The 144,179-nt window shown below is 38.5% G+C and overlaps 7 protein-coding genes, 1 long non-coding RNA gene and 1 pseudogene across 13 annotated transcripts; 5 read left to right on the forward strand and 4 right to left on the reverse strand.

Moving 5' to 3' along the window:
* Positions 1-1,054: 1,054 nt before the first annotated feature.
* Positions 1,055-9,348, reverse strand: LOC139939025 (dehydrogenase/reductase SDR family member 11-like). The gene is made up of 8 exons (XM_071934737.1): positions 9,235-9,348; positions 5,453-5,614; positions 5,071-5,304; positions 4,585-4,679; positions 3,518-3,647; positions 3,113-3,211; positions 2,253-2,318; positions 1,055-2,078 (listed from the first exon to the last, which is right to left on the reverse strand). The coding sequence occupies exons 2-8, from the start codon at positions 5,603-5,605 to the stop codon at positions 2,037-2,039; spliced, it is 819 nt and encodes a 272-aa protein (XP_071790838.1). The 5' UTR covers positions 5,606-5,614; positions 9,235-9,348; the 3' UTR covers positions 1,055-2,036.
* Positions 9,349-17,695: 8,347 nt separating this feature from the next.
* On the forward strand, positions 17,696-24,473 carry LOC139939163 (dehydrogenase/reductase SDR family member 11-like). The gene is made up of 7 exons (XM_071934929.1): positions 17,696-17,966; positions 19,042-19,251; positions 20,405-20,499; positions 20,813-20,942; positions 21,454-21,546; positions 23,692-23,757; positions 24,374-24,473. The coding sequence occupies exons 1-7, from the start codon at positions 17,808-17,810 to the stop codon at positions 24,413-24,415; spliced, it is 795 nt and encodes a 264-aa protein (XP_071791030.1). The 5' UTR covers positions 17,696-17,807; the 3' UTR covers positions 24,416-24,473.
* Positions 23,794-91,032, reverse strand: LOC139939161 (general transcription factor IIH subunit 3-like). Of its 4 annotated transcripts, XM_071934927.1 has the most exons (14): positions 70,673-70,776; positions 69,689-69,802; positions 44,615-44,697; positions 43,236-43,342; positions 39,055-39,191; positions 37,169-37,228; positions 35,207-35,236; positions 32,639-32,667; positions 31,905-31,979; positions 31,079-31,132; positions 30,665-30,733; positions 27,500-27,635; positions 26,990-27,026; positions 23,794-26,297 (listed from the first exon to the last, which is right to left on the reverse strand). In XM_071934927.1, exons 3-14 carry the CDS (start codon positions 44,693-44,695, stop codon positions 26,222-26,224), a joined length of 891 nt encoding a protein of 296 aa, XP_071791028.1. In that variant the 5' UTR covers positions 44,696-44,697; positions 69,689-69,802; positions 70,673-70,776; the 3' UTR covers positions 23,794-26,221. The 4 variants fall into 4 exon arrangements, with proteins under 4 accessions (XP_071791028.1, XP_071791026.1, XP_071791029.1 ...); XM_071934925.1 differs by lacking the exons at positions 69,689-69,802; positions 70,673-70,776 and adding an exon at positions 90,906-91,032; XM_071934928.1 differs by lacking the exon at positions 43,236-43,342 and having other exon boundaries at positions 70,673-70,783.
* Positions 48,677-52,680, forward strand: LOC139939164 (uncharacterized). The gene is made up of 2 exons (XR_011786270.1): positions 48,677-49,130; positions 51,118-52,680. It is a non-coding gene; the product is annotated as an uncharacterized lncRNA (long non-coding RNA).
* Positions 58,200-65,231, forward strand: LOC139938525 (fatty acid-binding protein-like). 2 transcript variants are annotated; one of them, XM_071934095.1, is made up of 2 exons: positions 58,200-58,703; positions 63,976-65,231. In XM_071934095.1, exon 1 carries the CDS (start codon positions 58,264-58,266, stop codon positions 58,678-58,680), a length of 417 nt encoding a protein of 138 aa, XP_071790196.1. In that variant the 5' UTR covers positions 58,200-58,263; the 3' UTR covers positions 58,681-58,703; positions 63,976-65,231. The 2 variants fall into 2 exon arrangements, with proteins under 2 accessions (XP_071790196.1, XP_071790195.1); XM_071934094.1 differs by having other exon boundaries at positions 58,208-58,685.
* Positions 74,756-94,721, forward strand: LOC139939162 (dehydrogenase/reductase SDR family member 11-like; annotated as a pseudogene).
* A 119-nt stretch (positions 94,722-94,840) lies between these two features.
* On the reverse strand, positions 94,841-112,815 carry LOC139939160 (sodium/glucose cotransporter 4-like). 2 transcript variants are annotated; one of them, XR_011786269.1, is made up of 14 exons: positions 112,477-112,815; positions 105,016-105,192; positions 104,156-104,215; positions 103,055-103,159; positions 101,741-101,846; positions 101,232-101,312; positions 100,684-100,892; positions 100,223-100,466; positions 99,819-99,969; positions 99,185-99,353; positions 98,733-98,948; positions 97,953-98,088; positions 97,235-97,577; positions 94,841-97,163 (listed from the first exon to the last, which is right to left on the reverse strand). XR_011786269.1 is itself a non-coding variant. In XM_071934924.1 (13 exons), the coding sequence occupies exons 1-13, from the start codon at positions 112,561-112,563 to the stop codon at positions 97,363-97,365; spliced, it is 1,956 nt and encodes a 651-aa protein (XP_071791025.1). In that variant the 5' UTR covers positions 112,564-112,815; the 3' UTR covers positions 94,841-97,362. The 2 variants fall into 2 exon arrangements, 1 of the variants encoding a protein (XP_071791025.1); XM_071934924.1 differs by having other exon boundaries at positions 94,841-97,577.
* Positions 112,816-119,661: 6,846 nt separating this feature from the next.
* Positions 119,662-138,322, forward strand: LOC139938631 (uncharacterized). Its single transcript, XM_071934229.1, has 21 exons — positions 119,662-119,827; positions 122,813-122,888; positions 123,581-123,789; positions 124,008-124,152; positions 124,421-124,543; positions 125,009-126,222; positions 126,494-126,758; positions 127,357-127,449; positions 128,177-128,296; positions 128,536-128,679; positions 129,243-129,332; positions 129,638-129,866; positions 130,126-130,532; positions 130,901-131,088; positions 132,021-132,192; positions 132,461-132,930; positions 133,869-134,103; positions 134,735-134,938; positions 135,223-135,297; positions 135,822-135,902; positions 136,460-138,322. The coding sequence occupies exons 2-21, from the start codon at positions 122,832-122,834 to the stop codon at positions 136,529-136,531; spliced, it is 4,593 nt and encodes a 1,530-aa protein (XP_071790330.1). The 5' UTR covers positions 119,662-119,827; positions 122,813-122,831; the 3' UTR covers positions 136,532-138,322.
* A 1,676-nt stretch (positions 138,323-139,998) lies between these two features.
* LOC139938112 (protein CASP-like) lies at positions 139,999-143,868 on the reverse strand. Its single transcript, XM_071933489.1, has 7 exons — positions 143,722-143,868; positions 142,370-142,439; positions 142,143-142,249; positions 141,821-141,940; positions 140,920-141,063; positions 140,389-140,534; positions 139,999-140,068 (listed from the first exon to the last, which is right to left on the reverse strand). The coding sequence occupies exons 1-7, from the start codon at positions 143,866-143,868 to the stop codon at positions 139,999-140,001; spliced, it is 804 nt and encodes a 267-aa protein (XP_071789590.1).
* Positions 143,869-144,179: the final 311 nt, after the last annotated feature.

Genomic DNA, 144,179 nt, shown 5'->3' on the forward strand with positions numbered 1-144,179 from the left:
TAGCCCTTTTGCAATTTTCCCTGAAGGATTGCGGCTATGTAGCCTCCAAAAAGCTACACCATCTAGCCTCCGAGGAGCTAGATAGGTAGCCCTTTTTCAATTTTCCCCTGACGGATTGCGGCTATGTAGCCTCCAAAAAGCTACACCATCTAGCCTCTGAAAGCTACATGTAGCCTCTGCTCAGTAAAACAGCTACATATCTAGCCTCCAAAAAATACATGCCGCCATTGTTTCGGTAAAAGGGTTACACATGTAGCCTTTCCTGAGTAAAAAACGGCTACATAATATCTAGCCTCTAAAATCTACATGCCGGCATTGTTTCGGTAAAAGGGTTACACATGTAGCCTTTCCTGAGTAAAACGGCTACATATCTAGCCTCTAAAATCTACATGCCGCCATTGTTTCGGTAGAAGGGCTCCACATCTAGCCTCCGAAAGCTACATGTAGCCTTTCCTGAGTAAAACGGCTACAAATCTAGCCTCCAAAAAATACATGCCGCCATTGTTTCGGTAAAAGGGTTACACATGTAGCCTTTCCTGAGTAAAACGGCTACATATCTAGCCTCTAAAATCTACATGCCGCCATTGTTTCGGTAGAAGGGCTCCACATCTAGCCTCCGAAAGCTACATGTAGCCTTTCCTGAGTAAAACGGCTACAAATCTAGCCTCCAAAAAATACATGCCGCCATTGTTTCGGTAAAAGGGTTACACATGTAGCCTTTCCTGAGTAAAACGGCTACATATCTAGCCTCTAAAATCTACATGCCGCCATTGTTTCGGTAGAAGTGCTACACACCTAGCCTCCGAAAGCTACATGTAGCCTTCCCTGAGTAAAACGGCTACAAATCTAGCTTAAAAAGCTACACTCTGCCGTTTCTCACCAGGAAACGGCTACAAAACGAGACCCCCGACCCAGACCCAGACCCCGACCCTGACACCAACCAAACAAACTCTTGTATATCTCTTTATTAGTGCCAAATACAGAGCAGTGTTTATTGAAAGAGCATTTTCAATTGTTTTTTAAAAATAATGTGAAACAATTTTACAGTCATCTGTTGTTTTGTTGCAGTGGCAAACTTGTATAAATTGGTCCAGGTGGGAATATCATTTAAAAAAAACGTTTTCCCTAAAATGCCTGCAAATGTTGACATACAGTGAATTACAAAAATCGTTCAACCTACGATTTGTTTTGCACAAAGTAAGATTCAAGGATAGATCTTTCCTTCCTGAAAATTTAAACAAAATCCCTTTGAACATCCTCTACATATTTATGAAGATTTTTGGGGAAAAAATAGCCTCGCCCCATCAAATATAGGCCTTTAACTTTATTTACTTTGCTTAGGCAGAGAATATAAAAACTTCGCTGATGCCATTTCTACTCGTTGGTTACAAACTATGTCCCACAGAAGAGACGAATTTGTGCTATAAATTTACCACAAACCGTATTTCTCCTAATTGTTTTAGAAATTGGTTCAAATTTTATCCCAAGTCTCATTCTATGTCAATTTACAGACATTCGACCTCTTGCCGTGACTTTCGAAATGTTTAAAATAAACCAATCAACCAATAAGCATACCTCTACAAAACCTTTATCAATCATCCCCATTCTTTCACCGTTGTAAAGGTAAATCCATGACCTACTTATAAATGGGCATTATTTGTTCAAAAATTGTCTTGTTCTTAAAAAAATTGCTGCATCTAATGATTGAGTTTTTGTACCCACCCTGTACATGTGTACCCCCAACATTCACATACTTTCAAACCTGTCTCATGGGTACTTTGCTAGTTAGAGCTGAATAACATTATTGAATGGTCTCAGCTTCAGAAATCGCAGAAACCAAGCTACCGCTACAACAAATAATTTATTAAGAGAAAAGAGTCCGACAAGTTAGGAAAAGTACACAATATTAGTACTAGCTAGTGTGATTATTTCTGTAACACGTTCTGTTGCCCTAATTGTCCGTTTATCGTTGGTTGTCTCTGCAAGGCTTGTTACACTCATTGTATTGCTGGGGTAGGGGTCTTTTCTTTTGTGACTTAAGTCTTCTGAGCTGTTGGTCGAAGCATGATGTCATGAACCTTTATAAAGAAAAGGAAGCAACAATCAGAAACATCTAAGATGGATGTTATGAGTTTCTTTTAACATTTATATAAATAATTATTTTGTGCCACACATTATTTTTATGCATCTGACCATGGTAACATTTTGCTTTAATTATGTGTTGAAAGATTTTCAACTTGCATTTTACATACCTGGACATGTGGTGGTGTTTGAAGTATGTACAAAACTGCCTCTGCGATATCATCAACTTGCAATGGCTGGGTATACAATGGATTGGTACAGAAACGATATTGGGATTAGAAATGATTATAGTAATCGTGTTCAACTTAATTAATTATCAGTTTTTACAATTCTTTGAGACAAGGTTACTGTCTGGAGGGAATAACGACCCAAATTTGTGACAAATTCAAGTTTGATTGGACATTGGAGTAATGTAAAATGACAGAAAGTCTAGTATGTAGATAGTTGCATAAACCCTAATGTGCAATGTTCTATATTTCTGGTTCCTTGCAGTAAATATCATATTTGTAACCTTAAAGAAAACAGATAAAAACATTTTAGACCAAGTTTTATTATAGAAGAGCCTTGTCCCAGTTTTTAAACAAGAACTTTATTTATTTCACTTATTTTTAATTACACATCCAACAAAGCAAGCACCAACAACAGGATTGTGAATGACGTATGATAAAAACCCAAAAGGCGGAATAATCTTAACAGGTAGGGACTTAAACCTCAATCTTCATGCAAGGCCCAGGTCTAAAGTGTGATTCAAGCGAGGGCGAAATACACCACTTAAACCTCAATCTACATGCAAGGCCCCAGGTCTAAAGTGTGATTCAAGCGGGGCGAAATACACCACTTAAACCTCAATCTACATGCAAGGCCCCAGGTCTAAAGTGTGATTCAAGCGGGGGTCCACAGAGGTGAATGGCAGCGAAATCAACCATGCAACTAATCTGATGCAATTATTAATATTCTTTACTTCAGGATGGGGGAGTATCCTCCTTCCTTCACCTCAGGCTAGATCAAGGATCAATAAGGCCAATATTACCTCTTCCATGGTTCGGTAAAGTTTGTTTGCCTTTTCAGGGTCTTCGTCGGGATACATGCGTTGTCTAAACTCTGTTTCTACTATGCCTGGTGAGATTGCCTGTAAAAAGTGAATAAAAAAATTCAATAAGGGGATAATATTATAAAAGAGTAAGCATACAACATAGCAATTAATACTTTGCTTCGCAGAAAACAGCATCCTGTCCACCTAAAATACCATATCGATTTATATACTAACTTGGGGTGAGGTTTCACAGACAGTGTTTTACTGAATAAAATGTTTAACATTTAAATAACATTGTATTGGATGCAGAGAAACCAAATAATCTGATCGTAAAGTAAACAGTCAATTTATTATTTATTACATTGTAATTCTCAGAGGGTTACATATTACATGACTACTTACTGCTACTCTGATTCTGCTGTTCTTTTCTCTTAGCTCTATTCTGATGCCTTCAATCATGGCAGTTATCCCATATTTGGTGACACAGTAAAAGTGTATCTCTTTCAGCTGGGTAATTCTGTGACCAGAAAGACTTGGGGGAAAAGGAGGCAGCTTAATAATAATAACAACTCCTTATATAGCGCATTTCACAATAACCGTCTCAATGTGCTTGCTTTACATTAGTACCCTGGTCATTGGGCCAATAACATTCCTTTAATTTACAGAGTGGAAAACTTGCAGAGTCATGACTTTGCAATTACTTTGTGACGAAGGCCATCCTTTATTGTCAATTATGACCCTGCAAGTTTTTAAACAAACAGTTCAGACTACGTTATCACTCTTTCAATCCCATTTATAAACACCTTAGATTATAAACACAAACACAATTTGAAAAATCAAAACAAATCTGACTGAGATTAGCCTTAGCTTATTGTTGACTAAGCAACATTAAATTTATCCATGTCTTGGGTGCTATTAGCTTGTTGAACAAGTTCCAAACTTGCGCAGTTGAGGTACAATTTTATCGTGCAAGTTTCATTATGTGATCTACTAATTTAAATTGGCCAGTTAAATTTGCGTGTTTTCTGCGCAGTCATCTTATAGTGAGTTCTTTTGAGACCCAATCACCAACAGTATGTCAGAACACTCTGACCATGTTTTTTCTGTAGTTAAACATAGCCACGTGATCTCTTCTGAAACAATCACCATTAATAATATGTCCCTAGTATTTACGAATAAAGTCTACACAATTAGCAATAATTAACTCATGGAATAAGTTTTGAATTGATACTTAAACTTTTTATAAAGTGTTATGTAAATCAAAAAGAAAACACAATTACAAAACCTTTTTTTTCTAAAGACAAAGCCACATGTTGGTGGTATTGTGTATTTATTGATGAGCATTAGGACAACACCCTCTCCCACATAATAGTTGAACATTTACCATCCAATTAAGATACATTGGCTGTAAATGCTTCCAAGACAACAGAGGAAAGAATATTGTCTTCAAATAAAAGAGTAATATTTACCTGCCGATCATAATAATCTGGCCATCTTTAGTTCCTTTCTCTTCCATCTGCTTCACAGCCTCCCGGGTACATACAGCTGGAGCTAAAACATTCAACTAAAGAAACAAACAGTAGTTAATATTTAGGTCAGTTTACTTGTCAATTGAAAACAATAATGTGTAGGTGATTTGATTTTCTTGATGCTACTGTCTCATGTATTGTTTGTTCCATGTTTGGATTAACACTCAATTATAAGTACTAACTTTAAATGCAACAATAAAGTCTTTTAACTGATTTACATTTTAATTTGATTCAAGGATCTCAGTCAAGCTATACGTTAGCATCCTCGTCCAAAATTCAAATTTTGTTTAAATATTACATTGAATTTGAACAAGTTATTACACAAATTGAAGTTGCTTTTATAACAAAATGCTTTAGGTGTTTTTATTTTCAAGAAATTATTATAATTAAAAATCAAAAATAAGTTGTTCCTCAGGATGCACTCACTTCAAGCATATTTCTCCACTTGTCCGTTTCTCCATTCAGAATACCCATACTTCCAGCACCAATAGATCTTGCATGATTTAGACCTGCATTATTTATACAGACATCCACTCCACCAAACTTCTCTTTGATTTCAGCAAACATAGCAAGAATCTCGTCTTCCTTTGTCAAATCACACTTGATAGCATGTAGTGAACCGGATATTGAGCTATCACTTGACAACATCTGCATGTCATCCTTTGGAAGCAAGCAAATGAAACACTTTGATGCAATTTTCTTCCCAAATAATACATTTAAAGACCATTATAAGTTATCATCAGTCTTTGTAAAAAAAAAAAAAAAGTTTGGTTTTGAAAAAGCACTACATCTACATAGTACATCTCACCTGAATAGCCTTGATGTTCCTTGCGCAGCCAATAACTTTCATTCCATGTTTGACTAGCGACCTGGCTATACCTTGACCAATACCTGTTGAGGCTCCTGTAACCAAGGCAACATGTCCAACCCATCTCTGCATACAATCTGTGGTGCCAGCCATCTTAAAATCCTGCACAAAAGTTACATCAAAAAGTTCATTTACTAATACTATAATAAGTTAATAATAGAGATTTTTTGTGGGAAAAACCCACTTTGTTCAAGTGCTACATTATTTTTCCTTTATCCTCTCTCTTGAGTATGCTGCACCCTTCTTCTAAGCTAAGGGGAAAAAATAAGTGGAATTGAAGCTAATTGAGGGCAGATAACATAGTGCAAGGCCAAAGTCGTAAAGAGCCTGAGTCGTACAATTGACTCCTTAATGAATTTATCCATTGCGGAAGAGGCTGTTCAACCACCTCATACTTACTGGGAGTTCATCATTCACTGGTGAAAAGTGAAGTTTTTGCGCCAGATCAGAGCCCTGTGATGCGTCAGATCAAAGGCAGAGCCCTGAGATGATTGAACCTTTAACCTATCAACATGTCTGCCATTGACTACTGTACTGTATTATAACACCCCTTACAAATATTCTGCCTGTTTATTGGTTTAGGGTGCGTCACATGACGCGTCACATGACATGTCTTAGTTTTGCTAGATGACAGCCGTGTGATAGTGCATCGGTTTGCCGTGCGCTAGTCCGAAGACTATTACATGGCGTGCAGTACCCAGACGTCCGTTGCATGTACGAGGATGATAATTAATAGTCTGTAACCATTAGGGATTGCATGACACTACATGCAGCACAGTAAAAGTTTTTGCAATCTGTATTCGCTTCGTCCCTGGATTGTAGCATGTACAGCATTTAGAAATGTTTGGGGTGTTATAAAACAAATATTGACTGCTTTTACTCGTGCAATGGTTAAAACTATGACTCCCTCGGTAATCCCCGTAGCGTTCTATTTTCCCTCGGCTTCACCTCTGGAAAATAGAACGCTCCGGGGATCACCTCGGGAGTCATAGTTTTAACCAATAGCACTCGAAGCAGTCAATATTTGTATACAGCACTACTGTACTAATGTACTAGAACATCACACCTAGTTTTTTATAACCACTTCACTGTTAATGCATGGAGGTAGAAAAAATGACACCATACAAAGCTTTAATAATGAATGAAAACAGGAGAAATGTCCTTGTACACAACACAAGGGAAGACAGTCTGTCACTGCACCGACGTTGAACTTTTTACACTTGTTCAGAAAAAAGTCATCAGATGAGACAGGGTTCACAGAGAGACTATTAAATACGTGTAATTTGTATGATGAAGGTCGTCATGGGCTGGCAGCAATCCAGAACTTTCTGACAATAGTGACATCGTTACATAGTACTCTAAAGACTATTATATCGTAGGAGGTCCTGTTTTCGAGGTGTCCCTAAAATTGTGGCAAATCTTTTACCTCTCTGTACGTGATGTAAACAGTCCCTAGATAAAAATTGTGTGGTTTTATTTGCCAAGCACAGAGTCTCCTCTCCCTTGACCAAAACTTAGAAACACGTAAGGCTCCACCGGTTATTTGCACTTGTAATGCAAAAAGTTTGGTACTTTACGCATTTCTACAAGGTACAAAAATATGTCATAATGTTGAGGCCATATAAAAATATTTGCCCACCCAAAAAATTTCATCAAACACTATTTCAATTCACAATTCATGATGATCAAATCATGTGACTGAATATTTTGATGAGCATTCTGAAAAAAAAATACAGAGGCTTAAAGAAGCCATGTGCCTTATATCATTTTCTAAGATTTTTTAACCCTCATATCAATATTATTATTAATATTAAAATTTAAACATCAGCTTGTTGATTCAATTATCACTGTTTATTTATACGCTTTATTATAAATATTAAGAAAAAATGGGGAAAAAAATAAATAAAAATCAGATTTGAAAGCCAATAATTATTCACACTTTTTATTAAATTATTTATTTTTGTTATTTTTTGCAAATAACCATGGTAATTTTTAAAATTTAATTAAAAAATATTTTGAATAAAACGAAGACAACTGCTGGCTATAGAGTCATACACACAGAGTCTCAAAGAACACTTGTAGTTGTAGTCACTGCAGATGTTTCTTCCATGTATGGGTTCACCGGGAAACCATACTTTCTTGTTTGCCGTGAAAACAGGAAAAACTCAAAACAAATGGGGCCAGTTGAAGTCATCGAAGATCGGTGTGTAGTGTGAACATTTCAATGTCCATCAAGTTTGAATATAATGTTTGCATACAAGTTTGTGGAAGTGTCGTGGCCGAGCGGTTAAGATCACCGAATTCAAACTCTGGTGTTTCTGACACTTGTGTCCTTAAGCAAGACAATTAACCATTGCTTCGTCCTTCGGATGGGACGTAAAGCCGGTGGTCCCATGTGTTGTGTAACGCATGTAAAAGAACCCAGTGCACTTATCGAAAAGAGAAGGGGTTCGCCCCAGTGTTCCTGGCTGTGGCTGCTGTATGCGTCGTAGCACCTTGTAAACCATTAAAAGGTGCTAACTAATATTGGGTCTCAAAATTCATCACTGCAATAACCTATCTTTCTGTAAGTTTGTATATGTTGGGCGCGATCGGTCAATCTGCGCGATCAACCGATCGCGCTGCGCTATTGAACGATCAAATTAAGATCAATTGGTCGCGCAGCAATCGGTCGATCGCGCAACAATCGGTCGATCGCGCAACAATCGGTCGATCGCGCAATGACATCTTTGCGCGATTGATCGATTGCGCTACGAGTATTTTTTCCCGTTATCAGCGGATCGCGCAGGAAAGGCTTTGCGCGATCTACCGATCGTGCAGGAATGGGTTTGCGCGATCGACCGATAGTGCAGGAAAAGTTTTGCGCAATCAACCGATCGTGCAGGAAAAGTTTTGCGCGATCTACCGATCGTGCAGGAATGGGTTTGCGCGATCGACAGATCGTGCAGGAATGGTTACGCGCGTTCGACCGATCGTGCAGGTAAACTATTCCTTAGGGCGATTTCTCACAGCAATAAAATCATAGCAGGACAAATTTTCAGTATCACCATAGTGATTTATATAGTGAAGTCACACTACGATTGATTTGCAGTTACAATCAATGTTACATCTTTGTGAATTCGGCCCCTGAACATCAGCCGATCGCGCCAAACAATTCCTGCACAATCGGCCGACCGCGCAAAACCATTCCTGCACAATCGGCCGATCACTCATAACCATTCCTGCACAATCGGCCGATCGCGCAAAATCATTCCTGCACAATCGGCCGATCGCGCAAAATCATTCCTGCACAATCGGCCGATCGCGCCGAGCCATTCCCGCACGATCGGTTGATCGCACGATCGGTTGATCGCGCATGTTCGTTGCCGAATGTTGCGCGATCGACCGATTGTTGCGCGATCGACCGATTGATGCGCGATCAACCGATTGCTGCGCGATCGACCGATTGCTGCGCGACCAATAGATATTTCAATAGCGCAGCGCGATCGGTCGATAGCGCAGCGCGATCGGTTGATCGCGCAGATTGACCGATCGCGCCCAACATATATACTCAGCGCCTTGAGTACCTTGTTTGGTAGATACGTGCGCTATATAAGACTTCGTTATTATAAGTTCATATTAACAAATGAAGATAATTAGGGCATCGGTTGATATTTGGCATCATTCTTTTTTCAAAGAAAAAGGCATAATAGCGTGAAAACTGGTAAGAGGAGGATACTTACAGCATATGACTTCTTGCTTGCAGCAGTCAGTGCCTTCCTTTCCCATTCTCAGGCTCCCAAGGAGGTACTACACAGTACAGCTCTGAATGAGCTCGCGTATACGATTGTATATGCAGAAGTCAGGTGGTGTGTACTTGGAGAGCGCCACCAATAGTTTATGAGAGCGAAAAGTCGGGCCAGGATAGGAAGTTTCCTCGCAGTGAACATTATTGATTGGTAATTACTCGAAATAGTTATGAGCATAAAACCTTTACTTGGTAACGAGTGAGTATTGGGGAGCTGTTGGTAGTATAACACATTGTGATAAACTGCTCCCTCTGAAATATTATTCTTGTTTTTCGCGAAAGAAGTTTTTTTCAACAATTATGATTTCGAACATTTTCGAGACCTCAGAAGATTAGGTCACCGCATTGTTTCTAATCTTTACATCATAAGTACAAATAAATTCCAGATGGCGGCCATTAATTTTGCTTCACCAACATCGATTTAACGACTTAAAATATGATAATAATCTGAGTTCAAGATGCTATGTCAGATCTTTGGCCGATTTGACCCCAAAATTTTGATTTAAAATTCAATAGGTATTTTGATGGGGGTCGAAAAAGTTATTAGCTTTCATTTGAGCCATTGCTCGAAAAAGTCCGCCACTTATTAGTTGCAGTGAAATAAAGCGCTCAGAATTAGTTTTTATCGGGATCCCGACAATATATCAAGTGACCAATTCTTATGTGTTTTAAAAGGAATGTTAAAATTTGTGTCGTGGTTCCTGACCATTAAAAGTAAAAGTTTTAAAAAATTCGTTAGAGCGGGTGATACTCTTTGAAATACCATTCAATAAAAAAAGTTGGGGCCAAAAATCTGACAGCATTTTTAAATAACCGCCACGCGGATGTACATGCTTAACTTAGACCATGTTTTTAATCACTTTTGTTTGTGGTGGCCTAATTTCACTTTAAAGGAACACGTTGCCTTGGATCGGTCGAGTTGGTCTTTGAAAAACGTTTGTAACCGTTTTTTATAAAATGCATATGGGTAGAAAGATGTTGTAAAAGTAGAATACAATGATCCACACAAACATGCCTCGAAGTTGCGTGGTTTTCCTTTAACCTCGTCGACTAACACGTCGGCCATTTATGGGGGTCAAAATTTTGACTCCCATAAATGGCCGACGGTGATAGTTTGCACAGTAGAAGGAAAACCACGCAATTTCGAGGCAAACTTGTGTGGGTCATTGTATGCTACTTTTAAAACATCTTTCCAACCATATGCATTATATAAAAAACGGTTACAAACGCTTTTGTTTTGACCAACTCGTCCGATCCAAGGCAACGTGTTCCTTTAAGTAGAGCTTCACAAAGAGACTAATCTCAGTTGTAAAGAATGTGTTTAGTGATACAGGAATTTCAGAGACTATGAAAAGAGTGAATTTCTGCAAAAATTGTCATTTGACTTGGCAAAGCCAATAGGCAAACCGTAACTAGAAGTAAAGTAAATTAATTTCAATGGCGGCTTTTTGGATATAAACTTAACTCAGTTTTGTTTATGTTGTGTCCTCGGTTAAAATACAAGTGCGCCCTCTTATAGTGTTAAGGGGTTTTGGGGTTACGCCATCTTGGATGGTAGAGTTGTATTACATGACATGAAGTGAACATGATAGCATACTGTTAACTAACTTCTCTGCGTCCTTGTGAATTCCTTACTGACTACACTACAGTTTACTTAGCTAGGCAGTCTTCATGTTGCATAAACCCTTTAGGACCTTTCTTAAAACTCCTAAATAAAACTAATAATTTCAGATTTTAATGACTGTTTGCAATTTCCTGAATCTGGGTTTGATGATTATTATTGCACACAGTGAGAGACTGTCCACACTGATAAGCCTAAGTGACTTTTATTAGTGTAAAAGCATAACAGTACCTTATCAAGTTTTCCCTTTTTCGTATTCATGTTTTCAACAGAATGACTTTCGACCCTCAAGGAATGCTCGTGTGCCCTCCGGACGCTTAAAGTCACCTGGAAATAGAATTTTTTTTCTTTCAAACATAAGAGTATATGTTTACGAATAATAAAACAATTTTTTTTTTAAATATATAAAGTTGTTTGGGGGGCTGACTCCGCCTACCCCTTTTGTGACGCCAATCGAGGCAGACTTTGCCTGCAATGCGTTTAGTAAACACACGTGCAAAGTACATGTACGTCCAAGTCGTGAGTTGGTACATTTCAAAAAGTTTTTTCTGCATTCAGCAGCAATACACCTTGTCGGCATTGCCGGGGGGGGAAAAAAATTGAAACGTACAAACTCACGATTTGGTCCGTACATGTACTTTGCAATTGTGTTTACTCTACGCATTACAGGCAAAGTCTGCCTCGATTGACGTCACGAACAGCGCCCTCTCGGGTCGGGGTCTACTCTTAAATTTGTAAATAACATAAGAACTGATTTTTTTAAAACTTAGTTAACTGTTTATTCACATTCCACTCATCAAAACACATATATTAGTGACAAAAGCTTTATTTTGAAAAAATACCACTTCCAGGTGACTTTAAACATTCGTGTCAGGACTCACTGTATGCTACCAAAGATTCACCTTGCAATGCTTTTTCAGAGAGAGAGTTGAAATTGCCAGGGAAGAATGTAGATTCATCAGGAAGGCAATCCCCTGTGACGAAGATGTGCATGAACTATGCTGTGCTGTCATGAAAGAGAATGGACTCGAGTTCCCAGAAGATTCTGATTCGGCATTGGCCTACACTGAGAAATAATTATTCAAAACATTTTTTCCTCAACATTTGCTATTGTTGCTGGTTTAACCCCTTTTACGAACTCTGCGCAACTTGATTTGCAGGAAATAAAATCAGCACAGCAGTAGAAAAACTTTTTGGGGGATTATATTTTTTATTGTCAACAAACAAATTATAGGACCACAAAGACTTTCAAGTGTATAATGTTAATACTTTAATGACAAAGTGTCACACTTTTAACAACCTTGATACTTAAAGGTAAGGTACACGTTTGGTAATGTCAAAGACAAGTCTTCTCACTTGGTGTATCCCATCATAACCATAAAATAACAAGCCTGTGAAAATTTGGGCTCAATTGGTCAACGAAGTTGCGAGAAAATGATGAAAGAAAAAACACCCTTGTTGGGCGAATTTGTGTGCTTTCAAAAAAGAATAAAGCACTTCTAGCTGGAAGTATTTTATTATTTAAGTGAGAAATAACTTTTTGTCTCAAAAACTACATTACTTCAGAGGAAGTCGTTTCCCACAATGTTTTATATTATCAACAGCTCTCCAATGCTCGTTACCAAGTAAGTTTTTAAATTGATATTTGTTTTGAGTAATTACCAAACGTGTGCCTTCCCTTTAAAGGAACACGTTGCCTTGGATCGGTCGAGTTGGTCTTTGAAAAGCGTTTGTAACCGTTTGATATAAAATGCATATGATTAGAAAGATATTTCAAAAGTAGAATATAATGATCCACACAAGTATCACTCGAAATTGCGTGGTTTTCCTCTTACCTCGTCGACAAACACGGTTGGCCATTTATGGGAGTCAAATTTTTGACCGTTCAACACGGGAAATTCCCTTCAAATTCACCCACTCGGGAGACGTTTTCATCAGTTTTAGAAAAGTGATTTTATTAAAATTACAAAGTCGCCCGGCATCGTATAGTTTATATAATATTCCTCTTTCGAAACAGTACACTTTTTATTTAAATAAGAGCCAGTAAAGAGGGGCACTTTTTGATTGAAAAAGATGCATTTTGACTGATAATCAGTTTCCTATGGAGGTCACGCCACATTTTGTCATTTTTTGCGGGAGTTGTCCAACTAAATTCAACGGCAAACTCGCTAGCGATCTCGCAGCACCAGAAGTCGCACGGTTTATGAAACTAGATACAAAAGGCTTTCCAACCATGTAACATGTTTTGTGATTGGTGGACTGGAAAAAGGGGCACTTTTTGTGTCAAATCATGAAGTCCGTTGGAGAGCTTGCACGTCCATAGTCTGGACTAGACCTCTTCAAACCGCGCGAAGCACAAACATCGTTTAATCGGAAGCAGAATACGTCGGTTGGCAAAGCTTTTTGCTGTTTTAATTCATCAATCTTTATGCCTCAGCAATAATTTTATATCTAATAAGGATTTTGGTTCAACAATGTAGCGTTTTTAATGTCCAAAGGTATATTTGAATCGTGGAATTTTGTGCTTTTCTTCGACTCGAAAATCACTCGACGTGGCTTGATTACTACATTTAGTTAATAGGGGTGTTTTTTGCAGAATATGTGGTGGGCATGCCAAAAATGCTAATACTTTGTTTAAAAATTGTCCAAAATATGGGACTACATTAAAATTATCATTCAACACATTAGATAGAAGGGTCCCATATCCTTCTTTTGTTAAATGATTTACAGAAATATCTTGAGGAATCAAGTTTGTTGTGTAACATCAAACAAATTGTCATTGTTTAAAGGCAGTGGACACTATTGGTAATTACTCAAAATAATTATTAGCATAAAACATTTCTTGGTGACGCGTAATGAGGAGAGGTTGACGGTATAAAACATTGTGGGAAACTGCTCCCTCTGAAGTGCCATAGTTTTCGAGAAAGAATTAATTTTCCACGAATTTGATTTCGAGACCTCAAGTTTAGAACTTGAGGTCTCGAAATCAACCATCTAAACGCACACAACTTCGTGTGACAAGGGTGGTTTTTTTCTTTCATTATTATCTCGCAAGTTCGTTGACCGATTGAGCTCAAATTTTCACAGGTTTGCTATTTTATGCATATGTAGAGATACACCAACTGTGAAGGCTAGTCTTTGACAATAACCAATAGTGTCCACTGCCTTTAAACTATGTTTCTATATTTCTGCATGTTTGTCATCTATACTCTCTCTCTACATATGCGACTTAATTGATTTCAATGAAATTGATTTATTACTCCTACTAACTGCAATGTTTTTGTTTCAAATAAACCGTGCTTCCTGCCACTTATTACGAAGTCTAGAAGTTTGATCCCCTAAAATGTAAATGAATTGTCCCATTCCTGGCTGTGCACTCAAGCTCTACAGAGTCAGCTCACACGGTGTGAGGGATTATCTGCTCAAAACGGGGCCAAAGTTCTCCATATTGCTAGCGAATGTTACGAATGCTTACGAAAGGGCTTACAAACGTTAATAATGCAGTTAGGAATGTTACGAATGTCTTACCATCGTTGCAAATGTCTTGCCATTTTCTGACTAATTTCCGAACAATGGATTACGCGGCCGCGATTGCCATAAATACCGGGGCGAATCTCGCTCTGGCCACTTGTTCGTTTGACACACAGCAACACCACATTTGTAAGAAAGAAGGGGACCCGCGAAGGTTACAATCGCCTTACAGGTGCCTTTACGAACGTTGGCAACGCTTACGCATGCTTTACAGACGTTATCAATGGGTTACCAATGCTAACGAATGTCGAGGCGAATGACCGTCTAAAGACGAATGTTGCGAATTCGCAACAGTCGCTGAAACTAACAAACCGGTTTGTAAATTGACCGATCTTCGTAAGGAGATGGGGCGTGACGGGTAATCGCTCCGAATTTGTTAAGAACGCTTACGAAGACACGGCGAATGTTGCGAAGTATGAGCGATTGTCAAATATTTTCATTTTGTAAGCACATTCGCTCTAATATTATTCGCTAACAGTGTGAAACAGCTTTGGGAAGCACTTTTTAATTTTAGCGAATGTTGCGAAGACAGTCATTCGCCGTAGATTTTCGTAAGCATTGGTAGCCATTAGAGAGGTTTCGCAGAGTCACCGATACTCTTACGTAAACGGATACGTCAGAATACGTCATCACTTTTTGAGGTCCATGTGACGTATAACCGTTGTACATCACAAGTTAGAATAGTCGCTCAAAACGGGAATCTGTCGCCATACATGTAAGTAAACAACGAGTATATTTTGTTCATGTTTTTTGTAGCGGATTGTTGTTTTTTAATGTACCAGGTTTTCACCATGTATATTAGAGGTATCATATACATGGATGTAGTTGGACATTTGTTTGCCACCATGCTTCAGAAAAAGAGAAATGGCGATTGTTTTTGGGTGCAGCCATTTGGTTAATAGCGCCCTCTTGAGCCTCAAGTTGAGGGTATTCGTCAGAATTTTGCGAAACAAAACTACACAGCTCACTACACGCGAACGCTTACGGTTCGATATCTGTATGCGTATTCGTATCCGCGACTCGGCGAAACCTCTCTGTTAGTAACGTTGGTAAAGCGTGCTTTCGTAAAGGCAACTTTCGTAAGCTATTGTAAGGCATTGGCAATCATTGGCTAGCATTGTTCAGCATTCGTAAAAATTCGTAACAAATTGGTACGGACAGGTCGAGGGGTCACCGAGGGCGAACGTGAAAATATTCACTATCAATTCGAAAATTTTGGGCGAATTCACCGCGAATTTCAAATATCCATATTCGCAAGAATATTCGCCCAAGTGTGAGAGTAACATCACATACATGATTTTAAGAGCTTTGAGAACTAAAACGGGGCAAGGTACATTAGAGCTCCTCGCTCAAGCTCTCAGTGGCTACCTGAGGCATGACAGTCTGTTTTGCATTGCGGCATTGGCGGCCATCTTAAAAAATGGGTTCATCTTGGATTTGTTCTTGCTCATGATCATTATGTGCTTGGAAAATGTTTAGTGACCATTACCATGAAGAAAAAAAAATGTGAAAAAAAAATTGAAAACGGTAATTTTTAATTTATGCAAATTTCCCCTGCTTACTTTTTTTCTACTCGTATGATGTTGTTTAAAGGCAGTGGACACTATTGGTAATTACTCAAAATAATTATTAGCATAAAACCTTTCTTGGTGACGAGTAATGGGGAGAGGTTGATGGTATAAAACATTGTGAGAAATGGCTCCTTCTGAAGTGCCTTATTTTTCGAGAAATATGTAATTTTCCACGAATTTCAAGACCTCAGATTTAGAACTTGGGTCTCGAAATCAACCATCTAAACGCACACAACTTCGTATGACAAGGGTTAGTTTTCCTTCATTATTATCTGGCAACTTCGTTGACCGATTAAGCTCAAATTTCCAAAGGTTTGTTATTTTATGCACACGTTGAGACACACCAACTGTGAAGGCTATAGTTTTTAACAATTACCAATAGTGTCCACTGCTTTTAAGAGGGTTTCAGCAGGCCCGCCGGAAGGTTTTAAAAAGTGTGAAGGGGGGGGGGGGCACAAACAATTTCCAACATTGGGTTGTTTGGATCAACAGCAGGCGTGGATCCAGGGGGGGCACAACTTTGTTTTGTAGTCATAATACTTTGTCTTTTGCTCCAAGAAATTTAATGGTTGGGGCCAGTGGCCGGCCGTACGGCCCCTAGTGGGGTCCAGGGGCGAAGCTCTGAGCTTTTCGAGTTTTTGTGTCGAAAAATCAAGCCTCCGTGTGCCTAAATACACAGTTCAAGAAACAATTTTTAAGCATTTTTGATCAATATCAGTCATCCAATTACTGGAAAATGTATGTACAGTGACGTGGGACTCCTGGAAAGTTTTAATCACACACATCTCTTGAGTCTTTCAGTCGAGATGCTTCTCTCTCTTGTTGACAATAAACTGAAGTACATCGTCAGCAAGCGTTTGTGTTATTAAAGTATTATTATTAATTGGCTTACTGCTGACGTTTAACAACATTCTAGGCGATGAAATACCTACAAGCACTTTATGTTATGTGGACTGGCACCTGTTGGAATCTTTGGTCATGGAACCAGAATATACAATGCAATCGACAAGGTACGTAGCCTATAATCAAGGCGCTCGCGGCAAACCCGGATGGTATACATCACTTACGAATACGACCAGCGCGAGCGGATATGTCACAAGTTTCGAGCTATAGTCTGTTTTCGAGCGCCTTGACTAAAGTCTACCGGGTCCGCCGCATCGATGCGTTGTTGTCAGAAAATGTCACCCAATCCGCACCTACCTAAAGATTTAACAGGGTCATAGAGCTACAGCTCTATTAACAGGGTTCATCCCCCCCCCCCGGAAAAAACTCCGTACCGGCTATTTCCGGTCCGGGTAAAAAAAGAAAAATCATAAATTAATAAATAAAATGAAATAAAATAAGAAATAATAATTGTTGTGGTGTCCCCTCCCGACGTAAAAAAAATAATATGAAAAAAATAAAAAATAAAAAAAGTGGTGGAAAAGAAGGGGGGCCGCCCCACCCCCGGCTCCCTTGGTTTCAGGAGACACTTGCAAAAAACAATAATTCTGTTGCAATTTTGTCAAGCCATATTTTGGCTTAAATTGACTATACTGTGTGACTTGGCCTTTTGTAAACCCAAGCGAGGGTCGAGTCTATTGTCAAGCTCAGCCAAGACGCAATGATGCATGCGACGTGCAGCCACCGATGTAAATCTATTATGACACAAGTGGCAAGCTAGTGTAAGCGAACACAATATTTAGCGTTAAAATTGGTGTTTCAAAACTTAGGCCTACATGTATTCCAAACTTACAATTTTTGCAAGATACTTCAGGTACTAAAGGTGTTTTCCTAAACGTCGTGATGAGTTCATCGCAAGGAGAACTAACAATGAAGAGATGGGCAGGTCGGGTAGCTCTTGTGACAGGGGCAAGTTCTGGAATCGGCAAAGCAGTGGCACATGACTTGGTCAAACAAGGAATGAAAGTGATCGGATGTGCAAGAAACGCAAAAGCTATAGAGGTGGTATACAATGTTCTTTTACTACATTCATCCTTTATCCATGCTTATATTATAGCAAACGTTGTTTTATTAGGTCCGTTTCACTGAGCAGGCCCTGAGCTTGCGTTTGGGTCTTGTGTCTCTACCGATTAGTGTAAGTGCTATGGTAATTCGAATCTATTTATTTAAATGTATCTGTATTTTCTTAACTTGCTTATTATTAACCTCTTTGAAGCGCTTTTGGAGTAAAGGATGCTATGTAAAATGCGTTTTACTATCATTATTATCATTAATTAACAACGAGTCTGCTCTATAAGACTACATGGTTCATACCTACAATTCACTCAGTATCATGATGTTATGCTTCATTGATTAATGCACCTTTTTAATGGGGGAATGTTTTCACTAGACCAAATCTCCTCAAATTCTCTTCTTTTTTTTTACTACTGGTTTTGCTTAAAGCACGATTAATCTGGTGCTACCAAACAGTACAATTTAAAAAAATGTTTTTAAAATTCTAGACTTAAGAATATGTTTTAAATTGTTCACTAAAATTATAAATTGAAATTAGTCGTTTTTTGTTTTTAGGCTAAAATAACTTTATTTTTGTGTAACAAATCGTTTAACCAAAACGGTACATGAATGCATGCGCGATTACGATTTTCCAATGTTGTTGTATTTCTTTTGCTACTGAGGAAGTGCGTGTGGGAACCTTATATACAACAATTTTTCAGAACACTGTGTGCAAATCAAATTATGCATACACATTAATACACACATACTTGCGCTATGAAAGAGGGGCTCGTTTTGTGGGCAAGATCATGAGCATTCCGAGTATAGAATAAAGCAACCTCACCCCATGACCACGGAGCACACAATTATACACATAAGGGGTAAATACTGTACGTCTATTCCCCCGAGGGACTTTGAGTGACCAGGGGAGGGACCTATTTCCCGAGGCCGGGGGAAATACTCCCTCTCACCTGGTCACTCGCAGGCCCTGCTCACAGGCCCTGTTCACTGCAATGAGATACGTCGATCGGTACATACACATTCAATCAAAATGTCAACCAAAATGAACTAATTTATTATTCAGGACGACTCGATTCTTCTTAAGGAAGCATCCGCCACTGGGCTTCTTCATCCTATCAAATGCGACTTATCTCAAGAAAAGGACATCTTAGCAATGTTTGATGTTATTTGGAAGAAGTTTGGAGGAGTAGATGTGTGCATCAATAACGCTGGTCTCTCACATGCAGCTAGTCTTCTGGATGGAGATACACAGAAATGGAAACACATGACTGATGTAAATTTATTATAAATATTGTAAACTGCCCCAGTAAAGTATCTAAAAACTTACAAAAGGTCAGACTTATCGGAACCTGAAATGTGTGTGGAAAATAGTTAATTATTTCGATTCACAGTTATCTACTGTGTATTTTGACACCTCTTTTGCTGCGCTACGGCGTTTGGCGGTTTTATGACAGACACGTGGCTTAAGGTCGAATTTCAAAAGTTACAAAAGCCCCTGTTCACCACAATTACAGACGGGAACTCGCACAAGCATTACACCGAAAACAATCAAGAAAAAAAATCATTTTTTGTTCTTGATTTTTTTCTGCAGCAGCTCCTCGGACGTCTAACTTGATCACTGCTTTACGGTACTTTGATGCGAGCAAAAATAATGCTGATCTTATTCGTAACAACAGGGCTTTTGCAACTTTTGAAATTCGACCTTAAGCCTCTCAAGTACCCATAAATCCGCCAAACAACATCGTAGCGCAACAAAAGAGATATACAAATGCACAGAAGATAACAGTGCATCGGATAAATTATTATTTGTGTATACTAATTTAGGTTCCGATATATCTGACCATTTTGATGTGCTGAGATACTTTATTGGGGCAGTTTCACAGTTATGTCGGTAGTGTTACTTGGGGGCGTGAAAAGCAAGAACTGAACAGAGATCCCGTCCACCTGCCATTTCCTCATTGACTTGCATACATTTTAATACTTAGATAAGTGATTGGTTTGAATCCTCTAAATCTGCAGAAACAAATAAAAGCGGCGGTACCTATGTCTATCGTCAGCCAACAAGATAAACTGAGGGCGAGTACTATGTATACGTTTGATTGTGTCGGATAGAATTCGACTTCGAGATTATCTTTAAACCCAAGTGGATCATTCAGTGTTTACAAAACAGACATCACATTGCACAAAGAATAGAAGAACTTTAAGGATTCTAAAATTAACATATTTAATATATACTCACAAAAATTACTTCTTTGCAAGCGGGTAAAGAGCATGCGGATGGGTCCTCCTGTAAGTTCAGTTCCTTTAGTTCTCCTTTATTGATTTAAATGTAATTATAAGATCGTCGGGCAGAACAATTTCGCTTTATTTGATGTCGCCAATTTAGTTGCATAACTAAACTATGTTTATTGTTTTTTATTTCTGAGGTTAACATAATAGCAGTGGCAATCTGCACACGAGAGTCAATCCGGCAGATGGCACAGAAGGGTGCCGATGACGGACAAATTATCAATATCAACAGGTACTGATGGAGATAATGTGCATTTATCATTAGTTGTAAACACAAACAAAACAAGGAAGACAATCAGCAAAACAACGCAATTGTATATACGCCGGCGTTTTAAAACGACCAATCAACTATAGCCTTAATTATTACATACACAGACAACTTTTTAGCCAAACTTTGAGAGAAACTATACTCAGTAGTTACAACTATAGGGCCTACATAACATTATCAGTTAGCGAAGTTACACATCAGATGAGAGGTATTGTAATGGGGGATGTAAACAGATATCAGATGATCTTGTTTTCTGTTCTTGTTTTTTCCACTGAAGCATTTCTGGTCACAAGGTAACTGCAAGTCGAGATAGCCATTTCCACACTGCAACTAAGTTTGCCATGAGTGCTATGACTGAAGGGGTGCGGCAAGAACTCAGAGAAATAGGATCAATGATCCGAATCGCGGTAACATTACATATTTCTATTTCCTGTGCACAAATTAAGTCAAATGTTTTAAATGAATACATTTTTAAATAAAATAAAAATTCCTAATTAAAAACATGTTATTTAAGGTATCGGCTCAATATTGATCGTATAGTTTCTTTGAAAACGGCTCAATGCGCAACTTAAATTCATCATTTAATTGGTATTCAGAAACATTTTAAGTAAATAAACTTGGTGTCTTTCACGAGTAGCAAATGCCGCAAACTAAAAAACTAAATTGAACCACCTCATTATGTCTTGCCTTGTGAGGCATAATACATATCATATGCTTTATGTAGAATTGCCATGGCAACCGATCGAAGTCACCAACACTGGTTTCAACGAATTTTTCATACGTCAAATTAAACACAATTATCTTACTTGAACCCAAGGCAATTTTTATCAATCGAAACACACCCAAAACACAATTATATAATCCGCTTATGTCTATTTTTGCTTACCTGTAAATCCCAATTGGTATAATTTTTTACAGAGTATATCACCTGGCATTGTAGAGACTGAGTTTGCATCCAGAATGTACCCAGATAATCCTGCCAAACCTACGGCATTGTACAAGTTAATACAGGTAAATGTTGAAACTCACTAGGTATGCTAGACAGGCCCGTAGCTGTTTCAAGTAGTAGAATATGCACGTAGCTGTTTCTAGTAAGTAGTAGAATGTGCCCGTAGCTGTTTCAAGTAGTATAATATGCCCGTAGCTGTTTCAAGTAAACTGCGCCAATAAAGTATCTAAACACTTACAAATGGTCAGATATATCGGAACCTGAAATAGTATGCCAAAAAATAATTATTCATTTCTATTCACCGTTAATTTCTGCACATTTTGACACATCTTGTGTTGCGCTACGATGTTGTTTAGTGGATTTATGGACACTTGAGTGGCTTAAGGTCGAGTTTCAAAAGTTGCAAAAGCCCCTATTCAAGCTAAATCGTTGTATTGTGACGAGTAAGATCAGCGTTTCTTTTGCCCGCCCTTTATAAATGATTTGTTTGTCGCGTTTTGGATAAATCGGTTGCGATGAACATCAGCAATAATTGTCAATAACCAAGCAAAGGGGTCAAAGATGGGAGGCATACAACAAAATGGGTTAGATGGAAAGATGGCTCAACTGACCAAACAGGAAAGAGGACGGATCGTTGGTTTGATAGAAGCCGGTATGTCGATTCGAGCTGCAGCTCATCAAGTTGGAACGTCACCAGCAACGGTCAGTAAAATGGTGGAATGGCTACCAAGCTCAGGGAAATGTGGACAACCTGCGAAGGAGTGGCCGCCCGAGTGTGACTTCTGCAGCAGAAGAAAGTGAACAAGTCCATCAAGCCTGACACCACTCTCGAGGGATTGCGACGCATCCTGATCAGGAAATGGCAGGGGATTGACCAGGGACAGATCAGATGTCTCGTTTGGAGTATGAGAAGACGACTCCTTGCCGTTAACAGTGATGGAGGACACACCAAGTATTGAGGACAGGATATCAGCAGTTTTAGAGTTAAAGATACGGCCATAAATTTCATGGTCAAGTAAACGAAACGAGTTTGTGTCTTTTGTCTTGATTTTGTCTGTGTGTGAGGCTTGTGTGAGTTCCCTTCTGGAATTGGGGTGAATAGGGGCTTTTGCAACTTTTGAAATTCGACCTTAAGCCACTCAAGTGCCCATAAATCCACCCAACAACATCGTAGCGCAACATAAGATGTGTCAAAATGTGCAGAAATTAACGGTGAATAGAAATGAATAATTATTCTTTGGCATACTAATTCAGGTTCCGATAAATCTGACTATTTGTAAGTGTTTAGATACTTTATTGGCGCAGTTTAGTATAATATGCCCGTAGCTGTTTCAGGTAGTAGAATATGCCCGTAGCTGTTTCAAGTAGTTGAACATGCCCGTAGCTGTTTCAAGTAGTAGAATGTGCCCGTAGCTGTTTTAAGTAGTATAATATGCCCGAGCAGCACCCAAAGAGCCTCTGGAGACTTGAAACCGAATGATGGCAAGGTTTGGGGCGAGTCGTCAAGTACCTTAAAGGAACACGTTGCCTTCGATCGGTCGAGTTGGTCTTTGAAAAGTGCCATGTAACCGTTTGTTATAAAATCGGTATGGTTAGAAAGATGATGTACAAGTAGAATACAATGATCTACACAAATATGCCTCGAAATTGCGTGGTTTTCGTTTTACCCTGTCGACAAACACGGTCGGCCATTTATGGGGGTCAAAAATTTGACTCCCATAAATGGCCGGCCGTGTTAGTTCGCGACGTAAAATGAAAACCGTGCAATTTTGAGTGATATTTGTGTGGATCATTATATTCTACATTTAAAACACCTTTCTATCCATATGCATTTCATAACAAACGGTTTCAAACGCTTTTCATAGACCAACTCGTCCGATCCAAGGCAACGTGTTCCTTTAATAACAACACAGATTTGTACATAATACCCGGTCCCATGAAAAGCATGTTTGGCTTTAGGGATAACAGAACTTGACTGCGTTGGGATCTTTTGACTATAATGTTTGCTCAGAATTACACATTGCCTTTTCGTCATCCCTTATTACATGACCAGAATAAGTAACAATTCCAAAACCAGCCTTTGGAACTCTTACTAGTAGATACCTCTGCGTTTTATTTTGTACAATGACCAATGTCAGGAAAAATAAGATTGTTTTATTGCTAAATGCGAAAAACGAAACATTTACAAACTGTTCATTTCTAAACAGTGTATCCAACCAGAAAACATCTCCAGCACTATACGATACATCTTAGAGCTACCACAGCATGTACAGGTGAGACAATGACATTATTGATATCTCCAATCAGTGTTATTCGACACAAGAAACAGATTTATTCTCGAAAAATATTTTACAATACGAATGTTATAAGAGATGTTAAATACAAATGTTGCTAGAAAAAGAAGAACAATGGTTGTATGGATTTGTCACACACACTTCCTCACACAGGCAACAAATAATCATTTCGTATAAATCAAATGCTCTTGAACCACCAAATATATCGTCAAAATAATAAAGGTGAAACTTTTAAGTTTACTAAAAAGTAAGAGTGATTTTCTTTCTTTTCTATGGATCACGGGTAATGTAATGTTTAAATCCTTCAACTTTGCCAAGAAAGTAATTTGTTGAGTAATCTCTGTGAAAGACAGGATGAGAGTGGTCCATCTGTATATGGGCACGTGAAGATTATACGAGTTTAATTCTTATAATGGCCTGTAGAATCGCTAGACAGGGCCTAGCACAAAAAGGTTTGTAAACAGTCCCTTCGGCTGATCTCAGAGCAAACACTTCTCTGAGGTAAGAATAAAACAATCACAATTATAATCTTCATGTTTAAATATCCTCTCTAACTGTTTCGTTTTTGTTTTTATTCATTTCTGGTTGTATACAGGTTCATGATATTCAAATACGGCCCACCGAACAGAAAAACTGAACCTACAATGATCTCACAACACCAATAATGAAAATCATGGACTATTGGAGCCGATCATTTTGGTGATAATTAAAAAGTCTGTCTTCACCCCACATTTGAAACAATGGGTTGTCATCAGTGGCTTGTCATCAGCAGGGATGAGATGGATTGCCTGGGTGGGAGAATGTCATATGCTACTTTGGCAACCAGGTTTAGAGTCTGCCTCCCCCCACATGGGAAACATACTTTATGACAATACTTTATGACACAGGCTTGTCATCAGCAGGGATGAGATGGACTGCTTGGAGGGGGAATGTCATATGCTACTTTAGCAACCAGGTTTAGAGTCTGCCTCCCCCCACATGGGAAACATACTTTATGACAATACTTTATGACACAGGCTTGTCATCAGCAGGGATGAGATGGACTGCTTGGAGGGGGAATGTCATATGCTACTTTAGCAACCATGTTTAGAGTCTGTCAGCACCCCACGTGGGATACATACTTTATGACAATACTTTATGACACAGGCTTGTCATCAGCAGGGATGAGATGGACTGCTTGGAGGGGGAATGTCATATGCTACTTTAGCAACCATGTTTAGAGTCTGTCAGCACCCCACGTGGGAAACATACTTTATGACAATACTTTATGACAAAGGCTTGTCATCAGCAGGGATGAGATGGATTGCTTGGAGGGGGAATGTCATAAATTATGCTACTTTAGCAACCAGGTTTAGAGTCTGCCTGCACCCCACTGGGCTCCAGTTCAAAATACAATAATTAATTATGTCTGTCGGGTCAGTTGTTAATATCACCATAGTGATTTGTACTGTGACATGGCCCTTCGGCTAACATAAGACTAATAAACAGTTGAGATCACACATAGGTATTGTGATATAGGCTCATGTGACAGTTTTATACATGGTTGTTAATTTTTTGTTAAAGTCACCTGGAAGTGGAATTTTTCCAAAATAAAGCTTTTGTCACTAATATATGTGTTTTGATGAGTGGAATGTGAATAAACAGTTAGCTAAGGTTTTAAAAAATCAGTTCTTATGTTATTTACAAATTTAAGAGTAGACCCCGACCCGAGAGGGCGCTGTTCGTGACGTCAATCGAGGCAGACTTTGCCTGTAATGCGTAGAGTAAACACAATTGCAAAGTACATGTATGGACCAAATCGTGAGTTTGTACGTTTCAAAAATAAAGGTGTATTGCTGCTGAATGTAGAAAAACACTTTTTGAAATGTACCAACTCACGACTTGACGTACGTGTACTTTGCACGTGTGTTTACTATACGCATTGCAGGCAAAGTCTGCCTCGATTGACGTCATAAAAGGGGTAGGCGGAGTCAGCCCCCCAAACAACTTTATATATTTTTTAAACATATAAATCGTGACAAACAATTACTAAAAAAATTGTTTTATTGTTCGTAAGCATATACTCTTATGTTTGAAAGAAAAAAAATTCTATTTCCAGGTGACTTTAAATTAATACCTATCATTTTAGACAGCAAAACCCAGTTGACAGAAATTGCAGATTGTTTCTTGTTAAGATAAATATTTTTTAGAATGGTATAATATTTTTCACATTGAACTAAGTAGTATAACTCAGGGAAATCAACACTTTGTCATAATTGGCACCATTACTCACTGAATAGAGCAATTTAAACTATTGGTCTGTTGGTAGATCTGAAAATAACAAAGGTACAACTGTTGTGTTTTCCTAAATATGCAACATTTCAAGAGTAAGCAGGGGAGGGGGGATCAAACATACTCAAACATACTAAGCCTGTGCATTGCAGTTGTTTATTTGTTGAAGCAATCAGGTGGCTGGCAGAGACGTTTTCTTCTTCTTCTTTGCTCTTAATACAGGAGCAGTCTTCAACTTAAAAGCAGTGCTGTAAAGAAACGTAAAACCATGTCATTGGAAACCACATTAATTAATGATGGTTTTTGTATGTAAGAAGGGGGTAAATGAAATCACCCTTCCCAAAAACATGGGTCATTATACCTTTATAACTGACACAAAATATTAATAGAAAAATGTAAATATTTGTTTAAAGGGTCTATGTACTCTTTGTAGGAAAAAAAACACAATATCCACAGATTTAAATTAAACTTGCACAGTTTGAAGATATTGATGGTGGAAAGCTTTCCTGAAAATATTACTTGCAGGTTTTTTTTGCCGAGGTGCTGCATATTTTTTTTAATGAGTAAATCAATGTCATGAAAATAATTTTGTCTCAGTGATCATGAGACGAAAATTATTTTAGCATGTAAAAGCGTATTTTCATTACAGTGTTTTACTCATTACTCAAAAACTACAGCACCTCAGCAACTTAAAGGTACGTTTTCTTCTGTCATTATCCTCAAACGGTGTAAATTTAATGTGAATCTGTGAACATTGTGTTTTGTATAACAAAAAATACCAAAATCGTTTAAAAACACCAACGAAAGGTTTTCTTTTACCCTTAATTCCCCTTATTGTATGTTTTCTTATTTGGTATTTTTTTTTTTTTTTTTTATTCAGTACGATAAAGTTTGATCCAACAGCAAGTTAATTTGATTATTTTCACTAAAATACACTTACTGGCAAGTGGAACAGATGGGACTGTACGTACAGAAAACTGTAAAGAAAATAGAATGAAATCAAAGTGACATGTACTTCAGCAAAATTATTAACATCACAAACAGTCTAAAAAAAATATACAAATGTTTCTTTCACCTAAAGAAATTATGCACATAACAATGGGAGGTTTGGATTAGATGTTCAGTGTATGTTTAAAAATAAATAATAAATAATAATCATGATAATAATTTGTGTTTATACCACGGTTTTCACACCCGGTTTTTAATTCCTTAAACGATCTCAGCTCCCTGGGGACTTTACAGCTTGTGCAACAAACATGCACTTGTAAGTTAAATCAATCACAACAACCATCTCCTCCCTCACAGGTAACCATTTACCCCTGGGTGGAGAGAAGCAAATATAGATAGGTGTCTTGCTCATGGACACCAGTGTCACAGCGCACCAACATTTATGCAGCAGAGTGAATAAACACATACCTAGCTAATGAACCTAATGCAATTTAATACTCACTTGATAAGCAAACTGAACAGACATAACCAATATCTATGAGTGTACGATGGCAGAAGCAGGCAGCTCTATAGTCCACATGAATAGATGGAGGTAATACAAGAGTTTCTCGAAGGCTTGGATCAGGCAGGAATACCCACTATAATTAAACAAATTACTCATTTTTAAAGACACTGGACACTATTGGTAATTGTCAAAGAACAGTCTTCTCACTTGGTGTATCTCAACATATGCATAAAATAACAAACCTGTGAAAATTTGAGCTCGATTGGTCGTCGGAGTTGCAAGATATCAATGAAAGAAAAAAACACCCTTGTCACACGAAGTTGAGATGCTTGATTTCGAGACCTCAAATTCTAAACTTGAGGTCTCAAAATCAAATTCATAGAAAATTACCTATTTCTCGAAAACTGTGTCACTTCAGAGGGAGCTGTTTCTCACAATGTTTTATATTATAACACCCCTTACCAATATTCTACCTTTTCATTGGTTTAGAGCGCGTCACATGATATGTCTTAGTTTTACTAGACGGCGGGCATGTGATAGTGCATCGGTTTACCGTGTGATAGTGCATCGGTTTGCCGTGTGCTAGTCCGAAAACTATCCCACAGCGTGCAGTACCCAGACGTCCGTTGCGTGTCTGAGGATGATAAATTAATAGTCTGTAACCATTTCGGATCATCCGTGGATTGTAGCAATCAGGTCTGTAACTTAAAAGTACAGTATTTAGAAATGTTTGGGGTGTTATAAAATAAATATTGAATGCTTTTACTCGTGCAATGGTTAAAACTATGACTCCCTCTGTGATCCCCGGAGCGTTTTATTTTCCCTCGGCTTCGGCTCGGAAAAATACAACGCTTCGGGGATCACCTTCGCCTCAGGAAAATAGAACGCTTCGGGGATCACCTTGGGAGTCATAGTTTTAACCATAGCACTTGAAGCAGTCAATATTTGTATACTATCAACCTCTCCCCATTACTCGTTACCAAGTAAGGTTTTATGATAATAATTATTTTGAAACATCATTGCAGTTTTAGGACAACAAATAGTTTTGTAATAGCTTAAATTGAAGTAGTTATGACATGTATGATACTGGTTATAACCACTGAAGGACAATCAGAAACAGTACCCTTTGCTACCCCTCTACCCTCACACCTCATCCACCCCACTGATTATGCCACTGTACCCATAACCACTGAAGGACAGTCAGAAACAGTGCCCTCTGCTACCCCTCTACCCTCACACCTCATCCACCCCACTGGTTATGCCACTGTACCCATAACCACTGAAGGACAATCAAAAACAGTACCCTTTGTTACCCCTCTACCCTCACACCACATCAACCCCACTGGTTATGCCACTGTACCCATAACCACTGAAGGACAATCAGAAACAGTACCCTCTGCTGCCCCTCTACCCTCACACCACATCAACCCCACTGGTTATGCCACTGTACCCAATACCACTGAAGGACAGTCAGAAACAGTACCCTCTGCTACCCCTCTACCCTCAGACCTCATCCACCCGACTGGTTATGCCAATGTACCCATAACCACTGAAGGACAATCAGAAACAGTACCCTTTGCTACCCCTCTACCCTCACACCACATCAACCCCACTGGTTATGCCACTGTACCCAAAACCACTGTAGGACAGTCAGAAACAGTACCCTCTGCTACCCCTCTACCCTCACACCTCATCCACCCCACTGGTTATGCCACTGTACCCATAACCACTGAAGGACAATCAGAAACAGTACTCTCTGCTACCCCTCTACCCTCACACCACATCAACCCCACTGGTTATGCCACTGTACCCATAACCACTGAAGGACAGTCAGAAACAGTACCCTCTGCTACCCCTCTACCCTCAAACCACATCCACCCCACTGGTTATGCCACTGTACCCATAACCACTGTAGGACAGTCAGAAACAGTGCCCTCTGCTACCCCTCTACCCTCAAACCACATCCACCCCACTGGTTATGCCTTTGTACCCATAACCACTGAAGGACAATCAGAAACAGTACCCTCTGCTACCCCTCTACCCTCACACCACATCAACCCCACTGGTTATGCTACTGTACCCATAACCACTGTAGGACAGTCAGAAACAGTACCCTCTGCTACCTAGACTACTGCTACCCCTCTACCCTCACACCACATCAACCCCACTGGTTATGCCTTTGTACCCATAACCACTGGAGGACAATCAGAAACAGTACCCTCTGCTACCCCTCTACCCTCAAACCACATCAACCCCACTGGTTAAGCCACTGTACCCATAACCACTGTAAGACAGTCAGAAACAGTACCCTTTGCTACCCCTCTACCCTCACACTTCATCCACCCCACTGGTTATGCCACTGTACCCATAACCACTGACGAACAATCAGAAACAGTACCCTCTGCTACCCCTCTACCCTCACACCACATCAACCCCACTGGTTAAGCCACTGTACCCATAACCACTGTAGGACAGTCAGAAACAGTACCCTCTGCTACCCCTCTACCCTCACACCACATCAACCCCACTGGTTATGCCTTTGTACCCATAACCACTGAAGGACAATCAGAAACAGTACCCTCTGCTACCCCTCTACCCTCACACCACATCAACCCAACTGGTTATGCCACTGTACCCATAACCACTGAAGGACAATCAGAAACAGTACCCTCTGCTACCCCTCTACCCTCACACCACATCAACCCCACTGGTTAAGCCACTGTACCCATAACCACTGAAGGACAATCAGAAACAGTACCCTCTGCTACCCCTCTACCCTCACACCACATCAACCCCACTGGTTAAGCCACTGTACCCATAACCACTGAAGGACAATCAGAAACAGTACCCTCTGCTACCCCTCTACCCTCACACCACATCAACCCCACTGGTTAAGCCACTGTACCCATAACCACTGTAGGACAGTCAGAAACAGTACCCTTTGCTACCCCTCTACCCACACACCACATCACCCCACTGGTTAAGCCACTGTACCCATAACCACTGAAGGACAATCAGAAACGGTATGCCATGTTACATGGGCTTAACAACTATCATCTTTTCGAAAGTCAATAAAGTTTAGGTGTTTTGTTGAACAGCAAAAAGGGCAATAAATGTAGTGCTTCAGTAAAAAAGTGTTTTTTCCATTTAAATTGAACTCACCAGCAGATATTGCAGAAGACCATTAATCTGAGGTATCTGGAGGTATACACCATTGGTTATGTCACAGGCCTGAAAGAAGAATAAGGAAACATTACTTCCAGTGAATAGAGCTCATTTTGTTCACTTAATCTGAGGTATTTGGAGGTATACACCATTGGTTAGGTCACAGGCCTGAACGAGGAATAAGGAAACAGTACTTCCAGTAAATAGAGCTCATTTTGTTTCCTTAATCCACTATATTAGTGAGTTAACGATTTTTATACCTGTTAAAAAAGTGCTCATTTGTTCCCTTAAATATATCAGATTGGTCTAAACCCATCAGAAAGGGATTGTATTCTATCGCCAGTTAATTTATCTCATTTTGTCATTTTGTACCAATAATCCACTGGATTATTCAATGACAGCAATTTTTACCTGTTGTAATAAGCCCGAGTCCTTCTCCAAAATGCAGGCATCAATTGGAATGCTCTGAAACAAAAGAAGAGTGAAGGATGAGCAAAATGGTGTATTTTCCACATAACAAATTACTAGGGAAATAACACCCCTGGATTCAAATTATTGGAAGTATACAAATTCCACAAAGTTCATGCTAACCAAGGAACTATACTAACTTTACTGTGGCTTGTTCTGCTACTTTCACAGTAAAGTTGTGCCCTTGTGAATTGATAGTTTATAAAAGTACATTTGTTGTTTCTGTGGTACATTACATATAATCTGGTGCCACAGTGATTTAAAATACAGCAGTAAGAGAATAAATGGGTTGGATAATAAAAAATATTGCATCTAAATTTCAGTTTTAACCTTTCCTCGTAGATCGAGTCATATGCTGGTAGCGTGACATCATTATTTAGCCTTTAGGTTAGGCTGTATTTCTTACAAGTATATTCAAGTTAACTTTTACACTGTGTATGATTGTGTTTAAGGTTAATGACTTTATTCATTTCATGAAACAGTGTACAAATAAAACAAATAATCACTTTGAAACATTGAAAAATAAATGATGTAAAGTGGTACTTTCCTTATATCAGTGGAATAATATAATAATAGAATGTGAAAAGTAAGAATGTTGCAAGAAATGCAACAAGTTCAGAAACAGAGCCTTAATTAATTACTCACCTTTAAAATTGTATTTACACTTTGTAGGGATGAACAACAAATGTGACGCCATGTTAATTGGAAGTACCATGGAAATAAGATTTCTTAACATGAGATTCAAGTCTTTTAGTAGAAACATAATTACCTGTTTCTGTGCGGTGAAGATAACATTCATTAGATTCATATACTGAGAAGCATTGTCATCTGCAGCTTTAATGACCTGCAACAAATTGTGAACCCACATTAAAGCCATAATACACTTTCGGTAAACAGTATTGTCCAAGTCCAACACTTCATGTATCACAACTTATGTATAAAATAACAAACCTGTGAAAATTAAGGCTCAATCGGTCAACGGAGTCGGGAGAAAATAACGGGAAACCCACTCTTGTTTCCGCACGTTTCGCCGTGTACGTTTCGACATGTGTTTAAAATAAATCCGTAATTCTCGCTGTCGAGAATTTATATTGTTTTAATGTTTTCTCAAAAGTAAAGCATTTCATGGAACAATATTTCAAGAAAAGTCTTTCACCATTACCTTCTGTAAACCCTGTAAATTATTTGTAAATCTGTGAACTTTTTTTTTTTTCTGTACCGAAAGTGTAATGGCTTTAATACAACCTTTAGTTTTACAAACTTTCCGTTACTTCAGAAGTATTGATGAACTGATTCCCTTATACTAACTGTATAATGTTAAACTACACACTAATTATACATTGATCTGAATATGTTGCATGATATATTTAAATGCTCTAAAACTACCAGCATAACAAGCTCTCTAGTACCTTTGTCTAGGTGTCCCTCCAAAGTATTCTCAATGTCTTATAAACTGTCTTATTGAAATGGGAATTGTTTCAGTGCTGAGGTACATGTACTTACCAATAGCCTTGAATTAATCTTCTGTCCAGCTAAAACATAAAACAGATTAAAAATAAAATTGTTATAATCAATTCATCACAATTTCAATGAAAAACAAAGACCCAAAATGAAGAAAAAAAACAACAACACACATACAATGTTGATTATCTCAGAAAATACCATAACAATCTTGAAAACTAACAACAAGCCGTTCTAACATGTATCCCTAGTGCTTTATCACACCAGAAGGCATCTCTATGCACTCTTTAGTTTTTTGTTCCAGATATGCAACTAAGTTTGAAATAACTATCAGATCTGTTAATCAACCTAGCACCATATGTAACAATTTACATTAGATGCGAAGTGTAATTTGCAGCCAACCATACTAGAAAACACCAGGCAAACCCTGGGTTCTTTTATGTGCACTACACAACGCACAGGACATACAGCTTTACTCCCACCCACAGAACGATGGGGTAACAATTCATTATCCTGCTTAAGGATGGAAGTGTCAAGACTTGGACTGGAACCCTCACTCTGCTGATGTATAAAGTTTTCCTATAACAGACTAAGCTACTATACTTGAGCATACCTTGGCATGCTTAGCTTCTATACTTGAGCCTACCTTGGCATGCTTAGCTTCTATACTTGAGCCTACCTTGGCATGCTTAGCTACTATACTTGAGCCTACATTGGCATGCTTAGCTACTATACTTGAGCCTACCATGGCATGCTAAGCTACTATACTTGAGCCTACCTTGGCATGCTAAGCTACTATACTTGAGCCTACCTTGGCATGCTTAGCTACTTTACTTGAGCCTACCTTGGCATGCTTAGCTTCTATACTTGAGCCTACCTTGGCATGCTTAGCTACTATACTTGAGCCTACATTGGCATGCTTAGCCTCTATACTTGAGCCTACCTTGGCATGCTAAGCTACTATACTTGAGCCTACCTTGGCATGCTTAGCTACTATACTTGAGCCTACCTTGGCATGCTTAGCTACTATACTTGAGCCTACCTTGGCATGCTTAGCTACTATACTTGAGCCTACCTTGGCATGCTTAGCTACTTTACTTGAGCCTACCTTGGCATGCTTAGCTACTATACTTAAGCCTACCATGGCATGCTTAGCTACTTTACTTGAGCATACCTTGGCATGCTTAGCTACTATACTTGAGCCTACCTTGGCATGCTTAGCTACTTTACTTGAGCCTACCTTGGCATGCTTAGCTACTATACTTGAGCCTACCTTGGCATGCTTAGCTACTTTACTTGAGCCTACCTTGGCATGCTAAGCTACTATACTTAAGCCTACCATGGCATGCTTAGCTACTATACTTGAGCATACCTTGGCATGCTTAGCTTCTATACTTGAGCCTACCTTGGCAAGCTTAGCTTCTATACTTGAGCCTACCTTGGCATGCTTAGCTACTTTACTTGAGCCTACCTTGGCATGCTTAGCTACTATACTTGAGCCTACCATGGCATGCTTAGCTTCTATACTTGAGCCTACCTTGGCATGCTAAGCTACTATACTTGAGCCTACCTTGGCATGCTTAGCTTCTATACTTGAGCCTACCTTGGCATGCTTAGCTACTTTACTTGAGCCTACCTTGGCATGCTTAGCTACTATACTTGAGCCTACCATGGCATGCTTAGCTTCTATACTTGAGCCTACCTTGGCATGCTAAGCTACTATACTTGAGCCTACCTTGGCATGCTTAGCTACTTTACTTGAGCCTACCTTGGCATGCTTAGCTACTATACTTGAGCCTACCTTGGCATGCTTTTTGAACTCTGTGGATATCATTTTATAGAGCTTAGCTACTATACTTGACCCTACTTTGCCATGCTTAGCTACTTTACTTGACCCTACCTTGCCATGCTTAGCTACTTTACTTGAGCCTACCTTGGCATTCTTTTTGAACTCTGTGGATATCATTTTATAGAGCTTAGCTACTATACTTGACCCTACCTTGCCATGCTTAGCTACTTTACTTGAGCCTACCTTGACATGCTGAGCTACTATACTTGAGCCCACCTTGGCATGCTTATCTATATACTTGAGCCTGCACGCTTTTTGAAATCTGTGGATATCATTTTATAGAGCTTAGCTACTATACTTGAACCTACCTTGGCATGCTTGGCTACTATACTTGAGCCTACCTTGGCATGCTTATCCACTATACTTAAGCCTACATTGGCATGCTTATGTAGCTACTATACTTGAGCCTACCTAGGCATGCTTATCCACTATACTTAAGCCTACATTGGCATGCTTATGTAGCTACTATACTTGAGCCTACCTAGGCATGCTTATCCACTATACTTAAGCCTACATTGGCATGCTTATGTAGCTACTATACTTGAGCCTACCTAGGCATGCTTATCCACTATACTTAAGCCTACATTGGCATGCTTATGTAGCTACTATACTTGAGCCTACCTTGGCATGCTTATCCACTATACTTAAGCCTACATTGGCATGCTTATGTAGCTACTATACTTGAGCCTACCTTGGCATGCTTATCTACTATACTTAAGCCTACATTGGCATGCTTATGTAGCTACTATACTCGAGCCTACCTTGGCATGCTTTTTGAACCCTGTGGACATCTGAGAAACATAAGCAAGTCAAAGAACTTTTCATTGCAAGATAAGTCATTAGTAGAAAGAAAAACAATATTAACACTACATAATCATGCTCACTGATGACTATACTCTGTGTAAGAGTACACATACCATAAAGCAAGATATAGAATACTTTGCAGAATCGTACTCGCTGATCAATATACTCTGTGTAACAGTACACATTCCATATAGCAAGATATAGAATACTTTGCAGAATCGTACTCGCTGATCAATATACTCTGTGTAACAGTACAGATGCCATAAAGCAAGATATAAAAAACTTTGCAAAATCGTACTCGCTGATCAATATACTCTGTGTAACAGTACTTTACCATATACCAAGATATAGAATACTTTGCAGAATCGTACTCGCTGATCAATATGCTCTGTGTAACAGTTCACATACCATAAAGCAAGATATAGAATACATTGCAGAATCATACTGGCAGATCAATATACTCTGTGTAACAGTACACAAACCATAAATCAAGCTATAGAATACATTGCAGAATCATACTGGCTGATCAATATACTCTGTGTAACAGTACACAAACCATAAAGCAAGATATAGAATACTTTGTAGAATCATACTGGCTGATCAATATCCTCTGTGTAACAGTACACAAACCATAAAGCAAGCTATAGAATACATTGCAGAATCATACTGGCTGATCAATATACTCTGTGTAACAGTACACAAACCATAAAGCAAGATATAGAATACTTTGTAGAATCATACTGGCTGATCAATATCCTCTGTGTAACAGTACACAAACCATAAAGCAAGCTATAGAATACATTGCAGAATCATACTGGCTGATCAATATGCTCGGTGTAACAGTTCACATACCATAAAGCAAGGTAAAGAATACTTTGCAGAATCATACTGGCTGATCAATATACTCTGTGCAACAGTACACATACCATAAAGCAAGCTATAGAATACTTTGCAGAATCATACTAGCTGATCAATATGCTCTGTGTAACAGTACACATACCATAAAGCAAGATATAGAATACTTCGCAGAATCATACTAGCTGATCAATATGCTCTGTGTAACAGTACACATACCATAAAGCAAGGTATAGAATACTTTGCAGAATCATACTGGCTTATCAATATACTCGGTGTAACAGTACACATACCATAAAGCAAGATATAGAATACTTTGCAGAATCATACTGGCTGATCAATATACTCTGTGTAACAGTACACATACCATAAAGCAAGATATAGAATACTTTGTAGAATCGTACTCGCTGATCAATATGCTCTGTGTAACAGTACACATTCCATAAAGCAAGATATAGAATACTTTGCCGAATCATAGGCGCTGATCAATATATACTCTGTGTAACAGTAAGCAAGATATAAAATACTTTGCAGAATCATACTCGCTGATCAATATAATCTGTGTAACGTACACATACCAAAAAGCATGATAAAAAACACTTTGCAGAATCAAACTTGCTGATCAATATATACTCTGTAACACTACACATATAATAATAAGCGAAGCGAAGCCGAGGGCATAGCCATGGTTTTGCATCACCGAGTGCCTATAATCTTAACTGTGCCCTGATTATTAAGCAGTCATCTATCTTTTATATACCGAATAAAGATTCATCTATTCATCAACACTGACTACGGTGAAAGGTCGGTTGCAAAATAAAGTTTTGCCGTGACACGGAACGCTAGTCATACATTATACATATCATAGTTGCGTTATTTCCAGGGTGGGCATAGTCAATTGACTATACCCCGGGCATAGTCACAATGACGTCATCTTGGTAGAAAAAGGGGGCATAGCTATTTCCATGACTCCATATTTATTCAATCAGATCTTCTTCTTTTTTAGGATTCTATACATGAGGTATATTAAGCATGATATAAAATATTTAAGACTGAAAGGATACAACAAAGTCCCATTGCAAGAGAACCAGCAAGCAATGTATCTGTATGCCCAACAGTAGGATCTGCAAAGAAATTATGAAAGAAAGATTGGTACAAATAGTTATTATGCTTTCAATCTCGTTTCCATTGATAGTGGTGGGACATTTTTGCTAAGAATTCAAAAAAGAAATTTAATCTAATATATGAAATTAACACCAGTGGCAGTTTGGCTAAAATTACAAGTAGTTTTCTAAAACCATTTCAGTAATCAACTGCTTCGAAGCAAAGTGCAGCGAAACAGCTCTTGCTTTTGTAATAGTTTTTTGTTTAGATTTGTTTTTTTATTTGTCTGTTTTAGAGTTCTGGAAGTCATTCAAATAACACGTGTGCGTTCTAAGCAATGTTTACATTGTTCCCAATCAAGCATTAATTATGTAATGAAACTTTAAGCAATGAAAAGCATTGGTGCAATAGTGTTCTTAAAAGAGGGATGTCATAATGACATCCTGTGACTTCTTCTTAAAGATTTATATTTTAACTATTTGAAAATGTTGATCAAATTAGCCACAAGAGACTATAGGACTCTGTTTGCAAGATTGGGAAGGGATTAATTAGGGGTTTATTTTATTCAGTGTGCGTGACCTCATGACCTCTACTTACGGTTAGGGTCGAAACCAGAAGTCCCCATGTCATTAGCCTTGCTCAAGGCAGTCGAATTATTCACTCCGAAAAAAGACCGCCGCTGTATAAAAACCCACCTGTATTCACTGTGCGTAAAACCCACCCGTATTCACTGTGCGTAACATCGCACGACACGATGCCCCCGTACACTATCCGCATGCGGAGGCCGTCAGGCCGACAGCCTTGTAGGATCTGTGTTGAAGCCACTGACCTCATTACTATAATAAGCGAAGAGTTCCCACGGTCAGCTCATTACCATAATGCCCGCGAAAGACGAGACATGTTTACCTCACACACCACCACCACGGACGCATGATAGGGTCCAAAGGTCGTGATAAGGGAAGTGCGTGATTGGACGTCAAAATAAATAATTCATTTGCCTCACATCCTGTGTTGTCTGATAGGTCTGACGAACGATATACATATTCATGAGCTGCATACTAGCATATCCTCGAGCCCCCCCAATTTCGTCCACTATTGGAATTTTTTCAATACAACACATTAAAACGGGAAGATACAGATCCGACAAGGCTGTCGGCCTGACGGCCTCCGCATGCGGTTAGTGGTGTACGAGTGCGATGACTTGTGCGAACAGTATTCGTGCGATGTGACAGTGTGTATACGGGTTGGTCATTCGGTGTGATCGCACACACCATGCACAGGGTATACGGCGGGTGGGTTTACAGCTGCGTCTTTTCGGAGCGAATAATGCGACTGCCTTGAGCAAGGCTACCATGTCATTTAAAAGTGGCAAAAGTAATGAAGTTGCTTTTAGCGATATCAATGTACGATCAGGGTCTAAAAACAAAATATTCCAATGACGTCATAATTCACAAGAGCGCCCTCTAAGGTCAAAATGCACTTTGAGAAGATGTGAGATTTTTGTAAATGCTTCAAAATTGATACACTTTATGACCGTCAAACAGCCAACATATTGATGTTATTTTGGTGTCATCATTTGTGAGGTTATATTACCTTAAAGGTACAGTTTTGCAGGATATACACACATTATAAATCTGATCTCAAAAAGCATTATTTATTGTATTAGTAACTTGATTATGTACATGTACACGCTGTAAGACTTTCATATTCAGACAGCTTGAAGATGTTATCGGCCAAACAGCAATGAGTCTAGATTTGTGGTGCTAACAAAGGTCATCAAAGATGGCTTATTTTCATCAAACTTGGAAGAAACAAAACAATCTCAAACATTGGACTTTAAGCTTACTTTCTACAATGAGCTTTCTGATTTCCTCTTGCACTGTGTCGTTGATATTAGCAAAGTGTTCATATTTCCCATCTCGCACTTCTCTTCCTCCATCATCTGCTTTAACATCAGCCTCTCTTCCAGGATAAAGAAAGCGACTAAGACAAAAAAGTAAGACAGGTCAGTAAGATTTGATGGTTTGCACATTGTAGTACTTAAACATGGGTTGACACTAAAAACATCTCAGAAATCTATTCTTGGAAGATATGATAGCAGGCCTAAAACTTTACACTGGAACACATGCCCAAGGACAGCAGTTTTAGTGTCTGCCTCAGTATTAACTCATAACTGGCGTGGGCCAGCAGAATTGTGTTTTTCTATTCAATCATAAAAGCAGTGTAATAATTCTTTAACAAATACAAGTTATATTCAAATGTTGAGTTTGAGTCTGATTGATACAAGCATTTGCTACAGAGTAATGAAGTATGTAAACAAGAACAAGATAAATCTTCTCTCATACTGTGTATGTCATAGCGCTTGTTCAAATAAAAACAGTATGCATGTTAAACTGTTCCTGTCTTGTTAAAGAATCTGGGCCACTAAATATTTTGAGCAACAAGTCCTTTGGTCTTGTCGATCTTCTCCTCAAATTCGAGCCCTGGAGAGTTTGTAAAACTTGTTGTAAGAATGTGGGATTTGGATATAAATATAATAATAATAATAATAATTTGGGGGGCTAATCATCCTTACTCGCAGCTAAGTGCTGAATTGCGAAGGACGCGGCTACAACGTGTTCGAGAAGCAGGTATGCAAGGGCGCCTTTGGCTGCCAGCCACATCAACCCATTATGACCACGGAGCACAGCCAAGATCGAAAGTGTTTGATTTTTCCCGAGGGAGGAAAACCGGATGTTCTGGAAAACCCTCGTGGCACAGCAGAGAACCAACGCACAACTCAACTCACATATGGCCCCGTCCGGGAATCGAACCGGGGTCACCTTGGTGAGAGGCTAGCGCTTTACGCACACGCCAACCATGCCACCCATGCAACCATTAAGACTTGTAATGCGCACATATGGGCAATTCCATGGTAACTCGTGCTACACTTTATCGTGTCATTTTTCATATTTCAGGCTCCAGTTATTAAACATATTTGATTTGAATCTTAATGTTTTGAATTTGGAAAGCCCACATCTAAGGCTAGATCCTCATAGTAATTTGACGAGTAAAAAATTCATTGTTGTATGCATGGGACCGCTCTGAATATCGGTAACTTGTGCTACGAGCAGAGGACATGCTAAAAAATTACTCAATTTTAATTTTACCGTGTCCTAAAACAAAAACCAATCAAGTCTAATTGATTAAGATGAGTAACTACTATGCCTAAGTTTGGTATGGTATACCTTAGAAAGATGTGCTCTTCTTAATTTCACATTGACATGCAAAAAACATGGTAACTCGTGCTACAGTAACTCGTGCTACAGTTTGTCCGGACATTAACAAAATACTATTGTTTCACAAAATATCAAAGTTTCTTAAATAGAATTCCTCAGCAACTTGTAAAATGATAAAATATAGCTTTTTTAAGTAAAAATTTAAAAAAAATTACACAAAAACAGTGCGTTTGTACAAAACGTACAAAATGTACATGTGACACTCAGTGACATCACAAAGAAGTGTGAAATACATGTATCCATAGTTTGCATTTTTGATCAGTTGAATCATGGAGCAAGTGCTCCATGGTTGAATTTTAACTTACAACAACTGATTTTGGCATATGAAAGAAAAGTTCTTACAATATCAAGTAGCCTAAATCTATTCAAGAATCTTGTGAAGTTCGGACCACGGTTTTAACGTTCTTTCACACTTTTATTCTTTTGATTTTTCAGAATGTTTTAAATCATCCTTTCTTAGGCCATTTTCAGTAAAATGAGTATCCAGCTCTGTGAACAACAGCAACTCTGTACAGAAATTTGCCCAATTTGCACAATTTCACCAGGATTTAGTTGTCTCCTTCATAAGGCTTCATATTTAACCACAATTGACAAACCATCGACCATCACAAATCTCAGTGTTTAGATCTTTAGTAGTTTAGGAACTTCCTTTGTACTGATAGAATCTTGGGGAAGAACAGTGCCTATGCACTCTCCTTCTTTCTCACACCCTCCCTCCTACCTACCCTGCCTAACCACCACCCCCCCCCCCCCAAAAAAAAAAAAAAAAACCACTTAATACTTGGTTCCTGTTCTTTTTGGTTGACCCCGCTCTTTCTATCAGGAGCTGCACATGACACCTCATATTCGTTTTTTAAAGGAACACGTTGCCTTGGATCGGTCGAGTTGGTCTTTGTAACCGTTTTTTATAAAATGCATATGGGTAGAAAGATGTTGTAAAAGTAGAATACAATGATCCACACAAACATGCCTCGAAATTGCGTGGTTTTCCTTTTACCTCGTCGACTAACACGTCGGCCATTTATGGGGGTCAAAATTTTGACTCTCATAAATGGCCGACCATGTTAGTTCGCACAGTAGAAGGAAAACCACGCAATTTCGAGGCAAACTTGTGTGGATCATTGTATTCTACTTTTAAAACATCTTTCCAACCATATGCATTTTATAAAAAACGGTTACGAAGGCTTTTGTTTTGACCAACTCGTCCGATCCAAGGCAACGTGTTCCTTTAAAGCATGCCTTTCAATGATTCTCACTCGACAAGCTTCAAAAATGGCAAAAGCTATGAAGCTTTTTCCAATATTATTTTTTAGTGTATTCTGGTCCTATTGTTGTCTTTGTATGCATTGGATACCATCAAACCAATTTACTGTGATTTTGATGGCACACTGCTACATGTATGATTTCACTTTTCCCTCTATAAACAGCCAAAAGGTTTTTTTCACATGCCTGCCACTGCCTACCATAGACCACAGGCTTTAATATTGCATTTATGCACATCATTATATGCAGAAGAGGGCTCTCAGTTGTTGCCAAGTAATACTTGGTAAAACTAACTGAATCCTCCTGCTGGTTTAGGGTAAAGTGAATTGCGGTAACTCGTGCTACATCGGTAACTCGTGCTACCGGTAACTCGTGCTACAGTTTTTAACAGATCATTATTATGTGGTAGATAATGCTTGACAGTTCAATTTCTTATAAATACTTGAGGCATCAATGGTAGAAGATAGATATTTTCATTGGCATCAAATAAAGTGCCACCATTTTGTAGTAAAATAAAAAAAATTATGTTTCGGTACCTCGCGCTACACTATATCTAAAGTATCTGAAGGTAAGCGATGAAAGGAAAAGTGGAGGGTGATGGTTAAATTTGATGAGCATCTCTTGTACACCATAATTCATGGATATAAAATGTAATGACTTTTATTGAAAACTGCTTATGCTGAAAACATTGGGCCCATTTGAAAAAATCTAAGTTTTTAAAGTTTTCCCACAGAAAAATACATTATCCGAACAAATCCTAAAAAAAGTTTTGAAGTTGATCCCGGCATGTGTTTGGAATAATAAGAAAGTGTAAAGAAACATGTAGGAACAATTTGATTTTTTTGAGTCATGTCCACTTTGGCTTGGAAATGTCCATATATATACAGTCTGCTGGGTGTTCCTACGTCGGTAGAATAAAGGCTCCCATAGCTGCTATTAATCTCTTTCCCTACTAATAGCTTATGACATAGTGAAATGGGAATATTATAGTAATACAGATCAAACTTGTTCCAACGGCTACAAAGCTGTAGTGTAAGATAGATAGAAAAAATGATTTATTTATTGTTAAAAACACTCAAAAAGACATCACAAAAGAAGGTTGAATTGTGTCAAATTTTACAATAAATCAATAAAAAAAAATCATTTGAAAATTACAACATACAAAGCAATTTATGAAATAGACTTAAAAATGCACTTTAAACATATATTATCATTTGTCAAAAAGGAGAAAAAAGGGGAATGATACATTAAGGGTGATCAAAGGAAAGGCAGGACAAGATGGGGAGTAAAAAGCCAAGAAGCAATTAAAAAGAAATTCTGGATGTGAAGTAACTTAATGTGAAGGCAAGTCATTAAAAACACAACCATGAAAACTTGAATATATTGCATATTACCCTGCTGTTAAATCTCAAAGATCATGAAAGATGGTGCTAAGCAACTGTTTATAATAAAACAAACACAACATACATGTATTTTAGCATCATACCTCTCATTTGTGTGACTTGCTATAACAGCAACTTTGTTGTTTTGATTCATCATTATATGAGAGTTGATAAAAGCCAGTACATGATCCATACACTCAAACAATGTCAGCTGCAAACAAACATAGAGAGACAGCTAAGAGAATTAACAAATGTATTACAAAACCTTGATAAACAGGGCTTTATTACTTCATAAGCCAAGGATACAGACACAGCAACTAGTCAAGACTAACTAGTACAGGTAAGACGTGGGGAAGCCGTTTGGCAGACTAGAAAAGAGTAAGAATAAGAACTGAGTTTTGCACAATTAAGCATTGCAATGTTGGAATCCCAAACTGGTCAGTATTTTACAATCTTGAGTTATTTTGAAATAAATTTAAAGTCACCTGCAAGTGGTATTTTGTCAAAATAAATCTTTTGTCACTAAAATATGAATAAACAATTAACTAAGGTTTAAAAAAATTAGTTTCCATGTTATTTACAAACTTGAAAATAGGCACGACCCGAGAGGGCGCTGTTAGTGATGTCAATTGAGGCGCGATGAATCGCATGCAGTGCCAACACAAGATAGTGAAGCTTGGCGCAAGCTAAAAACATGCCCTCAAAGTTGAAACAATACCTGATTTTTTTCACGTTAGGCAAGTGCTCCTTTAGGTTCATTACGTCTTTCAGATACCTTCTTCAACTTCCCACTAGCTGGAAAAATTGTTGGGATGGTGTCATGTTTTAGAAAAGAACTTTTCTCTTTATGTCAAAATGTGTACACTGTAGTGTATTCCAGATTCTCGAAGCATGACGACTCGGAGTGTTTGCTGCACAGCGCTAGAAAAGACATCGGACCGGACCACTTTGCAATCCGACCCCATCTTTAGTTGTTTTGCTGCATCCAGCAGCAATACACCTGGTCGACATTGCCGGAAAAATGCAAGATAAAATTTGTTTTGAAACGTACAAACTCACGACTAGGACTTGAATGTACTTGCACATACGTGTGTTCAATGTTCCATCGAGGCAAAGTCTGCCTCGATTGACGTCACAAAAGGGGTAGGCGGAGTCACCCTCCACACAACTTTATTAACATTTTTAAACATATAAATCGTTAAAAACAATTACTCAAAACATTATTTTATTGTTCAGAAACATATACTCTAATGTTAAAAAAAAAATTAGGTTTCCAGGTGACTTTAATAACAGCCAACTCTACACTTCAATTGACTTTATACTGGGCAAAATTAAATCAAATCATAGGCTATGCCACGTAGTTTATCTTCAACAATAATTGGATAGTATAAGTTAACCAAATGTACACACTTCATCGACTCAATACTGGACAACGAAGGCTATGCCATACGTGCATGCCGAGTCTGACATTACATGTACTTACCCCTTTATCATTTGCACCATTTTGAAGTCCCCACCACACTGGGTTAACATCAACCACCACCACCACAAGACTACATTCCATGTCTAAAGAAAGTCAACAATTGGAAATATTTCATACACGAAGCTTGTAGAATCAAACTAGAATAAAAGTTATTTAATAATAAATACTTAGTAAACTTGCGGGTACAACCATGCATTAAATCTTTTCTTCTGGGGGACTGAGAGTGATGGTTTTGATTCTGAAAAGAGCCGGTTTGATCTCACTGTTTCGAACAGCATAATCTGTACTACTCTGCTCGTCTTCTCCTGAAGAGGAGCAGAGTATAGGCTACTGCTCTTTTCAGAGCCAACACTCCCACAGAAAGTTTATCATCAATTGAACAAATCGCAAGTGAGATTCCATGCATAACGTCACGCCAGAGGTGTTTATCCCTCTTTAGTAAGAGTAACTTGTATTGTAATTGTTGTATACTTGTGCACTAAATAATGATTCTGAGACAGTTATGTGAAAATTCACTAAGAATTAGTTTTATTAACATTATAGTAAGATATTTTGACAAACATTACAAACCACAGTAGCCTTGCGAATCCATTTTCATTCTTCCATAGTCACAGTAACTTCTATCATGGAGGTGCTTCTATCTTGCTTGAAACTAGTTTTAAAATGCTCCTCACACACAATGAGCCTTTATTTATAATTTCTAGAAATAGGTCACTGTTACTTCTAAAAACTATATGTTAGATGTAAGGCTCCCCTAGCGCCTTATAGGGGTCTTACATTTAGCGGTAAATAGTATTGTCCAAAGGCCCACACTTCGTGTATCACAACTTTATATAAAATAACAAACCTGTGAAAATTTAGGCTCAATCGGTCATCGGAGTCAGGAGAGAGTAATGGGAAAACCCATCCTTGTTTCCGCACGTTTCGCCGTGTCATGACATGTATTTAAAATAAATCAGTTATTCTCGATATCAAGTGATTACTGTTTTAATGTTTTCTCAAAAAGTAAAGCTATTCATGGAATAATATTACAAGGGAAGTCTTTCACCATTCCCTTTTGTAAACCCTGGACTGTGAGTTATTTGTATAAAATCTGTGGACTTTTAATTTTTGCTCTGTTCACAGAGTGTCCAATGGCTTTAACGCTATCTGTTTTCAAAACATTTTACGGTCAGTTTCCTCGTAACACAACCAAAACTTTCTCCTCACAATGCTTGCGTTGCCTTTTTGTTGAGTTTTAATCAATGAATAACATCTTCCTATACAGTTCCTCTTAGAAGTTCGGAGACTTCTGAGGAATGTCATACTACTCGGTACTTACTTTTGTTTTTCTGTCGCATTGCACGTTTTTGACTTCTAAATAAATATGATCATCGCTTTATGTTTTGGTAACCAGCGCTGTACTGTACCTGCAGGTACCAGTACGGTGGATCGACGAACTGCCGAGCCCCTACGAGTCAGACTAAACCATTCTGTGAAAGGTTTTTGTTCTCAGCATGATGAAGCCTGATAAAAGCACGGACCAAAGCAAAGAGTAGTATTAAATGTTCTTTTATTAACTAACTTATAAAGCCATTCATTAGCACCAATGTACATTCAACAGGCAGGAGCTCATCGACATCACCTTGAAATCACTCTCTGAAATAACTAACCATCTCAGGAGTTCGCAAGACCATGCATTGTTGTCTCACCCATCAAGGAAATCAAGGGCTATATATGCTAATAATGGCGACTGTCTGACTGTGACTGTGTGTGAGTGATGAGATCGGAAAGAGCCATTAAAGGAACACGTTGCCTTGGATCGAACGAGTTGGTCTATGAAAAGCGTTTGAACCCATTTGTCATGAAATGCATATGGTTAGAAAGATGTTTTAAATGTAGAATATAATGATCCACACAAGTATCACTCAAAATTGCACGGTTTTCATTTTACGTCGCGAACTAACACGGTCGGCCATTTATGGGAGTCAAATTTTTGACCCCCACAAATGGCCGACCGTGTTTGTCGACGAGGTAAAACGAAAACCACGCAATTTCGAGGCATATTTGTGTAGATCATTGTATTCTACTTTTACAACACCTTTGTAACCATACCGATTTTATAACAAACGGTTACATAGCGCTTTTCAAAGACCAACTCGACCGATCCAAGGCAATGTGTTCCTTTAAGTTAACAACTCAACAAGGTGGGTAAGGGCTAGCCCACCTTGTTGTTAATGGCTCTGCTTTTACCATCGGTCTCATCACTGTCGCTGTAATGTTGACAGTGATGAGACCAATATTAAAAGCGGAGCCATTAAAAAAAAATTAACAGCTCAACAAGGTGGGCTAGGTAATAGGTTAGGGCTACCCTGACAAGGTAATGGAGCATTTGTGTATGCTGCTCCAATGGAACAATCTCCCTCCTTGTTGTATGTGACAGTCTTCTTCACTTATTAAATGTATTTGAATCAAGGTTAAAGGCCCAGTTTTTATTTTGTTTCGACAAAGCTCGCCCGGTGTTTCAAGTTGGCGCCCGAGCTATCTTGCGCAAATTGTAAACATAATGTTGGGCAACACAGTTTGCGCTGTAAACAAATGACACACCGCGCGAATTGTAAAACGTTGCCATTTTATAAGATTGCGCCCATTATCAATATCATTCTCCCGATTTTGATCGAGGAGGTCCTAAAATAATAACACTCTGCTAAAAGCATAATGAAGACACCCTAAAGAGTAAGGAAAATTTACCTCAGTTAATCCTATGTTTCTAATCAAAAGTATCTCATCCAGTAACCCTTGGTTCCAGCCATTGAATTTACTTCAACCGTGTTTTAGTACCTAGCCTATCTCTTCCGTCTACAGTAGTACACTTGCCGTTGCATGCTGGCTGGAACAGCGCCCTCTAGTGTATGATGAGTCGGAAGAATAACACTGAGTTTTTCGCTCGGCCCCATCCCAGCGGCCAGTCTTAAAAGCAAGGCGCTGGGGACGAGCGAAACTGGAGTTTGTCTTTCCACCAGTGGCGTAACCAGAGGGCGGGGGGGGGGGGGGATTCCTCAATCCATATGGTCATGCACAAGCATTTTCATTATGTGGTTGAGCCTTAATGGGGAAAACCACATAATAGCCCCATTATGTGGTTTGAGCGGAAAGTTGTGTTCATTATGTGTTTTTTTTTCATTATCTGGTTTGGGTCATTATGTGGTTTGACCTGAACTATTTTAATTTGAGCAGTGACCTGCATAAAACTACATGTGTATTTATTTTTCTGAATGTAAAAAAAGGATCGTAACTTTTTACCTGATTTTTGTACATTTCCAGTTTTTCGTAACAATAATACCTGTATTTTAAATTGTATTTTCTTGTTATAAGTTGACTGATGTTGTTTCAACAACAAAAATCTTGAAAACAGAGACAATGTTCATTATGTTGTTGAGCAAGAATTTTTGTGAAAGATTTAATTGTTGATTTTTCTTCTTTTAAAAAGGGTCCTCCTTTTATCGGCTCAAGTTTTGTGTGTGAAAGTAATAATATATTAAACTGCACAAAGGATTCCCCTGATTATCTCTGTATTTTTAAATTTATTTATTTTGTTTTGTCTAGATTCCCATAGAAAGATCAGAAAAATATAGTGTCAACACGCTTTGCTGGGTGTTAATGTAACATTGGTCAATTAATTTGTTTATTGTGGAACTAGTCACCACCCTTCTGATAAGGCCCAACATCACTTCTCAAAGTAATGGACCCATTATAGTTGTGTATACCTGCTTTGTTTTGGTTGGGTTTTTTTATGGATGATTAATTCTATGTATTTTGCTAATTTGAGACTAATTTTTTTTTGTACATTCGAATGATCTGTCGCACGAAAATCAATAGTCTTGGCCCAAGACGATGGTGCTTGATTCTGGATAGTGTACTACGCGCGGTTGAATCGCCAAAGCGCGCCCGCCACGGTATGATTTAGTTACGTGGACGGCTCGAAATCTAGACTACACTCTGCAAGCTACCATCGTCTTGGCAATCCTGCAGCGCTGCGTGCACTGTTTCATTGTTTTCTTCTACAGTTTTCTGTAGAACCAATCAGCGTGCGATCGTTGTAATAAATTAACATAATGTTTAGTTGACCCCGGGGTCATTCATGTTATGATTACACGGCATTGGCAGCTCCGTGTTTGTCGTGGAGGAAAAATCGTAAGAAAATAGGAAATATTCACGATTATGAATGTTAAAGATGAACAAGTGAGCCGAAGCTATATTGATCTGCTATCTAGATGGCAATTCATGAACGACTATGTCAAAATATACTAGCTAGTGCCCTCTCTGCGGACGGTCTGGTTTTGCGATAAACTCCGTCAGTTCTCGTGTGCTTCGTCTGCTGCATGCAGGCAGCAGTTGGACTATGAGGTAGGATGTCCAGGTGTGAATAAACTATAGGGAACTCTGAACTAGAGCATGATACCACATACGACCAACGTTTGCAACTGAGCAAGTCATGGATCCCAAGTCATTATGTAACTGTCAGTGTCACAAAGTGGTGAGTGGAGAGAATCTTGTTTATATTGATCGAATCTGTATAGAATTAGAAAACGTAAAGTCATACATTTGTAAGCGAAACAGGTCAACTCGTACCCAAGTCAACTCGTACCCAAGTCAACTCGTACCCAAAATTTTGTACCCAAGTCATCTCGTACCCGACTTCATCAGGCAGTTGATGTCTCTGCCGTTCCTCCCCCATGAACACATCGCTGAGGCTTTCCAGAAGTTGCAAGAACTTGCAGAAGACCAAGCTTTAGTCAACCTCTGCAACTATATGGCTGCAACTTGGTTACTGAATTCCACGTGGGGTCCAGAAAACTGGTCGGTGTTCATGCGGAGCATCCGCACGAACAACGACGTGGAAGGGTGGCATCGACGTCTTAATGGGCGAGCTGGGAGACACAGCGTGCAACTGTACTCGGTGATGAAGCTGCTGCAGCAGGAAGCTTCCCTTGTGACTGTACAGATGCAGCTGATCAAAGAGTCCAAACTGCAGCGGTACCAGAGGAAGCAGGTCAAGGCCGTCCAGGGGAAGATTTTCAAGCTGTGGGACCGCTACCAGTCAGGAGAACTCAAGACTTCAAGCTTACTGTCCGCCTGTAAGCACCTGACAGGCCCGCCGATGTGAGGTTACCTCCATTGCAAATAAACAAACCGGCTCTTTTCAGAGCCACCACATTTCGAAAAGAGAGATATTGAGCATCATTCGTTCAAACTGAATAGAAATACAAATTTGCGTAATTCTGATTATCAAAACAAAAACTAATTTTAAAAACAAAAAAAAACACAAAAAAACATTTCAAACCAATAAAACAATATTGGTTCATTACTTTTTAGATCCGATAGAAAATACACAAATACGCCACCACAGAGCCACCACATTTCGAAAAGAGAGATATTGAGCATCATTCGTTCAAACTGAATAGTAATACAAATTTGCGTAATTCTGATTATCAAAACAAAAACTAATTTTAAAAACAAAAAAAAACGAAAAACAAAAAAAAAACATTTCAAACCAATAAAACAATATTGGTTCATTACTTTTTAAATCCTGCAACATGTTACCTGCAACATGAAAAAGAAAAACAACAGAAAACAAAATTATTGCAAAAATAAATAGGTAATAATGAATAAATGAATATTATCACTATAAATATGATTATCGGTATTTTTGCAGACAGAGAACACCAACAACCTAGAAAAAAAAATCTTGGGTACGAGTTGACTTGGGTACGATCTGACTTGGGTACGAGATGACTTGGGTACGAGTTGACTTGGGTACGAGTTGACTTGGGTACGAGTTGACTGGGGTACGAGTTGACTGGGGTACGAGTTGACCTGGGTACGAGTTGACTTGGGTACGAGTTGACTTGGGTACGAGATGACCCGAATTCTTTGTAAGTAGTCATTGTTTGTCATGTTTGAATACTTCAAAACTTGTTGTTATTTATGTAGGTAGACCTCCTTCCTGCTAAATAGCAGTGCTATTTCATGATGCGAAGCACAATTTTCTTGTGTCTCACTTATGGAAGGGCAGCTCGTAAAAGTATTGCCTCACCAAAATACACTTCGCATTCGCATTCGAAGGAAGTATGAGCCTACTCCTTGGTTTTGTTTCGGTTTGGAACGAACATAGCCCAGCTTTATGTGAGATTGGATTTGTCTGACTTGAGTCACCAACACTTCAATGCACACAGATTCATATCCCTCGATTTGAAAATGGCTCATCTCATTGGCTGACATTTTTTTTTTTAACTTACATTTTTCTTCTGTGCACAAGCAATTAACACTTGTTTGCAATTGCTATAGTTGGGTTGATTGATGATCGTAAATCGTAACCCTCGCTGGTCAACGGTTTAATATTTATAATCAAAACAGATGTACATTTTACATTAAGCTTGATGCAGAAAAAGTTTAGCACAATAAGACCCAATATAATCACTGAACTTATTCTATGATTTGTATTTGTTTCATTCTTCTGATAGGGCACATTTCCAGGAAAGGCTTTAAGAGAACTACTGCATGCCCACCTTGGAGTACTGATACTTTTTAGGCCTCGTCTTGTCAGATGAATGGGTAGTCGACTGCTCTGCAATTAAGGAATGGAGTTCTTGATTCAAGAGAGACAAATCTGTGACAGAATCAAGATTCAAGCGTATATAATTGTGGAAGAGATATTTTGCTGTTTTGCAGAGGAAGTCTCAAGAAGAGAAAAGGAAAAGATGGAACATCATATTAACTGTGGTATGTGAAGAACTGTACTCTACATTTTGCTGCAAAGTTCCACCACTGTATCACAATTTATTGTCGACATGTATCATACCATACCAATACAGAGATTGACTTTCAAGATGAGTTTACATAGCTTTTTCAACACTGTGGGAACTGTGTGCATACTCTTAGCAACCGATGCTTTTGGACTGGGGTTGATGTTTGTCATTATTTTGAACACCAAGATGAAAATGTACAACTAAGTGGAAGAGTTGGGCGAGATGAGCAACATGGTCTTTCAACTGCCATAAACTATCTAAGACACAGAGAATCAGATGAAAACTGCATTGCACCCCACAATGTAGAAGAGTGGTCGTAGGCTCAGCCGCTCATACAGGTACATAGTACAAACAGTATTGTGTATAACTGCTGTGATACCTGTGCACTTTAAATGCTGCTGTGGGAAAGCCTGTGATTGGCGATTAGTGGTACGCACTACGATTGATGTCGAAATCGCAACTAGTTATTGCTTAGTCGAGTTGCGACTGCCATTATTCACCTACTCCGTAAATCGAGCCACCACAACAACTAAAATAGTTGCTCCTATTCCTGCTTGCTGAAAAAATTGTGTCGCTCACAGTCACGACTTTTCATGGCAACATAATTTACCTATGAAACACAACCAGACATCAGTAAGCCTGGGCCACTTGTGTAAGTTACTACTCAACGAGTCACACCTCAAAAAGTCATGACTACGACACTAATCATGACTTGTTTGCCGCAGGGGCAATATGGTAAATTTCGTGCTTAGAGGATTGAAGGATTGTCACTGGTGTCACTGACTGTCTTTCGTAAGTAAATTATGTTGCCATGAATAGTCGTGAGCGATACAATAGACAGTTCACCAAACAGGAAGTTGTTACTATTTTTGGAGTACACGATTATTCAATTAGGAATTAAAAAAAGTAGTCGCAACACGACTTGTGATTTTAATAATCTCGACTGTGCGACAAGTTTGACACTGTGTCGCACTAGTCGCCCAGCCCTAGACATAAAGTGACACAATCCTTAAATCCTTTCAGCGTGAGTTTTACTCTATTGCACCTGCAGCAAATAATACGTCGCAATGCATTTTGGGGCATGAAAAATGACTAGTGTGTTGAAGTTGCGACTATTTGAGGCACAAATAGTTGAGAAGCAAATTTCACTAGTCGCTCAGGCTTTAATTGTGGGGTATCGTTGTTATAGCCTGTTTACAAACCTGATCATTTTAATAGCCACTGTTCTGTGAAGAATTTGTGTTTGGCAATAAAGAAAGAAATCAATTTTATGAACAAGTAATTTGTGTTGGCCTTTATTTAGAAATAATTTGAATTAAACTGTATCAATTGTTTTAAGACACAATACATCATTGTTAATTATAACGTACTGACTATTAGGTATTCATGTGATTGTGACACAATTAGTAGCCCTAAAGTTTAATACATGTGCAAAGTCATATAAGTCGATGCCTCAGAACGACAATAAATTGTACTTGTACAGTGAATAGTGTTTGCTGTAGTAAAACTACTATATACGGTAGTATCATGGAGGTTTCTACCTCCATGTGAGTATAATCATGTAGGTACCTCCATGGTGTAATATATGCACTGAGGGTAGTTCGTCTGTCTGTGGTTCATGTGATCTGCCCACGACAAATCATTCGGGAAGTATAAAACCATAAAACAAACACGACACGTAACGAAGCATTTTGTTACTTAATTCCTCCTTAGACCTTAGTCAGTTTTCTCTCAGACATTCTGTAGTCAGCTATTCTTCAGAATAACGACAATAATTATTAATTGGTTTTCTGGGAAAAGGGGATGTAGAATTTAAATCCCTGCATTGCGTTCGTTAAGTATGGCCATGGAGGAATTCCTCCATGGTATGGCTAGGCAAACCATATTATAGTATCACTCGTTCGTCCCGTACGTCCGACCGTGGCCCGACTTCATTTCATGCTGCTGGGCGCTGCCATGTTCACATGTTGAATATGCATTACACAACCTCGACAACGGCCTTATTAACATAATACGGCAACGCCCACAGTGCACGCAGCGCTGCAGGATTGCCAAGACGATGGTAGCTTGCAGAGTGTAGTCTAGATTTCGAGCCGTCCACGTAACTAAATCATACCGTGGCGGGCGCGCTTTGGCGATTCAACCGCGCGTAGTACACTATCCAGAATCAAGCACCATCGTCTTGGGCCAAGACTACATAAGTATTGGAATTGTACCTATTGGAACTGTACCTATTGAACCACTTGGAGTGTTCAAGGAGTCCAACACGTCAGTTTAGAGTCCAGCTCTGATTGTAAAAACCAATTGAGGCATCATCTTCAATTTAATTTTATGCAACAAGCAAACTTATAAATTTTCTGATTTTATTTCAAAGGGTAACATAAATGGCTGTTAGCAAACGGTTCCCAACAAAACTACATGGTGTACGTGCACAATACTCTTACTGGCCTCGAGCATTTACCTCTTGATAATAAATCAAGCGTTCATAAGTTTGTTATTGCCAGATTATTCAGCGAACCATGAACCATACACAGCTACTATTCACAAGAAAATCTATGCGTGGAGGGTAACAGACAGCGCACAATGGAACGGGAGTTTAACAATGACAATACCAAAAGTGCAATCGTCAGCCCTTGAAGTTTATTATACATGGAGCTGATGGTGATCAAAAGGATAAAAGTCTGTTGTCGATACACAACCGCCCACTTATATTCACCGGACCATGAATCACGGACCATATGCACAAAATAAAATATTCAAAAGAATATCCATATAATATATTTATCTGGTGTATTTAAACTAGCTGATGTCCCAGCCATGGGATTTTCGTGTGTTTAGTGCTAGATTCCTCGCTCCCCAACCAAAGTGACTACAAAACGTCTCTAATGGATAACAATGGTATATTTCGACATGGTTTTTTTTTCCAGCAAGAGTTGTGGGGCCCAATTTCTCTAGTATTTATTTTGCCTATTTTGTTTATATGTTATATATGGTTAAGTTTTATTTTACGCTAACTGTTTTTGTGTTTGTTCTTCCTGTAATTTTGAATTGTTTTGCCGCTACATAAGATTACACCCACTAAATAGAATTGCTTACATTGCTTTATTCGTTAGAAAAAGGGGGGGGGGGGTCCGTACTCGTTAAGGTTTGCTTTTTATGAGCCCCTCCATCCCCTACATGTGTTTTGCATTGGTTTTTAGTTTTTAGGTGTTCGGGTAACAGCCTGAACAACTCTTTGTTATTGTTCGTTTTTTTCTTTTTGGGGGTTTTTCTTCTTCCTCTCGCTGTCGATTGTCCGCAAGAAAAAGCATAGATGCGAAGCTTGCATTATTAAGTTGATTGAAACTTTGCACACCTGTAGACAATAACCAGTAGATGATGCAAAAGTTGTTACGTCACGATGACGTCATCAGTTGACGAGCTACACTAACTCAAAGTTTATTATTTCAAAAAATCATAACTTTTGATCTACATGAGTGATTCTTACAATCAATACAACATCGGAAAGGTCAACAAAAAACTCCGTAAACGCCTCGCAGACATGACCCCTTTTTGATCTTGTCTTCTGGTTCAAAATCGAGGTTGAAAATTCTAACATTCATGAGGGATTTTTACAATCAATACATCATCGGAAAGGGCATTAAAAACTCTGTAAACGCCTCACAGACATGACCCCATTTTGATCTTGTCTTCTGGCTCAAAAGAGGTTGAAAATTTCAAAATTCACGTCTAAAGAACAACGTACATCCCCGTTGGTATGCGCATAAACATTACACTTAGGCATACACACAACGTGCAATGTATTAGCTGTGCGGGAGAGTCACGCTCCAGTGATCATCCATAGAGCGCGAAAAAGCTTCCAAAAAACCGTCGTCGTCAAAAACCCCTAAAGGCATCTAATACTACATTTCAACCCTACTTAATAGTTAAAGGCGTTTGCAGTTCATATTTAGTGACAATGTTCGCAAAATCATGGTACGAGAATTATCTCGCCGGATCATAATCCCCTCTGTTGATACAAATACATGTAAACCCTCGCATAATGCCTTGTGCCTCATGGCCTTGTGGTCATTATCAGTCGCGCTTACATCTTGAGTCTTCGTTCAAGGCGGTTAACCTTTTGACCTTGTCTTTTGGTTCAAACCAATTTTATTGTATATTATTTTTTTTTCTCCTATAAATAGCTTCGTTTTTATTCTATTTTCGAGGCGTTTTCAACCAACACTTCTTTTCCGGTTAGTTAGTCTCTTCTTCAGTCGTCATTATGCATAAGGCTCCAACCACATAAGCTATTTTGACAATCTATACATCATATGAAAGGGCTTTAAGTACGTACGTAGTCTGTTTTCAAGGTATTTTCAACAAACATTTCCCTTCCGGTTAGTTAGTCTCTTCTCCAGTCGTCATTATGCATAAGTTCATATGTCCTCAACCACACAAGCTATTTTGACAATCTATACATCATATGAAAGGGCTTTACGTACGTAGTCTGTTTTCACGGTGTTTTCAACAAACATTTCCCTTTCGTAAGCTTTACCTTGAGTTGATGTGGACGGAGATTCTGTCCCGCGGTGAATCTTTACCTGCCCTGTCTAGGGTACTACCCGGAGACAGTATCTCCTAGGATAAACTGTCTCTTGTTAGGTGTTCGCCGTGCTTAGCATATTTCCTCCAACGGAGAATGTGTCCACCATGGGGATTACCCTGGGCCCAGGCATGAGCGTCCACCAACGTTGTCAGTGGGACATTTTCGGACTCGAAGACGTGTTCTATTGTATTAACGTAAAGCATGGTCAAATAATAATAAAGTTGCAGAATTATCTTTGGAATAATCACGAAATCCCAAATATCTTTGTTCGGTGTAGTTTATAAAAATACAAACATTCGTGTGGGTGATCCTTATTCAAGCTGGGTTTTTTAAGGGGGGGGGGGTTGGGTTGTATAAAACAGCTTAGTTGAATTTAAATAAAACAATAATAAACAAAAATACCCCAGTAGCATTTTGTCCCTCATTTGATGAAATCGTCTGGGTTTTGTTTTTAATGTTATTGTTGTTGTTGTTTTTGTTTTTTGTTGCTTATTGGGGTTTTTTTTTTTTTTTTTTTGGGGGGGGGGGGGGGGGTTTGGGGGGGGGGGGCGTATGTGTGACATTTACCTTTGAACAACATAGCTAGAAGTGTGCACAATGAAACGCTTATCTATCTGCTTTATGATAGGGGTTGTATGCTTGATTTATGATGTCACATTTGTATTTTATTTTAGACCTACATTAACTCTAATTATCTTTGTTTTGCGCGTCAATTGGGCTATAAACCACCAAGAAGAAGGTATGTTTATTGCACTCATTATGGTTCAAACAGATTAACAACGACACTTAAATATGTCAGGCTTTAAATCAAGGAATATAATGAAAGTTAACATCTGTTTATATCATTTTACTTATTGTGGGTAGTTTTAATTTAATGCAGTGTAACATACTATTTTAATAACTTACATCTAATTTAATGAATCACTAAAATGTCTCACTACAATGTATTATTTAATCTTTTTGATTCACTGAAAGAAGCAATTCTACGCAATTGGCTCCACTTCATGCTTCCGCAGAAGCATAATTTTTGAACGAAGAACCATAACACCCTTCAATTTGTGCCTTTTGGATTGGGGAAATACTTAAGTTAAATATTTCATTAAAACAAATTTAAAATGTATGTGTATAGTTGATTGATTGCAATAATCTTGTCCCCCGTCCCTCCCCAGAATTGACTCTCATGACGAAACACAGTGTGATCTTCACATTGCAAAAACATGGAGGGGGCATTTCACATTGTGTCCCACACCCTTGAACATTGGGGGCATGCCCCCACCCCAAATTTAACAAAATTGGTAATGACAGCTTATGATCATTTGGTATAAAAAAACATTCCACAATATATTAGTGTTTTATAATGTGGATGCAAGTTGCTCAAGGAATGGACTATTTGAGTATTTAGGGCCCGATTGGGCAGATGAAGTGGAAAGTTTTAGATGTGTAATATGTCGTTATTTCAAAAAGTAAACACTCTTCAGCCTTTTAAGGTTATAAACAATATCCCACTATACCAGTAGGTAAACTAAAAGGTGACTGACGTTATGACCGATTGACAGCACATTGATGTGCGTTATGGTCGAACATTACGAAAAGTATAACTGATTTAAATGTATCTACGTGCACAAAACGATATATTATATTTCATTTTTGTATTATTAATTCCGAAAGTATATTGATAGACCGACCGGTGTAAGTCTTAGGGCAAACATTTGATGTAGGTGAAAGGTGAACGCGTATTGACATGGTGAAGTCTACTAGTAAAGGCAAACTATCAGATGTTGTATAAAGGTGAAGAACGCTCATATAAGGGGAAACGTTGGATGTAGGTGAAAGGTGCTCGCTGCTGCATTTGTGCGGCGGGCGGACTTTGCTCTATGGGCGGACTACGTCAGTTTTGCCGAACAGACTGGTGAAGTCTACTTAATAGGGCAAACATTGGATACATGTTTGTAGGTGAAAGGTGCTCGCTGCTGCATTCGTGCGGCGGGCAAAGTCAGTTTTGCCGAAGAGACTGGTGAAGTTTATGTAAGGGCAAACATTTCATGGTTTGTAGGTTAAAGGTGCTCCCTGCTAGGCTGTATGCGGTGGCAGAACGCGCTAAATGACATAATGTGGGAAAATGGGATGTTGATTTATGATTCAGCTGTATTCCATATACCGGCGCCATTACGTAACACGTGTCATTATTTATATATAAAGAACCCGTAATGTGTAATCCCCTTCATTCGTGATTTGCTGCATCATTCAATCTGTGTCCCCAATTTCGAGAAAAAATGGCACCAATCAACCTTACCGGCGTATGGAAACTTCTTAAGAGTGAAAACTTAGATGCCTTCCTTAAAGCAATGAATCTTAATTTCGCAGTCCGGAAGTTAGCTGCCTCCGCCTCTCCTGTTCTTGAGATAACTCAGGATGGAGACAACTTCCATGTCATTACTAAAGGTTTAAAAACCAACGAGTCTAAGTTCACTGTTGGCGAGGAGTTCACCGATAAGAACCCACTGAATGACAAGACGACAAGCACCTACATGCCCGTATGGGAGGGTAATACTTTGAAGGTTGATAACAAGAGCAATCCCGAGTCTATTCACATCATCCGAGAACTGAAAGATGATCAGATGGTACAGACGCAAACAATCGGGACTGGAGACAAGGCTGTCACTATGAAAAGGATCTTCGGCAGAAAATAGAGCAGGTACGTCCATAGAGTATGGTACGTCTAGTTTGTAATTCTCTCCATCTATTTTAATAGACCGATTGCACTACCAATGTTTACATGTGATCGCGTGACCTATAGTGGGTATAAAGAAAAACACAGCAACGCAGTAAATACTTGGGAAGACGATTGACCATAACTGGCTGTATTTTCAATAACACTTTTAACTAAAAACGGAGCCCTTTTTATAAAGTTGAATGTTGTGACATTGATTTAAATCACATTTTGTTGTTTGATATTCCCAGCTACTGCAAAAGAGGTTTCTTTTGAGAGTATGGTTAGACTGCGTAAATTACTGGGGTTTGAGCGAGCTCACGCGCCGTGGATAGTGCGTTGTGCACGGTGTCCGACTCTGCATGCTGACAGCTACCCCTTCTAATACAATATTTTGAGGGTGAAAAGGGATTTGCAGCTTCTTAATGAGATTTTTATTGAAAATATTGGCAGCAAAATCATTAAAACGAGGGCAATGTAAAACCACACTTTCCGGGCACAAACACATGACATCGTGTGAACATTCTCTTGGAATTTCCTTTTAAGGTGGAATTGTGTTTACCCATACTGGCATTGTTCAGCCACCGGTAAGGTCTCATGTTACAAACTCCGGAATATTCTTCAGTGATTTCGATAATTTTGTCATTTTTTAGTCAAAAATTGCAACAGTAATCAGGTCTGTGTTTGTTTACATCCGATACCCATAGGTCACGTGACGCACGGAGCGCAGTCGGTCTATTATGATACTAATGGTTTATTTTAATCTGAATAAAAAACAACCAAAAGGTTGACAACATTCAAATTTACAAAGTTTTTACAGAATTAAGAAAAATGGAACTAACAATAAACAGGCAAAATCTATACATAAATACACAAAAATTAACTAGCAGAAACACTCCATAAAAAACCCAAAGAATATAAAATATAAAAAAGGCAAACATTAAAAAAAACCAGACAAAACGTTTAAAATTAATCTATTCACACAGCCACAGTGTGAAAAATGTTACACATGACTTTATAATTGACGTGTATCCCAATACGCCCCTCTTAATACTTCTATGCATGACGTCAATTTAGCTACCGCTGATCGATTCTGTTTAGTTTATTGTGGAGCAATGTTGTGCATACTACGTGAGCTCCATTTCACACCGCTGCTAAACCGTAAACGAACAGGCTTGATAATCTTCCATTAAGACTGAACCATTAAGACTGGGTTGCTCTAAAAATCAAAGAAGTGGTGGCAGACTTTCAAAATTGGATTTCGTTTAAACTTTGCACAAGTGAAGGCCATCAACCAAAATGTAAAAATAAAGCATAAGTTTTGCATTTACACCTTCGTTGCCATGGCAACGGTCAAAAGTAGAAAATTACCATATTTCACCTAATTTAGCTCTTTTCATGAGTAAAAATTTCCCAAAGTTGAGGGCTCCACTGTTTAAAAACCAAATAGTGGACCTACCTCTCAGCTGGAGATGATTAATATGCATCCTTAATCTTTCCAAAAATGCGTTTGACAAAAGTACAGTTAATTGTGAATGGAAGATTCCATTATTTCAAAAAGGGGTGTTTTGAGGAAAAGTCAATTTGGGAAATACAGGGGGTTGCTAAAATTGTCAGAAGTCCCAAAGTGGCATATTTAGGAAAGTTTTGCTTCCAGGCATGAAAGATAAGATACTGGTCTGTAAGAATTTCAAAAACAAAAGTTTTGGTATTTGTTGTACTGGGGAGCAGTGCTGCCATAAACTTCGTCCTTTTTTGGAAAAAAATGTGTTTATTTTCAAATTGTATAACAAAAAAAAATGAATATTTGTTTTAATGGATTTTGTTTACTCTTTACACATGTTAATTCCTTCAACCAAAGTGTAAAAAGAAAGCATAGTTTTTGCATTGCACTTTGGTTGCCATGACAACGGTTAAAAATAAGAAATCTGCTATATTTCACCTAATTTAGCTCTTTTCTGAAAATTACCCAAAGTTGAAGGCTTCACTGTGTAAAGACCACATTATTACCTGCCTTTCAACTGAATATGGTAAATATACACCCTTGGTCTTTCCAAAAGTGCACCTGACACAGGTTCAGTCAATTGTGAATGGAATAATCCTTTATTTCCAAAAAGGCGTGTTTTGAACAAAGTTCAATTTTGGAAATAGAGGGGGTTGCTAAGTTTGTCAGAAGTCTGAAAGTAGCATATTTAGGAAAGTTGAGCTACCAGGCTTGAAAGATAAGAAACTGGTCCGTAGGACTTTCAAAAAAAAAATTGTATTTGTTGAACTGGGGAGCAGTGTTGTCAGAAGCTTCATGCTTTTTGGCGATTGTATAGATTTAAGTTGTAAAATAATGCTCTTTTTATGACTTTCTACATGCTTAACAATGATGAAGACTGACAAAATATCAGGACAAAATATAATAAAGCATCTTATGACAACATAACTCCCAGTTGTATAAACAGGCATCACATAATTAAAAAAGAAAGTTTTTGTATTTTTTGAACTGTGGAGCAGTGTTGCCAGAAACTTCATGCCTTTAAAAACAAAAAAGGGTGTATTTTGCAAATTTCATAATCATATAATGCTCTCTAATTACTTGTTACACGCTGAACAATGATGTTGATTGAAAAAAAACAGGCACACAATAGAGCAAAGCAACTTACAAGTATAAAAATATAACTCTCAATTGTATAAACATGCATCACAAAGAGATTCTGTGTTATGTTAGTGGTCATTTACGTTTGGCTATAGCAGCTATACAATCTTAAACAAAATGTTCAATTTTCTTGACAAAATGGACGTTCACAGCTCTTCGTTTGAACATCAAAAATGTATAACACGTCCTTAACACTGCACAGAGGCATCACATAATCAGTGACTGCGTGTACAATTAATGGTTACGTAAATCAATTAATTTCCAAGTTCCCTAATGGAACATAGCCGGATAACACTATTACCAGCCGAATTAGCTTGGGGTGAGTCTTCGAACTATACATTGTATACAGTTATATTTTTTATACTTGTGAAGCTGCGTTTTTTTTTTTTTTTTCAATCAACATCATTGTTCAGCATGTAAGAAATGCCAATAAAGAGAATTAATTTGTTCTATTTTTTTTCAAATTTTACCCTGTTGACGCAGTGTCACTACATGATACAGTTGCCTATTTGTGCTCCCCAAACATGAAAACACAAACAATCGCCCAATCACAACCGAAATGGCAAATATTCCCTAAAGGTGACTGAAGACAGCACAAACTTTCCTACTTTTAATGATGTGCAATGGAAATTTTAAAAAGGGACTTTCTACAAAGGAGGCGCTTTGTAATGCATTGTCAACAAAATTTGATATGCTTGGGGGCTGGGCATGCAGGGGAGGGGGGGTAGTATAAAATCCAAAACTTAGGTCATTAAAAATATTCTTGATCAATGTTGGGTAGTCCACAAGGCTACAGGGTGCTCATGAAAGGTGCCGGATTGATGGAAGACTTAAAAGTATTATTTTATTAATGTTATTTATTCAATCTAAAGAAAACAAGTTAAAAATGCATTTTTTTTTTAGGCAGTACTGTTACAACAGGATACAATTGCCCAAGTTTTTCTCAAAAGTTTTTCTCAAAATGGAAGGACCAATGTTGGATCGAAATACAACCGAAAGGAAAACATTCTGAGACCCCTGGCTAATTGTCATTTTGAGGGCCAAAAATAGGGTAAAAATGTTGATTTTGCAAATTTCTAAAAACATGCGCTAATGATGTTCTAAAAATAGCATTAGGGTAAAAGTTAAAGCAATAATTTTTTGTCTCAAGTTAAGCATAGGACGACTCAATGTATTGATGTGAAAGGTTTTATGAAAAAAAAATGCACATTGGCTGGGTGGAGTTGCAAATATATGCTAAAATACAGTTTTTTAGACCCCAAAATTTGCAAAAAATAGCCAAAACACAAATGAGCTGTTACCATGGCAACCGGCTATATAGTGATATAGTGAAAGTTTAGTTTGTTTGAATGCACCTCAATACCCTTCCACCCATAAGGTAAAAAAAAAAAAATCCTGATATTTTTACCTAATAATAATGTATAATTTTTTGCCATTTGTTGCGTTTTTGCCCTGCCAAAGTGCTAACTTTCCGGCAAAACTCTGTTCGCGCACTTAAAATACCAAAATATTTTATTGCATTTTTATGTAGGTTGGTACCTTATCTTCCAACTATAAAAGTGTCATAATCCACAAAGTGCCACTTTCGGACTTATGGCCCCATTCGATACCCCTATTTTTCGCTAAAAGAAAACATGACAAAAACACCCCCATTTGAAATAGTGGTTTGATCCAAAGTTGATCGCACACTTAGTTTTTAAAAACATTTTCTGAAAGAGTAAACATGGTTGTGCAACATGTGTGAAAGAAAAACTTCAACGTTTTCCCCTTTAGACGTACCAGTGCTTTCAATTTACCTATATTTTAACTCTTAAAAAAGGTAAAAACTTGGAACATTTGCTGAAAATCTTATTTTGGCCGTAACCATGGCAACCAATGTCTGATATAATTTTTTTTTCGATTTTTGTGTATTTTGTACCCATACCTACTCATACATGGAGTTTTGCCAAAATCCATTTTTTGAAGTCTGCCAACATTTTAAAAAAGTCTTTGATTTTTACAGCAACCCAGTCTTAAACGCGGAACCTGACCGCCCAATTTCCTTGTAAACATGTGAAAAATACGCTTTTGCTAAAAGACACTGGACACTATTGGAATGTGTCAAAGACCAGTCTTCTCGCTTGTTGTATCGCAACATATGCATAAAATAATAAACCTGTGAAAATTTGAGCTCGATTGGTCGTCTTAGTTGCGAGATAACTATGAAAGAAAAAACACCCTTGTCACACGAAGCTGTGTGCTTTCAGCTAGATGCTTGATTTCAAAATTCTAAATCTGAGGTCTCGAAATCAACTTGCGTTGAAAATTACTTCTTTCTCGAAAACTACGTCACTTCAGAGGGAGCCGTTTCTCACAATTATGTTTTATGCTATCAACATTTTGTTATGAGTAGGGTTTTAAGCAAGTAATTATTTTGAGTAATTACCAATAGTGTCCACTGCCTTTAAGCCATTTACTGCCATAAAAAATAGGGACAATAATGTGTATGCGCCATGCCACACAGCCTATATCGTGGAAAGAGCCAATTTTACCACACATTCAGTAATAAATAGCTATCTATTTTCAATTTAAGACCCAACTACCGAGTACAGGTTTTTTGACCGGTTTCCTACTATTTTTGTTTCTTTGTAGGTTTTCTGAAATACTGTAGACGACCGTTTGTCAATTGACTGGATGACTTTCTAGGAGAGCGTGTCTTATGATGACCGGTTCGACTCAAGAAATAATTAGTACACGGTAGTCATCACGGTTGTTAAACACCATGGAATCCATAATAACAATCTGCTTGTTGTCAACTGAAGCTCATTAATGGTCATTGGACACGAGAAAATGCATAAAATGTTTTAACAAAATATATTTTCATCATTTGGATTTAGATTTCCGGGACATATCTTACTCATTTCTCAAAAACTATACATTGTCAGACAAATGTTTTTTGTATAGCGCCTTATAAATGCTTTCTATTATTGTTGTTATTGCTGTTGATTTGAGTATTATATGAAAGGCTGTCAGTTTCTCACATAAGGCAATGAGATCAGAGGCAGCCAACTGCATAACACCCAACACTTGACCGTATGCATGCACACACTTTGAAAACACAATGATTTTCTTCTTTTACTATGTTAGTGGCTATTACCATCTCAAAGAAATATTAGTTGCAGATTAAAAGCTATAAATCATACACACCGTCTGAGGAATGGCAGGAGATTTTGTGTGTACAGCCCCCCCCCCCCCCCTTGTGAACGGTTGTGAACAAAGTTCTTCTGATAACGCCCTCTTTTGAGTCATCCTCCTTGCTCTATAGTCATCAGCAGTCTCCTGACGATGACTAGAGACAGCTAGTCGAAATGTTGAGACCAATTCAAGAAAAGACTCCACGGTAGTGCAGCTAATTACGATCCTTTAATTATAAGCTTAAGTAGTAGTCCCAGCCAATTTGTCTATACCTTCCGCCCGGGGAGTAGTTAAAAAAACGGGACACAGTTCTTTTCAGAACTGAGAAGTCTCCCGAACATCCGATAAATCTACTCCGCGGTAGTAGAATAAAAAAAAGGCAGTTCTCCAAAGAACAAACTCTACATGGCAAGTGGATACTCACATGGTGTTACCGCAAACCAAATAATATATTGAAATTGATCCTACTTATATTATGGGTGTATTTTTATTACCTATCACGCCATTTACAAGTCAAATAACTTAAAGTTCAAATTCTCTCAAATTCTTAATGAAAGCTGTAGAATACACATACAATAGATTTGGAGCATCAGATTGTAACATTGTTAATAATAATATACCGATTTTTCAGTTTACATAGACGGGTAAAATAATTGTAATTTGAACATAAATAGTATTGATATTTTTGGCAGATTAAAACTGTTAACAGCTAATACGTTTGTAATTTGTCTCGTTTGTTGTTTATGATTGGAAGTATTAGTTTTGTTTGGGTATGGTCACCATGGAGGAAGAAACAGATCGCCTAATGGGCAGGTTTATAAAAGAAATTAACATCTCAAGATATCAAGTTCCCTCGAAAAACTAGTTGGTTCTCCATGCCGCTGCTGCCGTTGCAGTGATGCTGCTGCCGATGCAGTGCTGCTGCCGCCGCTGCTAGCTGCTATTGCTGCTGCCGCCGCTGCTAGCTGCTATTGCTGCTGCTGCCGCTGCTGCCGCTGCTGCCGCTGCTGCCGCTGCTGCCGCCGCTGCTAGCTGCTATTGCTGCTGCTGCCGCTGCTAGCTGCTATTGCTGCTGCTGCCGCTGCTGCTGCTGATGCTGCTGCCGCCGCTGCCGCCGCTGCTAGCTGCTATTGCTGCTGCTGCCGCTGCTGCTGCTGCTGCTGCCGCTGCTAGCTGCTATTGCTGCTGCTGCCGCTGCTGCCGCCGCTGCTAGCTGCTATTGCTGCTGCTGCCGTTGCTGCTGCTGCTGCTGCTGCCGCCGCTGCTAGCTGCTATTGCTGCTGCTGCCGCTGCTGCTGCTGCCGCCGCTGCTAGCTGCTATTACTGCTGCTGCCGCTGCTGCCGCCGCTGCTAGCTGCTATTGCTGCTGCTGCCGCTGCTGCCGCCGCTGCTAGCTGCTATTGCTGCTGCTGCCGCTGCTGCTGCTGCTGCTGCTGCCGCCGCTGCTGCCGCCGCTGCTAGCTGCTATTGCTGCTGCTTCCGCTGCTGCCGCTGCTGCTAGCTGCTATTGCTGCTGCTGCCGCTGCTGCCGCCGCTGCTAGCTGCTATTGCTGCTGCTGCCGCTGCTGCTGCTGCTGCCGCTGCTGCCGCCGCTGCTAGCTGCTATTGCTGCTGCTTCCGCTGCTGCTGCTGCTGCTGCCGCTGCTGCCGCCGCTGCTAGCTGCTATTGCTGCTGCCAGCTGCTATTGCTGCTGCCGCCGCTGCTATTGCTGCTGCCGCCGCTGCTAGCTGCTATTGCTGCTGCTGCTGCTGCTGCTGCTGCTGCTGCTGCCGCCGCTGCTGCCAATCAGAAAACGTTTGTACACAGTTTGCCCGTAATGGGGGGGGGGGGGGCAGAATTCACTGCCACACCGGCCCGGTGCGCACAGAAAAAAACAGTTCACAGGTGACGTGGGTTTTTGCGACGCGGGCACAATTCGTTTTTTTATACGTAGATGTGCGATTGTTCGTACAAATCGCAAATATGTGTAGATATTCCCAATTTGTGCGTACACTCATGAATAATATACGGTAAATATATGACGTCAAACCCCCATCGCGACGTAGAGGGGCTGGTTCATGCGCCAAGCTGATTATCACAATGTGTAAGCCCTCACAACCTGGTAACATAACGTTTTGGGGGTCATGTTACTTAAAGATTGCATATTATGGGGGGGGGGGGTAATTAGCAAACATTTTAAACGGTTGGCTGCCAAAAATTGAAAAGAAATCAAATGTTCGGTTATCTGAAAGTAATATCCAGTTGGTTTTCAAGAGGCTGAGAGAGCAATATTTCTTGAGAATTTTAGCATTTAGTATTGGTTACTATTGAAGTTTATTAGTATGGTGCACCCTGACGAGAACGTCTCCGGGCGGTTAGAGTCCGTTGGGATAGTTTTATCATTTATTCATAAATACCTCAGACACTTTCGCTAGTCCTATCGGTGGAGGGCGGGTCGCGAGGGGTGTTTAAAATGGTTGATATAACCAGCTGGGGCTGTTATAACCAGTTGTTTTCGTATACGTTAAGTCCGCAATTTCGTTCTCAGTGGTGATCGATATCACCGTGCAATATTGGCCCATGAATACGAGGATACATTCTAACGGCACATTAGTGTTCATAGGTTTTGGAGGTACGTCGGCCGGTCGACTACGTCATAGCCAATGAACAGCTCGCCCTGGGCAGCTACACCCACAATTTACATACACGACGAACGTTACACAGCAGGGTGAATATTCATGTACACATGAAGCTTACCCGTGCTGTTCAAACTCAAATTGGCTGTTTACTCGGTATGTCATGAGCACAAAGTCTATTCATTCGCCTTTGAATAGCACGATTAGCTTACCGGGGGTTTCGTCATCGCAGAGGCCGATACATGAATATTAACCCTGCTGTTATGAATCAGAATAAAGAAAACATGTGCAACGTTCGTCGTGTATGTAAATTGTGGGTGTAGCTACCCAGGGAGAGCTGTTCATTGGCTCTGACGTGGTCGACCGGCCGTCGTACCCCCAAAACCTATGAACGCTACGCGCACGAATGCATATCCGAAAGTGTCTCAGTCATAAAAATGCAAAGCACGTAGGCTACAGAGCTCGAGGCAAGGACATCGGAAAACGGATGTTTTACAGAGTTTCTTACTGTATTGCGCCTTTTAACCAAAGAGGCATTTATGAATGGGAATAAGAGTAGTGTCTCGTTCTTAAACTGCCGTTTAAAACCTTGCAGGAACGTGGGCGAGCGATAAAGGCCCTCGCCTTCGATCGGGCCTTTATCGCACGGTCACGACCCTGCCGGTAACGACATTTTAAGAACTCGTCACTACCCTTTTATTACCTTATTATTCGTGAAGGAAACGCATAAACCTCAGCAGACTGAACGTGCCATGCTACGGAAGCATCATCAGCGACACTAAGGGGATGCACTATTAAGTATTATACAAATATTGAGTGGCTCAGAGTGGAAGGGGAAGAATATTACCGCAAGGTAAAATTTGGACTGTTCCATTTGACGAGGCGAAGCCGAGTGAAATGGAACAGGCAAAATTTTACCGAGCGATAATATTCCTTCCATTCCACGAATTAAAGACACTCAATATTTGTTTTATATAACTGACATATAGATCCTTGTCATTTGATGTATTTTAAAAGTATAACCTTATGAAAAATCACACAAATTACTGACAACCAAAAATCATATAGCGCCGCGTAGCGACAACAATGCACAAATCGGATCACAACCTTTTGCACAGGTGCTCCTTTGTTTTAGCAAAGCGGCGCGGCGGCGCTGTACTGCTCAAAAACATTGGAAACAAGGATGATCCTAACTGATGAATGGGAAATGCTATTCCCCATGGGCAAATAGGTCTTTTTGATCGCCGGCGGGGCGGATGGGAGTAATAGTGAATGTCACGTGAAGTAAGTTCCACCAATCAAATGACAAGGATCTGTATGTCAGTTATATAAACCGAGCTAACAGGCAGCAGTATATACCAGCAATGACTCAATAGACTCAGGGTGAACCTGATTGCACTATGTACTTTCGTTGTTGGACCAATAGGGATATCGCCACGTATGGCAACCCCTAACAGAGCTCATCGAGAAACCCCTTTGTGTATCATCACCAAGCTAATCCGCCTACACAGAAGCAGCATGCAGCATTAGAGTCCAGCTTTCTCCAGAAGACGATCAGAGCATACTGATCGAAACGTCGAGTTGAAAACCAACGGTTCTTTTCAGAACCACCCCAACACATTTAGAGATTTTAGTCATTATGGTGTTACCGCAAACCTTTCTATATCGAACTTTTTCCCTGCACAACCCAATATTATGGTCCTCTTTATGCTCAACTACACTACATAAACCCTCAATTAGCTCGTACACAAAGGCGACTGAAGTCAATGGATCCTTACACACAAAAAGTTACGCCGTACTACACTCTAAATTACAAGGATTTAAATTTAAATCCACAGGATTAAATTTTTAATCTTTCAAGGAGTGTGGTTAGGGACCAATCAGCGTGGATTTAAAATTAATCTTTCAAAAGATTAAAACAATTAGTCAAAAGATTAAAACAACTAGTCTTTGGAGGATTTAATCAATCCCAGTGGATTTATTTTTCCAAATCTTTACAGATTTAACCTTCACCCGTTGAATGATTTAAACCTATATATGCCAGCAATCTTTCGGATTCATTTCTAATCTTCCGTGGGATTAAAACATTAAACACGATTTCTGAACCAGCAGGAAAAACAAAACAAAGTAAAAGCAACAGTTTTAAAATATTTGCCTTCAAAATTTTTTTTCCAAATAAACAAGTTAAATAATACACATAAGTTTCGACAATAAACCTCTACATACATTTGACCTATGTTGTCCATAAACATGAAAAGTTCTATTTTGTAGCTACATGTTTATCACTCAAGGGTTAAATCTGCAATTTCATTCAAATATTCTAAGAAGATTCGAGTGGTTGTTAACCAGTTGTTTACACCCTCTGGGCACATTTTAGAGAATTAACAAACCACTCGTTTTTAAAAACAGTTTTGTATTAAATTATATCTCCCACCATATCGTAAAAAGTATTACTTTCCTTAGCAACCATGCCAACAAATACAATTTTTTTATTGTATCTTAATTATATTACATGGGAATAATATATCAACGAAAAAACACAAGACATGCTTACCAGCTTCGTCTGAATATTATTAATGTTAGGGTTTGCATCAGATACAATTGAAATCTCTTGACTTTGCCTGAACGAAGAAAACTGTAAACAGCGACCAGAAGGAAGACAGGTCACCTGAAAAATGGAAACATTCAGACTATAAAAATTAAGAAAACCTCACATTATTATAAAGAGTTTTAGTAGACTAGATAACCTATGGAACTTCAAACAAAGCTTTAACTCGAGACAATTTGGTCCAACAAAATTGTGTCATGTTTTCTTTTTTTCGACTCGCAACAAATCTGTGCATTATATTTTCCAGGATTTAAGACTACATTTCCTTAAATTATTTATTCTGCAAAACAATTACCACTATGGGTTCACTCAAGATATATTATTAAAAAGAAACATGATTCTCTAACTAATTTAAATTTGCTAGCCTATCGAAATCGTTCTTTCTTCATTTTTAGAGCACAGAGTCTATAAATTAGACACGTTTCTATTGTAAAATATTGCCCTATCTACATATATTAATTATCATGTTGGGTGACCAACAAAAGAAACACCAAACAGTAAAACACTGCCGTTCGTGAACTGTAGAGAGAGTATTGCAACGGGGAGCTGAAATCTGGTCCGCCGTCGTCGCTGGGAAAAAATGAACTTGGTGGGGGAAACTGAGTGAAAATCGGTCTTAAATTCACTCTTTTCCTCTTCAAGTTCGTCACGTCTCTGTCTATGCGGAGTATGGTCATGGCCATGGATATGATAAAGTTTCTCTATGGAATGGTTAATGTTTGGTTTATTTAGTTAACAACGATGTTCACACTGAATTTAATACAACAATAAATATATTACGTGGACGTTGTATAAAATGTATAACATTAACATAATTTCGTCGAGATATAATTTTTACCACAGGTCATGATCGTCGTGTAAACAATCATTGCAAAAACCTATCCATATCCTATCCGATAATTAGTCCTACATAAGATTGGATTCACCTACCTCAGGAAATATTGAAGTTTTGCCTCCTTACTGCCGACTGTTCTGACCGAAGAAATTTGTGTGACTATAGAATGACTGATCATCGTTCATGTACGTTTACATTTGTAATTGAACGTGCACGTTTAGCATGCAGCAGATAGCAGTAGCCAGCAGCAGCGTACGCACACAGTCGGTTTATTTTAATGGCTGCCGACAAAGTTTTGAGTTGTACGTTCGTGCAATACGTCACGAAATCGCGTCACGCTGATTGGTCCACTGTCCATAAAGTTGGCGTCCTTTTTTAATCGTTCGGAGGATTGAAAAACAAAAAAAATTATATTTAATAGACTCTGCGGATAATTGTTGATTTATTAAATCGATTTGGACTAAAAATAAATCTTTAGGATTTATTTGTATTTTAATCCTATAAAAGATTTAAATTTAAATTTCTGTAACTTAGAGCGGCGGGAGGTGGTACAAAACTGTCGAATGCAATCAGATCGTTCAGCGTGATGCAGCCTACCAATCTTATAGATTAATCATTCTGCCCTCATCACTTGAAAACACGTCGCTGCTACCATTTCCCCCGTACACTAGCCTGAACTTCTGATGTCACACTACGAGGCTCGTGAATGACGCCAGAGACCAGCCTTGAGCCTATAACGTCTGTAGTATCCTTGCACTACTGATAAAGTAACCCAATCTATAGACATGTGTTTCTCATTCACATTCCAATATCATGATCCAACTAATGAATATGCATATAGAGACCACCACCCCCATACAGTGATTGTACCCTTGAAACAGCAAGACATGTGTGAGACACAATAAACCAAGCAAGCAGTGGCGTAACTAGACATTTTCATTTGGTGGGGCAAGTGGGGGCAAAGATTAAATTTGGGGGGGGGCCAAAGAAGTGCAAAATTATTATTAAATATGTTAACTGATATATAGTTGATACACACCAATGCAGTTCTAAAACAGTCTATAGTCAGCATGTAACAAAAGATTGCGAAAACAACAAAATCTTAGAGAACATGTCATTTTGTATAAGATAAAACTTTTTGACTGTATAAAAGGATTAAATTACCAACTGTGGTCAACAAGTACCAATTTAGAGTTGTACACGGTATTCTCAACTAGGCTTTGTGGGTGTGTAAATACCCAAAACATAATAATATTAGGCCAAGTAAAAATAGAAAAATAGAAATGTTTAGCGTCCCCGCCCGCTTCCTTTTTACAGGACACCTCTTTTTTTTATGCACATTTTTTTTTTTCTTTCTTTTTTGAAAAAGGGTTATTTTAAATGATCTCAGCAAACAAAAAAAATCTGAATGTCTTGTCCGAATGCCTTGACCAAACTGTTTCATTAATGTTTTGTGTATTTCAGCAGCAGAAAAAAAACGAGTTGATATTTGACATTCATGGCGACCATGTTGAAATAAAAAATAAAAAGCCCCTCCTCCTTCCTTATTTTTGAGAAACCCAGACACTAAACATGTTTCTTTTTTTACTCGGCCTTATTGTAACAAGTGCAAGCCAAAAATACAGGATCGAAATTGTGGGTGTTTAATAATCACGTTTTAGTTACGAAACGGATATTTAAAAATAATAGGCCTACCTCTCAATTGCACCGCTTAATGCTTCAAAGGAGAAGAAATGGTCTAAGCAACTTTTTTCGCTGGCCATTGTTGTGCTGTAGTAAATTTCTCTGTAGTGCATCTGACCATGGAGGTAGAAATTTCTACCTCCATGATCTGACTTTGTGTTTACGGAGCTATTGGTCTGCGTTCAGACCACCACGTATTTAAAGGAACACGTTGCCTTGGATCGGACGAGTTGGTCAAAACAAAAGCATTTGTAACCGTTTTTTATAAAATGCATATGGTTGGAAAGATGTTTTAAAAGTAGAATACAATGATCCACACAAGTTTGCCTCGAAATTGCGTGGTTTTCCTTCTACTGTGCGAACTAACATGGTCGGCCATTTATGGGAGTCAAAATTTTGACCCCCATAAATGGCCGACGTGTTAGTCGACGAGGTAAAAGGAAAACCACGCAATTTCGAGGCATGTTTGTGTGGATCATTGTATTCTACTTTTACAACATCTTTCTACCCATATGCATTTTATAAAAAACGGTTACAAACGCTTTTCAAAGACCAACTCGACCGATCCAAGGCAACGTGTTCCTTTAACAGAACTTTGTCACATCCTGCACTCTCTGTAACCGCAAAACCACAACAAACATTTACCGCCAATACGATCGCGCGCGCGTTTCCACGCGTTGTTCATGTTATAGTCCACATAGGGCCTACTGATAAGGAATAAAAGTTTTCCGTTTTACGGCAGCATTTTATGCAGCCTTAAACGATTTATATATAAGGCCTATAAGAATATACTTATCTCTGATTTCATATGGGGGGGCAAGAGGGGGGGGGGGCAAGGGTTCTGAGCGGGGGGGCGCCGGCCCCCCCCCCCCCTGCCCCCCCCCCTGGTTACGCCACTGCAAGCAAGCATCAAAGCAACAGCTCTTGTAGAACTCAAGACATTACATTGGCGACGAGGATGGGATAAGCGCTGGAACAACAACAACAACAGAGGATACAGCAACAACAGCAGTAACCTGTGCAGCAGCAACAGCAACAACTTCAACAGCAACAACAGAGGCGACAACAACAACTCAGCCACATGGCAGGCAACGAGCAATCCATAGTATATGCGGTAAAGTCGCAGTCGCGACAACGCCAAAAACAATCCACATCAGAAACAATGATGAAATCACCGGCTGTCTGTTTTAACTGTGGGGAAACGTATCCACATACATACGGAGACACTTGCTCATTCTGTCACAAGCGCAATCACTTCGCCAAATTCTGCCGAAGCAAGAAGGAGCAGGGCCAACAACAATCGCAAGCCAATGCCATCAGCGACAAGCCATCATACACCGCGGCACGAGACAACGATGCCTCAGATGAAGATTACGTATTCTAGTAATCAAACAAGACCAAGATCCTCTAGAGCGTGTTACCAACAACACCGAGGGACAACCAACAAACATTTAAATAAGCGTGTTAACAACAACATCAAGCGAGGGACAAGCGTGTCCACAGCGACAACGATAGGCAAGCGTGTTAGGTATAATACCAACGAACAACTTAATAATCGTGTTAATAACAACACCAACGAACAACTTAATAAGCGTGTTAATAACAACACTAATGATCGAAACACTAACTTTACAAAAATTAAGGAGTGTAGTAATGGGTGACTCATGAAGTTACTAAAATCCAAAAGTTATTCAACCAACTTTTGAATATTGAACAATGGACACTAAACTTCATAAGATTAATCAATATTTTACATTGAATATAACTCTTCTTCAACTGGTGTAAGTTTATGTGATTTTAACAAGTTTATTCACTATTCAAACTTTTATACATTGTTCTCTTGTTAAAATATCAGTCAGCTTTCACCCATAGGAAAGTTCCATTTCAAGGTGGGGAGGGATGTAGTATCCTTGACATTACAACGTCAATCTTTCACATGGAGATTGGCAGTAAAATCGTACTTGCATGTGACGTTATAAAAAATAATAAAAAACGCGGGCATTGGGTATCTGTATTTTGTACATGTACATTACAAACACTGCAGTGCAGCTGACAAGCATCACCTCGGACCAATCAAAACACAGGAAAGTAACTGCACGATTATTCAATGGAATTGTATTAAAATCACTGGGTCTGTTAAATATTGCGGATAAAGGTTGGGGGCACAGTCTACCTGCACACGTGCGCTAGCGGGATCTTTGAATGTGGGACTATTCCACCCCTAGCAAAGGGGTGTTCTACTTCTCCGTTGCGCCATAATATTTACGATTTGGGGCAAAAATCGTGACTTTAAGTGACATAATATGTACAAACTATTCACGATGTGGGTCTCAATTGCAAATTTTTACGTGAACTTGCGAATTGGGGCAAAACCGTGAATTTTTACGTATAAATTATATACACGTCAAATGACTTGTTTGATGTCCCTTCAGGCCACCGTAGTCCACCCTTCGCTACTCAGATGAACCCAGCTGTTTCAATGATAACTATAGAGAGGCAGTTCAGGACAAGCGCCTAGATGAGTCAACTGTGCAGGTAAGTAAAACTTATTTTTTTCCCTCTACTTTAATATTATATAATAGTATTTCTTACCAACATCCAAAATCTTGCCTCCTCATTTCATTATTGATTGTCAATCATGAATGTAAAGCCTCAGCTGCGGCGCAGGATGAGTTTGGTTTAAGTGATGTGCGTAAGAGAAGCATTTTTTGTGTCGTTTTAACTCCATGTGAATTGGTGTTGATACCTGCTATTTGTAAAACGGTCTAAATCCATCTGGAAATGGTTTGGATCCCTCTCATATTGAGGGGTATAACTCATTGACGTTGGTACCTCGAATAATATACGGTCGTGTTTTATTACCATTCAATAATTTTACCGAAATGATCACGTCCCGTGGGTATAGATCAATCACAGCATCAGCGTTAGGTTGCGTTTCCCAACCTTTCAAGTTTTAGGTTTAGGTTTATCAAATCTAAAGACTGTTTGGTGGCAATGCTGCCCAGAAACCATAGCAAAAGGTAACGGTCATTTACAAAGTGATTTCATAGTAAACTACATTGGGCGGCCCCCTTAATGTAGTATGAGCCCTAAATGTAGCCCGACCTTATGTAGCCTGACCTTATAAAAGCCCTAAACTTGTAGCTGAATGTAACTCGAGCCCTAAATGTAGCCATACCCCAAAACCCCGACCTAATTGAAGTTAACCCTAAGGATGTCTTTATATACCACTGACTATACGTTACTGCATGAAAGTGCCAATTCATTCTACCACGCCACCAAAGATATTGGCAATGTTTTTTGTGCACTTATGATATTTACTAATAAATAACTTCTTTCCTGTCCGGTCATGTCTATCTCTCTTCAGACCAGACAAATATTACTGGCAAGTCCTTTCCTCATACTCCCCAGTAAGCTTACTAAAGCTCTGTTTGCGAGGCGGGGGTGCTGAAAACTAGATACAATAAACGTATAGGGGGGCCACAGCTGTCGGCATGACAATCAGAAGCCTGCTGCACACAATCAACAATATAAGCTCCTCAAAACAATCAAAAGCCTGCTAACAATCAACAGATGGCTCCATTTATGACAGGATTATGTATTATTGAATATCAATTGGTTTATATTGGTTAGAAACATCAAAGTACTAGATTTATGGAAAACATAATCACTTTTTTAATTTCTATACTTCGCTCCAGAGTTTCGGCGATATCTCAAAAACGCAACATTTTGTATAGCATTAAAAAAATCGAACGGTTCCAAAAAACAAGGGTTAAATCTGCTTTGGTCAGTAGCAATGGCCCCTTATTTGACAATTAGGGGCCTTAGTTTTAGTTTGGTAGTTTTTATATGGTGGTTGTTGTATATCGTTTCTGTATTGCTTTTTACTTGCCATCTTTTGTTTTCATTTTCACTACAATTTTAGAGTGTGTAATGTATAAGTATTGTAACACAAAAATCCTGTGTCAATAACCACAACAATACGGAGCAATGAAACACACTAAAAATCGGTATTTCTGCTTGAAATCCTGACCGTTTTATTCCAGACATCCGTTGTTTACAAATCCACAATTCTAGCCAACGAAAACATCTCTAGGCGAGCGGGTTTCCCAATATTCCAGCAGTGGGCCAACCAGCAACTAGCTCCACCGCGGAGCCGTGCTGGCGCCCTCTACTGGCTGATTGGCACGAATGTTACACTGCCCCCCCCCCCCCCCCCCCCCCCGAGGACTCTGCTTGACCCAAAGCAGGCAGTAAACACCCGGGACCGGCTCCGCCAGGGAGACACCTCCTTTACAACAATAGGAAAGATAACTGGCCATCAGTCAATCAATCAATCAATAAAACATTTATTTCCACATTCACATCACATGGAGGCATCATCCTAAAAGCCGAGGCTTGTGGCGGATGTGCCCGTTACAAGATTACAGAACACTAAATAGACGAATAATACATACCACTACGGTAGAAACTACACAAAGGTTTAACCATGGTTAAACAATGTAAATATAACTATGAAGCAGTACATGTATGTGAAGTAAACAAAGGGACAGCAACTAAACAAACAAATACAAATTAGAAAACATAGACGAGTAAGTAGGTAGGTAAGTAACGGCTAAGCCAACTACCAGTATAAAAAAGCAAATCGATCAATTACGTTGGGAATTTAGTAAAAACGTTTTAAGTCGGTATTTAAACGAGCTAATTGAGGGGCAATTAGTTATTGGTGGTAGAAGATTATTCCAGTTTTTTGGTCCAGTGAAAGAAATTGTGTGTTGGGAAAGAGTTGATCTAAATAGGGGAACATGTAATTTAGCTGACGACCTAGTATTGTAATCATGTGCGGTGCTTTTAAAAACAAAAAGATTGAGTAATGATTTAGGAAGTTGGTTGTTTACAAACTTATACATAAAAACATCTTGCTGAAATACATTTATATCCATAAGAGACGATCGAGAAAGGGGGCCTTGCATACAACGCGAATAGCCTTTTTTTGAAGGTTAATCAACTTATCCAGATTTGACTTGTATGTATTGGCCCAGATAATGTTACAATAAGAGAGGTATGAAAGAATAAGTCACGTTATAAAGTACGCAGAATGCTCGATGGGAGTGTATACTTCAATCTACTCATGATACCAATATTTTTTTTATATTTTGTTTTCTAATTCTGTGATATGGATGTTCCATGAAAGACATTCGTCAATATAAACCCCAAGAAATGTTGTATTAGTTACTCGCTGTATGGGCTCATTATTAATTTTAACTTAACAATTACGTAAATTCAATTTCTTTTTACTTTTTGAAAAAGCCATTAATGTACATTTCTTCAAGTTGAGTGACAGTCTGTTTGCCTGGAGCCAAATTGATACTTTGTCTAATTGCACATTAAGTACATTAATAATAGTTTCTACATGTCTGATATCACTTGAGTAGATAATATTAATATCGTCTGCGAAAAGGATAAAAGAGAGGACCGTTGAGGCATGACAAATATCGTCTATGTACAAAGCAAATAACAGTGGCCCAAGAAGGGAACCTTGTGGTACTCCACAAGTAATATTATTCAATGAAGAGGAGCAGCAGTCAATTTTAGTATATTGATTTCTGTTCGTAAGATAACTACAAAACCAATTCAGAGTAGTACCTCTTATGCCATAATAATTAAGCTTTTGAAGCAGAATATTGTGATTGATGGTGTCGAAGGCCTTAGACAAGTCTAGAAAGACACCGAGCGATATGCAGTTATTCTCAAAACCTTTAGTGATTTTATGGACCAGGTCTATTACAGCAATATCAAATTTAGATAAAAAAGAAGAAGTTCTCATATAGACAATTTTTTCGAGAAGTTTAGAAAAACATGATAACACAGATATTGGTCGGTAGTTAACGGATTCACACTGGTCTCCAGCTTTGAATATGGGGGGTCACTTTGGCCGTTTTCAGTTTATCGGGAAAAACACCCTTAAAAATGGACAAATTACAAACATGGCATAATGGCCGACTAATTTTGGAAATAACGGACTTAAAAACATCTGAGCTCAGGTCATCGTACCCAGCACTTTTACCGTTCTTAAATGATTGGGCAATATCACAAACCTCCTTTTGATCGGTAGGGTAGAAAAACATTGATCCAGGGTGATTACATTTTTAAAAATCTCTAAATGACACATCTGTTTGTGGAATTTTACTATTCAGTGATGGGCCAATGTTAGTGAAGTAACTATTGAATGTTATCAGCGACCTCATGGGCATCATTAACTTGTGTACCCTCGTGATTAAGTTTTGTGTCTGACTTACGACTACCGGTATTATTATTCAGAATGAGCTTAATAATCTTCCATGTCTTCTTTACATCATGTTTTGCATGGTCAAATTTATCTTTATAATATTTAGACTTAGCTTCTTTTGACAGGGTGGTTAGTTTATTACGGTAAGTTGTATACTTATGCTTATTCTGCTCAGTTGGATTGTTAATATGTTTTTTATACAGTTTATGTTTATATTTGATAGATTTAAACAAACCAGTGGTCATCCAGCTTTTAAGTTTACAAGTCGTTTTGGATTTTACTTGTTGAACAGGTTAGGATCCTCATTAGACAAAAGGTCACTCCAGTCAGTTTCAACAAGATCATATGAAAATCTGGCAATACCACCGGCATTGATTATCCGTCTAGATTGATTAGCACAATGTTGGGGCTGATAAGAGTGTCCTTTAATGATGAGACTTGGAAGATGGGAAAATGATCTGTAATTTCAGTAAATATAATACCACAAGACATGTCATCATCGAGATTTTTGGAAATGATGTTGTCAATGATCGTGGCAGTCGTGTCAGTAATACGGGTTGGTCTATTTATTAACGGCCGATGATAATTACTAAAAAATACTATTAACAGCATTCTGGGTAGGTCAATGGGAATCACATTGCAAGAGATCTACGTTGAAGTCGCCCATAATAAAAGTCTTTTTGTTTTCTTTGTTAGTTTGTTGGAGAACAATATCAAATGAGTCGACAAAAGTAGCAGGATTAACCTTGGGTGGCTTTCATATTACACCAACAGTGATTCACATATGTTATTGTTTAGGAATATATCGTTTCTCAAATTAAATATAAGAGAATCATGTATGTACAAAGCAACGCCACCACCAGCCTTGTCTTTTCTATTATTAGAAATTAAATTGTACCCATCAATTTTAAATGGAGGGCTATTTTCATGGAGCCAGGTTTCGGTAAAACCAAGGATAGAGAATTGAAAATTCAAAAGATCAAGATAGTCGCAAATACTGTCAAAATTTTTATGAAAACTTCTTGCATTTAAACGAAAGGTAGAGAAGGTATCTTTGACAGGTTTGTGCTTGAATCTTTCTTGAAATTGATCACAGAATAAATAATCAGAGTTTTGATGTGTGTTAAAATAAAAGTTACTATCAGGATCGACATCGGCGTTTCCAGGAAACTGATTGTTAAATATTAAAGGATTAAGTATGAGATTTGAAAGCCTATCAGTGTTAAATCTTTGATTGGTTCGGAGCTCTACAAGAGCTACATAAAAATCCATGTCATCTTCTAGGTGATTAAAGGGCAAAGCGTGCTGATGGCATGTATGTTGACTATTACATAACTCACAATAAGAAGTCATTGAAAAGCGTAATGTAGCATTATACTATATACAATTGCCCCAACACAGATTAAGCAACATTCCTCAGCCGCTATATTATTATGTAAGCTTTTGGTAGTAGCCGTGTAGTAACATACGAGACTAATAGTAAACTCAAACGGAAAACAAGTACATGAATAAACACAAAACATGGATAAATATGAATTAAACATTGAGCAGTACTTGCTCCATGGGACAAGAAAACAAAAAGGTTTTGGCTCTAGGATCTGGTGTTCCGTCAAGTGAGTGACCTCCCCTTCAACTATGTCTGCTGAAACAGCTGCTCCAATACCTCTAGTGGGGCATCGATCAGGCATTGTCCGTGCCGGGGTGCCCTCGACAGCGTCCGATGTCAGAACTCCACGTCGATGTGGGGTAGAGAGCTGCTCCATGCAGGTGGACTCATTGCCTCTGGTTGAGCGCTTTCGTAGAGACGACGCAGGGGGGAGGCTTGTAGCTGTTCCGAGTGGGCGTGGTCCTCTTCGTTGCATCCTAGTTGGGCGTGGTTCTCTTCTTTGGATCCTGGTTGGTGTCGTGGCTGGTGTTGCGGCACCAGAGGGCCTTGGGGCACCAGAGGGCCTTGGGGCTGTTCCAAACGGTTACCAGCCCCATGGGAATTTGACTGGCCGCCGTCTACTCCAAGTTCATTCACCATCATCCCGCACCACCCACGAACAATGTAGCCTTGCTCAAGGCAGTCGCATTATTCGCTCCGAAAAGACGCCGCTGTAAACCCACCCGTATACCCTGTGCGTGCGATCACACCGCATGGCCCACCCGTATACACACTGTCACATCGTACGACTACTGTGCACACAAGTCATCCGCACTCGTACCACTAACCGCATGCGGAGGCCGTCAGGCCGACAGCCTTGTCGGGTCTGTAACTTCCGGGTTTATTGTGTTGTATTGAAAAACTTCCACTAGTGGAAAAAATTGGGGGGGGGGCTCTCGGATATGCTAGTATGCAGCCCATAAATATGTATATCTTTCGTCAGACCTATCAGACAACACAGGATGTGAGGCAAATGAATTATTCATTTTGACGTCCAATCACGCACTTCCCTTATCACGACCTTACGACCCTATCATGCTCGTGTGTGATGTAAACATGTCTCGTCTTTCGCGGGCATTATGGTAATGAGTTGACCGTGGGAACTCTTCGCTTATTATAGTAATGAGGTCAGTGGCTTCAACACAGACCCTACAAGGCTGTCGGCCTAACGGCCGACGCATGCGGATAGTGTACGGGGGCATCGTGTCGTGCGATGTTACGCACAGTGAAAACGGGTGGGTTTTTATACAGCGGCGGTCTTTTTCCGGAGTGAATAATTCGACTGCCTTGAGCAAGGCTACGAACAATGTGGTGTATTCACAACCTCGCACGTGACAATCCCGTATGTACTTCCTGTAGCAGTGGAGACCACAACCGCGGGTGCAGGAAAAAGGTAGCGATCCAGATCACGATCCGCACGGAACTCACCGCCATTGTGTTGTGCGGGTTGGAGTCGATCCATCTGCTCCACTCCATTGGGTTGTGCAGTGTGGAGCAGGCTCCCTTGCTCCACCCCATTGCTTTGTACAGGGTGGAGTCGATCCATCTGCTCAACTCCATTGGGTTGTGCAGTGTGGAGCAGGCTCCTTTGCTCCACCCCATTGCTTTGTACAGGGTGGAGTCCATCCATCTGCTCCACCCCATTGCGTTGTGCAGTGTGGAGCAGGCTCCTTTGCTCCACCCCATTGCTTTGTACACGGTGGAGTCGATCCATCTGCTCCACTCCATTGGGTTGTGCAGTGTGGAACAGGCTCCCTTGCTACACCCCATTGCTTTGTACAGGTTGGAGTCGATCAATCTGCTCCACTCCATTAGGTTGTGCAGCGTGGAGCATGCTCCTTTGCTCCACCCCATTGCTTTGTACAGGTTGGAGTCGATCAATCTGCTCCACTCCATTGGGTTGTGCAGTGTGGAGCAGGCTCCTTTGCTCCACCCCATTGTTTTGTACAGGGTGGAGTCGATCCATCTGCTCCTCTCCATTAGGTTGTGCAGCGTGGAGCATGCTCCTTTGCTCCACCCCATTGCTTTGTACAGGTTGGAGTCGATCCATCTGCTCCACCCCATTGGGTTGTGCAGTGTGGAGCAGGCTCCTTTGCTCCACCCCATTGCTTTGTACACGGTGGAGTCGATCCATCTGCTCCACTCCATTGGGTTGTGCAGTGTGGAGCAGGCTCCCTTGCTACACCCCATTGCTTTGTACAGGTTGGAGTCGATCAATCTGCTCCACTCCATTAGGTTGTGCAGCGTGGAGCATGCTCCTTTGCTCCACCCTATTGCTTTGTACAGGTTGGAGTCGATCCATCTGCTCCACACCATTGGATTGTGCAGTGTGGAGCAGGCTCCTTTGCTCCACCCCATTGCTTTGTTCACGGTGGAGTCGATCCATCTGCTCCACTCCATTGGGTTGTGCAGTGTGGAGCAGGCTCCTTTGCTCCACCCCATTGCTTAGTACAGGGTGGAGTCCATCCATCTGCTCCACTCCATTGGGTTTTACAGTGCGGAGCAGGCTCCTTTGCTCCACCCAATTGTGTTGTACATAGCGGAGCTGCCCAGCTTGATCATGGTCACGTTGTATTACCTGGACATCCGGCTTAACCATGGCATCCCCACCATCATTGATGCTCTGTGGAGAGAGCTGGAATGGCTCCGTGCGGTGCCGCCCCAACCCTCCTGCCCTCGTGTCAGTAGAATGCGGAGACAGCCGGAATGGCTCTATGTCGTGCCGCCCCAACCCTTCTGCCCTTGTGTTGGTAAGTTGTGAGAATGGCCGGAACGGCTCCGTGCGGTGCCGCCCCAACCCTCCTGCCCTCATGTCAGTAAGTTGCAGGGGCGTCCGGAATGGCTTCGCAAGCAGCCGGAACAGTTCCATGTGGTACTGCCCCAACTCTTCTGCCCTCGTGTCGGTAGGCTGCGGTGACAGCCGGAACGGCTCCGTACGGTGCCACCCCAACCTTTCCGAACCCACATGACCCGAAGCAGACGCACCAGTTCTGCCCCCTAGAATCCGTGGCTGACCCCTATGGTTATTATCATTTTTGTCTTTGCTAGCATTGGCCTTCTGTAGCCCTAAAAATAATTATTTTTCTACTGTGATAAAAAAGCATGTCTCACTCAGTAATTTAGTCTGGTCCGGCTTGACCTGGGCGTATGGCGAGTCCAACGCCATGCTGTCCCAACCACGAGGATTTCACAAACAGAAAAAACAAATTTTTTACTGATTTCCTTTGCTCTTGTTGTCCCGCCGCCGCCACCAATGTAACACAAAAATCCTGTGTCAATAACCACAACAATACAGAGCAATGAAACACACTAAAAATCGGTATTTCTGCTTGATTTCCTGACCGTTTTATTCCAGACATCCGTTGTTTACAAATCCACAATTCCAGCCAACGAAAACATCTCTAGGCGAGCGAGCAACTAGCTCCACCGCGGAGCCGTGCTGGCGCCCTCTACTGGCTGATTGGCACGAATGTTACAGTATATTCATTTTTACTTTTTTATTAATAGGTCTCGGAGGGCACATCTTTTTGATGACATTTTTGTCATCACTTTTGCCCTTCCCTGGACGTCTGTGCTTGTTTTAATTGTATTGTCCGAAGCATTAAAGTAAAAAAGAAATATTGAAAAAGTAACTCGTACTGCTTATAAAGAATAATTTACCATAACTATAACAAAAAACAAAGGTGGGTTGAGAGCACTGCCTCACAAGTATTATTATTGTCTAACTTCAACTGTTATGGGGTCTATAGACACCCAAATTTAACATATCAAAAGTCCTCCAAAATCCAAGTGGCGGAATGCCGTCAAATTTGCATAATTATGTTAATTAGTTTCCGCCATTAGCTGAAAATGAAAAAAACATGCATATCTTGACAACAAAGAGGGCTAGCATGCTCAAAATGGTGTCTATACCCAAGTTTTCATGGTCAAGGAGTCCAATGATGAAAAGAATAACCTTTATAATGTGCCGAAAAGTCTTAAAATTTGCATAATTATGTTAGTTAGTTTCCGCCATTATGCAAAACATGCATATCTTTAAAACAAAGAAGGCTAACATGCTTTAATGGTGTCTATACCCATGTTTTCATGGTCAAGGAGTTCAATGAAAAAATGAATAACCTTTCAAAAGTGTTGGAAAGCCTTCAAATTTGCAAAGTTATGTTAATTAGTTTCTTCCATTGGTGAAAAAACATGCATATCTTTCATTTGGTGCAGGTGGCAAGTCAGTTTTCACTGGCAACAGGTTCTGTTTGACCATTGCCAATTCAGTTGAGCGAGAGGTTGTCTTCAGCCGACGCACTCTCGGGAAACTCTGATGATCGTGTTGCATCATTCGTCAGCTGATCTACGAATGTTAGTCTCCTCCTGCCCTTGCTGTTGTTTCTATCCATTGGTTCCCAAAGAATAAGGGTGCCCACAGCTAGCTCTGGATGGCGGACAGAGTGGCCAGTCAGCCTCATCCTTCGTTCCCTGATTGACAAATGATTGACGATGCCCTTGGTAGGGCATCGTAGAGCTTGGAGTTGGGCATACGGTCCTTAAATATAGTGCACATCAAGGACCATCCGTGTATACCATTCTTGTTTAGACGCCGTCTAGTGCTCTTTCTTGATTGGCTATCAGAGTCCATGTCTTGACTCGATACAGAAGTACAGACTCAACTGTAGCAACGATGATATCGTTGAGACCAGCTCTCCACAGATGCTCTTGCCAGGAAGGGCCTTCCGTGCCAAAGCTCTCCTCACTCTTTCTCACTCTCAGTTGATCATATGAGGACGCCAAGGTATTTAAGCTCTTCAATGACCTCTAGGGGAGTCCTAGAGTTTGCCCACTGAGTTGATTTATCAACTCAGTGGGCAGATCGTCAATATCGTTGTCTTCTCCGAGTTGAGCTACAGGCCAACTCGCCTGCACTAGAGCTAACCAGCTGCAAGCAGTTTTTGTGCCCCATCCACTGTGTCTGAGAGGAGAGATGTCGTCAGCATAGTCAAGGCCTGTAATCACTACAGCTGGCACTCTCCTTCTCCGGCGCTCGGCAAGCGTAGAGCCTAGCTCTTCCTCCCTGCCATTGATAGCAGACCTCAAAGCAATCCATGACGAGCACGAACACGAATAATGCTAGTGTGTCCCCATGCAGAGCTCCATCCGTGATTTCAAAGAGGTATGTGGTACATTCTGGGGTGACCACCTTAGCCCACAAATTGTTGTAGCTTGCAGTGATTGCCTTTTCTGAACTCCATGCTCGAAGGATCTCAATGAGCTTGCATCGGTGTACAGTGCCATTGGCTTTCTTGAAGTTGATGAAGGTAATGACACATGACATGTTCTTGTCACTGACTCAGGATTTGCCCAGTTGCATGTCTTCATGACAAGATAAGACAGAATGATCCCCAGTATAGTTATCTGGTGTAGAGAGGTGGCCCGATTCGGGTAGTGGTATGATGTTAAGAGTTAAAACCAACTCATCGTGGGTAGATCTCCCAACTTGTTGGCTTTGTTCCAGTGGGACATCATGAGAAGTTCATTGCCCAACCACAATCCAGTCGATTTAAGTCATCGTCCCCCCCCCCCCTTCTTGAATTTGGTAGTATAACTTCGCATACTGTGGAACTTTGCAGATGCCTCAGTAGGTGCCAAATTGCTAGCCTCAACATATTTCGAGCTCTGGCAGTCTGTTAAAGTTTCGTCACTGAAGTTCTTCAATCGCAGTTTTTTAAGAACGGTGTTTTGATCTCTTTTGTAGAGAAATGCAGTGGCTTTTTAGCAGCATGGATGATCTTCCTTTGGGCTTTCCACCATGAAAGTATCAGCCACCTTTGCCAATCATGCCCAACAACGATCCATGCGACGAACAACACCCTTCCAGGAAGTATTTGTTGATATCTGGGTGCTTCTACAAAATGTCCAAGAAGCCATTGCAGCATCCCTTGTCCAATGACACTGTGCTTGTTGGGATGACACCGACCTGTTAGTGCTACTTCTCACCATGCATAAGGCAGATCCTTATTCTTCATGCCAAAGCCGAAACAAAATAAAAATCGCATGTGGAACATCCGTAAGGAGGAGCTTGGCCCTTCTGTATGCTCAAGGCTACTTTTTGTTCATGCACTTGGGGGGTGTGACACGACACCAAGGCTGTATGGCATTGGAAAGCAAGTAGGCCTGTCCCCAAGATCCGTACCAATGAATTGTCAAAAGTGGCTGATACTTTCATGATTGAAAGCGCAAAGAAAGAGGACATCATCCATGCTTGTGAAAAGGCCCTTGCCTTTCAAGAACTGATTCAAGAACTGCTATACAAGGGTATAAACACCATTTTGAACATGCTAGCCCTCTTTATTTTAAAGATATGTTTTTCACTTTCAGCTAATGACGGAAAATCATTGACATAAAAATTAGCAGGTTATTCCTTTCTTCACTGGACTCCTTGATCATGAAAACACGGGTAGCCCTCTTTGTTGTCAAGATATGCATGTTTTGCCACTAATGGCAGAAACTAATTAACATAACTATGCATATTTGAAGGGTTTTCGACACTTTTGAAAGTGTATTTATTTCTTCACTGGACTCCTTAACCATGAAAACACGGGTATAGACACCATTTTGAGCATGCTAGCCCTCTTTGTTGTCAAGATATGCATGGTTCGCATTTTCAGCTAATGGCGGAAACTAATTAACACAATTATGCAAATTTGAAGACTTTTCGTCACTTTTTAAAGGTTATTATTTTCTTCATTGGACTCCTTGACCATGAAAACATGGGTATAGACACCATTTTGAGCATGCTAGCCCTCTTTGTTGTCAAGATATGCGTGTTTTTTCATTTTCAGCTAATGGCGGAAACTAATTAACATAATTATGCAAATTTGACGGCTTTCCGCCACTTGGATTTTGGAGGACTTTTGATATGTTAAACTTGGGTGTTTATGGAACCCATAACCGTTGAAATCAATTCTGTTGCAATTTTTTCCAGGTCAAGCCAGTATTTCTGATAGATTGACTGGACTATTAGGTTCAAGTTTGTGATAATTAGGTCGGATGACAACGGGTTTTGAGGTATAGAGTCGTCAAATGTGATAATAATAACATCCATAGTATATTATTATTATTATTATGTATAAAGAACTGACCTGCGATATAATTGGAATGTATGAGTTCATCGGCGGAGGGAATCTTGTCCACTTTAAGATGGTAACTCCTCCCACTCCCTCTTAATTCATGTGGAAGTGCAATACAGTAATGAGTGATAACGCGCTGGTTTGTTTCCCTATTCATCCAACAATAGTCTATATCTTATGAACTTTTACCATCTCAGTAATAGACCTTTTTGATGCAACTTTTGCGCAGGAGTTAAAGATGGCTGGCATAACAGGTTGTATGCAGAGATGGGTTGGACATGTTGCCTTGGTTACAGGAGCATCAACAGGTATTGGTCAAGGTATAGCCAGGTCGCTAGTCAAACACGGATTGAAAGTTATAGCTTGTGCAAGGAACATTAAAGCTATTCAGGTAAATGTACATGTAGCTGTTTTGATTTTCAAACCTTTGATTATGGCTCTGTCAGCAGTTCAAAATCCTCTTAATATTATTTGTCTAACTTGCTTACAATGTTTTTGGATGTGGCACTATTCAGCCAACAGCATGCCTATGGATGCAAGAGAGGCTTGAGTCCACATGAAAGTGAAGGAAAAGTTTAAAGTCGTAAAATGGTCTAAAATATAATTTCATTTGATACTCTTTCAGAGGGAAAGTTCCGGTCTTAGGTCAAGTGACAGTTCAATAACTGGTTCACTACATGCTATCAAGTGTGATTTAATGAAGGAAGATGACGTTCTTGCTATGTTTGCTGAAATCAAGGAGATTCAGTTTTATTATTACTTTGGTTTTCTTTTAGACAATTATAACCTTGTTTCACACCAAGAGCTCAGTGTTTGTAAATGTTTTTAAAACAAAAATTGGTTTTTAAATGTGTCATTTGGGAAGATAATTGCGTCAAAGTGTCTCATTTGCTTGCCTCCAAAGGATGACATGCAGATGTTGTCAAGTGACAGCTCAATATCTGGTTCACTACATGCTATCAAGTGTGATTTGACAAAGGAAGACGAGATTCTTGCTATGTTTGCTGAAATCAAAGAGAAGTTTGGTGGAGTGGATGTCTGTATAAATAATGCAGGTCTAAATCATGCAAGATCTATTGGTGCTGGAAGTATGGGTATTCTGAATGGAGAAACGGACAAGTGGAGAAATATGCTTGAAGTGGAGTTCATCTTTTTGAAAGGTCTTAGCAACATTAGGCGTAAAGCTACTTAAATAAAAACTTGTATCATGCAATCTAGTGTAAAATCAATTATTCAACTTCAATGGTGTGTCTATAATTAAAGATTGCTACTTCAAACACAAATCAAACATGTGACAGAAACATCTAGAAAATCAAAGCACCTACACATTATTGTTTCCAAGTAAACTGACCTAAATATTAACTGCTGGTTGTTTCTTTAGGTGAATGTTTTAGCTCCAGCTGTATGTACCCGGGAGGCTGTGAAGCAGATGGAAGAGAAAGGAACTAAAGATGGCCAGATTATTATGATCGGCAGGTAAATATTACTCTTTTATTTGAAGACAATAGAAGATCATGGAACCATTTACAGCCAATGTATCTTACCTCTTGGATTGTAAATGTTTCACTATAATGTGGGAGAGGGCGTTTGACTATTGACGAGCGAAAAGAAAGATACTTGCTGAAATCCATTGATAAGTACTCAAAGAATCCAAACATTCAGTTCACATTCTATAGAAAAATATGTTAAAAATACAACAAAAGAAATCATTTTTGAACACGACTTAATGCCTGGGATTGGTATTTTGTACCACTGTGCAGTATGTACGCAATTGCATTGGAATGTTTTATTCTCAGACAAGGTCGAAAATAAAAGCCTCTATAATGTCAGATAGCAGAGTGACAGTTTTTATAATTGTGATGATTTTATTGATGTATCAATAAGGGAATAAAAGGGTAGCGACGAGTTCTTAATCTGCAGTTTAAAAAACCGGCAGGTCGTGGAACAGTAAGTAACAGAACTTGGCCCACAACCTTTATAAGTTTGTTTTTGTTCAATTGCTAATCATGTCCGAGTCTGTTAAAGGAACACGTTGCCTTGGATCGGACGAGTTGGTCAAAAACAAAAGCGTTTGTAACCGTTTTTTATAAAATGCATATGGTTGGAAAGATGTTTTAAAAGTAGAATACAATGATCCACACAAGGTTTGCCTCGAAATTGCGTGGTTTTCCTTCTACTGTGCGAACTAACATGGTCGGCCATTTATGGGAGTCAAAATTCTGACCCCCATAAATGGCCGACGTGTTAGTCGACGAGGTAAAAGGAAAACCACGCAATTTCGAGGCATGTTTGTGTGGATCATTGTATTCTACTTTACAACATCTTTCTACCCATATGCATTTTATAAAAAACGGTTACAAACGCTTTCCAAAGACCAACTCGACCGATCCAAGGCAACGTGTTCCTTTAATATCTAGCACTAAACTACCCCTCGTCTTAAATGAACACATTTTCCCCAGTCTTTCTGGTCACAGAGTTAGTCAGCAAAGAGAGCTTTCACTTTTACGGGTGTCACCAAATATGGGATAACTGCCATGAATGAAGGCATCAGATTGGAGCTAAGAGAAAAGAACAGCAGAATCAGAGTAGCAGTGAGTATAGTCATGTAGTATGTATAACCCTCTGAGAATTACAATGTACATAAAGCAGAATCGGAGTAGCAGTAAGTATACAACTTGTAACCCGCTGACTTACAAGGTAACATAATGAATAATGATAGCCTCTATTTATTTTGTTTTGCACCATACACAATATTGAGTTGACACCATTTTACTCAATCCATACAGAAGTTTGGAAAACCTCACCATAAAAATTTGGATGTAAAACAACCATGTATTTTGGGGTGGACACTTGTCTGCGTTACTTTAATTACATATAGTGTGACTAGCTCTTTGATATAATCCCATAATTCAAATTTTAGTTTTGGTTTCACATGTTTTATACAGGCAATCTCACCAGGTACAGTAGAAACAGAGTTTAGTCAACGCATGTATCCCGATGAAGACCCTGAAAAGGCAAACAAACTTTATCGAACCATGAAAGAGGTAATTTCTGTCACTGAGAATTTCCAACTTATTGAATATTATTAGTGTGTATTGGCGAGGTTGGTGAGTTTCTCTAATGCGAGCTCTGATTTTGTTTCTTCTTTTCATTTCCTCCGTGAAGTTGGCCCAACATTTACAAGCGTTTTCTTCAATACCAGTCTGGGGTGCGTTCCACTTGCGCAAACGCTGCCAACGTTTGCGCACGTTCGGCAACAATTTCGAGTGGTGTGCGCGGCCACCGTTGGCGAACAATATAGCAACCATGAGGTGTTGGTTGGTGGTTTTAAAATGGCGGACAACAACACAAAAGCAGACGATATTATTTTCTTGTCACAAACATAATCATAGAGTGTTTTCTGTGCTTGACATAGCAGTCATGTGGAGTTGAAATAACAACTTATATTTAGTTGATATAATGGTGTACGAAATCTACCAACAATACAACACAAACTAACCCACAGACAGAAACCTATATACACATACGGTGTCACCATCTTCATTACAGAGCGCCACCATTGACATCATATGTTGAGAGCGCAACCAATCACTCTGATACACAATGTGTATCTGTATCTGTGTCTGTATTGATGAGCCGGCAAAAAAAGACGCATCACACACCAGCTTTGCGCATTGTGTGGATGGGATGGCTTAATTTTTGAAGTGCTTAGCAAGAGTGTCTTTGAAGATATTCCAAGATATCTAATGAGTTGATGTGGCCATTATTATGTTTAGGATCCTTCAATCAAGTAAAAATAACACAAGACTCACCGATCAGTATGTGAATATCCATGGAGGCGGCCATCTTCGATCCCTTTTTGTCTGGTTCACATCTTGTAGTTCATGATACAGCACTTGAATATGTAACTTGTAGTTCATGAAAAACACAATACGACTGGCCCTGCCTCGATGGTATAATCATAAAGTAAAGAGAAATTATTAACCCCCAGCACGAAACATAACATTAACAATAACAATTATTGGCTTCATGATTTCTCTCTCTGCATTACACCTCTGCGGATCCAGGTTCTAATCCAACCGTTGTGTCAGTCCCGACCTGACTGCATGGGTTTTTCTCATCCTCCCGAATCTAAAACTGAGCCTTTTATTCTATGTTAAGATGGTTTATTATTACTAGCGGGATGCCGCGCTTCGCGCGGCAACCCCGCTAAGAAGCTCTATGTTTAAAATGCTGCGTTGTGTACAAGGGAGGGTTAAAGAGGCTGGACAGGGTCACAATACAAATCACTGTGGCAAACCACCCATCCACAGTTAAGACAAATCTTAGTGCTTTGTGAAATCGTACACTATTACCCTTGTCCGTCTTTTTTCCGTTTCTGCATTATTTGTCAATCCCATCCAGTGTTTTCCAGTTTCCAGCGGGTCCCGATAGTGGTTCTTTCCCAGTTAGGTGTATATCCCGTTTCTTTTATTTTGTTCCCGTTCAGTTTATTCCTGTTCTGTATCGATTTCAAGTTCCCTTACTTTTTTTCCCCTCACCAGCCCCGTTCATTTTTTCCCACTTCCCTGTCCCACCGTGTGCCCCTTCCCTATCCCGTTCCATATCTACCCACGCCTCCCGTCCCCGCGATCCCGTGCAATTGCATTGTTCTTTGCTTGCCACTGTTACCACTCATATTTTCCAGTTTCGCGCGGGTCCCGTTTGTGGTTCTTTCCCGTTTCATGGGCTTGATCCCCCCATTCAGTTTAATATTTTCCTGTTCCATGTCCCATATCATGATAATCCCTTTTCATTTTTTCAATCCCTACCCTAGCCCTGTTATTTTTCGTCGTCATTTTATTTTTGCCGTTCCCCCGCTCGTCCCCCGCTACACAGACATACCACTTTGTGCCCCTTCCTCCTGTCCCCATCCTAAATCTAACCCGTACTTCCTTCCCTACATCCCGCCCGTTAATTGTTCTTTGCACCTTTTCCGGCCCATAACTTTCCCCGTTCCGCGCGGGTCCCGCCAGTCAGGTGGTTCTCCGTTTTGTGTATTTTTCTCTTGTCCAGTTTGTTTTTCCCTGTCCAATGTTATCATTAGTCCCTTTTTCTTTTTCCCCTTTCCGTATAATTTGTTCCAGCCCTTTTACTATGTTCCCCATATTTTTTGCCATTCCCCCGCCCCCTTCCAACAGACGTACCACACTGCGTGCCCCTTCCTTCTCCCTGTCACACAACGTGCTGTAATAACCCCCACCAGCCTACGTCCTGTCGTCGTGCCTAGCTCCCCCCCCCCCTTCCCCCATGCATTGTTCTTTACTGTATGTACGCGCGAAGTTACTGGACGGTCGCGCTGTGACTGTGACATCACAAAGGACGCCTGCACTCAATCACAAAGTTATACACGCCCGCGCTTTGACTGTGACGTCACAAACAACACATATTATCCCCAACCCACGGGTAACCCGAAATTGACCCCAGAACGCATCATTTTAGCAGGTCAAACAACAATGGCGGCGCCCATGCGATTTAAGCGCTTTTATAATTATATCGTAGCGTCATACGTTATCGACCCTCACGTTTTCGGCCACCAACTTTGATTCCCGTTTATCGCGAAATTGTGCAAGCTGCACCAGTGACAGAAGCTATGCAGTTTACTCACGGTCTGTATTTTCATCAGGCTTAATCATGCTGAGAATAAAGTTTCCTGTCGTTGGTTATATGCTCAAACATTTATAAAATGATTGACTTTTGGTACTAATCACTAGTGCATTATTATGCCAACATTCAAATGAGTCAAAGAAACATCATCCAACCTCGAAAGTTCAAAACAAAATTACTCTCTGCTAGATTGAGTTTCATTCTGCTTTAGTCACTAGATGGATCACGTGAGGTGGTTACTATTTGGGATTCTATGGTGTGCAAATGTGGGGAAATTATTAAAATATTTTAAGTGAAATTGACAACAATTTTTTTATTTATTTACTCATGCATGCTGTAATAAATTCTGATAAGTGTAATAAATGTTAAGTCTACATTAAAGAGAAAATATCATAGATTGGTTTCTTATCTCCTGAAACCAAAAATTACTGGTCTGAAATGGGGGAAAACGGATTGTTATGAAGTGTGAGTGCATCAAGGGGGTGGGGTGTTTTCCTTCCATGCCTTATGATATCTCTGGATTCTAATAAAGTAGCCATAATGCCTTAGGACAAAAATGTAATTAAATTTGTTAAGTAGTAATTGAATGATATTTTTGATTTATTTTGCACGCCATACTAGCTTCTGAATATTCAATAAAATACCAACCAATGAAAGGTGTGAAAACATATGACGTTGCTCCAATGTCGTGCATGCATATGCACTGTTAATGGCGGACTGTCTCTCGCAACGTAAACCAAAACTTTAAAAATTTCAACAAACCATGAAGTGAAAGTGTTATTGTTAAAAAATTGGATAGATGATTTGAAAAAAAAAAAAAAGTTTTTGATTGTGAAAAAATTTTCTGTTATCCTACTGAAAACACATGACACCAGGATAGATAATAGATTCTTTGAGAAAAGGTGCACGATCCCGTTATCTGCGCTTGTCTGTTGGTTATGTAATGAAAAATAAATTCAAAAAATAGTTAATGGCCTGACGTTTCGACCCTAGCAGAGTCTTTCTCGAAGGCTAAATGACAACACAACAAACATGAACAGGTAACTAAGTGAAACATAAGCAGTGAAGTGGCAGCTAGGGTCTGCTAGGGTCGAAACGTCAGGCCATTAACTATTTTTTGCATTTATACTCTCGGTCCATTTGGTTGGTAAGTTGTTTGCAACAGCTAATTCTATTTTCTCGAAATAATAAATTTCATTCAACTAAAGTACAATGTATTTGTTCACAGTCTGCATTATAATGTTGCACATTATAAGTGAAGGTTAATTTAACCAAATAAAACAAGGCTCTTCTACAACAACTCAGTTTAAAATGTCGGATCTGTTTTCAATATTATTATGATATTTACTGCAAGCAAGGATCAAGAAATAATAGAGCATTAAAAGATTAAGCCTACATTAAGGTGCATGTAGTACTAGACGTTGGGTTCCATTCAAGCACTCTCTTCAAAAATAGCAACATTCCATTGTCCAATAGAACTTGAACTCGGGCAATTATTCCTTTCTGGACAGAAACATTTTCTCAAAGAATAATAATAAACCATCATAACTAATTTGACCACGATTACTCTTTATTCCTAATCCCAATATCGTTATTACTCCTTTGTATACCCAGCCATTGCAAGTTGATGATATCGCAGAGGCAGTTTTGTACATACTTCAAACACCACCACATGTCCAGGTATGTTAAATGTTGAAAATCTTTCAATGGAATCAGGCGCCCAACAAAACAAAATGTGTGTCATACTATAATGCATAATGTCATCAAGCTAAGATGTTACATTGTTTGCTTTTTTCAATGAAGGTTCACGACATCATGCTTCGACCAATAGTTCAGAAGGATTGACCCGCTAAGGAATGTTGTCTTCAACACTGACGTATTCTTCGATCAACTGTCACACTTTGGGTCTTTTAAAGCTCATGTGATATTCTGTGTATAAGTATTTTCATTAGTCAACTATAATAAGGTTTTTACCCGCACACTGATGACTTTGTATACTTGGAGGAGTGGACAAAGACCCCTAAAGCCATTCACACTCCAAGCACGTCAGAGGAACGAAACTTACGCTGCCAACACAAAGTCTTTACACTAACGATTGTCCTTCATATAGTAAACAAGTTTATTTTAATTTCAGCGATCAAGTAGACTATACTCATAATGCTTTTCATATAACCGGATAATTATTATCTTTATTGATCTCACAAACAAACTCAATTTTAATTACAATGTACGATGATATCTAATCAAATTTTATTTAAAAGCGTTTCAATATATTTTTAATTACATAAAAATGAAGAATCTGTATTTAGAAGTTACTATTCACTTGCATTGATTTTAGCGATTTTATAATTACCCCTCTTATCTTAATTTATTCAGTTCAAAACATAATATTATTGTGTTTTGTACAAAGAAAGGCTGAAGTTGAAAAGGATAACTTTAATAACGATTGAAGTGACAATAGTGTATTCAACATAGACGCATCTACGTCAGCTTTAAACGTTTGGATTTGTGTGTCATTTACTGTTTTCAGACCGTTTTTTGACGGTCACAAAGTGTAGGCCTATACATGTAGTATGAACCGACACTTTAAACTTAGTTCATAACAGTTTTGAAGCGGTTGCTCCTGTCGTACTGAAAAATGTAAATCTGATAAATGCAGTTGTTTGCTATGATATTTTTAAACCAGTTACGGCATAAGCGTCAACCTAAGACTGTCAACTCATTAAATGAGTTTAGCTCATTATGTCGTTTTTCTTTGTAACATTTTTGTAGACTGCACATCTAACCAGGTTGCTCGATACTGAAGCCATTTATTATAAATCAAAGACAACTCTAAACATTCTAACCCAAGGTTTGTAATCTTTTTTAATTAGTATGTATTGGAAGTGCTATGGCAGAAATAAATGGGTCCGTAACATTTTCAATATTTATTTAACAATCCTTTACCCTCATTTCGATCAAATAACCTAAACGTTAACTCAGAATAATGATCTGAAGTTTAACAATACGTTTGTTGTGAAATGCTTCTTAAGAAAGTTGATATTTAAAAAGGGAAGTTTTCTTAATTCAAGCGGCTTAATTCAACATTAAATTAACAAAGTTTCATCTCGTATATAGTGAGTCTGCAAAACATCAACATATTAACACTGGAATCTGTCTTTCTGATTATCGACATTAGCGCCCACAACCTCATTTTATCTTAGATTATGACAGAAATCCATGACAGGAGCATTAAATGTCATTTTATTGTTTGTCCCAACCTGAATAATTTCTACGTATCTTAAGATAAAATACTATCTACATTACTAAAAAATGAAATATAATTGTCGCTTTTTACTATTTCCCCAGATAATTTCAGCAGAAATAACTTGTAATAATCAAATTCTTGTATAGACTATATATACAAATAATTAACTTAGATGAGTCTATTTTAATAAGAATAACTATTTCAAATCGGGTCAATCATTATTAATATCACTTTAATAACGGGCATATATATATTATGGAGTAACGCATTTTATTCATCACTTCATCACGCCGTAGACCTATACTGGATTATACCCTGCCCTGGTGTTTATCAGGCCCTACTTATCATATCAATACTGGGTGATGAGAAGCATGCTTAATAAGCATTTTACCTAAGGAGCTCTATGCACCACCCAGCCACGACACGAAAATCACATGTTTAAAGTCTAACTACCATAGTTTTGACAAATGAACGCATTATGAAAAGTAAGTTATGCACAATTGTCTTGGTTTAATAGAAATGAAAACAAAAAACCTGGTTTGGACATGTTCATTTGATTGGGATTAGATGGCCGCACCCATGCTATGAAAAGATCGGGGAAATTCTCAGTCAAAATGGAAGAAATAAAACAAAAGATATGATCAACAAGTACATTGGAAATTGTATGACTAATGGTGAGTGAAAGGGACAGCATGATTGATTCATAAAACATTTAACATTGAACGTCAACTAAAGGTAAAATAACAGACTTTCAATATCATAATATAGAAATAAGTGCAACAGCTGGAAGTGTAACCTTGGTTGCACGCATTATCATGGTTAGAAAATCAGTCGTCACACCAAGGCAAGCTGAGTACATTATAGTTGTCCTTATTGCAATAAATGATGCGTCTTTTGAAACAACGTTCTTAAATGCATTCCGAGTAAACATTAAAATACTACTAAAATAATCTCATATTAATTACGGACCGCCGATTCCAATCTGACTGGTTATTCTAGTTTCAGTTTAGAACAACAGCACCGCCTTGGTATGGTCCTAAGATTCATGTTATGTCTAAATAAACCCCTTGCATTGGGCTACCAGCATCGCACACATCACCCAATGATAGGTCTTCATAGACCTTTTTACAAATACCAATTGCGCAAGTGCTAACTGTTGAAGGAGGTGCATGCTGGTCTAGCTAGCGATCAAACTTGATTGCTAGCTAGACCAGCATGCACCTCATTTCACGCCGAACGCACGCGTACCGAGTAAAGGTATATCGACCTAAGTTCGGGCTTGTGACATCATATGCAAGGGGTCTTTAGTTATATGTACAATGTCACTGTTCCCATACCTTATACACAATCTCCTACTTGATCCAAATCCATCCAATTCAACCGAAGAATGCCCAGAAGAATACACTAACACACATGAGTAACACAGCGAAGATGTTGAGAATTACAGTCTCTTTACGTGTCTCTTTGATGTCTGTCATCTGCTTCATGATTTCCTTTTGTTGTTCTTCTGTAATATCTTCATCTCCACCCTTCTTACCTGTTCCACATAACCAGTCCACGACTCGGCGACCAACAGACGGCTCCTCTGCTTCTGTATTCAACAACAATGAAAGTGCTTGTACCTTGTGTTTTCTGTACCTTGTGTTTTTCTTCTTTTTCTCTTAAAATTTTAATGGCTAATTTGTTGTTTTTTTAAGGAAATAGCAATGTTTGTTGATTAATTTCGACAACCAAATCTGTCACTCTCTGTTTTAGTCGACAACAAAATGTTTTTCATTAGTTAACAGGACATTCTGTCTAACATAGCAGATCTTTATGTTTTATTAAAAATAAAGTTGACATGAACTATGAAAATGAGAGCGACTTCACAGGACCATTTTACATTTGTAAAGTTAATTGTACAGCGTAGCTTCTCAGCTGTAGTTTTCATATGGCAACTATTTCCATTATTTTGAAGGAAACTTACCTTTCTTGAAACCTTCCTCTTCTTCATCCCCACGCATGGGAGCTTTCTCTTCCCTGTTCTCAAGCCTAATATCCGAGATGGCCAAGTCTTCCCGTTTGAGTTCGCTATGACGGGTGCGCCACGTCAAACGAACAAGCTACAACAACAAGGAAAGAAATGAAAAGTTAAGTCTGGCTCAAATTGCAACGTCACAGCCAGAGTATTTGTCATCCGGGGTTGGCAAAACAATGGAAAGCCTTATAATGCAAATTAAAAACAGAAAGCCATATTGTTTGTAGAAATGTTACACAAATACTCGAAAATAAGTTGATTTTGTTGGAAAAAAATCAACAAATCAAAAGAGATATTTCAGCTCACGAATCTTTACAAAATATCGAGTATTGTTTTAATTTGTTTTAACACAATATTTATTTTGTTGCTAACATTCGGCGCACTTTGTTTAAAACAATATTAAAAAGGTCAAAGCTTGTTATCTTCCTTGCACTATCCCAAACAATCAAATGATAATTGATGTATAACACTCTTCGATGTATAACACTCTTCGATGTATAACACTCTTCGATGTATAACACTCTGCGATGTATAACACTCTGCGATGTATAACACTCTGCGATGTATAACACTTTGCGATGAATAACACTCTGCGATTTATAACACTCTGCGATGTATATTCACTCTGCGTGAGACTGACTGCGTGGTTTGTGAAGGCATTGTGTCACATCTTCCTACCGCTAAACGTTAATAACATTAAGAAGGATAAAAAGATAAAGCAATTCTTACATATTTCTCTGGGATTGGTTTGGTGAGCAGGCTGACTACAATGGTCACAACCATTGAAATAACAAACAACAAAATCCCAAAGTACAGATAATGAACTTGGGATACGATGCCTGGTCTGGTATCCACTTCACCACAACCTGGAGCTGGGTAAACAAAGTCCAGAATCATGCGCACCATGCCGACTACCAAACCCACCATCAGTCCAGAAAACGCTCCCTACAAGACAAGGTATAAAATAAATGTTATTGAACAAATGGAACTTGCCTTATCTTTTAATTAAGCAACAACTATGATCTTTTTCAACATTACGGAGTAAATTGCCTCTTCTATCAAGTGAGGTATGTTAAAAGCTTGAGCAAAGAAAGCAGATTAAGCAAACAATGTGTATTCGATTTGTATAATGATGATAAGTTCATTAATCCTGCAAGAATGAATGTCAGTTTGTTACTAACCTTCTCGTTGATTCTTGAAGACGCTACAGCTAGAATGAAGACGGCACAGATGGGCGGTGATAAGTAACTTGTAATGGACTGGATGTAGTCAAATAGACGCCCACCTTGAGCAGCTTGAATAATAGGAATCCATAAGATACTTATTCCACACATTACCAGGATGAACACGCTGTGGAAACAAGCACAAAGTTGGTGAAAACATGAACAACAACCATTAAGACTTAACCTTAATATAAAAACGTTTGGATTAAATACACTTCAATACAAAATAAAAAATGTTGCTGAAAATTTGCTTAACAACTACAATGCAAAATATTTAGCTGTACACAATTTGAAATAATAAGAAAAACACAAGTTAAGGAAAAATGGAATACACAACTAGTAATTTTAATAAAGAGAAATTGGTATGAGATCTCTAAATATAGCCACGAGAAAAATGCTTACAAGTTAGCAGAGTGTAGGTAAGAATTGGGTAAAAATAGCTAAGAGCAAATGGCACAGTAAAGGAAAATAAAAATAGTTTGAAAAAAATGAAAGAGAAAATAGAAGTTACACATGGAGATCTCACAATAACAAAGCAAGGAAGGCCAAGAGAGGTCAACGACCTTGACTGAATGGTCAGAGGAATCCTCACCGTCCACAAATCATGAGTTCTGTTTCACTGGCTTGTGGTCTGATTCGGCGCCAAATATCAATGGTAAAGATTGTACTACTGCTGTTAAAAATAGACGTAAGAGAACTCATGAGGGCGCTCATCATCACAGCTAACATTAAACCACGCAGACCTGAAAGTTAATAACAACCAAAAAAACGTTTAATCGTATAAAAAAAATACTAGGTTAATTAAAACATCATGGTCTGGGTAGTTGAATATCAAGTTGACCAGTGTTTCCCGCTAAAGATATCTAAGGTTTCTTCTGACCTATAAGTAGGCCTAGGACCTACAAGGTACATACATGTCTAAAGTAAATCCCAAGTTTCTTAATCAAAGAGACTTGAAGTAGAACAAGTGACAATCTAATTGTTTTAGCTACATACCTGCAGGCATGATCTTCAGTACCAGTTTGGGAAACGCTGTGTTTGAGCAGCCAGTTTCACTACCACAAGCTGCAAGACACGACTCCTTGGTAGCACATGCAACCTCGTCCGGGAACATTATGCGGCTCACCATGCCAGGCAGAACAATCAGAAACATCGGTAGTGTCTTGAGGAACCCAGCAAAGACGGTGCCTCCCTTGGCGTGCGAGATAGACTTAGCTGCAAGGGCTCGCTGGACAATGACCTACAACCATGGCAGAGAAGTGAACAGGTCAGTGGTGGTCAAAGTCGGAGCTTTATTATTATACTTAAACTTCTTGTAGTAACTTTTAAGCTTTGTATAAGCTGATATCAGCTGTCAATAATTCAGGTATTGACTTTGAATTTTTTCGATACTTCAGATTAAGATCTATTATGTTTGTGTGTTTTTAGGGTATCCTCAAATACTGTATCTACTTTACCTGATCCGTACACCAGTACCAAATGGAAGATATAGTAATCCCGAAGACCATTCCAGGCCAAGGTAGATCTGAAGTTAAGGGATCTCTAAAGATGTGGAAAGCATCTTCACGAGGGAGTCCACATGTTGTATTGGGATTCATCAGCGTGGTGTTGGGTATTGCCTGAGGGTAATGAACCTGAATCTCATCCCAAGAATACTGTTGGAAACCTAAAACGGTTGATACAATAAATCACAAATTTGTTACTCTCTGAAATGCAGTCCGAAATATGCACAAAATTGCAGTTTCTTTTCTGTGGTACATTTCTTTAAAGAATAATAAACTGTGAAAATAAATTGAGCAATGTTGGTTCTTTCGAAAACAGTGCACATGCATCGTCCGCGAGTGCATAAATTATTAGGGTAAATCTGATCGACATAACTCCGATAAACTTATCACTTTTTCCTTTTTGTTTGTTTGCAACCTGTGTTTGAATCCTCACTGTGTATTCATATCACACTACATAATGAATACAAGGCTTGTGGCATTTTGTAGCACTGAATACTTACTGAGAATCATAAGAATAAAGGCACCCACTACCATCACAAGCGTCTGCAGAGCATCGGTATAAATCACAGCTGACAAACCACCTAAAAACCAAGATCAAATAGTACATTATCATCGAAGGTATTATAATATACCACAGCTGAAATAAAGAACCTGAAATGAAGATGGAACACAAATCACATAAAACCAAGATGCAATGATATTGACTAAGACAACATGATTGTGTTGTTGTCTTTTTAAGCCCATTTCTTATTAGGTTTGTGTTATACAAAACAAGCTACTGGTGTGGCGTATATGCCTATCCGTCTCTGTCTCTTGCAATATCGTAAGTAAATGTCTTTTTCATCATTTGTGTTGTGTTGATTGTTGTTTTGTTAACTCTTTATAAACAATTTGAATCAGGGCAATACGTATCGGCTGGTAAATCAGAATATTTCTTAAACAATACGCTAATTATTAGTCAATAAAACGATGTTCAAGACATCATCTAATATAGCGTCACATCACTTACCAGCCACTGTGTACAAGCCAGTAATAGCTAACAGAGAAACTATGGCAACGTACAAATTCCACTGAAGTGACTCTTGAATAAACAAGGCTCCTGCGTACATATCAACCTGATGAGAATAAAAATAATGTGCAGAAACGTTAATCGTTTTGTTACTGATACTTCTTTAGATTTGTCTTTGCCTTGTAATTTAAAACACGGCGATGATAACAATATTGACCACCATGTGTACAGTCTTCTAAAAAAAAAACGAAAAAAAAAAACTATTGATGAGGTATGAACTGGTTTATTTCATTGTGAACATTCTCCTTCATTCCCTAGCAGCCTATTAGTATGTAACGGAAAAGAACGCTGGATTTTGTACTTAAGAGCCGGAATAGTTTTTGCTGTCAATCTCTTTCGCTTAAACATGATCAGTTTGAAATATGAACAACAATCCAAACAAGAACTTAGTAAAAATATTTTACTTAAGAAAGTTGAGAAAAAATCATATGAGAGATCAAAGTTGACATCAACAAGCATTTAATTTTTGTTGAACACCACACAGCGAGATCTTTTTAAGGACACAAACTGTACACAGCGTCTGGGTGTAGATTGAGGGAGTTAATAATAGCACTGGTCTCAACATATATCAGTTGTCAAAACCATACATCATGATGGACTCCTAGTTTCATGTGACAGTTGTTATAAACAAATACGATGTGTATAATATTTTTAAAAGGGGTCATGATCAGTGAACAGCACCGAGGTCTAGGTTTGTTGATAGAAAAGTTATTGCTGTAGGTGGAACGCGGGTCAAATGTCCAACTGTTGGGGCATTGTAAGGTTTTGTTTCATTTCAACTGTTGGGGCATTGTAAGGTTTTGTTTCATTTCAACTGTTGGGGCATTGTAAGGTTTTGTTTCATTTCAACTGTTGGGGCATTGTAAGGTTTTGTTTCATTTCAACTGTTGGGGCATTGTAAGGTTTTGTTTCATTTCAACTGTTGGGGCATTGTAAGGTTTTGTTTCATTTCAACTGTTGGGGCATTGTAAGGTTTTGTTTCATTTTCGTTCAAATTAGGCTCAACTCAAAGTCAACCTCACTATCACCACAAGTTCAAAGATTTGTGCCGAATCTCCTGAGAATTTATACTGCAACTTTCGCTTCAAAAACGAGGTTACGACCATAAATTAGCATGGACAGTCATGATCGTGAACATGATCTTCAGTTTAACTGGAAACCAAAATATATCTGCTAGCTAAGCAAGAAGAAACTGTTGTTTTGTACATTATTTTGTGTGCATACAGTTCTACAATATTCACCCTTGATTCTTACCGATATTTTTGTCAACACAGATAACAGTAAAGCCAGGCAAGCTAAGTATACCCGCACTCGTTGGCCACCAAAACGCTTCCGCAAATACTCGGGCATCGTAAACACCTAAGACATAAATCAGAACAAAGGGTTTATCATTAATTTACTTTGCAAAATAAACCAAGTATTAGCATTATTGCAATCAGTGTGGCAGGTGAAAAACTGGCAGGTGAAAAACACATCCGGATAACCACAACGTTTGGATTACTTACAACAAAGGTTGGCAAAAATGGCAACATAGCTAAGGATACTTAACGTTTTTCGCTTTCGTGTTTTTTTATCTGGTAGAATGTTCCGCACAAGCTAAATCACAGAAGGATCTGAATTGGATTATGCTATGAAAACTAAAGCATCTCAAACAATGTTGATTGTCATCAATCTTCATTTCTCCTCTACACTATACTCGTATAATATAAACTATTTATTAATGTTAATGTTAAAGAGCTATTTCTTGAGTGAAAACGAAACGTGTGTGGGAGTTGAGAGAATCAAATTCAAGTTGAAAGGTCAACTTGAAACGTGAATCAAATTTTCTAAACCAGAAGCCACGCAAATGATTTAAGACTTGGAGGTCAAACATTGTTGTTCTTTCAGGAACCCAACTTACGGTCAAACCAAATCTAATCTTACTTATGGGGCAAAAGAAAGTTGTTATACACAGGCCTACTCATAACATGTATAAAACATCATAAAACATGGTTTGTTGCTGTTGTTGTAAATACTGTTCTTGTTGGTTATTTCCACCGTTAAATTTGTGTTCAAACTTCTATGATAATATCGGAAGGTATTTCAATAACAGTGCAGATTTGTTAAATTTATAAATTTACATGTCCATCAAAAAAGTGTGCTATTTAAGCAATTCTTTGGTACAATGAAGTGTTATTCAAAAAATAAATTTAAACAACTAAGAATTCAATCAAAGTTAGTAATAGTCTAATTTGGGATGTTTGTTTGCGCATCCTCTTCAAAGACCTTCACATCATATTAAAAGAACGTGAATTTATCAGATGTCTTATTGTGACCAAAGTCCAAGTTTGTAGCAAGGCAGAACAATCAACATACCCCAGCCGACATGTACACAGGAAGAAATATCCATCCTAGGAGCAGCAAAATGAACATTGCCTGAGTAAAGAAAATGACATCCAGATATTAATCAATCAAAGTACATTCATAGATGGTTGAAAACACATTTTAGTACCTGGAATAAAATTAAGCTTTCCTATGGTTAAAATATAATTGTAAAAGGCTGATAAGTTTTGTCCTCAAAAGGCATTAAAACTGCATTAGAAATATGACGTCCATGAGTGTTAATAATTCCCGTTTGGCATATACGTCATTTTTGTTAATTATATTTCATGCGTCATGCACACCTGGCTCAGAACAGTCTAAAAGCTGGACGCCACAAAACTCTACATCACACCAAGGGTACTCGATCACTAAGATTGTGACATCTTCATAAGTTGAAAATGTTGAACAAAATGAATTGTCCAACCTTTAGAGGACCGTATTTGATGAACGTGAAACGTTTTGAAAAATGGCTTGTCTACCTGGTTGTTTTTTTAATACCTGGCCATCCATGAGTAACAATGAGGGAGGTATACAGTTGGGGACACAATGTAAACTATTTGCCTTACTTCTTAAGAATCAAGCGGTTTTGAGAAATTCCTCATATTATGGAAAACCTGGGAAATCTCATGGCTGGTCTAGTATTATGAGACACAGTATATTGCTACTACGCTGGAAATACCTAAAAGAATACGATTTAGAGTTGGAGGTTCTTTTGTGTCTCTCTGACCAAAGAAGCATTTGCATCAGAGCTAACCGTTTCGATTTAGGTCACATATGTTGTCATAGACATTACTGACATAAGAATTATTTAATTTGTTAGATTTGGCATGTTTGGTATAGCAAATCAAACTTACATTAAATTCAAATGCACCGACAGCCAATCCAGAGGCAGCCCCTGTACCAGCTAGACCAATGAAATGCCCGCTGCCGATGTTGCTGGCAAACAATGAGGCTCCAATAGGCCACCATATTATACTCTTGCCAGCTAAGAAATAACCTTTAAGAGTTCCACGTGACGACTGGAAAGAAGCCTAAGGAGAAAACAAAAATGAAAACATTAATTAAGAAGTGATTCAACATGCAAGTGTCGTAATGGCCGTATTGAAATTTTAAAAATATTTTTGATATTCGTATTTAAGCACAATAATATGAAACTGCATCGACTATAATTTGTCTCGTGGGGTACCTTGTTTCTTTCTTTCTTTCTTTCTTTCTTTCTTTCTTTCTTTCTTTCTTTCTTTCTTTCTTTCTTTCTTTCTTTCTTTCTTTCTTTCTTTCTTTCTTTCTTTCTTTCTTTCTTTCTTTAAGTTTTGGGACTTTTTGTTGGGGTGGCACACAACCTCCACCCCAGCGATAAATGTCGTTCAGTGATCTATTAATACGAAATCGTTTGAAAGAAAGCCTTTCTTTCTTTCTTTCTTTAAGTTGTGGGACTTTTTGTTGGGGTGGCACACAACCTCCACCCCAGCGATAAATGTCGTTCAGTGATCTATTAATACGAAATCGTTTGAAAGAAAGCCTTTCTCATAATGACAATATCCTTGGGGGAAAAGAGTTGAGTGGGCGCGATCTTAATATTATGTCCGGAAACGGAATGTTATTTATAGAGAGTACCAGTTTACATTTACATAGTGTGGGAATGGTTCAATTCCATTGCGTAACCAACACTTAAGCTTTTATTTTTAATAATAAATATGCGAATAACTTTACCATTGACAGTCGTAGCCAACCAGCACATTAAAAAAACGTTTTGTAAATTTCAGCAGTGCAAATAATAATCATGACGTCTTCTATAGCGCCGGTCCACAAAAAAAAAGTGCTCGTGACGCTTGCTACAACACAAAAGTTCCCTCTTGGTTGTTCTCCAGCAGTGCAAAGAACAAGAAAATTAAAAAATTCCAATGTCTATTGAATGTTACTGAAATGTTTTTTGTTACAGGGTTCTTTTATACAGCATTCACATTTGACGGTTGGTGTCCATAGATCCTAAACTGAAAGTTAGACTTAAGACAGTGAAGAAAAAACGGTAAATTCTAGATGTTATCTTTAGTAAAAAAGGGTCTCTGTTTTTTCAGACCCTTATTGTGCCCTGTAGCGGGCAATCTTTAATAACGACTGAATATTTTACGAGTCGTCATTAAACTATGACAACCTCTCCCATCATGTTTGGTGTTGACCCGAAAAGGGCGTGTACGATCAGAATCCATGTTTGTTGAGGAACAATACACAAGTGTTTGCAGCTTGTAAACTTGCTGAAGCCTTGCCCAACAAACTCAATGCCTATATTCCACGTCAATATTAGTTTTTTGAAGGGATTGTTCTCACTGCTTTCAAAGCAATGGTAGACAAAATGAAGTTTTCCAAACTATGGATCAGTATAAGCTTGTACCAGTACTCGCTCCATAAAGGTTTGTCTAACTTTTTATTATTCATAGGTTCACTGTTTGGTGTTCTTTTAAAAGCTTGGATTTGTACGCACTCATAACGCCACTTCCAACCATGAATAAATAAGTATCATAAAAGTAGAACTGTTTCAGTTCAACAGCACGCAAAGAGTATCGTCAGACCAGCGGCATGACAATATTGCCAATTGATATGTTATTCACCGCATACTTTGGGTTAATTTTATTTATCAAAATACAATTGTACACCTCATATACTTTCCTGAATTTTTCTGCAGATGTGTGGTATATTTTAACAATTAATATTTGCTTTTATCTCTACGATCGGCGGCCCCTTATATCCTTGTAAAAAAAGCCACCTCTTTGTAATAAAGTTGTTTGCCTACGTATTCCTCTGTCAGCACCCTCTTTTTAAAAGGGTCTTTAAAATTGGTTATTGTTGTTTGATTTCGATAGAGAGTAAACAATAAACCATTATATAAATAAACCTGAGAAGGACATTGGGTGTGGCAATCTGTTTGGAAAATTTTCCTTCATGCGCACTTTTTAACACAATTCACGCATATGACGATAGTCCACATCGGTCCATGTTTTTTTTATTAAAACCAAGTTGTTTCAACGACCGGTTGTATACCTTCCGGCATGAAGTAATTTTCTGTATATGCAAGACGATTATAATGAATTATGATCAATGCAGTAACACGTGCATGTATTATAACTCCGATAAAACATTATATAAACTCCAAAGTAATAAAAGTGTTGACCATTATTGACATTTGGGCAACACTTAACGAGTACTTGTAAACTTGATTGGTGGTGTAAAAACACAGTAGCTAAGTTATAAATTTTACACTGGATTTGGTTGGTTATGTGCAATTGCGCACGAAGCTATAAAGCATATTCTTTTCGGGGGGAGGGGTCCCAACAAAATGAAATCATAGTGAAATGCACGAAGCCATACGAATTATTTAGAATACATCAAAAACGATGGAGATTCTTTTTTTAAAGCTAACTTGAGTTGAATTTTCTGTGTGAACATCTGTCGAGATTTATTTACAAGTTGTTACGTAACTGTCTGCATAAATCTATTGTAGGCTAAAATTTGTTTACTTATAGAAGTAATTTTAGTCATGCATATAGTGATTTAAAGGTTTCTGGTCGTTTTTGTTTCAAAAGGGGATGTATTTTTTAAAGATAAGAATTGGCTTCAAAGCGCTATTTTAGAAAGTGGTGTTTTAACTAATTAATTAACCTGTGTTTTTAAAGTGCTGGGTCTGGTGCAAGTATTAACTGTTCCGTAATCAGCGGAAGTCGTTACACCCGGATCGGCGGGAAGTAGGCCGTTTTATTATCTCGACTTTGTGAGGGTAGTGTAAAGAGCATTAGAGCTTGTAGAACCGACTTCAGAGAAACGGAATCTGTTTATAGAACTCTCGCCGACATGTGCAGCAAGAAACAATCGTTTTAAAAACAGAATAATTATAGATTCAATCGTTTAGAATGACCGTTGTATCCACTTCTTCAGGTAATGAGACCTGTAGCCTTATAATATAACCCGATTTCTCCCTAGATGTCATTGAGGGCAGCCTTATTAACCTATGGAAAATAAGACACTATCAATGATTACATCCTGGTATACCTGCAAGGCAGCAGAGCCTCTTTTTTAGAACCACTGTCCGAGGTCAACGAACCTATCCACTATTTTAAAGACACACGGTTATATTATAATGGCCTATATTAAAAACTGCACTCTAAAAAAGAAGTGTAAAAACTTGCTGAGTAAATGTGCTGTGTAAATTAGGGTTCCTCTTTGGTCTATACTTGATAGAGAGACGTTTCATTATACCATGATTATACTACCGTTACTCTTTACTTTTCTGTCAAGTGTCTACTTGGTTATGATGACTCCAGTCACAACATTCTGAACATACCATGGAGTAATTATTCCTCCATGATACTACACACCTTTTCCCACTTTAAGGTAAATAAATAATCTATTCACTACACTGCAAAAACTGGCCAGTGTTAAATTTGACATGTGTGCTACCATACAACCGGCATAGCAATTAAATAATACAAAATACACCATTATGATGTAAAAGCATGGAGGTAGATGTAATTCCTGCCAACACATTTTGTTATTTTAACGCCCTGTGACTTTAAAATTTTGTTTTTCTATTTGATATATAAGCCTATGAGACTTATATGTGATATCACCCTTGGTGTCAATTTTTACACTTTTTTGTGGAGTTAAAATCATACATCTTAATTGGGAGTCGACCTTTTTACATAATGGACTACAGCAAGTCTACCACAGTGAGCTGACCAATACATACCAGGCAAAGCGAACAAACCCACATGCCGCCTTCAGCATCCCACGACGAGCCCTTTCATTATGCAGACAGTTACGTAACATGCTTCTTGTATAACAAAAGAGAAAGTGCGTAAATCGCTCTGAAGGACTTTTACAAAATTGTGCATGTACATGTACACCACATACTACAGTCAGTGGACACTGTGACGGCTTGTCCAAAAAAGTCGATATATCATTCACTACGGTTTGGTGTTACTTCGTCAGAATATCGTTAGCTGACACGTAAATTTTGGGATTTTTTTCTAACTGAATGCTGATTCAAGCACTTAAAATACTCGATCATTATTGTTGATCTCATTCAAGGTCGACTAAAATTCAAATAATCAAAACAATCCACTTACTATAGACCTAACCCACATACATAAAGGTCCAGCTTTGCTCTATGGTGTGAAGAACTTTATTATGGGCACTGATGGATACGTTATTGTCAAAGATCCCAACAAATGCATCAAATAACAAATATGTGAACATTTGGGCAAAATTATTTGCCATGAAGTTGCCAGAGAAGCTAAACACCCTGGTATAAGTTGTGTCACAAATTAGTTTGCATTCAGCTGCCTAAAAAGGGGGCTTCAGGCCTGAAGTCTTTTATCAGATTCAAACATAGTGAGAGGGAACCTATTCTCACATTATTACCAGCTCTCCATTTCTCGTTGCCAAGTAAGTTATTATGCTCATAATTATTTTGAGTAATTACCAATAGTGTCCACTGCCTTTAAATCCACTACAACTTTAGCATTTACACACAGAAATTTGCTTGAAAACCATGGAGGTCATACTAACCCTTTTTGGAGGAAGAAATTAAGAGTAAGGAAACTAATCTTGATCAGCGCTGATCTTGATGTAGCCTTTATAATACCATAACGGATCATATATATTTTGGAGACAAAAACCACAGTCTTGGGGTATAGGCTATAGGCCGCATTTGATAATATTATTTTAAGCCATCTGTATTTTTAATGCTAAGCCGTGGACTTCCTTCAACTTGCTTGTATCAATCATAGAAAGGCGACTGTAGTTTTCCCATGCACCCTTCACTAAATGATAACACATTAGCAAAAAATATAATGTATATCCTGAACCGTTTTAGAATCCAAAACACAGTGAAAAACAGACGTCGAAAGGTCGTGTATAGGACTCGAAAATGAACAAATAAACAATCACACAAAATCATAAGATCGGCAACCTCCTAAACTTATAGGTATACTAAACAAAATAGTAGACTTGCTGGTAAAACCATGTATTAAAAAAATAACAAAAAATACGTAAAAAACCAGTGTGGTATCGACGTTTCGATCTGTTTATTCTGCATGTCTTCAATACATGCCAGCAAATACCAATAAATACCAGCAAATCTTTTTTTTACACCTTGAAAAGCTTCAACGACATTGTTTGGACAACGCCATGGGTTGTACAACTTTGGGAAAGCCAAAACAGAGTTTGAAACAACGTTACACAATATTCAAAAACAATGTTCAATTTGTTGGAAACGAAGACACCTGTGATGTATTTCTTTTTATTTAAAATTTTACACAAATTAACATATCAATATTGCTGTGCCAGAAAGGTATATAATAATAGTTTCTAAAGTCTGATAATGGAGAGGTCTCTCCAGTTATACCTCCGAGTTCAATTACTGAACCAATACTAACTGAATGTTTGCTTATTATTCGTACAAGTACAATGGTACAGGCAAGAACCGTTGTAAAATGGGGTCTGGGTAATCATGTGGAAAAATCAGTGCTTTGACGTGCTTTGCCGTGCTTTGACAGAATGGCGTTTTAGGCTTTAGCCTTTAGGCACTGGCTTACATGATTGAAAAGATCTTATTGTGCTCTATCACCAAAGAACATAACATTGTTATACACTATTAGTATTAGCCATGGCAGGGCGAACGTGCAACTATACTGTAAAGCAGGTTGGAAGCTTGTCCTCATTCGATCGAAGTATGGCTACAACTACACTCCTTTCTGTAACCATGTCAAATAGTCTTAGGGGCGTTCTATAGTTTGGTGATTCCGACGTGTCGAATCAGCAAACCATGGACTGAAGAAAATGATCAAAACATTTAACAACAGCTCGTAAATCGTATGGATTCTTCTTTTCAAACGAAGTCAAACTTCAAAGTGCCCTCATCTCAAAGGACGGGATTTGTTTTGCTGATACCAGTACATAAACAAAATTAATCTTAATGAACATTTTTGCAACTTGTGTGAACTTGTGTGTAACTCAGATTACAGGCATACCAGGTCGTCCCTTCAATCGGACGAGAGAAAATGAGTTGATTTGAATGAACATCTTAATTAAATGAAATTAGATTAGTAAGCTGTCACCATTCAACCAGCTGTCATTCTACAGTGGGAACCAAGTATAGGCATATTATTATAGGCCAAGAAGTTATACCATCCTCCATGGGTTTATAATAACCAAGATAACAGTTGACACCCATGACCTGAACTTGTGTAGCTAGGGGCATGCATCCTGTTTACCACATAGTTCTCTTCATTCATGAGTTTGTTATGGGATTTGAAGTTACCGGATGTATGAATAGAATGTTGGCTTTGTATCTAGGTACGCCATGGGACCAAAAACTAGAACGTATACTTAAAGGAAACGCCCATCAATGCTCTACACCCAAACAAAAAGGATTTAAACATTTTTAAGTTATGTTTTTAACTAATTTTTTAAGTTATTGAAACAATTAGCGGGCATATAAAAACAAGTTTTGAACAATGATGCAGTATTTCGTACTTTTTTGGTGCATTATTGCATTTATAACCCAATAATTAATCCTATGAAGTACCACCATAACAAATAATATCATAAACACTGGCAAGAATGCATGCAATAAAATATCCATTTTGTAGGATATGATTTGCAATGTAATTGGGGTAAACGATAAATCAAACTAATGCTTGCTAAAATGCATAGCCTAGGCCTACTCGTCTTGCAATTTTGTTAACACTATAACAGTACACCTAGCCTATGAACATTTAATATCCAACTGGTAAGAAAATCATGTATTTAATGACAGGCTAGTCTTATAGTGACATTTTTTCTCTATAATAAATCAATTATTCTCTTGCACTTTCATTGTGAATCGAAACTTTTTAGTTGGTTTAAAAAGACTTTATGGTGGGGGGTACGTGTGTGAGCCTTGTTGAGCGCAATTTTGACGTTATACTATGTTCCGTTGTTTATATAGTCGTTTTTTCACACGATTCAAGTTTTATGTACCCGCCTGCCTTAAATTTATGACATAGGCCTATATTTAAGAAACGAAACTTTACTGGAAAAATGAACAGAATATTGTTTTCATGTTCACTACTTGGCCCAAATGTAACACCATTTACACAAGAATCGATCTCTTACTTTGTAAGCGGACGTGATGCGGCCGTCTAATCGATTTTGACCTGATCAAATGAACATGTAAACGCAGTCTACATTGTAGTGAATGTTTACAACTCGGGTTCGTGAACGAACTTTAGTACAACCTTCATACATAGAAAATGATTGCTCAATTCTTCATGACAACTCACCCATAATCCCACCAAGAGAACGAATAGAAAGTACACCACGATCACTACAATGTCCACCACATTCAGTTGCAATGCTGGACCTTCCATCGTTGCAATTGTACACAACAGTACAGCCACTACTTTGGTGAAGGTGAAAGGAGATATTTCTGGTTACCGTGAATAGCTGTATGTTCGGGTTGAGCGAGGTCTGCTTCTTGAGCAAGTTGGCCTGCCACGTTAATAGCGTTGAATTTTGCAATGTGGTGGTGGACGATGAGCCCTGGATCAAACAGCCAGTTGCTAGTCGAGTCACGTACAACAACTACGATCTTATGAGTTGCCAGCCGTTGTTGTGTTACAGTCAAAACGTGCATGCGTAATAAGTAACTTGCCCTTGTGTAACTGACCAATTACATGCCACGATTGTAGAAACGCCCTCACAAGACTAGTCTCTTTCTCAAGGATGATTTATCCGAGGAAGGACTTTTCAACTCAACACTTGGATTCGTAACTTAGGCGCCCAGTGGCCGAGCGAAGCTCTATTTCTTTATCAGGGATCGTGGATTTTAACTTCGAGCTAGTCTCTCCTCAAGGATGGTTTATCTGAAAGAGGACTCAGTATCAAACTCAACACTTAGATTCGGAACATGCATGCAATTTGTGGCCGAGTGAAGCTTCTCTTTTTTAGCAGTCGCGTGGATTATATTCTACTGATAAAGAAACAGTTTGGAATCAAGCGATTTGAAACATGCCCTTAAAAAAGCTCAAATCCCTTGTCTTGAATGTGTGAACTTAACTTTGTGGGTAGTCGTCGTCATTTTAGTTTATGAGTATTGAGATAGGGCAAAGGCCTATCAGGCTTTTAATCAACATTGGTTTTTGCCAATTTGTTACAAGCGTGTTCCCTTCACACAGGTGACATGTTGAAACCGCCCGTTCCGGCTTTAATCCTCTGCAAGCTATTGTCGCACAACCGTTCTGAATCGCAGACTGTATCGTATTCCTCAGCGTAAACAACCCACCACTCAACTGGTTCCTCACCCCTTGATCAGTTGATCGTGTACTGGTTTCTGATTCAACTCGACCCTAGTGCCCCCACCCCTCGATCATGTACTGGTTTCTGATTCAACTCGATCATGGTATACTTGTTTTTCATTCAACTCGACCCCAGTGCCCCCACCCCTCGTTCATGTACTGGTTTCTGATTCAACTTGACCCTAGTGCCCCCACCCCTCGATCAAGTATTGGTTTACCATAATACCATGAAGTACCCCGACCCCTCAACCAACCTCCGGCGGCTGCTCTGCTCATAATTGTAGAGGGCGCTACAACTATAGTCTGGTAAGACATCTCTTCTCCTTCTTACACAAAAAAACTGCTGTTGAAATCGCTAAAAATCAAGCTTCTGCAGCTACATCCAGTTACCATCTACTCTCCAAACTGTTTTGCAAGACTTTATCCGATAGTTTTTTAACATTTCCGGTTCTTTGCTCGAGGTCTCGAAATCAAATTCATGGAAAATTACTTCTTTCTCGAAAACTACGTTTACTTCAGAGGGAGCCGTTTCTTACAGTGTTTTAATCCATTAAGTCTCTCCCCATTACTCGTTATAGGTTTTATGCTAATAATTATTTTGAGTATTTACCAATAGTGTCCACTGCCTATGGTTTTGATAACTTTTGTATAATCAAGTTTTGGACATGACATGAATCCCCACTCGCATTGAATTGAGTGGATGTAATATTTGCCTGTACATAGATTTCAGTTTAGTTTCTCGTCAACTGTGCATGGTTGACACTTAAACGTTTAAGGGTTTTGATACCTTTTTGTAGATTAAGTTTTAGTCCATTACATGAATCCTACTCACTGTGAATGGAGATGAATGGAGTTTAAGTAATCGTCAAGTAAAAAAACAAATGAAAATCATTGTGCAACGTTTTTAGGACAATCACATAGTTTTAATACGGTATTATTTTAAAGGAACGTTACAGAATTGTTAAGAAACAAAAATCGTGAAGATCACATATTTTACATAAAATTTACATGGTTGATGATTAGAAAACATCCCTTGAAATATTTCTGTCTGAAATGCCACATTTGATGACAAATAAATAATCTAAATTCGCGTTTGGAGTTTTATCGCTCCGTGAGCATTTTATTCATTTTTATTTTGGTATCGATGCAATGCAAAATTTGTAATCGGTTTTTCACTATTCTCTCGTGACCCAGATGGCCGATCGATCTCCAACTTCTATACATGTTTGTCAATTTATGTTTGTTACGGTGGTTAGAGTTGCATGTTCCGACACCTGTGAACGCGAAGAGCGGCAGACCTTGGATCATCTCCTTACCTGCCCCCTAGCTACACTGCAAATTTGTTGGTCAAAAAATGTGTTGGGTAATTGCATTACTAATTAGTTGGTTACAAATAATGGCAGTTGGTTAAACAAAATCGTTGCCAACATGCTTGGGCAGAGTTGACCAAATTATTGGTTAACTGGATGGGTCAATTGAGAATAATCGTAGTTGGGCAAATATTTGCCCGAGAAGTTGGTCAAAATTATCACAATAACCAATAGTGTTGGGCACAAAGCTTCTGGCTGTTGGGCAAAGCTCCCGGGATTCTCAAGTGTTTTGCCCCGAGACTGTCACAAATTTATAATCACATTAACCAATAGTGTTGGGCACAAAACTTCGGTCAGTGTTGGGCAAAGTTCCCGGGATTCACATCACGAGTGCGCGTCTTGGACACGTGTTCCTGATATTGCATAACATCCATGTGCACACACACACCCACCCTATCCACACAAGCATCATGGCAGGCGGCGACGAGGAAGTTGGCAAGATTATGTTAGATTGGGGGATGAAACCTTTAATTGTTACATGTGATCTAGAGTTACTTGTGTTGCATTGTGTGGTACTGCATTGTGTTGGGAATCTTCAGATGTTGAATTTATGCTGAATAAATTTAGTTGACAAACTTCAAGATATTGTTTATTTGCAGCTTATTATTAACACATAATTGGTTTTATACCCAACAATTGAGTAAGGGAGCAACCAATAAATAATCCACCATTGCTACTTTTATTGGGTAACATACTTTGCCAAACACGGTTGCTCAACGTTGGTTCAAATATCAACTGACTACATTATTGGGTAACATTTTATCCAACCAGTTGGGTAACAAACTTACCCAACTCTTGGTCAAATGTTATCACCCAAACCTGGGGTAATTGATTTGACCAATTTATTTTGCCAAACTGTTTACCCAAACTATTGGATACAGTTTATTGCCACAACTGTTGGTTAAACGGATTGGACCAACTTCTTTTGTCAAACTGTTTACCCAACTATTGGATACAGTTTATTGCCCAAACTGTTGGTTCAACGGATTTGACCAACTTGTTGTGTCAAACTGTTTACCCAACTATAGGATACAGTTTATTGCCCAAACTGTTGGTTAAACTAATTTGACCAATTTGTTTTGTCAAACTGTTTGCCCAACTATTGGATACAATTTATTGCCCAAACTGTTGGTTGGACTGATTTGACCAACTTGTTTCGTTAAACTGTCTACCCAACTATTGGATAAGTTTTGGCCCAACCACTGTTGGTTAAGATATGCCCAATAATGTAGTCAGTTGATATTTACACCAACGTTGGGCACAAAAGTTGGGCAAATTTTGACCAACGAGATTTGCAGTGTAGTTGCATAAACAGTTTTGTTTTATAGCATAGAACACTGGGTCGTATGAATAAAAAGTAGTATTTACTGACAAGTACTAGCAAAAAGTAAAAGCATAAACTACCAAGTAGAAGCATTCAGTAAAAGCATCTTCTAAATTCCGTATGAATAAACCTATTCTTTTACTGCAAAGTATTCACTTAATGCTTGGGAGTAAATACTTCTGATATACCATGGCTGAATGGCTCTTAACAAAAGGTTTCCTTTGTATTACAACTCCCATTCACGTCTACGTACGCACTCACACACACAGCCAAATCAGCATTTGATTTAACAGAAACGTAGAAATCTTCAAGTCAGCCATGAGGTTTTTATTCTGACAACATTTTTATGAAGACGACTCATCTGGACACACAGAATAAAAACGTTTTTGTTAAGCTTTTGAAACTTGGAGTGGAGCATGGCAGCGCTGTATAGAGAAGAAGAGAGCTAGATATGAGCATAGCTATTTAACTTCAACTTAACAGTTTTAATAATAACACGAACAACATTCTATTGAAATGCATTTAATTGTTTAAAAAATTACTTCTTCTGATTTTATGATCGAGGCATTAATTTATGAGTTGAAAAAAATCTTTATATCTTTTTAAAAAGCTTACTGTAATGATACAAAACGTGTTTTTTTTTTTTTTTACAAACGGTTTTATTTTATCCTCAGCATATAAACAAGTTTTATTAAAAGCAGTTTGAGTTTGTGTGTATTGTTTCTGTTGTGAAACACTGTGTATGTGTCTATTTAATATTTCAGTGATGTCTTTCCTTTGGACTAAAACATTTATCCTGTGAGGAACATTCATAAACACTGTCATTTCTTTGGACGAGCCTTTTACTTCTGTACCCAAGGTAGCTCTGGAGCTAGTATTTACTTGCATTTTGTAGTATATTCTCCGTTTTATTCATATGGCAGTGAGTAAGTGCTAAAATTAAAAGAATCTACTTTTTGGTAAAAGTAGATACTTTTAGCATTTTAGTAAATACTTTTAAGTAACAGTTTTTACTTTTATTCATATGGATGGTAGTAAATACTTGAAATTTTCAAGTAAAAGTAAGTACTACTTTTTATTCATACGACCCACTGAACTAGCCTATGACTAGCTCCTCGATTGGCCCTTTTATAAAAGCAACAACCAGATCGAATGATGTAAGGTATAGCCAGAAAAACAAGTTTTTATTTACAATCATATTGAACTAAGCGAAACCCTGACAAAGGCAAGCAAAACCTAAGACTGGGCGATCATGCTTGGACGGAGTTATTTGATTCTCATTTTGCAAATTACGCGCGCGTTAGCCGAATAATGAGGTGCCACTGGTCTGTCTAGGTGTATATATAATATCTAACTCGAACGGCCCTTTTTGAAGAACGGGGTGCAAGTTTGTCTAGTTTAAAGGCAGTGGACACTAATGGGAATTGTCAAAGACTAGCCTTCACAGTTGGTGTATCTCAACATATGGACAAAATAACTAACCTGTGAAAATTTGAGCTCAATCGGTCATCGAAGTGGCGAGATAACAATAAAATAAAAACACCCTTGACACGAAGTTGTGTGCGTGTAGATGGTTGATTTCGAGACCTCAAGTTCTAAATCTGCTGAGGTCTCGAAATCAAATTCATGGAAAATTACTTCTTTCTCAAAATCTATGGCACTTCAGAGGGAGCCGTTTCTCAAAATGTTTTATACCATCAACCTCTGCCTATTACTCATCACCAAGAAAGGTTTTATGCTAATATTTTTTTGAAGTAATTACCAATAGTGTCCACTGCACTGCCTTTAAGTTTTGTCACTAACTAACTATAGAAAGGCAGGCGACTACAAGTTTCTTCCAACTACGGCGATCTTGGGCAGGTGTTGAAATTTGGCTTGGTCATGCTAGACGTTGTACTCAATGATACGCGTTGCCTTCACGATTGGTCTTTTTTCCCCCAGAAAAGAGCACCCGACTCAAGCTCTGGTATTTTTGATGAGCAGAGAGTATGGGTTCAAGTCCATGTCGTGACACTTGTGTCCATGCTAGACGCTGCTTCGTCCTTCGGATGGGCAGTATTAAGGGAGATGTTCGCCCAAATGTTCCTGGTGTGATTAGCAGCATATTTCTTCACATCACCTTGTAAACCATTACATGGTGTTATGTAAAAGGAATAGGTCTCATAATTCAAACGTAGTCCCACCTAGCAGTAAAATACTAATGTTGAAGCGCCTTGAGCGTCGAGTGACGGTTCCATTATGAGCGCTAAGAAGCACGGCCTCTTTTTTTAAACCAAGGTTTGGGCTCGGTGTCATTTATAATAGGGAGATATGTCTTCGGAAATTCTAGTTTCCCACATTAACATGGGCTGCTGGATAAGGCTGATTCAACAGAAGAAGTTTGTGCTCAGTTCGCCGTCCGTATAAGTTGGGGGAGGGGTGGGGGCAGAACCTCCGGTGTCCCAGAGAAATCTGTCCAACGAAGACTCGACTGTCCTCATGGCCCATGCATGGGAAAGTTAGGACGTGTCCGAATATGTGGCTACAGCTACGGCTATGGATAGATGTCTGCGTCATCATGCATTGATGTATAGGAGGTCCATAGCAACGCCCTTGGTAACAGACGTAGCCATAGCTCTAGATGTCAAATCGGATACTGCCGGCCGCTAAAGCAGAACGATTCAAATGAGGGCGCTAAGTTTTCGCCGTTGGGGACAAAATCTCCTGCCACACTGGCTCCTGCATGCCCACACTGGCTCACTAGGCTACCGTTTACCTTAGATTCGAAGTCATGCAGGGCTCTACATGGCTCTACCAAAATGGTACTGACGGAGCCGAAGCCTAAGCGAAGCCTATGATTTCAACTTGTATGAGCGGGCAAGGACATTTTCATTTTGTAAAAAATAATGTACTTCCATTGGAAACCAATTTAGGGAACCTTTGCAGAGATCATTGGCCTCCGTGTGTAATTTACGGCCAAAGCCCAAGATGTAGTTTAATTAGTGCCTTAGATCAGCTATGATCAGGAGCTTCCTCATTTCACGGCTAGTGGGACCGAAACCTGTATGGGTATAAATAGGCTACTTTTGATCCGTAGCAAATCCTTGCGCCGTTATACGCTTAACACATTCAGTGCCAGTCCCCCCCCCCCCCCCCCCTCCCCCCTTCCACACAGAAAAAGAAAAACTAAACGAAAGTAAATAAAATACGGGAACTTTTCACACATTTCAACCCACGTTTTTTTTTTTTTTCACCATTCCTGTTTGTCTTGTTCGCTCATGTATTTTATTTGTAAACCAAATTCCTTCATTTTTCAGTCTTAGGGTTTTTATTTTGATTATTAACAGTTTGTTTAAATAAACTAAAATTGAATCGAGTCTACTCTAAGTGGGATCGTCCGTCGAGTGTGTCAGCCATCCATGATACTTTTTGCTCTGTGGTAAACTGACAACAGCGCCCTCATGTGATCATAGCGCTAAATTCGAATTCATTATTTTGTACAACTGCTGAAATTGTGAAGGGTCGGTCACCGATTTTGTCTTGGTTTGATACATTTGATGATTAAATTCAACATGATTGCTGGTAAGGGATTATGCATGTAGTCAACATTTGATGGTAGAGGAATCGGAATCAAACAACAGAGGAGACTACATGATTTTCTAAGGTATACGGGTGATGTGAAATATTTGGATTGCCTTATTTTAATTGTATTATTATTGTAGTTTGTACACAACGAACGACGCTTTCGAGTGTCGTCTCCAAAAACTCACTGAATCAAAAAGGCCATGTCTGTCTCCACACAGATAGACGATAGCGTTAGTACTTTGATGTATTATTTGTAAGGGAAAGTATAAAATATATCGTAGGACGTCCTGTTTTCCCTACTTCTAGAAAATATAATAAAATGAGGCTCCCCGCTCACGGGTATCGTAGCGTCATACGTTATCGACCCTCATATGTTTTCGGTCCCCAACTTTGCTTCCCGTTTACCGCGAAATTGTGCAAGCTGCACCGGTGACAGAAGCTATGCAGTTTACTCACGGTCTGTATTTTCATCAGGCTTAATCATGCTGAGAAAAAAGTTTCCTGTCGTTGGTTATGCTCAAACATTTATAAAATGATTGATTTTTGGTACTAATCACTTTTGCATTATATGCCAACATTCAAATGAGTCAAAGAAACATCATCCAACCTCGAAAGTTCAAAACAAAATTACTATCTGCTAGATTGAGTTACATTCTGCTTTAGTCACTAGATGGATCACGTGAGGTGGTTACTATTTGGGATTCTATGATGTGCAAATGTGGGGAAAATATTTAAGTGAAAATGACAACAATACTTTTTTTTTATTTACTGCATAACTGTTATAAATTCCGATAAGCGTAATAAATACTAAGACTACATTAAAGAGAAAATATCATAGATTGTTTTTTTATCTCCTGAAACCAAACATTACTGGTCTGAAATAGGGGAAAACGGATTGTTATGAAGTGTGAGTGCATCATCAAGGGGGGGTGGGGTGTTTTACTTTCATGCCTTATGATATCTCTGGATTCTAATAGAGTAGCCATAGGCCTAATGCCTTAGGACAAAAATGTAACTAAATTTGTTAAGTAGTAATTGAATAATATTTTTGATTTATTTTGCACGCCATACTAGCTTCTGAATATTCAATAAAATACCAACCAATGAAAGGTGTGAAAACATATTACGTTGCTCCAATGTCGTGCATGCATACGCAAATATTTAGTTTTTGATTGTGAACAATTTTCCTGTTATCCTACTGAAAACACATGACACCAGGATATAATTAATAATATATCCTGGTGTCACACTCATGTGATGTGTTTTCAGTAGGATAACAGGAAAATTGTTCACAATCAAAAAACTAAATGTGTTTTTTTTTCAAATCATCTTCCAATTTTTTAACAATAACACTTACACTTCATGGTGTGTTGAAATTTTTAAAGTTTTGGTTTTACGTTGCGAGAGACAGTCCGCCATTAACAGTGCTTTAATGCATGCACGACATTGGAGCAACGTCATATGTTTTCTTTAATGTAGACTTAATATTTATTACGCTTATCCGAATTTATTACAGTATGCAGTAAATCAAAAATATAAAAAATTGTCATTTTTCACTTAAAATATTTTAATATTTTCCCCACATTGGCACACCATAGAATCCCAAATAGTAACCACCTCACGTGATCCATCTAGTGACTAAAGCAGAATGAAACTCAATCTAGCAGATAGTAAAATTTTGTTTTGAACCTTCGAGGTTGGATGATGTTTCTTTGACTCATTTGAATGTTGGCATTATAATGCACTAGTGATTAGTACCAAAAATCAATCATTTTTTAACTTTTGAGCATAACCATCGACAGGAAACTTTTTTCTCAGCATGATTAAGCCTGATGAAAATGCAGACTGTGAGTAAACTGCATAGCTTCTGTCACTGGTGCAGCTTGCACAATCTTGCGGTAAACGGGAATCAAATTTGAGGACCGAAAACATATGACGGTCGATAAAGTATGACGCTACGATAGTTTCTAGAAGTACTGTTTTCCCTACCTGGCAAGTCTTTAATTTATTTTTAACCTCTACGTGGGGTCGCACTAAATACCGACAACTCACGACATATTATATTTAACGGTTGACTTATGTTCAACTGTTCTGTTAAAATAAAGTGCATTTAAAATTTGTTGTCGTGAGGGGTCGTGAGTTGTCGGTATTACTATTTATAGTGCGACCGTCTATGACTATGTGTAGTGCGCGATGTAAACACAGATACATTGTTGTGATATAGGGGACCCAGTAACTGGGGCGCTGTATTCCTTTTTCAAAATTTTGACATTTTCCAAAATTTTGAAGAAGGAATACAGCACCCCCCCCCCCCCCCCCAGTGTAGAAAATGTCAAAATTTCGAAAAAGGAATACAGCGCCCCAGTTACTGGGTCTACATTTTGTAGTTCAGTTGTGATACATTGCCAAGCAAAGTTGAAAGTGTCTCCTCTCTCCCTGCCTTGACCAACAAAACTTAGAAACGCGTAAGGCTCCACTGGTCATGCTGGTTAATGCTACTCTCACAACTTGGGTGAAAATTCTTGCTAATATGAATATTTGAAATTGGCGATGAATTCGCCCAAAAGTTGCGATTTGATAGTTAAAAAATTAATGTTCTCGGTCGTCCTTATAATTTTATGTAAACCTCTCCTTACGAATATCTCTTATTAAGCATAAACCATAACACGCAAGCTTTACCACCAATACCAATGGCTTTTTACCAATGCTTACGAAACTCGATGGTGAATTACCGTCTTCACAACATTCGCTGAAATTTAGGAAGCGCTTCGTATTGCTGCTCTCACAGAGTGGCGAATGTTCTTGCAAGATGAATATTTTAATTTCGCGTTAATTTTGTCCACGAAAAGCATACGAAAATCGCTGCAAACGACGTCTTCGCAACATTCCCTGAAATTTAGAAACCAGTTTCTAAACTGACCGATCTCGTAAGGAGGTTGGGAATAATTTGTGAACGTTCCGAATTTGTTTCCAATGCTTACAAAGACACGGCAAATGTTGCGAAGTCAACCTGAAGAATTTGTTTTTAACACACATCAACCATTTATTTGTTTTATAATTGCAGGACACTTGGAAACCCCATCATGTTTGCAACACCAGGACGACATCAGCTAGTGGACAAGGAGAATGTCGGTGCAGAGGTAATTAGCTAAGCCCAGGAAATTTCCCATGATTGATCAGTTCAGTCTGTGTTTAATTTATTGATTCCTTTCTAGGGTTTCCTAGCTTATTTAAACCTCTCACCCGGGTCAATATATATGATTATTCAGTCGTGAAACCTGTGTCCATTTATAAGCAAGACACTAAAACCATTGCTTCAACCTTCGGATGGGACGTAAAGCCCTTGGTGCCGTGTTTGTGTACCGATAACTTGCCCACAGAAAAGAACCCAGTGGCAGTGCACTTTGTATAAAAAAGAGAAGGGGTCTGCCCCGTTGTTTCTGCATATTGCGCCACAGCATCTTGTAAACCATTACATATGGTGCTTTATTAAAGGAAAAGGTCTCTGTACTTCAAATCACACCCTGCAGGAAAAACTACTGTGCACTTCGATACGCCCCTTAGGGGCTATAAAGCGCTATATAAGAACCAAATATTATTATTAATAGTTGCACATCCCCATTATTGTCGAATTTAAAAGTGTAGGCAAAGCAGCCATGGGAGCATCTTTGTTGTTTTGGCCCGAGTATTTTGTTTTTGTGTACCAATAATTCTTAGAAAAAGTTCACATAAATTAGGAATCAATGAATTTTTTAAAAGCAGAATGTTTGTGTTAACCTTTAACCCCTAGAAAGGCTCATCATTTTTCATCTTTCTTGTCTTTTCTTCCCAGACCAAGACACCAGGGAAGTCTTTGAATCCTGTAACCCCAGCAAGGAAACCCCTCTCACGTCTCAACCAAGACCTAACTACAACCAAGTTACATCATGGCATTTCCCTCTCAGGGAAGTCCATTCAGAAGATATGGACACCCATGGAAGACTGTACTCCAAGGGGTTCAAAGTCATCCAACAAGAAAAAGCAAAGCGAAAAATACAAAAGGTAATTAGTATCCCAGCAAATATATTACTGTCACTGTGTCTGGTGTAGATGCTTTTTCCAGCTGAAGAATTTTTCACAGAGAGCCTTAAACACACCTGCCCCAATTTCTTTAAAAGTGACATTTCTGATTTTAGTATCCATTTCTTGTAGAAAAAGCTGTTACTGCTACATACATCATAACCTCCTTAAACTTAAGTTGTATTGTACTATCTTGACAGGAAGATCCGAGGTCCTTCTTTGGGTACATCTTCATCAAGCTCTGGCAGTAAACTAAGAATCCAGAGTGTAACCGAGGCAGCTGAATCTCTTCTTAATGAAGTTTTACTGAACGAAATTACCAATGTGTCTCAAACTACACACAAGGTTAGCATCTCCAGATTCCTTTCAACCATGTACATGGAGAATGTGTACATTGTAAGAAGCTTTTATTCAGAAAATGTATGTTACTTTTATCTGCACACTGAAATGTTGATAATATGTTTGCGCTAAATTCAAGTAAATTCAAATTTAGACAGCATTTTTTTAGGTTTTAATTATTGATGTGTTTACCTGAGAGGGGCCTATAGCTAAAGTTATCCTCATACCTAACATCGAACATTTAGTTTTATCAATGAATTATGCTCAATTTTAGATGTACAACGCACCAGAGAGTTCTATCCCAACTGACGGGGACAATCAACTGGCTTACGCTGCTGCCAACCTGGTTGAAAGTACACTTGAAGCTGCAATGATAGAGTTGATTGATGAAGAACAGGTAGGTAGTTGAGGGTTTTCTTTTGTCTTGTATACTGCACAGTCAAACCATTCAATTGATTATGAAGCCAGATAGATTCAAACAGTATACTCTGCTCGTCTTCAGGAGAAGACGAGCATTCTCCTGAAGACTAGCAGAGTATACTGTTCGAAACGTCAAGACCAAACCGGCTCTTTTCTAAGCCACCACTCCTTCAAGAGATTTTACCCATGGTTGTACCCGCAAGTTTACTATTTATATTTATAATTACTCTTAAGGTGGTACATGTTGATACTGTCACTACTTTGTCACTGTTGCAAAAGGGTCTAGCTGTAGTGTCCTTCAATGGTGCAAGTTTGTGGCACAGGATTTATGTCAAATGCCAATAAATGCAGTGCCTTACTTCAGCATTAAACAAAAACTGATCTAAAAGAGGAGAAATAATTGAAGGGACTAAATTTAAATCTATATTTTTTTATTTCTCAGGCAGCAGTTACAATTTTGCCTGTCTGTAAGAACATGATTGAAAGTGACTCTTCTTCCATTATTGCAACACCATCTACTGAGCAATTATGGAGCATTGCTCTTGGGTTTGAAGACAGTTCTGACGATATTCCACACAGAGCCACATGTGTATTTGACACACCCACTAGAGATTCAACTGAAATATTGAACATCGATTCAACACCCATGGGAGTGAGTGACTTTTCACTGTACACACCAACGATGGCTAGTCAAGAATGCTTAGGCAGTGGTAATGTGGAGAGGAACACTGAAGTGACACCTGCTAGATCTATGGACCCTGGTACAACTCCAATCAAGTCAGCTGAGATTGGTCTAGGCATAGACCAAACTTTAGTAGCAGATTCATGTACGGGAACCACTCCAGTGGAATCCAACGATGCCAACTTTGGTACCACCCCAGTGAAATCCATTGATGCCAACTTTGGAACCACCCCAGTGAAATCAGCTGAGATTGGTCTAGGCACAGACCCCGCACAAACAATTGACTCATGCATCGGGACCACCCCAGTGAAATCCAATGATGCTAACTTTGGTACCACCCCAGTGAAATCAGCTGAGATTGGTCTAGGCACAGACCCCGCACAAACAATTGACTCATGCATCGGGACCACTCCAGTGAAATCCAATGATGCTAACTTTGGTACCACCCCAGTGAAATCAGCTGAGATTGGTCTAGGCACAGACCCCGCACAAACAATTGACTCATGCATCGGGACCACCCCAGTGAAGTCCAATGATGCTAACTTTGGTACCACCCCAGTGAAATCAGCTGAGATTGGTCTAGGCACAGACCCCGCACAAACAATTGACTCATGCATCGGGACCACCCCAGTGAAGTCCAATGATGCTAACTTTGGTACCACCCCAGTGAAATCCATAGATGCCAACTTTGGAACCACTCCAGTCAAGTTAGCTGAGATTGGTCTAGCCACAGACCCAACACCAATCACTGATTCCTGCATTGGTACCACTCCTATTAAGATTGCAGAGATGTCTGTTGGCACTAGCCCTCTCGTGACAGCTGATGTTCAGTGTGGAATGTCTCCAGTCTACCTCACCGATACACAATGTGGTACTACTCCATACTGTATGAAAGAAGTGGGTACAGCTATTACACCAGTAACACTCAATGTAGCAGGGACACTTACATCACCCATTGTAGTTCCAGCATTTAGGTAAGTATTCACACCCAAGGCACTTGTACATGAACAAATTTGCATCCACTATTCTTGAAAAACAAAATGCAGATCACTTAAGGAATATCACAACAAGAGTCAATTTCAGATTTGCATTGTTGCCTGTATAAGTTTCATTAGATATAAGTCTGGCTGATACTTTCGGAGAAAAAAAGTGCATTTGACTACAAAGCTCTGTTTTTCGGCTTGAATTGCTCATTACTAATTTGTGGTGTCACTGAGATTCTTGTGTTTCCTTATATTATGTCAGACTGGACGCAGAGAGCCCAAGTCAGCTTGATCAAGCCAGCCTTCTAAGCCACATGGAATCAGCTTCAATCAGTAATGAGCTACTACGCTGTGAGCTTCACAACCTTAAAGCTAACCAGGCTGACTTACACAGCCAGCTAGACGTGGCAAAGAGACTTCTTGAACAGAAGGAGGAAGTAAGTAAGAAGGAACATCTAGAACAGAGGGAGAAGGTTGTCGGGAAAGAACTGCCTGTACATCAGGAGGAAGTTCAGCGTAAGACAAAGGTTTGTAATAAAGTACTTTCATAACTTACTTTACAATTTCATGTTTCTGGATTTCATTTACTTGGCATCCACCATGGATATAACTACGTGTGTATAGTACCAGTAATAGTGAATAGACCTGGAGGCATTTCCCCCATCCTTGTTAATTTAACTTAACTTCATCATATCATGGTGTATGTATACATGGGGAGTAAAACCAAGAACAGATAAGTTTGTTTTACTTCTTGTACGAAAGAAGTTATTGGCTCTACTGTACATGTCAGTCAAGTGAATCTATCTTCAATTTGTTTTAAACAAAATGATGTACAATATGTGTGAGGAAAGATAAACACCAATTCAGCTAATTTAAAATTTTTACTGAACTAGGTTATTAACTCACTTCTTGGTTCTATGTGTGTGAGCACTTCACTGTTCCAAAGACTGAGCCAGTGACTGGTTTTGTGAAATTCATTTTATCTCTGATTCCATGATGTTTGTTTAATGGCTCAGTGAAGATTCTCAATTTTCTCATCAGTCAAACCCAATGAAATATTTGCTTTAATTTTAGAAATGTAATTACAATACAATGTTGTCATGTAAACTGTGATTATCTCCGCAGGTGTCTTCAAGGAAGGATAGAGATGAAGGACTATTGAGTCAAATTGGTGAACAGATGAACCAGATTGGCTTCCTTCAAGAAACCTTAGACCAGGTAAGACATTAGTAAGACACTAGACCAACTAGACAACATGCACAGTCATTGGAGAGGAATCATAGTCTTATTTATAACACCCCTTGCAAGTATTCTGCCTGCTCATTGGTTTAGAGCGCGTCACATGACATGTCTTAGTTTTGCTAGACGACGGCCGTCGGTTTGCCATGTCGGTGATCCCCGGAGCGTTCTATTTTCCCTCGGCTTCGCCTCGGGAAAATAGAACGCTACAGGGATCACCTCGGGAGTCATAGTTTTAACCATAGCACTCGAAGCAGTCAATATTTGTATACTAGCACACGTATCTACCAAACAAGGTACTCAAGACACTGAGTATATACAAACTTTTAGAAAGATAGGTTATTGCAGTGACGGATTCTGAGACCCAACTGTTTAGCACCGTATAAGGGTTTACAAGGTGCTACGGCGCATTTAGCAGCCACAGCCAGGAACACCAGGGCGAACCCCTTCTCTTTCCGATAAGTGCACTGGGTTATTTTACATGCGTTACACAACACATGGGATCAACAGCTTTACGTCCCATCCGAAGGAAGAAGCAATGGTAAAGTGTCTTGCTCAAAGACACAAGTGTCTACAAGTATAGTAGAATGTATCAGTCATTGTTTTGAAATCTGAAAAACACCAGGCTAAAGTCTAAATCTGTCGCATTTCTATTTTATTGTAACTCAATAACCTTGGAGCAATCTGGGTACTCTTGTATTTCCAGAAATCATCAGAGTTGACAGCAGCACATCAAGATAAAGCCAATCTTAAAGATCAGTACAGAAGAGAAATTCTCAATCTACAACAAGATCTAAGGAGTTCATATAAACAGCACCAGCAAGAGGTAACTCTTCAATCCACTGTTCTTCCACCACTTAATTGTATGAGCTCTATTTACCTTACATTGATCTTGGTTGAGTATAACTTGATTCATTTTACAGGTTGTCTGAACTCAGTTCATTCTACTCTAAGCGCATAGAAACTATAACATATTGTTATTATTATTACTCTACCCTACTCACAGCTAATGCGAATCGGTATATGCACTGTACATTAATCACTTTGTATGTCTTGAATTTCCAGATTTCTGAACTCCGTTCCCTCCATGAACAGAGCAATTATGAACCTCATTATAAGAGAGCTTTGGCCACCGTTACAGAACTCCATATAGAGGTTCAGGCTTATAGAGACCTGAAAGATACACTAGACAAAGCAGCGGAGGTACAGGTAAGATACACAATACCTGACAATTATGAACCTCATTATAAGAGAGCTTTGGCCACCGTTACAGAACTCCAGATAGAGGTTCAGGCTTACAGAGACCTGAAAGTTACACTAGACAAAGCAGCGGAGGTACATGTAAGATACACGATACCTGACTGTAATAAACTTGGTCCCGATTCTAATCAATTAGTCCTGATTCTAATCAATTAGTCCTGATTCTGATAAAGAGACCTCAAAGATACACTAGACTAAAGCACCTAAGGTACAGGTAAGATACACAACACCATCTGAGTTAAGTTCCCTCATCACAATCACTACAGTCATGACAGTACTTATTGTGATGAATGAGTCCCCAATATTATAGTACAGTCCTGATTCTGATAAGTTGGTTCTGATTCTGATAATGTAGAGGGTGCTGTCATTGCTGCCGACTCACATTAATCCTGCTCCAGTTTTTCTGTTCATGGAGTATCAGATATAGCCCATCTGAGATCCTTTGTCATGCATTCTTGCATGGTTCACAATGGTTTACTGTTAACACTTATAATCCATTTGCATTTGTCCAGGCACAGTTTGGATGTATTGAAGAGGCCTACAGTCTGGTAAATGCTTTATTTACAAGAACAATGGAGAAGAAAGATCAACTTGAAATGCAGGTATTATGGTACATTCATTGTCATAAAATAATTACCCTAACATCAACAACCTCTTCCAGTTATCAAAGTCATTGAATACAAACACAATTCTTAGCAGACTGACTAAGTTGGGTACAATTCTCTGATCCATTCATTTGTCAAATCCAATTCTCTGATCCAATCATTTCAATTCTCTGATCCAATCATTTATCCAATCATTTATTGATCTAATCGAATTCTCTGATCTGTTATCATAGTGATTGACTGTTTTTATAAGATATTATTTTATTATTAGATTTAACTAGTTATATATTTGTGTGCATCAGCATTCTGAGATGGTTAATCAAATGAAGGAAACCAACGATGAGAATAAGGAGTTGAAACTACAGCTGGCTACATCTAAGGAACAGCAGCAACAACTTCAAACTGAGTTAGAAGACACCATCAAGGCTGAGAAAGATGCTCTGGAGGTTCAAGGAAAACTGATGAAGGATCTAGATACAAACTCACTGGCCATGGCAGAGGTTAACGTAGAGCTTCATGCAACAAAACTTGGTAAGTACTCTGTTACCATTATCAGGACAATGTAGTCAAAGTCAACTTGAAGATTCATATAAGTCAACTGCATGTGAGGACTTATTAACTCTGCTCCCATTATCATTCTTACATGGATGTATTTTCTCTGGGTTTTTTTAATGGTCCACTCACATGCCTGTTTTAGAATAAATTAGAAAGAAAACAAGTATTTCATTTACTGTGACCATTTACTCTACTTGTCATGTAACTCTTTTCCATTTCATTCTTTAATCTTCAGAGTTGTTTGGTTTCAAAGATGACTTTACATCCCTAAAAGTCAGATATGACAACCTCCAGAAACAGAGTGTGAGTCACTTCTTGGACGAGACTACCATGGAGGCTGCCCTCGCTGTTCAAGGCAAACAGTGGCAAGATACAATGACCAGTATGAAAGAATCACGCTCTAAATATGAAACGGAAATCCACAATCTTACCCTAGAGAACACAAGACTCTCAGCAGAAGTGAGTGTCTTAACGCATGAGCTCAGCAGTAGCAAGAGCCAAATCTCTGCCCTGGAGTCTAAGAATGAGATATCTGAAGAAATGTTGCAGAGAGTAATGAAGGAGGTAGAATCCTTAAAGACTGAACTAGAATCAACCAGAGAGGCAAAGGCTGAGTCTAAGAGACTTACAGGTCAAATTCAGGTTAGTTCATCTTTTCCTCTTGGCTGTTTCTTTAAAGTTGTTATTATGTTGTGTCTTTGCATAGTAAGTCAGAAGTGTTTGAAGAGTTGCTTGATGCCAGTGGATTTGTGTATAATATTCTAAAAAGCCCTCTTTTTATTATTATGTCTCTAAAGTGAGTATGTTCTTGGGACGTCCGCTTGTTTTGAGGTGGATTATTTTATTTTATTTTTTATTTATTTAATTACTATTTTATTTTTATTCTTTTGTTTTCCTTTCAAAGATGAAATTCCTGGCCTGATTTTGGAACAAGACTCCATCTTTACAGATAAATTTGAAAAGGTTAATAAACATGTTAAATAAGATCGAAACTTGTTTCCCCTTTACAGACTCTCCGCAAGCAATTTAAGGAGAACATTGAGTTTCTAGAGGAAGAAAGAGGAGCATTGGTTGAATCAGCTCATGAGACTGAAGAGCAGCTCAAGATTGAAACATTGGAACTATCTCGTCTCAAGGTGGCGCTATACAATGCTGAGGAGACTAACTCAAAATGGAAAAGTGCTGCTGAAAATCTCAGGTAAACAGGGCACTCAATTGACTGTGATTATCAATAATAATGTTACTTTCATGTTTCTGGTTTGATATATTCACTATCCCTTTTATTAAGCTTCTAATCTCTGTACGTATACAGTCAGAAATAACTACATGTTTCCAATTGTAATTGTTGATTCCTGGCCTTGATTCCAATGTGAAAGTTTACCATATATTTTATTAACAAACCGATCTCTTTGTGCTTATAGTGAGAAGCTACAGGTTTACATTATACAATTGTTGTACGCTGTGACGGGGTCCATGGTGTTTTGTACACTCGAGGGGAAAAATGGCACCCGAGGCGAAGCCGAATGTGCCATTTTCCCCTGAGGGTGTACAAACCTATGGACCCCAATCACAGTGTGCAGCACTTGTTTTGTTAAACCTTGGTAACATTAATATTCCTCTTCTCGAAGTTCTGTTGTTATCTTCAAACATTATTACGGAGTATTTATTGTTTAATAAGCAGAGGTACAAGAAACAATTCCTGACTGTTTCATCGAACCCAAGGGTGTTTCGTACACAGCGCTGGAAATCGAATAACACTGGGAACGATCAAGGTGATGTACACCGGTGCACATCACTTTTCATGTTACCCGCCGAGCTGTGCATTACGCGTAGCGTGCATCTTTAGCCGTGGTATATGCGTTTTTGTTGCACATCACTAGATTGGTTCTCGACCAATCAAACTTCACAGTTTGTAATACCAAGGTATAAAGATTCTAGTTGTTGATAATGTTTAACCTAATATTTACAACCTAATCTCTTTGTGTATTCAGTGAGAAGCTACAGGTTTATCAGAGTAAGTTGGATAATACTAAAGCCCATGCTCACTGGATGATTATCAATTTGATACAAAGTGAACCTTTTGTGAAACTTTACTATAATATTTACAATCTAATCTCTTTGTGTATTCAGTGAGAAGCTACAGGTTTACCAGAGTGAATTGGATAATACTAAAGCCCATGCTCACTGGATGATTATCAATCAAGTAACTGAGATGAGAGAAGCTGGAGAAGGATTAGCTAGTCTGGTCTCTAGAATGCAGAACATCTACTCTTACCTCAATATCAATGCTGGTCACCAAGAGGTATGGGTACCAGACTCTTCTTCTTTACCATTGTATTGTATCAGATTTTATCATCAAATTAAACTTGTACATCTGTTTCATTGTTAGGTGGACGTCCTAAATAGTTAAAGGTCCCAAATAATTAGAGGTCCAAAATAGATGGAGCTCACATATGGTTCCTCCACAACTTTTTGAGAGAGCTCATATAGCACTTATTTTGATCTACTGGTTCTAGGACAATGTTTGAAATGCTTTCCTTTAAGAATTATATGTGTTATTTCTTCAAAAGGTTACTGTCGATCAGACCAAAGACACTCATCAAACATCGATGCCCAAAGCCACAAAGACTAACGCCAAGACCACAAATGAACCCAGACCATCGCAGAAGTCTGGATCTCTAGTGGCTTCCATACTCTGTGCTGTCCAGTCTAAAGACAGCCAATCAGAGGCTACAAGCCCACCAGACAAACATCTCAATGAAGACATCCAACGATCACGTACTCCAAGCCCCTTAGATAGGAGGCTCACCATTGGTGGATCAACTAGTAGTGCATTCTCTACAGTGCAAACATCCGCCAATCAGGATGCTGCTTCTATTGATGTTTCTCCCCCAGTAGAAGGAAGACAGAGTAGTGATGACAATGTGCTATTGGGGGTTCAGGTTGATAAAGTAAAGGAGCAATTTGGAAAGTTGTTGCAATTATTGATGACGAGGATCGAGGACTTGGAGTCCTCAGCACAGCACCTAGAACATGAGAAGTAGGTTCAAACATTGTCCTTCTGTAGTTCTTAATCTCTACAGTATCACGTGTAGATGTTTGTTTAGTGATCATTAAAACGAGTCCTCAGCACATTGACACAACACCTTGAACATGAGAAGTAGGTTCAAACATTGTCCTTCTGTAGATCTTAATCTCCAGTATCACGTGTAGATGTTTGTTTTATAGTGATCATTAAAACGAACCGACCGTGCAAAGCTAACTTTTAAAGATAACTCGGTAGGATGTTACATTGAAGAACAATTCTGTCTTTGTATAAATTTTTTATTATTTATGTATATTTAAATCTTATCAGTTTTATCTTTCATGTAGCAATGCAAATCTTTTTCAGTCATATGAGATGCATTAACTTAACTTTTTTGTTTTTTTTAATCAATTTTGGCAGATATCGATTCCTATTTAAAGACACTGGACACTATTGGTAATTGTCAAAGACCAGTCTTCTCACTTGGTGTATCTCAACAAATGCATAAAATAACAAACCTGTGAAAATTTGAGCTCGATTGGTCGTTGGAGTTGCGAGATAACTATGAAAGAAAAAAAACACCCTTGTCACACGAAGTTGTGTGCTTTCAGATGCTTGATTTCGAGACCTCAAATTCTAAACTTGAGGTCTCGAAATCAAATTCTTGGAAAATTACTTCTTTCTCAAAAACTTTGTTACTTCAGAGGGAGCCGTTTCTCACAAAGTTTAATACTATCAACCTCTCCCCATCACTTGTACCAAGTAAGGTTTTATGCTAATAATTATTTTGAGTAATTGCCAATAGTGTCCACTGCCTTTAATGAAAAGGCATGTCCAAAACTTGTCATTTAAAAAAAGGCAAATCAGTCAGTTTTCTTTTCTGGTATTCTTGTTTGAAAAATGCACATTATTATCATACAGCTATATCCAAGTTCAACCTTTTCTTGAAACAGGACCGAGTTGAATTCTGAGCTTCTTAAAGCTAAGAAGAAGCATGACCATGAGGTATGCCTCATCCGTGAGCAGCTTCGTGAATCTGAGATGCAAGAGAGACGACTAAGACAAGAAGTGTCTAATGGTAAGACATCACTGAGTGAGTTCCAGCAGGCTCTACAATATTCGCAACAACGTCTACAAGAAATGGCTGATAACCTCGGAAGATTCTCCGATCAGAAGTCAATTATTGAGGTAAGATCTTAGAAGCACATAGAGGGAAATAGAGGAAAGAAACGACTCAGGCAAATAATTTGCAATCTAGAATGGTGAAAGCTGATTCTAGATACACTGAATAACGAAGTCAACTATTGAGGTAAGATCTTAGAAGTACATAGAGGGAAATAGAGGAAAGAAACAACTCGGGCAAATAATTTGCAATCTAGAATGGTGAAAGCTGATTCTAGATACACTGAATAACGAAGTCAACTATTGAGGTAAGATCTTAGAAGTACATAGAGGGAAATAGAGGAAAGAAACGACTCGGGCAAATAATTTGCAATCTAGAATGGTGAAAGCTGATTCTAGATGCACTGAATAACGAAGTCAACTATTGAGGTAAGATCTTAGAAGTGCATAGAGGGAAATAGAGGAAAGAAACGACTCAGGCAAATAATTTGCAATCTAGAATGGTGAAAGATGATTCTAGATACACTGAATAACAAATACATGTGTCTGGAAATGGGTTGCAATATGAAAAAGAACATCTTTCCTAACTAATTTCATTGCTTTCTTTTAATAAATTTTTAAATTTTTTATTGCACAAGTTTGTTTTATTTTAAGAGTTCTTACAAGATTTGTTGTATCCTTTTCCTCTATTTAACAGAAGCTTCAAAGTGAATCCGTCAAGCTTAACGGCACTCTCAGACTTGCCCACAGGGAGAAGGCCCTATTACAAGAACAGCTTGACTCCATTTTAACTGGCTCTTCTCAATCCAGCAGTGAAGGAGCAGAATGTGGGAAAGTACTACCACAGGAAACAGTTCCTAATAGCAAACTCATCAAAGAAAACATCGGCCTTAAGAAAGATGTAAGTTGTCATCAAATTACTCAAATTTGTTTATAGTAATAAATGAAAACGCAAAATATCAAGAGGGTATGTACTTTGTGGTCTGCTTTATCAAGTTGCACCTACGTATTTTTATTTATTTATTTATTTTATTACATTCAGTACAGATGTGTTGTAGTCTCATCTAGTGCCTTCTTTGCAGACATCCTGTATATTTAAAATTTGTTTTATAATCTGAAATGCATGAACAGACTTGGATGGAGACATGAGTGTACGTTACTTTATTTGAATACTTGGTTTGACAGATGGAGAAAATCCGACTTCGTTTGATTGAGCGTAGAGATCACTATGAGGCACTGAACACCAGAGCAACAAGACATGTGAGTAGAAGAATTCATGATCGCACCTTAAAGGTTTACATTGGAGTGCTTGTCAATTATTGCTTAGCTAATCAGTCTTTATTCTGTACGCAGTTTTTATATGTACTGTATCTGGTTCCATTTTCAAGCATCACTGAATGGTGTTGCTGGAAATTATTGAATCCATCCAAACTAGGCAAAACTAGATCTGGGTTATAAAAAGCTTTGCCAAACATGCTACAATTCTATACTGTACACATATTGAAGTGTTGTGATATGGAAGGAAATCAAGTAGTGTATTCAACAAAGCCTTGCACGATACACTGATGCATGAGGAAGATTTTCTTCCTCATCTTCCTCCATGATTGATGTAAGATTCTGACAATTAACCATGTAGCAGCTGCACTAGTAAATTGCAACTCTTATGTTTTGCAACAGAACCTACATGTACATTGTACAGTGTATCCTTGTTCTTTCAACAGCAAGGAAGAAAGTTGCTACACTTATTTAACTGTATTTCCTTGGTATTTTTTTCCCTTTTTCAGGTTCGAGTGTTGGAAGAAAACTGGCATAAAGCTGATGCTGAAGTATACCGTCTGGATGAACTCTTTGATCAATGCAAACAAGTACGCACAGTTTCATTTATTTAATACTCGACATGTATTGACCTCACCCGACGTCATCACCAGCATAATCTTGGATGCGCCATACTGGTGGGCAATGTCACTGTACACTATTCAGTGAAAGTGCACATTTTAGGCGATGCGGCGTTAACATGTAAAACTATTGCCCACCATCATGGTGGCCGCAAGGGGTCAATATGATTCAATTTTAGATACGTAATATTCTTCCTACTTTAGTCAAATATCAATTTTGTAACCCCAGATAATCGCCAAGATTATTACTGTATAAGCCTCATAAAGCATCAAAGCCCATAGAATCAAGTGATCCCTTGTACTTCAATAAGACTGTCTCACTTCCACCAACTCCCTTGCAGTCCTTCAAATACCCCATTGCACCCATAGCAACTGCTGTGGAGCCCATTGCAAAGTTCCAATACAAATTAACATTCAAGGCATGCCCTTGTGTCAAGTGAAACACCCAATGTAAGAGGTGTTGAGTTAAATCTTTGAAAGTAGTAGTAGTGATAAAAAGCTAACATGTGTTTTCTGATTATTTACAGTTGATAGAGCAAGTTCCCACATCAAGTAATGAGAATCCACACCTGGTAACATTGAGGGCGCTGTTCACATGAATCTAGAAGCGCTACACAGCCCAGTCATACTTCAACAGTGAGTGCGTTTTAGGAGCGTTTTACTCTCTGCATGATTTCTTGGTCATCTCGTTGATATTGGAATTGTTATTTTTGAAATAGTATGCACATTTTACATGATTTTGTACAAACAGTAAGTAGTTCAGTAGGTTTGTGTTCCTGTTTAATTGTTAATATTATAAGTTAGTTTGAAGAAGTCTAACCTGTAAAATAGTGACTGTGTAAACCTAAACATTATTCTCATCCAAACTTTAGTTTGCTTAATTTGGGAGGAATTCCAAACCATAACAATAAATAAATGAATGTTTCAACTTTCTCTCCAACCGAATTCATTTAAGTTTTTTTTGTACAAAAATTAATGCAGCTTTAGACAAATCATTTGAGATACTTAAAGACGTAAACAAAATTGTTTACAAAATGTGAGACATGTTGATGTGTTTTAGAAGATTTTGTCATCACATGTTTGAGTGAACAGATAATCGATGGTTCAAGGTTTAACCCGATATGAAAAGTGTTGTTCAGCATAGAATCCCTAGACAGTTTTACTGGTCTTGAACCAATGTTGTGAAAGTGTTTCCTGTAAATAAGTTTTAATCGTAATAGTTGTCCCCGTTATCCAATATTTCTTTCTCTATGCATGTTATTTATTATCAACAAAGTTTGAAAGGTAATGTTAGTTGTTACTTAAATTAAATTTTGGTTTAATGCATTTAAGCAAATATCAGTCTGTGTTGTTATTATAGCAAGACATACTAGTGACGAGACTCTGTGCCTTTTTGATGATACAAAAATAGGGTAAGGATACTCTATGATACAAACAAGGAATTTGGCAAAGAGTATGCTTTGAGACAACTATTTGTAGGTAGAATAACAAATAAAACAATTGCAGCTATTTTGGAAATTGCCTGTGGGCCTATTCTACCTATAATTTTTCAAAATTCAAATCTGCAATGGCCCTATAGCCAAATATCGTCATACATGTAATAACATGCTCTGACTGTGTGACATATTAAATGCTTGTATCTTAAAAGGCACAATTCCCCCTAATATTTCACTATGTGACCCACTTGTATTTCCACGTTAACTTAGACAGGTGTACGGTACATGTAGATATTCCTCATAAACCAAAAACAACAAATAATTCTTATTTCAGCTTCTGTAATGAATGCAACGGGCCAAAAAAGGAAAAGGATTTTATCTATACTAAACATTCTGGCAATTCAAAAACAATATTTGATTTTGATAGTTTTCCATAACTCCAGGGAAAACAATTGTATTAAAAGAACTGTAAAATTAGCCACTTATGGAATAGGACTCTATAGAGCAGTAGGATTTGATTTCTCTGTCAAATCGTAAATTGACTAAGCCAGTAATGTACATGTATCACTCAAACTTAATAAATCACAACCAGTGGAAGAGAAGGTGATCCAAATGACATAAGCAAACCCCCCAAAGTAACAATAAACCATATCAAACTGCTAAATATGTGTGTGATAAATGAGTGTTTTAATGAGATACATTTAAGTTCAATTGCAATTTTTTAAATAGTTTGTTTCTAATATATAACCCTTTAATTGGACTTTGTAAATTCAGCTGACTGGACCAGGCTACTTGGACATTAAAGGAACACGTTGCTTTGGATCGGTCGAGTTGGTCTTTGAAAAGCGTTCTGTAACCGTTTTTTATAAAATCGATATGGTTAGAAAGATGTTGTAAAAGCAGAATACAATGACCTACACAAATATGCCTCAAAATTGCATGGTTTTCTTTTTACCTCGTCGACTAACACGGTCGGCCATTTATGGGAGTCAAGTTCGGCCATTTATGGGAGTCAAGTTTTTGACTCCCATAAATGGCCGACCGTGTTAGTTCGCGACGTAAAATGAAAACCGTGCAATTTTGAGTGATACTTGTGTGGATCATTATATTCTACTTTTAAAACATCTTTCCAACCATATGTATTTCATAACAAACGGTTTCAACCGCTTTTTATAGACCAACTCGTCCGATCCAAGGCAACGTGTTCCTTTAAGTAAAATGAGTCAAAATTATCATGAACATGTAACGTGTACGTGTATATTATCATGTATACTGTATACAGAAAAAAAGTGTTGGGTAACCGCGTTGGTTAGTATGGGCTTTTTGTCACACTACAGCACTGATGCATTCTTTGTTTATGCTGTGCTGGACTGTATACATGTACATATATTAACCTTGGTTGAAGTTGTTTCCTTCATTGCATCTGATATAGTAGTTGCTATGGAAGCTCACACAGATATATAACAAGATAGTCATAGTTAATAGTAAAAAGCAGGATAGTTCTTTTCAGAACTGAGAAGTCTCCCGAACCCCCGATTATCTACTCCGCGGCAGTAGAATATAGCAAGACAGTTCTCTAAGAACAAACTCTAACTGGGAAGTAGATACACACATGGTGTTACCACAAACCAAATACATGTATACAAGATAGTCATTAAAGTGCAACAATTGATAATTACCTCAGCACTATATATACTGTACACAAGCATTTTGGACTAGGATTGTTTTATAACCAACAAACTGAATCATAAAACTGAACAAGTCATTAGCAATTAATACTCCAGTAACATATCACTCCATCCAATACTAAGATTGCTTGATTAATTGCTTCATACAAACTGATAGATGAAATATAAACTAAGATTTGCTAATCAAAAGGCTCTTCATGCTTTACTTACATGCAGTTACTTCATGCAAGCGATTTACGTTTTGTTTCTTACTGTACACAAGGAATTTATTTTTAAAGTAACATTTTAAACAAAATTTGATACCCACAGACTGTAAACGTTAAGAGGGGGAAAAGTTAAAGGGGAAAATAAAATTCACCTTTAAAGCAAAAATATTAGAAACTAATTTAAAGTCATCTTCAGAAAGAGAATTGTTTCTGGACAATAAATGTATCTCAAAGAATTTGCCTTAACAGTGATGTACTCTGCTGAAAACCTGTTTCAACTATTCCCAAAAAATCTAATATTTCATTTAGATGAGAAACGATCAAATAAGCCCTGTCTTCATCATCCCCTCAAAAAGTGTTCAAATAGAAAAATGTACATAAAAAAATGTTTTCAAAAGGGACTGCAAATACACCTTGTCACCTCTTGCATCAGTAAACTTCAGTTCCTATTACTTCAGAAGACAACTTCCTTATTTTTACAATAGTCAAATTTTTTAGTGTCATTCATTCATTTCTACTAATTAATGACTAAAGAAAACAGTCCCATTTTACAAAGACAACCACATTACTTGAAGAAATAATACTTTTAATTTCAACTAAACTAGCCATTTTAAAAATATATTTTTATGTGTCATCAAAGACCCCCTGTACCCAGCCCTTGACAATGAATGTACTTATCAATACAATAAGTTTATAGAAGAAAAGTCTGTTTAAGATAAGCTCAAGATGTTTGATGCTATCCATGGTTTAGTAATCCAACATCATCTTTCTCTCCAGGATGGAAATGATGCATATGTTCCTGAAACCTGAAAAGAAATGAAGCAAAATTACTCAAGATTTTACAAGATTAATAACTGAAAGTTATACATTATCTAGAGAGGTCTATTATAGAATATCTCAAGAGTTACTATTTCTCAACAAGAACACAAAGTAGTCCCACAACTCAGCATATTGCTGTGTAGGTGCTAGTCGTCTTCAAGAGAGTACATCTTTCAATGGGATTTCACAAACCCCTCTAATTAAAAGTTTCTTAAAAGCAATCATAGTAATAAGAATTTGAATCGTTGCTCCTTATGAGCAAATTCTGAATAAGTAACCTACTCATTGTGTTTGAGTATATACTTACTTTGCAAAACATTCTGTAGCTGAGTCTCTCTTACAAGCTGATGTGTATGCCATCTTATATAACACCAAGAATACTAACATATGGAGAATCATAACGTACAGGAAGGCTATCATACGAGCAATCTTATTGGCTAATACCAGACGCCCCTGAAATAAAAAATATACACTTTAATATTGATCTGATATTTGATATAAATGTCCAATGTTACAGATACCTCAATGTTTATAAGACACTTTTCTCTGTATAACATTAATCTCTTTATTTGAAGCATTCAAAGAATGTAGTAGAAGCAAGAAAGATGTGACATCACAACTAGATAACATAATCTCTTAAAGCTTCCTTTCAGTGTTAACTCTATCTCCATAAACAAAACTGTCATAAAAACTATATAAACGCAGCGGGAAAAGGCCCCTAAATTCATACTCGTCTGGTAGTGACAGCCTATGGTCCTAGTAATAGGATTTTGATTCAACAGCTAAACTGCAAACTGTTTTGTTAAATGTGTCCATAAGGATGATTTGAATGACCTACCATGCTGAGTGTTGCTTTATCAAACGGACTGAGATTCATGTATTTGCGTTGTTTTTCTTTCCTGCTGAATGAGTTGAATGGATCTAGACGTTGTTCGTACTGAGTAGAATATCGACTCTCTGTATCATCAACACCACTAGAACCCTAAAGAGGAACAACATTCATGGCTGCTAAGTAAATTTGCATTCCAGTTATTAACTTCACAGGTAAAAACAAATTAGGTTTAAGTATAATATTAATATACAAAGATGAGGAACAAGAATTCATGTCTGCTCAGTAATACTGAGAACTCAGTAACTTCACATGTACAATACAATACAATAACTACATTTATAAAATGCTCTTACACCTAAAGATGGTTTCACAGCACTAAACAGAGTCTACAAATCAAATCAAATAACACTGTTCAGTGGGGAAATCATTTAATCATACAAAAGACAAATGATATAAAAGTATAACATAATGCAGTAAACAATATGATATAAGACAAGAAAATAGGATAAAGACAAGGAAGAAACTGGCACACCTGAGTAAACTTAATCACAATCTGGTTGTTTTCCTGGGAAAACATCAATCCAAAAGCCACATTATCACATAAAAGGAAAATGCATAAAATGTATATCAACCACAAAATGCAAGTTTAGGTGACTGGAATCTTTCGTTCAGAATTTTGAATAAATTTCACATCATAATGCCTAACAAGAAACAAAATAGTGAAATAAAAAAGGAAAAACCATGACAAGTTATGTTTCTTCCCAAAACCTATTCCTCCCTTTAAACAGGTGGTACCATCTGGGTACAAATAGCAGGAATATTTTCATTTCATTCAACAGCTTTTGTCATATGGACTTTTAAGGCAACATTTACAAATCCTCACCCATCCAATCAATTATGCACAAACCTTATTGTTCTTATAACTCTGAAGAAAACGAATCTTCTCATAAAGTTTGACATTATCAGATCGTAGTTTGTCTGCCTCTTCTTTAAGAACAGTCACTTGCTGTTGATGTTGACGATTCTCCTAAAACAAAATGATACAAAAGTTTATGAATGAACTCAGATTCTAATGAAGGTATGAATAAACTAGGAAAAGATCTTCAAGAAATATCACACACTTATAGCCATTTACATCATTGTGTAAGGACAAAATAAATCCACAAAGCAGGGATACATGTACACATACAATCCACACTAAGCATAAAATACTCTAGTCTTGATATTACCAATTCCAATTCTTGATTGCGAAGTCTAAATCGTTCTCTCTGACTGGAAACAATGGGCAGTAACGACTCAGCTGCTCCCTGGCTACCTTCACTTGATGATGATTTGGCTGCAAACAAAACACACATGACATTGTTACAACTTCAGAACTGAGATAATAAAGACTTAATATCATTTGATGGTCGATTGTAATAAGAAATGATGTCATTATAAAGAGGAGCAAACTTACTTAACGTTGATGTTTCTCTGACAGCATCTGCAGCAAATCCAGCCTCAGTAGTAGATGGAGTTGCTTGCCCCTGAAGACACAAACAAACCAGCACATTAATGTACTATGGGTTAGTAAAATGAAGCACCTTTCCTCACAGCCTTTTGTGTGTGTGTGTTCATACAACTGGAACTTTTTCAGACACTGGACACTATTGGTAATTGTTAAGTACATGTTTTAAGAATTTTTTTTATTTTTTCCCTTTCTATTGTTTTAAATTTATTGCTGTTAATCTCTCTTACTATATATTGTAATATTTTTACTGGTCATTCTTTGATATTTTTCATTTACTTTTTGTACCTTTATTTTGTAAATACATAGTTTAATGATTTTAATAGTTTTGTGATGTATTTTGTAAGTTTAGTATTTTTTTTATAATGAATCCAACCGTATGTGGTTGCAAATAAAATGAACCTTACCTTACCTTACCAAAGACTAGTCTTCACAGTTGGTGTATCTCAACATAAGCATAAAATAACAAACCTGTGAAAATTTGAGCTCAATCGGTCGTCGAAGTTGCGAGATAATGACAGAAAAAACACCCTGCACACGAACTTGTGCGCTTTCAGATGCTCGATTTCGAGACCTCAAACGCTAAACCTGAGGTCTCAAAATCAAATTCGTGGAAATTTGCTTCTTTCTCAAAAACTACATTACTTCAGAGGGAACTGTTTCCCACAATGTTTTATACTACCAAACTCTCCCCATTACTCGTTACGAAGTAAAGTTTTATGCTAATAATTATTTTGAGTAATTACCAAGTGTCCACTGCCTTTAAGGGTTTGACTTATTTTCTGATTTGAGACTGAACTGAATCCATAGAGTTATATGTAAGAACTAGAGTGGGCACTCACTATTGAATACAAATATCCACTCTGACAATGTTTGCTGTGTAAATTGAGGAGTGACCAGCATCATAGGATGGGTAAGCATTATTGTCACAATAGTAGAAAAACCTCTTCTCAGATCATATTGCATGGTTTTGTACACCATCTATAGTTCTCATATAACTGTCTGACTGAATGTCAAACACATAAATCAAACACATACAGTAAAATGGTTCTGAATCCTGATTGTAATGGTTCTGAATCCTGATTGTAAGAGAGTGAGTGTATAGAGTCAGGGAAATCAAAATCTTAACCACTTCACGTCGAATGAAGTGTATATCCGCTAAATATTTTTAGACTGGCTTCAGCGGACAGTTTATTACAAACTGAACAATTTTCAGAGCACTCTCAATTTTTTACTGACAGCCGAACAGCCACTGAGAATAGATACAAATGTGTGGACAATAACAGATGAGTTTAACCTACCTCTCCCTCTCCTCTGAGGTACATGGTGGACAACGAGTTCACACTGAGTAGATCTTTCTCCAGCTTGCTAATGAGTTGTCTCTGATCCTCAACCACTTTAACCATCTCAGCATGTTTAGCTTGAAGCTCAGTAAACCGTTCTATCATTTCAAATTAAAGTTGGCATTACTCATTTTGTAGTTAAACGGTTTGGGTAACCTTTAAAGCCATTATACACTTTCGGTAAACAGTATTGTCCAAGTCCAACAATCCTGTAGAAATTTAGGCTCAATCGGACATCGGAGTCGGGAGAAAATAACGGGAAAACCCACTCCTGTTTTCGCGCGTTTCGCCGTGTCATGACATGTGTTTATAACAAATCCGTAATTCTCGTAACGAGAATTTATATTGTTTTACCGTTTTCTCAAAAAGTAAAGCATTTCATGGACTAATATTTCAAGAGAAGTCTTTCACCATTA

The sequence above is a fragment of the Asterias amurensis genome, chromosome 6, assembly GCF_032118995.1.
Source record: "Asterias amurensis chromosome 6, ASM3211899v1".
NCBI lineage: Eukaryota > Metazoa > Echinodermata > Asteroidea > Forcipulatida > Asteriidae > Asterias > Asterias amurensis.

What these genes read in the sequence shown, in the direction of transcription:
- LOC139938631 (XM_071934229.1), top strand. Translation starts at nt 122,832, where the DNA reads ATGTTTGCAACACCAGGACGACATCAGCTAGTGGACAAGGAGAATGTC. An exon ending in ATTGTAGTTCCAGCATTTAG is followed by an intron (nt 126,223 to 126,493) that starts GTAAGTATTCAC and finishes ATATTATGTCAG; the next exon opens with ACTGGACGCAGAGAGCCCAA. An exon ending in TCAATGCTGGTCACCAAGAG is followed by an intron (nt 132,193 to 132,460) that starts GTATGGGTACCA and finishes TTTCTTCAAAAG; the next exon opens with GTTACTGTCGATCAGACCAA.
- LOC139939160 (XM_071934924.1), bottom strand. Translation starts at nt 112,563, where the DNA reads ATGGAAGGTCCAGCATTGCAACTGAATGTGGTGGACATTGTAGTGATC. An exon ending in TCGGTGCATTTGAATTTAAT is followed by an intron (nt 104,216 to 105,015) that starts GTAAGTTTGATT and finishes TTCTTTACTCAG; the next exon opens with GCAATGTTCATTTTGCTGCT. An exon ending in AGAGGAAGGTTTCAAGAAAG is followed by an intron (nt 97,578 to 97,952) that starts GTAAGTTTCCTT and finishes TGTTGAATACAG; the next exon opens with AAGCAGAGGAGCCGTCTGTT.
- LOC139939025 (XM_071934737.1), bottom strand. Translation starts at nt 5,605, where the DNA reads ATGGCTGGCACCACAGATTGTATGCAGAGATGGGTTGGACATGTTGCC. An exon ending in GGAACATCAAGGCTATTCAG is followed by an intron (nt 5,305 to 5,452) that starts GTGAGATGTACT and finishes TTGCTTCCAAAG; the next exon opens with GATGACATGCAGATGTTGTC. An exon ending in AAACACCACCACATGTCCAG is followed by an intron (nt 2,079 to 2,252) that starts GTATGTAAAATG and finishes TTCTTTATAAAG; the next exon opens with GTTCATGACATCATGCTTCG.
- LOC139939161 (XM_071934925.1), bottom strand. Translation starts at nt 90,939, where the DNA reads ATGGCCGCCTCCATGGATATTCACATACTGATCG. An exon ending in CTGTTCAGTTTGCTTATCAA is followed by an intron (nt 27,027 to 27,499) that starts GTGAGTATTAAA and finishes TTTTCTTTACAG; the next exon opens with TTTTCTGTACGTACAGTCCC. An exon ending in CCCATCTGTTCCACTTGCCA is followed by an intron (nt 26,298 to 26,989) that starts GTAAGTGTATTT and finishes GTTTCTTTACAG; the next exon opens with CACTGCTTTTAAGTTGAAGA.
- LOC139938112 (XM_071933489.1), bottom strand. Translation starts at nt 143,868, where the DNA reads ATGATAGAACGGTTTACTGAGCTTCAAGCTAAACATGCTGAGATGGTT. An exon ending in AGAGTTATAAGAACAATAAG is followed by an intron (nt 141,064 to 141,820) that starts GTTTGTGCATAA and finishes GTTCCTCTTTAG; the next exon opens with GGTTCTAGTGGTGTTGATGA. An exon ending in GCTACAGAATGTTTTGCAAA is followed by an intron (nt 140,069 to 140,388) that starts GTAAGTATATAC and finishes ATTTCTTTTCAG; the next exon opens with GTTTCAGGAACATATGCATC.
- LOC139938525 (XM_071934095.1), top strand. Translation starts at nt 58,264, where the DNA reads ATGGCACCAATCAACCTTACCGGCGTATGGAAACTTCTTAAGAGTGAA.
- LOC139939163 (XM_071934929.1), top strand. Translation starts at nt 17,808, where the DNA reads ATGAGTTCATCGCAAGGAGAACTAACAATGAAGAGATGGGCAGGTCGG. An exon ending in AATGGAAACACATGACTGAT is followed by an intron (nt 19,252 to 20,404) that starts GTAAATTTATTA and finishes TTTATTTCTGAG; the next exon opens with GTTAACATAATAGCAGTGGC. An exon ending in CATTGTACAAGTTAATACAG is followed by an intron (nt 21,547 to 23,691) that starts GTAAATGTTGAA and finishes ATTTCTAAACAG; the next exon opens with TGTATCCAACCAGAAAACAT.